The sequence below is a fragment of the Centropristis striata genome, chromosome 12, assembly GCF_030273125.1.
Source record: "Centropristis striata isolate RG_2023a ecotype Rhode Island chromosome 12, C.striata_1.0, whole genome shotgun sequence".
NCBI classification, from domain to species: domain Eukaryota; kingdom Metazoa; phylum Chordata; class Actinopteri; order Perciformes; family Serranidae; genus Centropristis; species Centropristis striata.
Genome location: NC_081528.1, coordinates 1,552,360 through 1,696,538, shown reverse-complemented (window position 1 = coordinate 1,696,538; position 144,179 = coordinate 1,552,360). Strand labels below are relative to the sequence as shown.

General features: G+C 37.0%; 1 protein-coding gene and 2 non-coding genes across 3 annotated transcripts; all 3 read left to right on the top strand.

The window, feature by feature from the left end:
• The first annotated feature begins 26,448 nt into the window (after positions 1-26,448).
• Positions 26,449-26,520, top strand: trnap-cgg (transfer RNA proline (anticodon CGG)). The gene has a single exon. It is a non-coding gene; the product is annotated as a tRNA-Pro (tRNA).
• A 293-nt stretch (positions 26,521-26,813) lies between these two features.
• On the top strand, positions 26,814-26,885 carry trnap-cgg (transfer RNA proline (anticodon CGG)). Its single transcript has one exon. It is a non-coding gene; the product is annotated as a tRNA-Pro (tRNA).
• An 18,971-nt stretch (positions 26,886-45,856) lies between these two features.
• LOC131982392 (GDNF family receptor alpha-4-like) lies at positions 45,857-112,427 on the top strand. Its single transcript, XM_059347021.1, has 8 exons — positions 45,857-46,380; positions 77,749-78,045; positions 86,565-86,636; positions 90,310-90,661; positions 92,695-92,804; positions 96,961-97,095; positions 100,071-100,210; positions 111,738-112,427. The coding sequence occupies exons 1-8, from the start codon at positions 46,341-46,343 to the stop codon at positions 111,978-111,980; spliced, it is 1,389 nt and encodes a 462-aa protein (XP_059203004.1). The 5' UTR covers positions 45,857-46,340; the 3' UTR covers positions 111,981-112,427.
• Positions 112,428-144,179: the final 31,752 nt, after the last annotated feature.

The following is a 144,179-nucleotide window of genomic DNA, read 5'->3' as shown; positions in this document are numbered from 1 at the left end:
ACTACTGTATTTTTATTTACAGTACTGTTTTTATACTGTAAAATAAAATAAAAAAACTGTGATTTTAGTTTATTTACAGTTCTGGTTTCTTTACTGTAAATAAAAAAAAATTATATATATATATATATATATATATATATATATATATATATATATATATAAATGTAAGTTGTGTTTACAGTACTGGTTTTATACTGTAAAATTACATTTAAAAAACACTGTGATTTTAGTTTATTTACAATTCTGGTTTCTTTACTGTAAATTTAAAAAAATAAATAAATAAATAAATAAATATATATATATATATATATTTATTTATTTATATATATAAATATATAAATAAATTATATATAAAATGTAAGTTGTGTTTACAGTACTGGTTTTATACTGTAAAATGAAAAAAAAAAACAGTTAAACATTTAGATTTTTAATGGTACTGTATATGGCAATATGACACAGTTAACAATGCTGTTAATTTGATAATAATTTATTCATTTTTTAAAAATAGAAATAACTAGTAATCGCAGGTAATTACTCTATACACTAATGAAAATAATATTAATACATTTACTGTTTCACAGTTGATTTCCAGACTGTGTTTTGTATGAAAAACTTTAAGTTAATTATCTAAACAGCATTTGTATCAAACTGATTCTGATCAAAATTATGATAAAAATAGAAAAATAATAATAGTCTACTTTACTTTTCATTCTGTCTACTGTGTTTTTTCTACAGTAATGTTTGTTTTAACTGCTGTGATTTTGTCACAAGGACTGATTTTTATTGTAAATGATTTACAGTGTGTGCTCCAGGTAGAAGCAGCAGGTGAACCAGCTAACTGGGGTTCCAGACTTTTGATTGATTTTTTAAAAAGTCAATGTTTGACTTGTGACTGAAACACTGATTCCACTTGAACCAAACAATGCAGAGGTGGTGAGTGAGAGCAAGAACTGATCTCCTGGAGGATTGATTCCCTCGATAACAAAAGAGACAGAACAGGTTGTGTGTGTTTAGGCCAAACATTAGGAAATATGAACACAAGGACAGAATTATTCAAACTCAACCCCTCATACTTATGCTACCTTTACATCATAAGACTTTGATTATCAGGTCACATCTAAAGACGAAAAAGAAGTGTTTTAACAACTATTTTTGGTCATTTTGTGTCTTTTTTTCATCATTTTTATATCTATTTTTGGTAATTTTGTGTCTTTTTTGATCATTTTTACATCTTTTTTTGGTCATTTTGTGTCTTTTTTGGTCATTTTTACATCTATTTTTGGTCATTTTGTGTCTTTTTGATAATTTTACATCTATTTGTGGTAATTTTGTGTATTTTTTGGTCATTTTTACATCTATTTGTGGTAATTTTGTGTCTTTTTTGGTCATTTTTACATCTATTTTTGGTCATTTTGTGTCTTTTTGATCATTTTACATCTATTTGTGGTAATTTTGTGTCTTTAAATCATTTTTACATCTATTTTTGGTCATTTTGTGTCTTTTTTGGTCATTTTTACATTTATTTTTGCTCATTTTGTCCCTTTTTAATCATTTTTACATCTATTTTTAGTCATTTTGTCTCTTTTTAGATCATTTTACATCTATTTTGGCTCATTTTGTGTCTTTTAATCATTTTTACATCTATTTTTGGTCATTTTGTGTCTTTTTGATTATTTTTACATCTATTTTTGGTCATTTTTACATCTATTTTTGGTCATTTTGTGTCTTTTTTGGTCATTTTTACATCTATTTTTGCTCATTTTGTGTCTTTTTAAATAATTTTTACATCCATTTTTAGTTATTTTGTGTCTTTTTTGGTCAATTTTACATCTATTTTTGGTCATTTTGTGTCTTTTTTGGTCATTTTTACATCTATTTTTGGTCATTTTGTCTCTTTTGTGATCATTTTTACATCTATTTTTGTTCCTTTTGTGTCTTTTTTGGTCATTTTTACATTTATTTTTGCTCATTTTGTCCCTTTTTAATCATTTTTACATCTATTTTTAGTCATTTTGTCTCTTTTAAATAATTTTTACATCTATTTTTGGTCATTTTGTGTCTTTTTTGGTCATTTTTACATCTATTTTTGGTCATTTTGTCTCTTTTTTGATCATTTTTACATCTATTTTTGGTCCTTTTGTGTCTTTTTTTGGTCATTTTTACATCTATTTTTGGTCATTTTGTGTCGTTTAATCATTTTTACATCTATTTTTGCTCATTTTGTGTCTTTTTAAAAAATATTTTTTACATCCATTTTTAGTCATTTTGTGTATTTTTTAAATCATTTTTACATCTATTTTTAGTCATTTTGTGTCTTTTTAAATAATTTTTACATCTATTTTTGGTCATTTTGTGTCTTTTTTGGTCATTTTTACATCTACAGTCATGGAAACATTGTTGATAATAACCAAAATCATGATGAATAAAACCATGTTGTGTTACTAGGAAAAGACAGATTACTACCTTAATAAACTTAACATGGAGATGACGGGAGTTAAACTCCCATATTTACTAAAGACTTCCAGTTTTTACTCTGGGGCTGGAGAAATCCAGCATTAGTTGAATTCAGTAAAACATTTGTACTATTGGGTTGATACCTTCATTATTTGGGGACTTGAGAACACCTTGTGAACAGAAATATTTATATATTCCCAATGATCTGTCAGTAAAAAGAGCAGTGTGAGCAGCTTTTTCTTTAAAAGAGAAGAGTTCCAGCAGCTCCCAGTTAATTAGTCTGATAACAGTCCAGTCTTATTCACCTTCTACAGGTTCATTTTTATTTATTTCACACAAACGTTCTCTTCAGCAACAGTCACAGCAGCAGAATTACTCTTCATAAAACAAACACCAATAAAGGTTCATCATATCTTTTTTTTTAAAACAAATAAGCAGAGGAAAATGGATGGATGGATGCCTTGCCATGGTGCATTTTCAGTCTTTCACAATTAGTTTTCACTCCATGAGAGTTAACTGTAACATTTTAGTTGCCTTAAAATATTTTATTCAGCATTGGTGTATTAACAGTTAGTGATGTCTAAATGAAGCTTCATGAATCAGTAGTTAGTGTCCTCTTTGTCAGCCTCTAATCCAAATATGGTCATTTCTAGTGTTGGGACAATGAAGCTTTGTGAAGCATTTGCTTTATTTTTTTGACCCCAATAGATAACGGTTACAGTGAAATGCCTTCCGGTTGCACTGAAATCTCAGTAGTATTAATGAGAGCATTTCACTAGTGTGTGTGAGAGCACAACATTTTAGTTGTATGTATAAAAGCATTTCACTAGTGTGTGTGTGAGAGCATTTCACTCGTGTGTGTGAGAGCATTTCACTCGTGTGTGTGAGAGCATTTCACTCGTGTGTGTGAGAGCATTTCACTAGTGTGTGTGAGAGCACAACATTTAGTTGTATGTATAAAAGCATTTCACTAGTGTGTGTGAGAGCACAACATTTAGTTGTATGTATAAAAGCATTTCACTAGTGTGTGTGAGAGCATTCCACTAGTGTGTGTGAGAGCATTTCACTCGTGTGTGTGAGAGCATTTCACTAGTGTGTGTGAGAGCATTTCACTAGTGTGTGTGAGAGCGCAACATTTTAGTTGTATGTATAAAAGCATTTCACTAGTGTGTGTGAGAGCATTTCACTAGTGTGTGTGAGAGCATTTCACTAGTGTGTGTGAGAGCATTTCACTAGTGTGTGAGAGCAATTCACTTGTGTGTGTGAGAGCATTTCACTAGTGTGTGAGAGCATTTCACTAGTGTGTGAGAGCATTTCACTAGTGTGTGAGAGCATTTCACTCGTGTGTGTGAGAGCACAACGTTTTAGTTGTATGTATAAAAGCTTTTCAGTAGTGTGTGTGAGACAGCAAAACATTTCAGTAGTGTTTGTGAATGCATTTCACCTGTATGTGTGTGAGGTTTTTACTATAGTGTGTGAATGTGTTTTGTTTTATATATGTGTGTGAATGGTAATTCTGAATTATGGCCTATACAGCCCCTCATAGGAGGACGTCACCTCTCCTTCACCACAGACAGAAGTTTTCTCTCTATGAGCTGTCTGTCTCACCATAAAGTCCAGACGTACAGCAGTATCCAGGTGTGTGTCTGGTGTGTGAGGATGAAGGAGCTCCGCTCTGCTTCGTCAGCAACACAAACATTATTCTCACACATCAGAATGCTGCATTATATTATTATACAGCAGCTGATAGGAAACAAAACGCTGCCACATACAGCTGACTGGGAGATTCAGCTCAGCTATTTGTTTTAGTTACAGACACACACACACACACACACACACACACACACACACACACACACACACACACACACACACACAGATTGATGCTCAAGCCAGAACTGAGAAAGAGAGAAACGTGTTCAACCTTTAGGTTAAATTTGTTCAGAGGATCATTCTGAACGATTTTATAATCTTGTGTCTGAAACATTATATCTCCCTGATATTTGAGGCTGTACACTGTAAAAAATGTTGCCGTAAAACACTGTAAAATTACATCAGAAATAAGGCGTAAAATTAAAAATTGTATAGACACTTAAAGACAATTTCCGTAAATCAAAGAGTAGCACAAAAACAGTAGAAAAACCACTGTTTTGCTGTAAAAAAAATATAAAGTTTTCATGTAAAATCAGTGGAAAAATAGCATGATGTCACAAAGACACAATTACCCTAAAAATAACAGGATTATTCAGGCTAAATTACAGTTTTTGCTGATATTTACATTTAAATTTACAGTAGGAAATCCACTCACTGTATTTTTTACAGTGAAGTTCTGGCAACCACAGCTGCCAGTATTTTACTGTAAATTAAACAGATTATTTTTTACAGTGTAGAGCTGTAAATATGAGTCAGACATGGAGGGAAATCCCCATGTTTGCTGTTCTGCTCACAGTCAGATAAGAAGATAAATATCAGGCTCTTTGTCCGAACTAAGGAAAAAGACCTGAGCAGGAAAACAACACTTGTCACCTTTAGCTCTGAGATGTTACATAGCATTACGTTAACACTTTTCAGGGTCATTTCTATGTTCTAAATGTTCTATGTTCTCTAGTTATCTCTATGGAGCTTTGGGCTATTTAGTCCATGTCTGAATCTTTCCATCCTGCCTGTATTCACCACTTAAAACATGTTTAAATACCATGTTGGTGTATTTATATACATATATAATAGATTTTTTATTCTGACTTACTGGATCAACATTTAGAACCAAAAAGAAACAAAGAACGTCACTGTGTGTCAATGTTTTATTCACTCTGTGTTTGGGATACTAGTCATTTTGTCTCTTTTTGTGTCTTTTTTGGTCATTTTGTGTCTTTTTTTTGTCATTTTGTATCTTTTTTTTAGTTATTTTGTCTCTTTTTGTGTCTTTTTTGGTCATTTTGTGTCTTTTTTGGTCATTTTGTATCTTTTTTTAGTCATTTTGTCCCTTTTGTGTCTTTTTTAGTCATTTTGTGTCTTTTTTTAGTCATTTTGTGTCTTTTTTTTTGTCATTTTGTATTTTTTTTTTTAGTTATTTTGTCTTTTTTTGGTCATTTTGTATCTTTTTTTTAGTTATTTTGTCTCTTTTTGTGTCTTTTTTGGTCATTTTGTGTCTTTTTTGGTCATTTTGTATCTTTTTTTAGTCATTTTGTCCCTTTTGTGTCTTTTTTAGTCATTTTGTGTCTTTTTTTTGTCATTTTGTGTCTTTTTTTTGTCATTTTGTATTTTTTTTTTTAGTTATTTTGTCTTTTTTTGGTGATTTTGTGTCTTTTTTAGTCATTTTGTCTCTTTTTTGGTCATTTGTGTCTTCTTGTAAGCTTTGTACTTGACTTGAGTAAATGTACTCAGCTACATCCCACTGCTGCTGCTCAGTGAACCCACGCTGAACTTTTTTTACCCATTTCTGTATGAGACAGAAGTTGTAGTGGACGTTAGAGACACAGAGTGAATAAAACATGGAGACAGTGAGCTTTCTGTAAAGATCTGTGTTTGGGATCACAGTTATTCTGTTTAATCTATATTTTACTCATATATTTAAAGCACTAAAGGTTATCTGCACACACACACACGCACTCTTAATCAAATATATAAGTTGAGTGGCACAGAGCTGTCTGTCCTGCAGGTACATGAGAGGTGAGACAGGCTGTGTGTGTGTGTGTGTGTGTGTGTGTGTGTGTGTGTTTAGAGGAAGCTCTCCCGCTGTTCATTCAACTCCCCGTCACATCTGCACATCAAGGCTCCCGCCGCTCCCGCGGCCCGGCCTCAGCTGGTGAAAAACTCACTTTACTCATGTTTCAAATGTTTTATTCAGTAATAAGCGTCTGTGGCTGACAGCTCGTCTGTGTGTGTTCTTCCTCTTCTATCCGTGTGAGAAACAGTTTAAAAACACTCCTCGCTTAGTTCAGGATTAGAAACGCCTTGGGTTTAGTCAGAGTCAGGGGAGAAAGGTGAAAATTAAACTTTATGTTGGGAACTAATGAGGTAAAATATGATTATTTATTAACTCTGTGGACTCTGACTCCTTCCATCCTGCCTGTATTCACTACTTAAAACATGTTTAAATACCATGTTGGTATATTTTTTTCACCTATATGACCTGATAATAATAATTTATTTTTTATTCTGACTTACTGGATCAACATTTAGAACCAAAAAGAAACAAAGAAAAACCAACATAAATGTGATCTTGTGATTGTGTGTGATCCTGTCATCAACTCTGGTTTTGGTCTAACGATTTTGGTCAATTTGTGTCTTTTTTAGTCATTTTGTGTCTTTTTTGGTAATTTTGTGTCTAATTTTAGTCATCTTGTGTCTTTTAGTGTCTTTTTTTAGTTATTTTGTGTCTTCTTTTGATCACTTTGTGTCTCTTTTAGTTATTTTGTGTCTTTTTTGTCATTTTGTGTCTTTTTTAGTTATTTTGTCTCTTTTGTTGCGTCTTTTTTTAGTTATTTTGTGTCATTTTTAGTCCTTTAGTCCAACATAAAATGTGATTTTGAATCTTTTTTTTACTTTCAAAACACTATCATGCTCAATAAATAATTTTAAATGTGTCAAATGTGACCAAAGGAGTCAAATCTACCATATAAGAGGGTTCCATCCAGTTCTATCATTTGATACTAAATCTATTTGAGCTTGTCTCCAGTTTTACTTGGTATATCATCATCAAACTGAAACTGGCCTCATGGAGTTTACAGCCAGAACTTTAGAGGTAAATGTACAGTAGGGCTCCACGCTGCTTTGTTTTCTAGTCTGATGGAGGCAACAAGTCTGGATTATTGGGAGCTTTTAGTGACTCCAGAAAGGAGAAAAAGTCAGAACACAGAGAAAGAAGCATAAAAAAGTAAATGAAATACTTAATTTTCCTAAAACTGATGGATTCACTTGTTACATTATTGTACAATTAAAACATGGCAGCAAAAAGCAGACAATAAAAACACTAGATGGTTTTGTGTGTGAGGTAATAAGGAAGCTGTATAGGATCTTTCTGAAAATGAGAAGAATTATAAAAACAATCCAGTGTAATGATTGTTTTAGTGGCAGCAGAGCCTCCAGATCCAACGTTTCCTCTCAGACTCACCACAGCTCACTGACTGCCTGCAAGGTAGGAATCAATCTACCAACATATGGTATGGTTTGGAGAATGGTTGGCAGTAAATAGGCCATTTATAGTTTATGGGCAAAATATGGAAAAGCACCAGCGTGGTGGTCCAACGCTGCTGCTGCAGATGGTGGAGAGTCCAGCCAGAGCACCACTCTGGAGTCTGTATAACAGAACTATATCAGTATATGAATGCTTTTATGATGCTGCATTATGTCCTCATAAGTTGCTGCAGTAATTTGAGGGTTGATACCAATTGTTACACAGATTTGGTGCAAAATTAAACCATTTTTCACCTTCTCGAGAATTGATAAAAATGGTGAAAATCCCTCCGAAATACCACACGAAGACACCAAGATTGTTGTAGAATGTAGAAGATTTCTGCAGGAATTGCATTTTTCACCGACTGAATGGCGAGCACTTAAATTAAATAAGTAAACTGGAAATTATTGCAAAAGAGTCTGGCTGCAGAGCTGCACTGTGAGGTCCGGAAGTTGATTTGAAGCCTTTCAAAATAAAAGTGAGTCTACCGGAAGCACGTATTTTCATTTTCATTTTGTGTCTTTTTTGGTCATTTGGTGTCTTCTGTGGTTTTTATTGGTAATTTTGTCTCTTTTTTGTCATTTTGTGTCTTTATGTGTCTTTTGTTAGTCATTTTGTGTCTGTTTTGGTCATTTTGTGTCTTTTGTTGAGTAATTTGTAGTTATTTTGTGTCTTTTTTGGTCATTTTGTCTCTTTGTGTCTTTTTGGGTCATTTTGTGTCTTTTTTTAAAAGTAATTTTGTATCTTTTTGTGTCTTTTTTGGTCATTTTCTGTCTTTTTTTAGTCATTTTGTGTCTTTTTGGTCATTTTGTGTCTTTTGTTGTGTCATTTTTTTGTTATTTTGTGTCTTTTTTTTGTCATTTTGTGTCTTTTTTTGTCATTTGTGTCTTTTTTAGGCCTTTTTGTTTTGACGTCATTTAGCGACTTTTAGGACAGCCAATAGCTACTTTCCTTATTGAACCTCTTCTCTCCTTTAGGTCGGAGACGTTGTTTCCATGAGAGGCAGTTCAGGAAAAAGTTACAAATAGCAGTTTGATTGTCTGTTTCTGTTGTGTTTTTTCTTTCCTGTTATAAAGCTGCTGGCCAAAAGGATCCTGATCCAGGTGAGTTACCTCAAACAGCCTCTCTGGGTCGACCACCAGTCATGTTCATGTGTATCTGTGGATAATTTCAGCTTGAACTTCTTCATTAGTAATGGATGAAATACAGCAAAAACAACTTCCCCCATGCAGGACTCTCCTCCAGCTCTGTGTTTACTCCTCTTTCTGTTCCCACAATGCAACTTAACAGCCTCTTCCATTGAGCCCTTCCTGGTATTAGTATTCCTAGAATGTCACCCACTTAAATGCATATTCTTTCTGATTAAGAAACACTTTGCTATTAGACAGCCACAGTCTTTATGTTAACCCTATAATGCCAAGTGTATCATATTTGATACACAAGTTTTTGAGACCTCTACATCATCAGTGTGAAAATGACCTAAAGTTAGGTCTTCTTTTGCATGAATTCCTGCATTAATACACCGCTGACTTCAGAAAACACAGTGGACCAACACCAGCAGAGGACATGGCCCCAAATCACTACTGACTGAGGACTCCAATATTAAACTTTTTCACAATATTCTAATTTTCTGAGACACTGAGTTTTGTGTATATGCTATAACACTGGAATCAAACGATGGTTTCAGGCCCGTTTACTTTCATGTAATTGGGATATATATTTTTGGTCATTTTGTGTCTTTTTTTGGTCATTTTGTGTCTTTTTATAGTCATTTTGTGTCTTTTTGTGTCTTTTTTAGTCATTAAGTCTCTTTTTTTGGACATTTTGTGACTTTTTATAGTAATTTTGTCTTTTTTGGTCATTTTGTGTCTTAAGTTAGTTATTTTGTGGCTTTTTTTGGTCATCTTGTGTCTTTTGTTGTGTCTTTTTTAGTTATTTTGTGTCTTTTTTTAGTCATTTTGTCCTCTTTTTTAGTCCTTTACTCAAACATAAAATGTGAATTTGACCTTTTTTTTTTACTTTCAAAACACTATCATGCTCCATAAAGAATTTGAAATGTTGCAAATGTGAACAAAGGTGTCAAATATAACATATAAGAGGGTTCAATAAAAACACTCCAGTTTAAAAAAAATAAAAAAATTCTGGCAATTATTTCATGGTTCAGGCTTTATAGGGTTAAGTAGCACATATTTTCATTTTGTGTCTTTTTTAGTTATTTTGTGTCTTATTTTAGTAATTTTGTGTCTTTTTTTGGTCATTTTCTGTCTATTTTTTAGTAATTTTGTGTCTTTTTGGGTCATTTTGTGTCTTTTTTTAGTCATTTTCTGTCTTTTTTGGTCATTTTCTGTCTTTTGTTGTGTCATTTTTTGTTATTTTGTGTAATTTTCAGTAATTTTGTGTTTTTTTTTGTCATTTTGTGTTTTCGTAGTGGAGTTCTTCATTAGTAATGGATGAAATACAGCAGAAATAAACACAACTCCCCCCATGCAGGACTCTCCTCCAGCTCTTCCATTGAGCCCTTCCTGGTATTAGTATTCCTAGAATGTCACCCACTTAAATGCATATTCTTTCTGATTAAGAAACACTTTGCTATTAGACAGCCACAGTCTTTATGTTAAGTGGAGTAGATATAGACAGGATTTAAATAGTACTTCACACTCTGATTGTTGCTTTTCTCGCAGTTGCTGCATTTCTCACAGTTAAGTATTTTTTATTTCATTAGCAGGCACAGCAGATATGTTTCTGCAGTGAGAAGGAGGTAAGTGTGTTTTGATTTTATGAAGAGCATGAATGCATTCATGTGGCCTTGAAGAGCCCGCAGAGTGGAAACACTGTGACAAAACGGCTCCCAGGGGGCCACTACAGCTCCTCAGGTGATCAATGTTTGAGATGCAACTGTTTAGATACTGTGTGTGTGTGTGTGTGCAATCATCTCATAAGTGTGTGTAACTGTTGACATTTCTGTTTGTCTGTGTGTAGTAAGAGGTCTCCAGTGAATTCTTTCAACAGCTTTTAAAAAAAATGAATGAATCACTGCAGAATAAAACTATACTATAGTAGAATATGCTCTCTAGTGCTTGGAAGTAACTATGTTGATCTAGTACTGCACTTAAAGCAGCTATAGTCAGGTTTTATAATAACAACGTACTAAATGACCCCCCATTTAGAGAGCTCAGCGATCTGACTGCAACTTTGCTTCACTCTCAAGGCTCTCATTGTGTTGTTTTCGAACAGTATATATCAGTTTTTTCAGAAAAAAAGCTGCAAAAAGCAGCTGCACACTACCCAAACAGCAGACAGACACAGTTAGAGACTTCCTTAGAACCACAGTGGGACATTGAGCAGCTGAAGAGACAGATTTTTTTCTCAGGAAGTGGTGAAAATAACATAAGTTGCGGAAAACAACGTAAGTTAAGGAAAACAACAAAAGTTAAGGAAAACAATGTAAGTTACGGAAAACAACGTAAGTTACGGAAAACAACGTAAGTTACGGAAAACTACCTTAGTTACGGAAAACTACCTTAGTTACGGAACACAACAAAAGTTACGGAACACAACAAACAACGTGATTCACGTAAGTTACGGAAAACAACGTAAATTACGGGAAACAACGTAAGTTACGGAAAACAACGTAAGTTACGGAAAACAACGTAAGTTACGGAAAACTACAAAAGTTACGGAACGCAACAAAAGTTACGGAACACAACAAAAGTTACGGAAAACAACAAAAGTTACGGAAAACAACAGAAGTTACGGAAAACAACAAAAGTTACGGAAAACAACGTGATTTACGTAAGTTACGGAAAACAACGTAAATTACGGAAAACAGCGTAAATTACGGAAAACAATGTAAGTTACGGAAAACAACGTAAGTTACGGAAAACTACGTAAGTTACGGAAAACTACAAAAGTTACGAAAACACAAAAAAAGTTACGGAAAACAACAAAAGTTACGGAAAACAACGTAAGTTACGGAAAACAACGTGATTTACGTAAGTTACGGAAAACAACGTAAATTATGGAAAACAAAATAAGTTACGGAAAACAATGTAAGTTACAGAAAACAACGTAAGTTACGCGAAACTACGTAAGTTACAGAAAACAACAAACGTTACGGAAAACAACATAAGTTACAGAAAACTACCTAAGTTATAGAAAAACTACGTAAGTTACAGAAAACTACGTAAGTCACTGAAAACAACATAAGTTACAGAAAACAACAAACGTTACAGAAAACAACATAAGTTACGAAAAACAACATAAGTTACGGAAAACAACATAAGTTACAGAAAACAGCGTAAGTTACGCAAATCTATGTAAATCACAAACCGTGACCCACTTAAGTTACATAAGTTAAGTTATGCAAACAATGTAACTTATATTGATGTTTTGAGGGACACCAGTCAATTAACATGTGGTTAATGTAATTTAAAACACATAAAACAAGACATTTGTGTGATTTAAACAGCTGTGTATACAGACAACTCACTTAACGGTCTCTCCCAGTGGGAATTCCCAGAAACTTTTCACTTTCTTCAAAAGTAGCTCCACCTTGACCAGCTACAACAGGGGCCATTTTATTGCAGAACAAGAACTTTTACTTCAATACTCTAAGTACATTTTGCTGATGAGTTGGAGGTTTGAATGGAAAACTTTTAATTATCTTTACGTCGTTGTTTTGGTTTATTTATTTACTGAAATAAAGTCTTCCTCCACAACTGAAGTCATCACAAATACAGTGGAGCTGGTGCCGAGCAGCCCAAACTGCTGTTAATTAGTGTTCTTTTTTTTTGAAGAACAGAATGAAAAACAAGCTGTGTGAGACCTGAGCCACGACTACGATCAGATCCAAGGGTTGTCTGCCAGCAGCCCTGTGTGTGTGTGTGTGTGTGTGTGTGTGTGTGTGTGTGTTCTTGTTCTTCCTACATAGTGAGGACCGGAACACGTTTTTAGCCAACAGAGTGAGGACATTTTTTCAAAGTGAGGACATTTCAGCCGGTCCTCACTTCTTTAAAGGCTTTTTTTTTTTAGGTTTTAGACTTTGTTTTAAGGGTTAAAGGTTACATGATAATGATAATTAACTGAAACTGTATTGTGTGGTTACAAAACTAACTAAAATTATAGTGAAAATGTCCTTCGTTTTCATCTTTGTCAACTTTTTTCATACATAATGAAGATGGATCAGACAAAGGAAATAAAGGCAAAATTTACTGTGACCTCTTTTAATCTGCCACCCAACAAATACCCCATTACAAAACACTACAACTAATAAAAAAATCTACTAAAACTAAAGCATTTAAAAAAAAAAAATACTAAACTAAAACTAACAAACTCACTATAAAAACTAACTGAATTTGAAAACAAAAATTCACAACAAAATTAAAACTAAAACTAATGAAAAATCCCAAACTATTATAACCTTGCAAAAGGGAATTCACTGTTCCAAAGACGGCCCTCACAAAGATGTACAAGGATGTGTGTGTGTGTGTGTGTGTGTGTGTGTGTGTGTGTGTGTGTGTTCTTGTGCTTCCAACATAGTGAGGACCGGAACACGTTTTTAACCAACAGCGTGGGGAAATTTTTGCAAAGTGAGGACATTTCGGCCGGTCCTCACTTCTTTAAAGGCTTTTTTGAGATTTCAGACTTTGTTTTAAGGGTTAAAGGTTACAATCAGGTTTATGTTAGGGTAACCATGGTTACCTTATGGTAAGGTGGAACAAGGTTATTATAGTTAACAAGAAATAACGGAAACTAGAATTGAAAAAAACATTTTCGTTATCTGAAATAAAAATAAAAACGAGAGTTTTTTAAAAAAACGATAACTAACTGAAACTGTATTTTGTGGTTACAAAACTAACTAAAACTAACTAAAATTATAGTGAAAATGTCCTTCATTTTCGTTTTTGTCAACTTTTTTCATACGTAATAAAGATGGATAAGACAAAGGAAATAAAGGCAAAATTTACTGTGACCTCTCCAACAAATACCGCATTACAAAAAACTACAACTAATAAAAACTAAACTGAAACTAAAGCATTTAAAATAAATACATACTAAACTAAAACTAGCAAACTCACTCTAAAAACTCATTAAAACTAACTGAATTTGAAAACAAAAATTCACAACAAAATTAAAACTAAAACTGATGAAAAATCCAAAACTATTATAACCTTGCAAGGGAATTCACTATTCTAATGAGGGCCCTCACAAAGATAGAAGTACAAGAATATGTGTGTGTGTGTGTGTGTGTGTGTGTCTGAAGGTTTACTGATCAACTGACCCCCTTTCTTTCTTTCTTTCTTTCTTCCTTTCTTTCTCTCTCTCTGCCTTCATCGGGGCGGTACAGCTCGCTGAAGCAGCGGGTTCAGAAATGAAGAACAACAAAAACACTGATGACTTTTATGGATTTTTTTTTTTAGATAATGCTTCTGCTGCAGGATGTGGTCGGCTTGGTTCATTGTGCCAAAAAAACAGAGAGAGAGAGATGGAAAGTTGCAGATGAGAAGGAGGAGGAAGAGGAGGAGGGGAAAGAAGAGAGAGTGAAGGAGTTCATCCATGAGACGGGGGACGGTATTTTACAAAGGCGACGGAGAGGAACTTAGATAGAAAGATAGACGAGAAGAAGAAGGATGGAGGGATGGAGGAGGAGAATATTGAGTTGGGAATATGGTGTTTCCTCTTGCCATGCCTGTGTTGTTGTTGTTGTGTTCCCAGCAGAGGAGTTTATCTGAAGTATCTGGATCTAAGTGAATTACTGTAGCCGAGATAAGCAGCCGGGGCCGCTTTCAGGACAATCAGATCTGCATCAAGGTCTCAGGGCATTTTATTGACCATCCGAGGGTCCCCACGGGGTTAATGTAGAGGCTGGGTTTACTCTCTCTCTCTCTCTCTGTGTGTGTGTGGCATTTAATTCCTGTTCTTTTTCACATCGTTGCTAAGTTGCTCTGCCACAGATTCACATCAACACTTTTTTATTGCCACGAGCGAGCACGCACACACAAACAAACAAACAAACAAACAAACAAACGCCGGCCCATTGTGTGACGGCCTTGTAAGTTACGGAAAACAACCTAAGTTATAGAAAACAGCATAAGTTAAGGAAAACAACGTAAGTTACGGAAAACAACGTAACTTACAGAAAACAACGTAAGTTACAGAAAACAACATAAGTTATGGAAAACAGCGTAAGTTACGGAAAACAACCTAAATTACGGAAAACAACGTAAGTTACGGAAAACAACGTAAGTTACGGAAAACAATATAAGTTGCGATAAACAATATAAGTTACGGAAAACAATAAAAGTTACGGAAAACTATGTAAGTTACGGAAAACAACCTTAGTTACAGAAAACAGCATAAGTTAAGGAAAACAATGTAAGTTACGGAAAACAATGTAAGTTACAGAAAACAACCTAAGTTACAGAAAACAGCATAAGTTAAGGAAAACAACGTAAGTTACGGAAAACAACGTAACTTACGGAAAACAACGTAAGTTACAGAAAACAACATAAGTTATGGAAAACAGCGTAAGTTACGGAAAACAACATACGTTACGGAAAACAACAAAAGTTACAGAAAACAACGTAAGTTATGGAAAACAACCTAAGTTAGGGGAAGCAACATAACACTCTCAAGGCTCTCATTGTGTTGTTTTCGAACAGTATACATCAGTTTTTCGAGCAGCTGAAGAGACAGATTTTTTTTTTTTCTCAGAGGTGGCCGTGGACAAAAACAGAGTTAAAAACATAATGAACATTGGCAGAAACAGCAGCCCGGGCCGCTTTCAGGACAATCAGATCTGCATCAAGGTCTCAGGGCATTTTTATTGACCATCTGAGGGTCCCCACGGAGTTAATATAGAGGCTGGATTTACTCTGTGTGTGTGTGTGTGTGTGTGTGTGTGTGTGTGGCATTTAATTCCTGTTCTTTTTCACATCGTTGCTAAGTTGCTCTGCCACAGATTCACATCAACACTTTTTTTATTGCCATGAGCGAGCACGCACACACAAACAAACAAACGGCGTCCCCATTGTGTGACGGCCTTGTAATTTCCCACTAGAGCTGGGTGACTGTTGGTTAGCTGATGAGTGGATGTGGCGTCCCTGTATGGATGAGGCCTGTGAGTGTGTGTCTGGCCTTTGAATGAGACTCTCTCTCTCTGCCTCGGCCTTGAAACGGCTTACAGCTGCTTTGCAAAAGTGATACAAATGTGTTTGACTACTTATAACTCGGTGTTAAAGGAGTGATCTTTCTGTCGAGAGCCAATTATTTTTTAAAGTGTCTCCATCTTTAGTGTGAAGCTGTGTGAGCTGTGAGCTTTTGTAGCACAGATCACATGATAGCCGCTCTGTGGTTGACTTTATTTCATTTACACTTTCAGTTTTACACACAGCACGCTGTTAAATATCTCTGAAGAGGTCTGGTTCAAATGTTTCCCCTCTTGTGCAGATCGTTCTGGGAGATCCTCTGTGACTTCCACCTCCATCTTGATCCCTGGGAACATTTCCTGTTGTTTGACTCTAGTGAGGGAGTTAGTTACTGAAAACAACATAAGTCACAAAAAACAACACAAGTTATGGAAAACAACACAAGTTACGGAAAACAACCTAAATGATGGAAAACAACTTAAGTAACGGAAAACAACGCAAGTTACTGAAAACAACATTAGTTACTGAAAACAACATTAGTTACTGAAAACAACATAAGTTACTGAAAACAACATTAGTTACTGAAAACAACATAAGTTACTGAAAACAACATTAGTTACTGAAAACAACATAAGTTACTGAAAACAACATTAGTTACTGAAAACAACATAAGTTACTGAAAACAACATTAGTTACTGAAAACAACATTAGTTACTGAAAACAACATAAGTTACGGAAAACAACGCAAGTTACTGAAAACAGCATTAGTTACTGAAAACAACATAAGTTACGGAAAACAACGCAAGTTACGGAAAACAACGCAAGTTACGGAAAACAACGTAAGTTACGGAAAACAACCTAAATGATGGAAAACAACATAAGTAACGGAAAACAACATAAGTTACTGAAAACAACATTAGTTACTGAAAACAACATAAGTTACTGAAAACAACATTAGTTACTGAAAACAACATAAGTTACTGAAAACAACATTAGTTACTGAAAACAACATAAGTTACTGAAAACAACATAAGTTACTGAAAACAACATTAGTTACTGAAAACAACATTAGTTACTGAAAACAACATAAGTTACTGAAAACAACATTAGTTACTGAAAACAACATAAGTTACTGAAAACAACATAAGTTACTGAAAACAACATAAGTTACTGAAAACAACATAAGTTACTGAAAACAACATTAGTTACTGAAAACAACATAAGTTACTGAAAACAACATTAGTTACTGAAAACAACATAAGTTACTGAAAACAACATTAGTTACTGAAAACAACATAAGTTACTGAAAACAACATTAGTTACTGAAAACAACATAAGTTACTGAAAACAACATAAGTTACTGAAAACAACATTAGTTACTGAAAACAACATTAGTTACTGAAAACAACATTAGTTACTGAAAACAACATAAGTTACTGAAAACAACATAAGTTACTGAAAACAACATAAGTTACTGAAAACAACATAAGTTACTGAAAACAACATTAGTTACTGAAAACAACATAAGTTACTGAAAACAACATTAGTTACTGAAAACAACATTAGTTACTGAAAACAACATTAGTTACTGAAAACAACATAAGTTACTGAAAACAACATAAGTTACTGAAAAAAACATAAGTTACTGAAAACAACATTAGTTACTGAAAACAACATTAGTTACTGAAAACAACATTAGTTACTGAAAACAACATAAGTTACGGAAAACAACGCAAGTTACTGAAAACAACATTAGTTACTGAAAACAACATAAGTTATGGAAAACAACGTAAGTTACGGAAAACAACGCAAGTTACGGAAAACAACGTAAGTTACGGAAAACAACGTAAATCACAAACCGTGACCCACTTAAGTAACATAAGTTAAGTTACGCAAACAATGTAACTTATATTGATCTTTTGAGGGAAGAGTCTGTCAATTAACATGTGGTTACATATTTACACTTTCAGTTTTACACACATCACAGTGTTAAGATATCTCTGAATCTCTCAAATCTATCCATGTTTCTTTTGTTGAACACTCTGAACCTGAGATATTTCTCTGGTGAAGGACACTAAGGTTGCTTCCACATAAATTCGGGTGGACTCGGTGCAATTCAGTGGTAAAGTTGCAACATTTTTAATTTGGTCATGTTTACTTCAACTCAGCATTGTAAACAAATGTCCTTGGTCTATTGGATGGACCATGTGAGTGAAAGAGCTGACACTTTCTCGAAGAAGAATTAAATAAATTGTTGGCAGTTTTTAAAATTTTTATGCAGTATTGGTCTGCTGTGCGATTGAAACCATTGGCCATAATTCTGTCGCTAAGTAATTTGAAGACTTTGTTGTTTTTGTGTATAGTCACAAGCAACAGCTTTATGTGATCGTCTGACCATATTTGGATGAGGACCTTCACTTCATCATTAGACCATGTCATCACAAGAGACATTTTTCAAGCCTGCTACGACTGGGCCTGATGTTAATTCTCAAATTTCCATCCAAATTCAACCCAGAATGCTCTGTGTTTTGGTTTGCTTCCTTCCTTTGGTCCGGACCAGGCGGCAACCTCTAGGTCTGAGCAGGGAACCAGGCGGCAACCTCCGGGTCTGAGCAGGGATCCAGGCGGCAACCTCCAGGTCTGAGCAGGGAACCAGGCGGCAACTTCTGGGTCTGAGCAGGGAACCAGGCGGCAACCTCCAGGTCTGAGCAGGGAAACAGGCGGCAACTTCTGGGTCTGAGCAGGGAACAAGGTGGCAACCTCCAGGTCTGAGCAGGGAACCAGGCGGCAACCTCCGGGTCTGAGCTGGGATCCAGGCGGCAACCTCCAGGTCTGAGCAGGGAACCAGGCGGCAACTTCTGGGTCTGAGCAGGGAACCAGGCGGCAACCTTTGGGTCTGAGCAGGGAACCAGACGGCAACCTCCAGGTCTGAGCAGGGAACCAGGTGGCAACCTCCAGGTCTGAGCAGGGAAACAGGCGGCAACTTCTGGGTCTGAGCAGGGAACAAGGTGGCAACCTCCAGGTCTGAGCAGGGAACCAGGCGGCAACCTCCAGGTCTGAGCAGGGAACCAGGCGGCAACCTTGCAGGGAGGCAAACCTGGAAGTGCCTTAAGCTGCATTCTACCGAAAATTCCAGCAGGGGGTGCCAACGAAAGTTGCAGAAGCATTTGGGTCCATTCATTTCAATACAAAATGAGAAAACTTCTCACTTGATTTATTACCTCAGAAATGTTTTTTTAAGACAACACTTTGGTCTCAATCACTAGTAAAAACAAACAGAAACCTGCTCTGTACATTTCCCACCACCTGACATCTTTATTGTTTATTTCTCCTCTTCTCTCCAGTCATGGTTTGATATTAATAACTTCTCCGGAAACTGTAAATGAAACTAAAGTTCAACCGACATTGATTTGTTGCGCTGCTGTCAGAGGGTCCTGTTTACATAAAGTGGGTTCCTTTCTGTTATTTAAGCAGTTTATCTTATCTGAGACATTGAAAAAAATAAAACTTACCTCTGTAGACAGAAAATAATGTTGTGTTTTTCCCCATAACTGTGGCATTATGTAAACAAACAGATATTTAAGGGTTAACATTCTGCTAAAATAGTATTTATATAGCAGTTTTTAATAGGGACATTTTTGTCCTCTAAGGTAACAAGAGGGGTTATTTTTATTTGAAATTAAGCCCTGGATTGTGTAGTATTTTTATAGCAGTTTTAATTGGGAACATATTAATCTGCTAAGGTAACAAGTGGGGTTTTTGTAATTTTACATTTCAAATACAAAAAAATGTAAACAAACTGGCACTTAAAGGTTTAAAATGGGAGAAATGAATGAATATTCTGTAGTCATGATTTAACTCAGTGAAGTGGAAAAAACATATAAACATAATGCATCAAATGTGTCCTCTAAGGGAAGAAGAAGAAGGACTTTTTAAAGACTTTAGCATTCATGCTGTTTAGTCTGCACAAGCATTTGATTTGACAGCTTTCATACGAGTGTAAAGGAACCTTTGGAAAAGTTGCATCACGACATAATCAAAGAGACGAAGATTATCTCGTTAGTCACAAACTCACTTTTATTTTGTGTCTTTTTTTGGTTAGTCACAAACTCACTTTTATTTTGTGTCTTTTTTTGGTCATTTTGTGTCTTTTTTGGACATTTTTTGTCTTTTTTTGGTCATGTTCTGTCTTTTTTTGGTCATTTTGTGTCTTTTTTGGTCATGTTGTGTCTTTTTTGGTCATTTTGTGTGTCTTTTTTGGTCATGTTGTCTTTTTTTGGTAATTTTGTGTCTTTTTTTGGGCCTTTTGTGTCTTTTTTTGTCATTTTGTGTCTTTTTTGGTCATGCTGTGTCTTTTTTTGGTCATTTTGTGTCTTTTTTGGTAACTTTGTGCCTTTTTGGGCCTTTTGTATCTTTTTTTTGTAATTTTGTGTCTTTTTTGGGGTCATTTTGTGTCTTTTTTTGTCATTTTTCTGTCTTTTTTTTGTGATTTTGTGTCTTTTTTAAATCATTTTGTGTCTTTTTTGTGATTTTGTGTCTTTTTTTAATCATTTTGTGTCTTTTTTGGTCATTTTGTGTCATGATTTAACTCAGTGAAGTGGAAAAAGCATATAAACATAATGCATCAAATGTGTCCTCTAAGGGAAGAAGAAAAAGGACTTTTTAAAGACTTTAGCATTCATGCTGTTTAGTCTGCACAAGCATTTGATTTGACAGCTTTCATACGAGTGTAAAGGAACCTTTGGAAAAGTTGTTTCACGACATAATCAAAGAGACGAAGATTATCTCGTTAGTCACAAACTCACTGATCTGATGCTCACATCAACTGAATCAGGTTCTCATCAGGTAGATTTATAACCTCGTCTCATCCTGTCACTCCTCTCTAACTCCCACTCTCTCTTTCTCTTTTTTTTTGGGTTAGCTCCTCATCATCATCATCCTCCTCATCATCATGTTCAGTGTATATTTATTCTCCACTGGCAGGATGTGAAAAAGTTTCATGAGCGTTTCGTGTCGTCTTCCTCAGAGTCAAATTAGTTTGTGAAAATCTGTCAGTCTGTCGCTAAGAAGTGTCAGCTGCTTAGCGACAGCAGATCCTCAGCCGCAGGGCACACACACACACACACACACACACACACACAGGGCCAAAACTGTCAGAAACACACACACACACGATACTCCAAGTTAAGGTTGTGTGTGTGTGTTTACACTGCAAAAACTGACATCTAAGTCAGATTAAATGTGTTAGATCAAGGGGATTTATGCTTATTTTTTGTCTGATCAGATAGTTCTTCTTAGTCAGCATCTTTTATGTTTCACTTGTTTTAAGTGTTTTTGGTCCTTAATTAGCTAAATAATAATAATATTACAGCTTGTTACTGAGATTTTATGACCTATACTGAGTAAATACATGCTGGAAACTAGAATATCAACAGTTACAAAGATGGTTCATCAACACTTACAAGACTTACAAGAAACAAAAAGACACAAAATAACTAAAAAAAAAAGACACAACATACACAAACGACCAAAAAAGACACAAAATGACTAAAGGATCAAAGGCAATCAGAGCAGAGCAATCAACAGAATTAACTGCCACCAACTGCCAATATTCTGTAACAGAGGTGGACAGACTGGAATTTCTGGCCTCGAACAGAAAGCATTTTTTGCAAAACCATAATAACTATCATTGATCCGACTTCACTTTGAGCATCCTGAGTTCTTCCTGAACGTCTACATATGTTTTTTTTAAAAGAAAAATTAAGAAATAGCTTTGTTAGAGCGATCTAAAAAGACTGTTACATCTCCCTTTTTCAGAAATCTTCCTGCGTTTTTAATTTGGGAGCCAATGAGGCTGTTGGTGGTGTTGGTGGATCATCTGTGCGTCCTACGCCCAAACTATAACTCTGACAGCTTTACCAGAGGATTGTGAGGGAGAAGACTAATTTTCCTACGTTTCTATGTATAAATTATTTCTGTAGAGTGGAATTTGCGGCCTGGAGCGCAGTTTTCAAATTTATTTTTTGACAGTTTTTTCTCTCCCTCTACACTCTGGTGATGATGTCACACACTGTGACACGAACATTCCGTGCAATACACACCCATTATAATCTCAGAATTTCTCCAAAAATGATCATGGTCATTGAACAGGGATTGATAAAAAACTATATGACCTATCGAAACGTGGATTAATACACCGATACACAAGACTTGTGTCTACTGTTTAAAGTTTAAATGGAGTCTCTAGGTGAAATTATGCCGGAGAAGTAGACGTTTAAAAATCTCCAATTATTGTTCTTTTTCGCTCATTTTTTTTACTTGTTTAAGAAAGTCTTGACAAGACAAATTTTCTTGTTCTTGTTGTTTTGTGTCATTTTTTAGTCATTTTGTGTCTTTTTTTAGTCATTTTGTGTCTTTTTTTAGTCATTTTGTGTCTTTTTTAGTATTTTTTTTACATGTTGTGTCTTTTTTAGTCATTTTATGTCTTTGGCAGATAATTTTGCTATTTTTTAAGCAAAATACACCTAATTTTTGTACTTTTTTTCTTCTTTTTGAGAGGTGGCTTTTTGCAGTGTACATGCTTCTACTGTACGCTCATTCTCTCCCCCTCTCCTCACACACACACACACACACACACACACACACACACACACACAGCTGTGCTCCCTAACATCAGCAGGGGTGATGTGTCTTCTCCAGTCTCACCTGAGGGCGAGCTGCGAGCAGCAGCAATCTGTCGCCTGTCACTCTCCATCACTTTTCAATCCTCATTCCTCTCCGATACACAAGCAGAGCGGCTGCGACAACTCTTTAAAGACTTTCAAATCAACTTGAGTCATCTGACTGCAGTTCAACAGCTGCTCGCTAATGGAGGGGCCTTGATGTTGAGGGCCCGGCCCTGCACGCTCCCACACACTTCCACTGCTTTATTTCTTTGGAAAACATTTTTTTTTTTGATGGAAAAACAAATGTTTGTGCTGTGAGAAACTGTGGGTGTGAAGCAGCTTCTGAAGCAGGCTGCACCATCAAAAAGACCTATAGTGAGTGAATACATGCTGGAAACCATAATATCAAAAGTTACAAAGCTGTTTCATCAACACTTACAAGACACAAAAAGACACAAAATGACCAAAAAAAAGACACAAAATACCTAAAGAAGACACAACAACAGACACAAATGACCAAAAAAGACACAAAATGACCCAAAAAAAAGACACAAAATAACTAAGAGAAGACACAAAATGACCCCAAAAGACACAAAATGACCCAAAAAGTCTCAACAAAAGACACAAATGACCAAAAAAGACACAAACCGACCAAAAAAAGACACAAACCGACCAAAAAAAGACACAAAATAACAAAAAAAGACACAAAATAACTAAAAAAAAGACACAAAATGACCAAAAAAAGACAAAAAATAAGTAAAAAAGACACAAAATAACTAAAATAGACATAACAACAGACACAAAATGACCAAGAAAGACACAAAATGACCCAAAAAGTCACAACAAAAGACACAAATGACCAAAAAAGACAAACTGACCAAAAAAAGACACAAAATACCAAAAAAAAGACAAAATGCCAAAAAAAAGACACAAAATAACTAAAAAAAAAGACACAAAATGACCAAAAAAAGACAAAAAATAAGTAAAAAAGACACAAAATAACTAAAATAGACACAACAACAGACACAAATGACCAAGAAAGACACAAAATGACCAAAAAGACACAAAATTGTCAAAATAAAAGACACAAAATAAATTGAGGGTGTGAAGCAGCTTCTGAATCAGGCTGCACCATCAAAACGGGATTGGATCAAATCGTTCAATCAATCAATCAATCAATCAATCAATCAATCAATCAATCAATCAATCAATCAATCAGACTTTATTTGTAGAGCACTTTTCATACAAGAGAGATGCAACACAAAGTGCTTTACATAAAAAAGGAGAAAGTAATAATAATAATAATTTAAAAAAACAAAGCACAAAGTGAGGAAGCTCCATCTCAACATGGAGCAGTGAGGAAACACTGGAGGCGGGTTAGAAATTAATTAGATAAAAGTAAAGTAAGGTAAGATAAGAACAAATAAAATAAAATAAATGTCATTTTGTGTCTTTTTATAAAGGAAGTGAATAAATCTGAATACTTCTACCACCTCTGGTTTTCTCTTGGAGTTGGAACAATCTGACAGCATTTTTACATTTCACATGAAAACACATCCTCCTTTTAACACTTCAAGTAGCTTTTGCATGTTTAAAATGATCACAAAAGAGAAATTATTTGAAATGTATGTCAGTATTTATGAGGGAAGTGGTAATTAAAGAGTCTGTCCTTCAGCTCAGAGGTGACAGATCTGCAGATAAAACACTTTAAATTCTGCTGCTGCAAAATATTCTGCTAGCTGTGTTTTGTCCAGTAATGATATTAATAATAATAATAATAATAATAATAATAATAATAATAATAATCGAGCATGGTGGAAATAAAGCCTGGAACACAATCAGCTCTAAAAACACCTTCAGGTCTGTAAAGTGTTTCATTTAATGATCATCGTGGTTAAATCCACCACACAGAGACATCCCCCTGATCTAATCAGGGAGCTGCCAGCTGCTTTCAGGAACAGCTAGATTGGCTTTTTGTTTCCTTTGTAATATAATTAGTTAAATCTTTAAAAATACAATTAGGCTCCAGCAGCAGCAGTTATCAGGGTGAACACTCACACAACCTGTGAGTTTTAGATTCCTTCCTTATTATTAATGATGCAGGAACACACAGCTTCCTTTTTTGGTCAATTTGTGTCTTTTTGAGTCATTTTTACATCCATTTCTGGTCATTTTGTGTCTTTGTTGATCATGTTTAAATCTATTTTTGGTCATTTTGTGTGTTTTTTTATGACTTTTTACAAAAAAATTTGGTCATTTTGTGTCTTTTTTAATAGTTTTAACATCTATTTTTGGTCATTTTGTGTCTTTGTTGATCATGTTTAAATCTATTTTTGGTCATTTTGTGTGTTTTTTTTATGACTTTTTAGAAAAAAATTTGGTCATTTTGTGTCTCTTGATGATTTTTACATCATTTTTTGGTCATTTTGTGTCTTTCTTGATCATGTTTACATCTATTTTTGGTCATTTTATGTCTTTTGATCATTTTCAACATATATTTTTGGTCATTTTGTGTGTTTTTTTTTATGACTTTTTACAAAAAATTTTGGTCATTTCGTGTCTTTTGATCATTTTAACATATATTTTTGGTCATTTTGTGTGTTTTTTTATGACTTTTTACAAAAAAATTTGGTCATTTTGTGTCTTTTGATGATTTTTACATATATTTTTGGTCATTTTGTGTGTTTTTTTATGACTTTTTACAAAAAAATTTGGTCATTTTGTGTCTTTTGATGATTTTTACATAATTTTTGGGTCATTTTGTGTCTTTCTTGATCATTTTACATCTTTTTTTGGGTCATTTTGTGTCTTTTTTGATCATTTTAGCATATATTTTTGGTCATTTTGTGTTTTTTTTTTGGTTTGTTTTTACCATTTTCACATATATTTTTGGTCATTTTGTGTCTTTTTTGATCATTTTTACATCAATTTTTGGTCACTTTGTATCAAACAGCTGGGACATAAATCAAAGACATATTTCCTCCTGTTTTACTTTATCTCTCTTATCATCCATTCTCCTCTTTTCTCTCTCTGCTCGTGACTCTCCAACCCAACCCACTGTGTTTATTTCATGTGTGAATCCCTCAGGAACATGTTTGTGTTGCTCTTGTGATTCCACAGATCTCTCTGCCTTCATTTATCCGCCCGCCCCGCTCGTTTGTTTGCCGCTCTGCATGGAGACGCGTCTTGCTCAGACTGCTCTGTTCAATTAGTGACGATAACAAGCTCAATAAATCCAGTCAAGGAGGCGGCTGATGTCACAGCATACTGAGTCTACTGATGTCGAGGGACGCTGCTTTTTATAGCAGATACGCTCAACACATTACTTTAGTTTGGTTATGAAGATATTAAACATTATGGATGTAGATGTCCCCAAATAACTCTTTACCTCTGATCCTCAAGTGGAACTGACTGATCGTCACATTATGTGTTTTTTGACTGAGATACATGAGGCTGTCACTAAGTTGTTGCTTCAGAATGGACAGACTTAGAAGGATCAGAGGAGATTCATAGACAGAAAACAAAACGAAACACATTCACACACTATAGCAACACACACACAAATGAAACGCTATAGTAAAAACCTCACACAAACAACTGAAATGCTCTCACACATTCAACTGAAATGCTTTCACACACACAACTGAAATGCTTTCACACATTCAACTGAAATGCTTTCACACACACAACTGAAATGCTTTCACACATTCAACTGAAATGCTTTCACACACACAACTGAAATGCTTTCACACACACAACTGAAATGCTTTCACACATTCAACTGAAATGCTTTCACACACACAACTGAAATGCTTTCACACATTCAACTGAAATGCTTTCACACACACAACTGAAATGCTTTCACACATACAACTGAAATGTAAATTCTGTAGAAAATAAAGTAAATTCACAATTTTTTGCATGTCAACGCTGTGTTTCTGTTCCCAAGTCACATGCTAAACAATGGAAATTTTTCAAAACAAATAACTAAACAAACCAACAGCTCGGCTCGTTGGTCTAGGGGTATGATTCTCGCTTCGGGTGCGAGAGGTCCTGGGTTCAAATCCCGGATGAGCCCAAAGCTTGACGTATGCAACAATCTATCAAGCTTCTAGAAAATTCTGGCTTCAGCTCAGAGAAGTGTCCAATCAGGGCAATGTAGTTCTCTGTGTATTTTAGTGAAGGTCTACAACTTGTCCAGTTCTGCGTCTTGCCAGGTAACATTGTGTTGTAGCAAAAATTGAAGTTCAAAGTTTTTTGCATGTCAACGCTGTGGTTTTGTTCCCAAGCCAAGCTTGTATAAGTCTTACCGTAAACAACGCTAAACAATGGAAATTATTCGGCAGGTCCTGATCTTTCGTAGGCATCATCGGCTCGTTGGTCTAGGGGTATGATTCTCGCTTCGGGTGCGAGAGGTCCCGGGTTCAAATCCCGGACGAGCCCACAGCTTGTTCTATACCAACTGTTTAAGACAACAAACAGGGTAGAACTGATGGTTCTTTAAGTTGTCCAATGATTTACTGCTGTCATGTGTTGTTGATTCACGTTTAGAAGCAAGAGGTCCTGGGTTCAAAGGTCGAGCCCAAAGCAGAACAGTTGAATCTGGAGTCTGATATCAGCCACAAAATAATGTCAACAGGCAGCAGAGTCAACAAAGATCTGCTCATTGTTTCTGTTCTTCACTGGACGTCTGGACGCCATCTGTCTGCTGGCAGGACTCATGTCTACAGGTTACTACTGGGGTGTGTGTGTGTGTGTAAATGATGATCAGATTTGGTCGCTATGACGAGGAAAACGATCAACAAGTGGAATCTATTTACTGTTTACTTGCTTTTCATGGTTGTAAAATAAAATTCCGGCCTAATTGTGTCTTTTTTCAATCATTTTAACAACTATTTTTGGCCATTTTGTGTCTTTTTTGATAATTTTACACATATTTTTGATCATTTTTACATCTATTTTTGGTCATTTTGTGTGCTTTTAATTCATTTTACAATCTATTTTTGGTCATTTTGTGTCTTTTTAAGTCATTTTTACATCTATTTTTTGTCAATTTGTGTAAATTTCGATAATTTTGTGTCCTTTTTCGGTCATTTTTTCATCTACAGCCATGGACAAAGATGTGTAAATCAACACCCTAATATAAGAAGGTATAAGATGTATTTAAAGGTGAGTGAAAGAATAAAAAAAGCAGGTCAGCAGAGAGTCTTTGGTTAGCTACCAGATGATGCTAATCCTCTTTTCCAGCTCTTCTTATCTGAACAGGAGCTGGTGGAAAAGACTAAAAAGGGAAATGAGAATCTTTAAAATACAACACAGTCATTGGTCATTTTGTGGCTTTTTTAGTCATTTAAACATCTATTTTTGGTCATTTAGTGTCTTTTTTGATAATTTTACATCCATTTTTGGTTATTTTGTGTCTTTTTTATTCATTTTAAAATCTATTTTGGTTATATTGTGTCTTTTTTGGATCATATCACATCTATTTTTGGTTATTTTTTGTTTTTTTTACTCATTTTTACATCTATTTTTGGTCAAAGTGTGTCTTTTTAAATCATTTTGCAGATATCTTTGGTCATTTTGTGTGTCTTTTACTCATTTTTACATCTATTTTTGGTCATTTTTTGTGTCTTTTTCCAGTAAAACCCAGATTTCCAGCATTAATCAACACTTAATCTATGTTTCCAGTACTCCAACCCATGTGTAAATCAACACCCTAATATAAGAAGGTATAAGACGTATTTAAAAGTGAGTGAAAGAATAAAAAAGCAGGTCAGCAGAGAGTCTTTGGTTAGCTACCAGATGATGCTAATCCTCTTATCTGAACAGGAGCTGGTGGAAAAGACTAAAAAGGGAAATGAGAATCTTTAAAACACAACACAGTCTCCAGATCCACATAGACACACAGAGCCAGAGAGGTTTACCTGTCAGAGCTGCAGCTGTGCATCACGTCTCCCAGCTGACAGGTGAGTCAACCACCAGGTGATGATCAGGCTTCTCATTGGCTCTTTGTTCCTCCAACACACGCTACTGTTCTTAATCTGACCTGCTGCATGTCGCCAGGTACGCTGGTCAATATTAGCTCTGCAGCCACGGACTCAAAGGGACATGTTTGTTCACACACACACACACAAAACACACAAAACACACACACACACACACACCCGGCTGCTGATGGCTCAGATAGTAACAGTCAGTCAGCAGCAGATGTTTGATAAAGGACAACTACTCTCTCTCTCTGTCTGTCTGTTTTTATGGTGCACATGGTGGTTTGTTTTTAATATTTCCAATCCAGCAGTGTACACTGTAAAAAAGGTGTTTAAAAACCAGATAAAAACAGTAAATCTGAGGGATTTTGTAAGAACTGTATAAATTCCCTGAAACGGTGACAGTGTGTCATTGTGTTTTATTTACTTCAGAATTTCATCTGTTTTATAACGTTCAATGCTTCCCTGATATAGAAATAAATTCCACCTTAATCTCAGTTTAGGTTTCGTCTTAAGGTGGAAAGTTAAAAACTCTCCAACAGCTGCAGGTTAGAAATCTCTTCTTCAGTTATTATTATTATTATTATTATTATTATTATTATTATTATTATTATTATCATTATTATTATTATTATATATTATATATATATATATATATATATATATACAGTCTGGGACTCAGACTCAAACTCAGGTTATGATAACTCGACTCTGACTCTTCTAGGTGATGCAGACTTGGACACAGACTTGAACACTGGGGATCAAGGTTATTATAGTTAACAAAAACTAAAACGAAATAATGAAAACTAGAATTGAAAAAACATTTTCGCTAACTGTTTTTAAAAAAACTATAACTAACTGAAGCTGTATTTTATCTATTTTTGGTCATTTTGTGTCTTTTGATCATTTTATATCCATTTTTGGTCATTTTGTGTCTTTTTTAGTCATTTTTACATCTATTTTGGTCATTTTGTGTCTTTTTTGATCATTTTACATCTATTTTTGGTCATTTTGTGTCTTTTTTAGTCATTTTTACATCTATTTTGGTCAATTTGTGTGTATTTCGATAATTGTGTGTCCTTTTTTGGTCATTTTTAGATCTACAGTCATGAAAACATTCTTGATAATAACCAAAATCATTATGAATTGTGCATTTAAAAAGCACTAAGAAATCAATGAAACTTTGAACCACTCCAGAGTGTAACAGTAGCTGATCCCTGCCTCTTCACTGTGTATCCACAGGTTGGAAACCACTTTGTGTTTGTCATCTCACAGCTCCTGAGTGTGTTTAAGTGTCATTGGTCATTTTTGATCATTTTACATGTATTTTTGGTCATTTTGTGTCTTTTTTGATCATTTCACATATATGTTTGGTCATTTTGTGTCTTTTTTCGTCATTTTTACATATATTTTTGGTCATTTTGTGTCTTTTTTGGTCATTTTACAAATATTTTTGGTCATTTTGTGTCTTTTTTAGTCATTTTTACATCTATTTTTGTTCAATTTGTGTGTATTTTGATAATTTTGTGTCTTTTTTGATCATTTGACATCTATTTTTAGTCATTTTTACATCTATTTTTGGTCATTTTGTGTCTTTTTTGATCATTTTACGAATAGTTTTGGTCATTTTGTCTCCTTTTTAGTCATTTTTACATCTATTTTTGGTCAATTTGTGTGTATTTTGATAATTTTGTGTGTTTTTTGATCATTTTACATCTATTTTTGGTCATTTTGTGTCTTTTTTTATCATTTTACGAATATTTTTGGTCATTTTGTGTCTTTTTTGATCATTTTACGAATATTTTTGGTCATTTTGTGTGTATTTTGATAAATTTGTGTCTTTTTTGATCATTTTACATCTATTTTTGGTTATTTTGTGTCTTTTTTGATCATTTTTGCATCTATTTTTGGTCATTTTGTGTCTTTTTTGGTCATTTTTACATCTATTTTTGGTCAATTTGTTTGTATTTTGATAATTTTGTGTCTTTTTTGATCATTTTACATCTATTTTTGGTCATTTTGTGTCTTTTTTTATCATTTTACGAATATTTTTGGTCATTTTGTGTCTTTTTTACTCATTTTTACATCTATTTTTGGTCAATTTGTGTGTATTTTGATAATTTTGTGTCTTTCAATTTAACTTTGAACCACTCCAGAGTGTAACAGTAGCTGCTCCCTGCCTCTTCACTGTGTATCCACAGGTTGAAACCACTTTGTGTTTGTCGTTACAGCTCCTGAGTGTGTTTAAGAGTCTGAATCCCGTATGGAGATGGCGGTGGGCGGCGGGGGCGGATGGGTGAGTGTTTCAGCTCACATCCTGTTTGTTTAGACTCTGCAGCTCTAGCAGGGCAGCAAGGTAGCGCCTCACTGCCTTTAGATTGTTTGTCATTTGGCATCTCAAGTGGAACTAACAAGCCTATAAAACGGTAACGAGAGGAAGATGGGAGGAGGCGGAGGGCGACCTGGAGAGGATGGAGAGGAAGAGGAGGAAGGAGAGGAAGAGGTGAGGAGAAACAAAAGCCTGGGCAGAAACCCAGAGGTGGAGGTGTGAGATAGGGAGAGGTTGAGGGGGAGGAATCTCATGTGAAATTGTTTGTGAGGTTTGGTAACAATATCTGGTTATTTCATGCTTGTGTAGATCTGCTCCCCCTCTCCTCGTCTCCTCTCTTCTCCCACTGTTTTCCTTTCTGAAGCGGAGCAGCGGTGACAGGATGCAGCTGCTCATCCACGCCAACGCTGAGAGGGTCAGCGCCGCCTCACCACGGAACAAATACCAAAAATACAGCAGAAACCTAAGGAACATAAAGGGATCACGAGTGAAACAAGACAAAGAAAAGTCCGGGACAAAGTCCAATATTCACCCAGTTAGAGCTTAATTTATCATACCAGTTGTTCATTTTGTGATTAAAGCACCAGATTTGTCAAATGTATGAAAAAAGTAGCAGATTTATGAAATTAAAAGTGGCAAATCTACGGGGAAAAAGTTGCAGATTTGCGAGATAAAAAGTGGCAAATCTATGAAAAACTGTTGCAGATTTATGAGATTAAAACTGGCAAATCTACGGGGAAAAAGTTGCAGATTTGCGAGATAAAACGTGGCAAATCTAAGAGAAAAATTAGTAGATTTATGAGATAAAAAGTGGCAAATAGAAGAGAAAAAAGTAGCAGATTTATGAAATTAAAAGTGGCAAATCTATGAGAAAAAGTAGCAGATTTATGAGATTAAAGTGGCAAATCTATGAGAAAAAACTTGCGGATTTATGAGATTAAAATTGGCAAATCTACGGGAAAACAGTTGCAGATTTGCGAGATAAAAAGTGGCAAATCTATGAAAAAAATGTTGCAGATTTATGAGATTAAAGTGGCAAATGGAGGAGAAAAAAGTAGCAGATTTATGAAATTAAAAGTGGCAAATCTACGGGAAAAAAGTTGCAGATTTGAGAGATAAAAAGTGGCAAATCTATGAGAAAAAATAGTAGATTTATGAGATTAAAAGTGGAAAATCTAGGAGAAAAACGTTGCAGATCCACAAGAAATAAAGTTGCAGATGTATAAGATAAAAAGTGGCAAATCTAGGAGATTTTATGTTTGTGCTGAGAGGGTCAGTGCAGTTTCACGGTGAAACAAATACCTTCCAGGAAGAAGGAAAAAAAAAACAGCAGCCACAAGAAACCAGAGGGGATCACAAGTGAACCAAGCAAAGTCCAATATTATTATTATTATTAATATATCATACCAGTTGTTCATTTAGTGATTAAAGCACCAAATTTGTCAAATGTGTGAAAAAAATTGCAGATTTAAGATTAAAAGTGGCAAATCTACGGGGGAAAAGTTGCAGAATTGCGAGATAAAAAGTGGCAAATCTATGAGAAAAAAGTTGCAGATTTGAGAGATAAAAAGTGGCAAATCTATAGGAAAAAAGTTGCAGGTTTGCAAGATAAAAAGTGGCAAATCTATGTGGAAGTGGAGAAAAAAGTTCAATATTTGCCTCTTAAATGTAGTGGAGTAGAAATAAAAAGTTACATAAAATGGAAATACTCAAGTAAAGTACAAGTACCTCAAATATAATTTTACCATTTTGTGACAATCTACACAATGTGCAATTTCCTGCAAAACAAAACAAAATGATTCAGAAAGTAATAAAGACAGAAACATATGTGAAAGCAGCCATGAACCGTTCTCTCAGCCTCCATTAGGACGTGTCAACTCTCTGAACAGTTTTTAGAAATAAACCCACTTCCTGTTTGTTTCTCTGCTGCCACTCTGTCAGACTGGAGCAACGTTCAAATATATTTATTCACGACAACATGACAATGTCTTTTACTGCGAGTCAAGAACAAATCAATTACTGTAATTAATGCGTCCAGGTTACCTGCTGCTAGCTGCGTGTTAGCTGCTCACCTGGCTGTCAGGTGAGCAGGTAATAGGCGCTCCAGTCTGAGCTCTTTCAGCTACGCAGCGCTCACATGTAGGAATAAAAAGTCGGCTGTCAATCACGTCTTGAATGCCTTTGTGATGAAGCTTTGCATGCGGCGAAATACTGTGAAATCTGAACACACTTCTTTCCATTAAAGACGAGGTTTAAAAAGCAGTTTGTGGCAACTGGTAAACTTCAGAAATAGCAGAAACAGAGAATAGTTTCAGATGAAAAGTAGTAACTTGAAAGAAATAAAAGAAAGGATAAAGAAAAAAGTGGCAAATCTTCAAGAAAAAGTCCCAGATTTATGAGATTAAGGTGGCAAATCTACAATAAAAACAGATTTATGAGATTAAAAGCGGCAAAACTACGAGAAAAAAGTTGCAGATTTATGAGGTTAAAATTTGCAAATCTATCAGAAAATAGTTGCAGATTCATTATATAAAAAGTTGCAAATCTATGAGAAAAAAATTGCATATTCATGTTATAAAAAGTGGCAAATCTATGAGAGAAAAAAGTTGCATATTTATAAGATTAAAAGTGGCAAATCTACGAGAAATAAAGTTGCAGATTTATGAGATTAAAAGTGGCAAATCCATGAGAAAAAAGTTGCAGATTTATAAGATAAAAAGTGGCAAATCTAGGAGAAAAAAGTAGCAGATTTATGAGATTAAAAGTGGCAAATCTATGAGAAAAAAGTAGCAGATTTATGAGATTTCATAATAGACTAGATATAAAAAATCAGTTTATGGAAACTGGTAAACTTAAGAAATCACAGGAAGAGAATAGTTTTAGACCAAAAAGCAGCTAAGCCTTATAGTAACTCGAAATTAGATTAAAGTGACAAATCTATGAGAAAAAAGTAGCAGATTTATGAGATTAAAAGTGTTATAGATGTAACTGTTGCATCTGTCCATTGTGTTGTAGTTCCTGGTGCAGTAAATCTATCATCTCATCCAAATTAGTATGATGTTTTATTGTGAATAGGCCTAATTCACAGCAGTGTCTCTTCAGAGTCCAGATCCTTCTGATGAAATGATGATTCTGGTCTAAAACCACGAGGATTCCCTTACTGATAAATCTGATTGAAAAGTATAATTAGATTAAGTCGCTCTCTGCAGACAGAGCACACGGCACGCTGCAGCTTCTGGTTGGAGTTCCTCGAAAAACAAACACTGGCCTATTTTAAAAAAATCTCACAAATCTGCTACTTTTTCTCCTGGATTTGCCACTTTTTATCTCATGAATCTGCTATTTTTTTCTCGTAGATTTGACACGTTAAATTTCACAAATCTGCTACTTTTTTTCTCGTAGATTTGCCACTTTTAATCTCATAAATCTGCATCTTTCTTCTTGTAGATTTCCAATTTTTAATCTTATAAATCTGCCACTTTTTCTCTTACATTTGACACTTTTAATCCCATAAATCTGCTACTTTATTTCTCGTAGATTTGCCACTTTAAATCTCATAAATCTTCTACTTTATTTCTTGTAGATTTGCCACTTTTAATCTCATAAATCTATTACTTATATCTGAGTCTCTTTGCCGATAAAACCACTTATTAACACCTGACCCAGGTCCCGTACTCAGGTCACTTCAGGTCCATTTTCTGGAGGCAGCTGAAGTAGAAAACTTGGGGTTCAGAATATCCGATCAGTGATTTGAAGGTAGAGAAAATCAACAATGTAGATTGTACATTTGCCACTTTAAATCTCATAAATCTGCTATTTTTTCTCGTAGATTTGCCACTTTTAATCTCACAAATCTGCTATTTTTTCTCATAGATTTGCCACTTTTAATCTCACAAATCTGCATCTTTCTTCTTGTAGATTTCTAACTTTTAATCTTATAAATCTGCCACTTTTTTGCTCTTAGATTTGCCACTTTTAATTTAATAAATCTGCTACTTTTTTCTCTCTCCTCTATTTGCCACTTTAAATCTCATAAATCTGCTACTTTATTTCCCATAGATTTGCCACTTTTAATCTTATAAATCTGCTACTTTATTTCTCGTAGATTTGCCACTTTTAATTTCATAAATCTGCAACTTTTTTTCTCATAGATTTGCCACTTTTAATCTCATAAATCTATTACTCATATCTGTGTCTCTTTGCCGATAAAACCATTTATTAACACCTGACCCAGGTCCCGTACTCAGGTCACTTCAGGTCCATTTTCTGGTGGCAGCTGAAGTAGAAAACTTGTGGTTCAGAATGTCCGATCAGAAAGACGTAGACGTTTTCTGGTGCTGCTGAACTCAAAACGTCTGAGTGTGTTTCTCTGATTGAGCTCCATCAAAGTGCTGTTGTGTTGTTTCTGGAACTTGAGCATTGTGTTTCTGTGGCCTGTCACAGAAACAAACAGCAGAGAACCTCAAACTGACTGAGAGAGAGAAAGAGAAAACCAACAGTGTAGCTGATGTTAATAACTTTATTAGGCTGATTCTGTGCAGCAGCATTTGATCAGAATCATCAAACAGAAGCTTGACAAGGAGCAGAAAACAAGAAGTTCACAGCAGAGGAGGCAGACTCCTGCTGGGAATTCACATTTGTTTAGAAGTTTGGAGAGGGCGGCATGTTTTATAGATAAAGCACATGAAATAACTGAATATTAGCGCAGCGGTTACATAAGTTGTCTCCCAGTGACCCAGCTGATGGCTGGTATGTGGAGGATTCTGACTTTGATGTCAGATTTTCCCATTCAGGCTTATTGTGTTGCAGTCAGAGACAGAAACAAGCTGCCAGAGTCTCAAGAATCAGGAATCAGGAATCAGGAATCAAGAATCAGGAATCACCTCCTCCCAGACACACTCTGTTTGTTTTCTTTATCAAGTGAAATGGATGAATTTAGTTCTCCAGCAGCTGATGTTTACAGATGTGTTTCCTGTGATGAGGCCAGTGTTTGGTCAGAAACAGCCTCAGAGATGAGCAATAGTCGTGTTTACATCAATGCATTTCAATGCATATAGCCTGCTGCCCCCGCGACCCGGCCCCGGATAAGCAAACGAGAATGGATGCATGGATGGATTTTGATTAGAATTATAAAAGCTTGATGGAAACACCAAATTTTCTCTTACTTAAGGAAAACTACTAAAACCACGCTGTGAAATTACTCCACCACTTTTTATATCTGCTACTTTTTTTTTCTTGTAGAGTTGCCACTTATAATTTCACTTCATATTTTTATCCTCTATCTGCCACTTTTAATCTCATAAATTTGCAACTTTTTCTCCTTTATTTGCCACTTTAATCTCATAAATCTGCTCCTTTTTTTGTCCTCTATTTGCCACTTTTAATCTTATAAATTTGCAACTTTTTTGTCCTTTATTTGCCACTTTAATCTTATAAATTTGCAACTTTTAATCTCATAAATCTGCCACTTTTAATCTCATAAATTTGCAAGTTTTTTCTCCTTTATTTGCCACTTTAATCTCATAAATCTGCTCCTTTTTTTGTCCTCTATTTGCCACTTTTAATCTTATGAATTTGCAACTTTTTCTCCTCTATTTGCCACTTTTAATCTCATAAATCTGCCACTTTTAATCTCATAAAATTGCAACTTTTTCTCCTCTATTTGCCACTTTTAATCTCATAAATCTGCCACTTTTAATCTCATAAATCTGCCACTTTTAATCTCATAAATTTGCAAGTTTTTTCTCCTTTATTTGCCACTTTAATCTCATAAATCTGCTCCTTTTTTTGTCCTTTATTTGCCACTTTAATCTTATAAATTTGCAACTTTTTTCTCCTTTATTTTCCACTTTTAATCTCATAAATCTGCTACTTTTTTCTCGTAGATTTGCCACGTGCTAATCTTTGCCAAGATTAGCATGACAAAAACTTGATGGAAACACCAAAATTTGATAAAACTGAAATCCTGAAAATGTGCATAAAAGTTTTTACGCTCAATTGAGGTGGTTTATGTATTTTTTTGTAAAATACAGTGGTGGAAGAAGTATTCAGATCTCTTACTGCAGTAAAAGTACTAATACCACACTGTGAAATTACTCCACTACAGTAAAAGTCCTGCATTCAGAACTCACTGGAGTAAAAGTAGAAAAGTATCAGCATCAAAATGTACTTAAAGTATCAAAAGCAAAAGTACTCGTTTGTTTTCAAGAATCTCATTTGTTCTAAAGCCCCACCACACACACACACACACATACACACACACACATTAGGGAGGATGTGTGTATTTTTTGTGTTTTTTGTCATTTTTGTGTGTTTTTATATGTGCTTTTTGTCATATTTTGTGTGTGTTATATTTGTCTTTTTGTGTCTTTTAAAAAAAATTTTTTATTGTGTTTTTGTGTGTTTTGAGTGTGTTTTTATGTTTCTTTTTTGTTTTTTGTGGGGTTTTTTAATGTGTTTTTGTGTGTCTTTTTGTCATTTTTTGTGTGTTTTTTGTGTTCAAAATATTGATCCAGTAAGTCAAAATAAAAAAATGATCAGGTCATATCGGTGAGGTTGTGCTAGAAAAATAAAAAACGACGAATGGTTTCTAGAGACAGAATGAAAAAGAGTCAAACTCCAAAGAGTTAACCCAGTAATATAGTGAAGGATTATATTCTGGTGAATGAGTCTTCTGCTATAATAAAAATGTCCTTTAAAACATAACTTGTCTTACATTATGACTGTACTTCTGCTGCTTGCACCATGTAATTGCATTTGTTAATATAATGTAATAAGTGCTATTTCTCTGACTATTTATTCATCATCAGTGTCATTAGCAGGTTTCTTGCAGGACCTGACACGAGTTGAATTAATTCTGTGAAATCTTTTCACCAGGCAGCTAAATATAACATTTGTTGTGGACAGAAACATCATCACCGTTTATAAATATGGACAAATCCATTAAAATAATTACATTAAAATGATTGCAGATGATTGCATCCTTTGTCAGTGGTTACTTTGTTACGCTGTGATTATTAGCAGCAACATACACAACACAACACAACACAACACAACACAACACAACACAACACAACACGTTGTTGTTGTTTCACAGTGAAGAGGAGAAACATTAGCATGAAGCTGATTACAGGATTGATCTCACTAGAAACTTCAGCTTCACTCTCTCTGGGGCTATAAGGTCAATTTATTCATCCTTTCATGTCTTTTTTTGCGTCTTTTTTTGTCATTTTGTGTCTTTTTTTTGTCATTTTGTGTCATTTTGTATCTTTTTTTAGTCATTTTGTGTCTTTTTTGGTCATTTTCTGTCTTTTTTTCGTCATTTTTGGTCTTTTTGTGTCTTTTTTAAGTAATTTGTGTCTTTTTTGGTCAATTGTGTCTGTTGTTGTGCCTCTTTTAGTCATTTTGTGTCTTTTTTGGTAATTTTGTGTATTTTTTTGGTTATTTTGTGTCTTTTTTGTCATTTTGTGCCTCTTTTAGTCATTTTGTGTCTTTTTTGGTAATTTTGTGTATTTTTTTGGTCATTTTGTGTCTTTTTTTTACTCATTTTGTGTCTTGTTTTTGTCATTTCTGTCTTTTTTTGGTCATTTCTGTCTTTTGGTCATTTTGTGTCTTGTTTTTGTCATTTTGTGTCTTTTTTTAGTCATTTTGTGTCTTTTCTTGGTCATTTTGTGTCTTTTTTAGTCTTTTGTGTCTTTTTTTAGTCATTTGTGTCTTTTTTTTGTCATTTTGTGTCTTTTTTAGTCATTTTGTGTCTTTTTTAGTCCTTTAGTCCAACATAAAATATGAATTTGAATCTTTTTTTTTAACTTTCAAAACACTATCATGCTCAATAAATAATTGTAAATGTGTCAAATGTGACCAAAGGTGTCAAATCTACCATATAAGAGGGTTCCATCCAGTTCTATCATTTGATACTAAATCTATTTGAGCTTGTCTCCAGTTTTACTTGGTATATCATCATCAAACTGAAACTGGCCTCATGGAGTTTACAGCCAGAACTTTAGAGGTAAATTTACAGTAGGGCTCCACGCTGCTTTGTTTTCTAGTCTGATGGAGGCAACAAGTCTGGATTATTTGGAGCTTTAGTGACTCCACAGGGTTAAAGTAACAAGCTAGATATCATACTGCTTCTATAGAATCAGATATATTTCTCCTCTCATGGCTCCTGGTAGCTTTACACTGCATGTGTGTGACATTTTAGCCAACAATCAATATCCTGATTCAGAATATAAATGGTGTTTGAACTCTACAGACCTCACACACACACACACACACACACACACACACATGGTGTAGTGGAGCCAGATGTGTTAACAAAGAGACCCACTGCACCACTGTAAAGGCTCCATTGTGATGTCACCGTGTTGTTGTCTGTGATGTCACAGCTGACCATATGCTGTCCCTGGAGAGACAAAGCTCTCTGCTGATTGGCTGAGAGCTTCAACAAGCTGGATGACCTCTGAACACACCACGAGCCATGTAATCAGCTGATGGGACCACGTTTAACACTCTAGTGTGTGTCTGAGCATGTATGTGTGTGTGTGTGTGTGTGTGTGTGTGTGTGTATCACTGATTACAGTTTGTAAGTGGAGCTGAAAAAGCTGTTAAACCACCTCGACCAAGTCTAACAGGATTCTACTGTACATGTTTTTGCAGAGATTTTATTGAATTGTGCAGCGTGGATTCAGCATTTTTAATGCAATCTTTTGTGCTTAATGTTTTTTTGTTTTTTTCTGTGGGTTTTCTTTTGCCTTTTTGTGTGTTTTAAGTGTGTTTTAGTTTATTTTTTTGTGTTTTTGTGTTTTTTTTGGTCATTTTTTTGGTATTTTTTAAATGTATTTTTTAGTGTTTTTTCTGTGTTTTTTGCCAATTTGTGTTTTTAGTGCGTTTTTGTGTATTTTTTGTGTTTTTCATTTTTTTGGGTCATTTTTTATGTATTTTTATGTGTTTTTATGCATGTTTTTGTGTATTTTTTGTGTTTTATGTTTTTTTTAATGTGTTTTTTGTATTTTTTGGGTGTGTTTTTTGTCATTTTTTGTGTATTTTTATGTGTTTTTATGCATGTTTTTGTGTATTTTTTTGTATGTTTTTATGTTTTTTTGTGTGTTTGGTTTTTGTGTGTTTTTTTGTGTTCAAAATGTTGATCCAGTAAGTCAAAATAACAAAATAATAATCAGATGAGGTTGTGTTGGAAAAAAAATGATACCAGCATTTTTTAAGTGGTTTATAGAGGCAGAATGAAAAATAGTCAAAACCCTCAAAATATCCCCAAACTCCAAAGGGTTAATAAAGTGGGTTAAAGTGAAAAAATAATTTTCTCTCTGATCTCATGATTCTATGAGAAACAAAAGCAGATATTCCAGTTAAAACTCTAATTCTATTATGTCGTTAGGTCGTGGTGAGACTAAATCTGTGACACCAGGAATTAGCATATTCCATTAAAGTGTCATCTCTGCTGCTTCCTACACCAATTAGAGAGATTGCATGTAAGGAAGTGTCGAACACATGATGGTGTCTTTATGTGCTGTTGTATCCATGTATACTGGCTCTCTGCCCTCCGTTACGCCTCTTTATGATTGGCCAGCCATAAAAGTGTCTCCTCCAGCAGCTCCTCCATTTACACCACCAGCCAGTGGAGCGGTGCAGCAGGATGATAAGCTGCTCCGCTACACAAAAACCAGCTACATCTACAGCACTGAAACAGCTGCAGGACAACTGAAAATCACAGTTTAAACACACAAATTCAAGACTAATTCTGTAAAAATGTAATTCTGATATAATAAATGGCATTTAATTTGTGTCAGAATTAAATTTTGTTGCAATCTGTCTGTGAAGTACAGAGTCAGTCAGGATGTGGTTAGCCTAGCTTAGCATAAAGACCGGCTGCAGTTAGAAACATACGTTTAAGCCCTGAGAGCTTCATAAACTGCACATTACAGGCATAAACACACACACACACACACACACACACACACATCGGCTAATGCGACTGGCTAATGTGCGACCGGCTAATGCGACTGGCTAATGTGCGACCGGCTAATGCAACCGGCTAATGCGACTGGCTAATGTGCGACCGGCTAATGCAACCGGCTAATGCGACTGGCTAATGCAACCGGCTAATGCGACTGGCTAATGTGCGACCTGCTAATGCGACTGGCTAATGTTCGACCGGCTAATGCGACTGGCTAATGTTCGACTGGCTAATGCAACCGGCTAATGCGACTGGCTAATGTGCGACCGGCTAATGCAACCGGCTAATGCGACTGGCTAATGCAACCGGCTAATGCGACTGGCTAATGTTCGACCGGCTAATGCGACTGGCTAATGTTCGACCGGCTAATGCGACTGGCTAATGTTCGACCGGCTAATGCAACCGGCTAATGCGACTGGCTAATGTGCGACCGGCTAATGCGACTGGCTAATGTTCGACCGGCTAATGCAACTGGCTAATGCGACTGGCTAATGTGCGACCGGCTAATGCGACTGGCTAATGTTCGACCGGCTAATGCAACCAGCTAATGCGACTGGCTAATGCAACCGGCTAATGCGACTGGCTAATGTGCGACCGGCTAATGCGACTGGCTAATGTTCGACCGGCTAATGCAACCGGCTAATGAGACCGGCTAATGTGCAACCGGCTAATGCGCGACCGGCTAATGCGTGACCGGCTAATGAGACTGGCTAATGCGTGACCGGCTAATGAGACCTGCTAATGCGCGACCGGCTAATGAGATCGGCTAATGTGCGACCGGCTAATGCGACCGGCTAATGCGACCAGCTAACACGTTTACATGCACTTCAGTTGTCCAGTTATAGTCAGATTAAGGCAATAATTTGTTTGTTTCAAGTGTCATGTAAACGTACTGATAGAGACAGACAACCATGCATGCTCTCATTCACTCCTATGGGTAATTTAGAGTCACCAATTAAACCTAAGCTGCATGTTTTTGGACTGTGGGAGGAAGCCAGAGAACCTGGAGAGAACATGAAGAACTTCACACAGGAGAGCTGCAGGAGGGAGTCGAACCTGCAACCCTCTTTGCTACAATATATTACTCTAGATCAACTATTCTCAACCTTGGGGTCGGGACCCCAATTGGGGTCGCAAAATGATTTCTGGGGGTCTCCAAATCATTTAGGAAGTCAGCTCTGTCTCCACTGTGTTAAAGTGTTCATGTGTTAATGTGTTTTAGTCTTTTTGGTCATTTAATGTCTTTTTTTGGTCATTTTGTGTCTTTTTTTGGTCATTTTGTGTATTTGCTTTTATCATTTTGTGTCTTTTTTTTTCATTTTTGTGTCTTTTTTGTTCATTTTGTTTCCTTTTTTGTCATTTTGTGTCTTTTTTGGTCATTTTGTGTCTTTTTTGGTCATTTTGTGTTTTTTTTGTCATTTTGTGTCTTTGTTCGTCATTTTGTTGCCTTTTTGGTCATTTTGTGTCTTTTTTTGGTAATTTTCTGTCTTTTTTTGTCATTTTGTGTCTTTTTTTGGTAATTTTCTGTCTTTTTTTGTCATTTTGTGTCTTTTTTTGTCAATTTGTGTCTTTTTTTGTCATTTTGTGTCTTTTTTGGTCATTTTGTGTCTTTTTTGGGGCATTTTGTGTCTTTTCTGGTCATTTTGTTTCCGTTTTTTGGTCATTCTGTTTCTTTTTTGTATGATCTGAACTGTCTGTGACTCTGTTCAGTGAGCGGGGGACATACATGTTAAATTGGGGGTCGCGACTCAAAAAGGTTGAGGACTACTGCTCTAGACATGAATGATTTCTCTCGCTTTTTAGGAGTCTGCTGCAGAAAATCTAGTGTTTGAAAAGTGGAGGAGCTTCACCAGAGACAGACACATGAATTGCTTTTCCCCGTGATGAATGCAGAGACATTTGTGTTCCGCGGGCGGTGAGAATGTCATTCTTTTGTATTGTGTTGAGCTCTTATGTGCAAATGAAATGAAAGTGATGCTACAGTGGTTTAACAGGTGGAGCCCCTGCAGCCCCCCAAATGACCCCACTTTGTACCGAAACACTTTACACAGACACAAAATAACTCTGAAGGCTACACCATGGAAAATATTCTAATGCTGCATAATCCTCCCTGTTCCCTGTTCGCCTGCATTTATAGTTTCCAGCCTGTTCGTTCGTGTCACCTGAGGCCATTAAAATCACCACAATAATCTTCATATTACTGTATGTGCATTTATGTATTTATATGATATTCCTTCTGGGAATTTAAATGTGTTTCTATTTTAACAGAGGAAGTCTGCAGCCGTCTTTTTCTTATTAACTAATGCAACACGGTGTCTTTTTTAGCCCTCAGCACTGATGAGAGATTCTGCATTTGGGAAATATCTGCAGGATATTTTTACAGAAATACATATTTTATCAAATAATATTACCCACACGGAAGAATGTGTCCCCAGCAGAGAGCCCAGGTTTATTTTATACACAGATTTTTTTTACTCTTGCTTGTCTTTGCATCATATGTTTTACGTTATTGTGTTATGACATTTGATTTTATTGTTGTATGATATGTTTTGGTAATAATTTGTGTTTAAAAAAAGAAGAAGATATAATTAGCTAATATATCTTTTTCAATGAATGCTGCAAATGTGTTTTTTTTTTTGTTTGTCTGTAAACTATAATCACAATATGACCGTATTACCATATAAAGTTAATATGGCTGACATATTAACCCTTGGAGTCTTATAGGGCTATTTTGTCAGTTTTTGACTCTTTTTCATTCTGTCTGTATACAACACTTAAAAAATGTTCACCATGTCATGTTGGAATTGTTTTTTCAGCACAACCTCACCTATATGAGCTGGTTACGCAACAAAAACACACAAAAGAACAACAACAACAACAAAAAACCCCACCAAAAAATACACAAAACACAAAAAAAGACAAAAAACACGGATAAAAACACAAAACACACACAAAAAAACATGCATAAAAAACAAACAAAATACACACACACAATACAAAAAAACACATAAAAACACACAAAAGAACAAAAAAAATACAAAAAAACGCACAACCCCCCCCAAAAAATACAAAAAACACGGATAAAAACAATAAAATACAAAAAACACGAAACACACAGAAAAAATACAAAAAACATCCATAAAAAACAAAATACACACACACACACAATACAAAAAACACAAAAACAAACAAAAGATTCTGTCAATCATGAAGTAGCCAACATTTACTCTAAATGTGACATATTTTTATTTACAAAATTAACATCGAGCTGTATTGAAGAAGACGTGAAACTAATGATTATGTACACCACACTATCTACCACAGCTGACAGTTTATTTCTGTAAAAACAACGGGACGTTTTTACAGAAATAAACTGTCAGCTGTGGTTACCAGAATATTTCCGTTAAAAAATACAGTACATATGTTAACATCTTTACAGAACAACTTGTAAATTTTACATCCTAAAACTGTAGTAATTAAAAAAAAAAAAAAACATTTTAAAGTTGTAGATTATAGCGTCCTTTACTGCTAATTTAACAGGATGATGATGCTTTTATACTAATTATTTATGCAAAATTTACGATTTTGGTCAGTTTGTGTCTTTTTTAGTCATTTTGTGTCTTCTTCTGTGTTTTTTTTGGTCATTTTGTCTCTTTTTTTTAAGTCATTTTATGTATTTTTGTGTCTTTTTTTATTCATTTTGTCTCTTTTTTTGTAATTTTGTGTCTTTTTCTGTCTTTTCTGTTTTCTTTTTTTTTCATGCAGATTTTGCTTATTGTGCATTGAGTACCAGTAAATTAACATTCAGTTATTATTTATTGTACACTGAATACCAGTAAAATGTACAAGTTGTTCTGTAAAGTTGTTTACATTTGTACTGTATTTTTTGCAGAATTATGTGTACATAAACTAAAAACAAAGAAAATGTTTGCTGAGGAAATCAATCAAATAAGAAGTAGGATCAAATTTCTCAATCAGAATCAGTGGAGTCGCCCCCTGCTGGCTGTTAGACAGAATGCAGGTTTAGGGCACTTGCTTGATTATGTATAAATCATTATTTTAATCCACACTGTGCTCTTTTTTCCTCAACATGACCAAGTAGCTTTATTGCCTAAACTTAACCGAGGTTAAAGGGTAATTAGTTTGTGTGCAACCAACTCTAACCCCTGAGCAAAACACATATAGAGGCGTCTGTAGGCTGCATAATGTTTTTGCTCAGAAAATAAAAGTTCCACTGTGCAATTTATAAAAGGCTCATTCACATTATATAATAGGAAACATGGTGCTTTTAACTAGTGATGTGCCAATGAAGCTTCATGAACCATTGTCTTTATTTTCTGACTCCACTAGATGGAGCTCTCTGATCAACAAAGGGCTGAAAACACACTAGATTACCAGCTGAAACCGTTTTCAATTAACCAAGGGCACTGTAAAAAAAAACATTTGGAGAAATAGCATATCACCATGATATAGACTTTATTTACCGTAAATCAAGGAATAGTACAAAACTTTTGAAAACACACAGTTTTACTGTAAAAATATTTTTAAAAATCATATAACATTCATGGAGAAATACCATATTGTCACAAGGACACAATTACCCTAAAAATAAAGAGACTACTCTTGATTATTATCACTTAATTATCAGCAATACAAAATATTGGAGGTTTTCACAATAAAAGTGGGAATAATTATTCACTGTAAAAAAAAAAATATTTGTAGAAATTACAGTAAAACACTGTCAAATTGCATGAAAAATAACCATAATAGACACTTTTAATTACCATAAATCAAGGAATAGTACAAAACCTTTAAAAAACTTTTGAAAATACCCAACATTTTCATATAAAATTTATGGAGAAATACCATATAGGCACTATTACCCTAAGAGTAAAGAGACTAATCTTGCTTATTATCACTTAATTATCACCAACAGAAAATATAGGAGGTTTTCACAATAAAAGTGGGAATAATTATTGTCTCAAAAGCCACTAAAAAGCCACTTAATGACCTCAGTTTGGGCCTATTTTCATCCCGTACTGCCCGTAAAGGTGATGGTACTGATGATGATGATCTGAGGAGGAGGAGGAGGAGGAGGAGGAGGAGGGATATCTCCAGTTAATAACCCGCGCCTCCTCCTCCGCCTGTCAGCATCATGATCGCAGAATGTACCGGGACCTCCTCAGCAGCGGAGCCGCGTCGTGATGACTGTCCGCGGGCACAGCTGCAGCCCGGACACGCTTAACGTTCCCCCCGTCCACTAGCACGCACCCTGGTCCACGCACACTGGTCCACGCAGACTGGTCCACGGTGCACGGCGCGGTGTGGAGCTGGATCACCTCCTCCACTCTGACGCACTCCGAGGCGCGCACTTTGCTCCGCCGCGTCTCCTCCGAGCCTCCTGCTCCTTCTACTGAGGATTTCAAACTTTACGGTTGCAGGAGGAAGAAACAAAAGGAGCGGATAGTGGGATAGTGTGTGTGTTGTGTGCGTGTGTGTGTGTGTGCGGTGCATGCTGGGGCGCACAGCGGTGCTGCTGGACCAGCCGAGAACGCACCAAGTCCGGTCCCAAACCCCGGTTCGAGCCCCGGTGTCCCGCCACGGCAAACATGATTCTCCCCGGGATTTTGCTGGCGCTTTTCTTCACAGGTACGTGCTTTATTTAACTATTAGAATAAAGAGAAAGTGGATATCTTTGTGGTGAAAAGCCCAGAATGTGTCTGGATGCTGCTGGAAGTTAGACAGTGTGGAGACACAAACTAAAGAGACATATTTCTCTATTTATTATCTAGTCTCAGGCGCATTTTTGTGGCTCGTTTGGTCAATTTCACGCTTTTTGGAGCCACAGGATGGAAAGAAGAAGTGTGTTTTCACTCTCAACTTTTCAGCAGAGTAAAAAACAGATTAAAAAAATGTTTCTAACAGACTACACAAATCCTCGAGTATATTTTATGCCAGTAATTCTTTTTGTGTGTGTGTGTGTGTGTGTGTGTGTGTGTGTGTGTGTGGCTGCGCTCCTGTGTGGAGCTCTTATTAGTTCAACAGACAATAAATAAATGTGCTCTCAGCTCCTTTTTGCATCCAAAGCGCCACTAGGCTACGCCCTTCAGCTCCAGCCTGCACACAAACTTTAGAGCATGCTGGAGGTGTCAGACCTCATCACACCGTCCGCCTCTAATACATTTAATCTGCCTCATGCACTTTAAAAAGCTCCATGAATTCATTAGATTTTTTATTTTGTTTTGGTTAGAAAACGTTTTAAAGTGAGCTGATTTTAAAATCAGTTTCTAGTTTTGCAATAATGCAATTATTGATGCATTGCTTTGTCCTATTTGATGATAAAAAAACATAAAATATCAATCTATCTGATAATCTATCTATCTATCTATCTATCTATCTATCTATCTATCTATCGTTTATTTGCATTTTCATTTGAAAGAATAGATAAAAGCCATGCATACTTTAAAAACAATATATGTTATTATATGATATTATGATATTGATTTTCCCTATAGTGCACAATAAAAATGCATGGTTTGGGAAGTATTTAAAGATATTTGAGATATCGTACAACACAACCAGTGAATATCAGTTTGACCGATATTGATAGATGGATAACGGAGATATCTGATTTTGCAAATAATCTCTAAAAAAACCAGAATTCATCCTCTGCAGAGACTGAATGTGAAACCTTCAGTGAGTTTTAATGATTTCAGGTGTATTTCAGAAGCTCAATCTAAGAAAAAGTATGAATTATTAATAACAGGAGCTGTAGTTTTCTTTTGTTTGCGTGTATCTAAAGACAAAGTGACACCGGAGTGTAATTTTTAAGATTTTATAAGTGATTTTTCCCTCATCGTGTCGACAGCGTATCCATCCTTAAACATCTGTTTTACAGCTCCACAGATATTTTTCTTATTATTGTAAATAAAGAACCTTTAGAGAACATTTCTATCAAGTTGGACTTTTTATTTATTAATACCTATCGACAGAAAATGTTCTGTATAGAAGCCCCAGTTGTTGTTTTTGGTCTACCTCTTTTTCCTCTTCGTTTTGTTTTTCATTGATTGTTTTTAACGAGGACCATCCACCCTGATAGAGTCATCAGAGACGGTTTGATGATGCTTCCATTCTTCTTTCATGGATACAAAAAAATATATATAATAGATATAATATATATGAGAATGTGCATGGTTTGAGTTACAGGTATTTTTTAATGCCATGGACTTGGACATGGACATACACTTTTCTGAAAAAGTTCAAAATCTCAAACCAAATGTACATTCAAACCTTTCTTACATTTTTTAATACATGGAATGTTTTGACGTGAGTCATGTTTCCACTAGGGGGAAAGTCTGAGGCCACGCCCTCTTTAATGTCCGCTTACTGCGTGTCTCCATGACAACAAAAGGCTCCAGAGGGATTTAGAGACTCTGGAGGTGACGTTTGGTTTTTTGATTGTTGCGTAATCTCTTAGCGACAGTTTCCTTGACGTCACATACGCGACGGATTAAACACGGGAGACTCAACTGTGGCCGTCGTCGCTAACTGTGCACAACGTCAGCAGCTGGTCATAAACAAACCAGCATGGCTAATTATGCACAGAGTCTCCACTGATCATAAACATTGTGATGGTGAATTAACCAGCATCACTAACTGTGCACAGAGTTTGCATTGTGAGACTTTTTCAAAATTAGCAAAACATGCAAGACAAAGATGACATGTTGGCGTAGGGCTGCACGATTAAGGCCAAAATGATACTCACGACTATTTTGCTCAGTATTCACGATTATTAATCACGATTATTCATCATGTTAGGGAAAACATCTGTATTTTTATTGCACTACTTTTAAACAAACAATAGGAACAGTTTTTAGTGTCTGGTGCTTGTTGTAAACAAACAGAGATCGCTAAGTGAACACCTCCTGCAGCAGCAGCACATACACACTGTACTGCTACAGAGCTAACTGTTAGCCTGTTAGCACATACACACTGTACTGCTACAGATCTAACTGTCAGCCTGTTAGCTCATACACACTGTACTGCTACAGAGCTAACTGTTAGCCTGTTAGCACATACACACTGTACTGCTACAGAGCTAGCTGTCAGCCTGTTAGCAATTTGCAGACTGGACGATAAGGGGTTAACATCCCCTCTGGCTCTGCAGCTGGGAGAGACTGCTGCAGGAGGACTGGACCGCTTCGACTCATTCTTAAGAAGAGTAAGAACGAGTCTCCAAAAGTCTCCAATAACACCAGAAAAAGTCGCTGGATTTGTCGCCAGTCGCTTTTTTGAAAAATAGTCTCTAAGGGGGTCTGAAAAGTCGCTAAATACAGCAACAAAGTGGCTAAGTTAGCAACACTGCGTCACCGGTTTTTACAAATGTCGCATGTTGTTGTTGTGTAGAGTACTACGTCACATCCTGCTTAGTGTTCTATCCAATCAGCAACCAGGCTTTTTTCAGGGGAGAAAAACGACCCTGCTCTTCTACAGGGACGAAAAAAGTCCAGACAAAAGACCCTCAGGATGGCTCGTATTCAAATTAGGGGCGTTTTGGTGAGTGAGAACCGCCTCATTCTGGGTATTGCCGGTAGTGGAAGCATCCCTATTTATGTCTCTTTATTCCTTTGTGATGACTAAGGTTGCCAACTCCCCGTAAAATAAATAAGGGACCCCTCGCTGGCCGGCCGACCTGATCGCCTTCAGCCATCCTGGCGTGGTGAAATGTTTTAGCCCCTTTTTTGTGAGTGAAATGATTTTTTAACGATTTGACTCGAACCTGAATTGAATTAGATGCATATTTTGTGTGACATGAATACACGGAAAACAAATTATTGTCCAGCAATTTACTTTAATACAAAATAACAACTAGGCCCTGTTTGTTCTTGAAAGATGAAGTGGAGTTGGTGAGCTGATAACAATTTGATTTACTCCTTTTGTTGGCTTTTAAAAATGGGGCGATTCCTTTTTTCAAGGGACAGTTGGCAACCCGAGTGATGAGTGAACCTCTGCTGGGTGAGAGTGTGTTCCTTTGTCTCTTTGTGTGTATTGTTCAGGGTTAGTGTGTTAGTGTGTTAGTGTGTGTGGCCACCAAAGGGCTTGTAAATGTAAAGAAAAGGAAAGAAAAAAGGGACGCCTTTACAACACCATAAACAAACTCTTAGAGAAGCTGTTCTCAACCTAATTGGGGTCCCGAGATGATTTCTGGGGGTCGCCAAATCATTCTGGAAGTCAGCTCTGTCTCCACTGTGTTAATGTGTTCATGTGTTAATGTGTTTTAGTCTTTTTTGGTCATTTCATGTCTTTTTTTGGTAATTTTGTGTCTTTTTTTGATTGTTTGTGGTCAATTTGTGTCTCTTTTGGTCATTTTGTTACCTTTTTTTGGTCATTTTGTGTCTTTTTGTGGTCATTTTTTGGTAAATTTGAGTCCTTTTCTGCTTAATTTTATATACTTTTTTGGTCATTTTGTGTCTTTTTTTGATCATTTTGTGGCCAATTTGATTCTTTTTGGGGTAATTTTGTGTCTTTTCTGACAAATCCCAAAGTAGCAAGTCATTTCTTTACAAGGAGTCTCTGTTAAATTGGGGGTCGCGACTCAAAAAGGTTGAGAACTACTGATCTAGAGGACTTCTTCGTTGTTAATAGCACCATAGAGGCTCGTAGTGGGGCCTGAAAACAGACATTTTAATGTGTTATATGACCGAGAGTGTGTTGAGAGTCATGGACAGGTGTGAACAGTTAGTTTTCTATACATTACAGATGTTTGTACGGGTCACTATACAGAGGCACATCTACCAAACCAACCAACCCATTTAATAGGTTGTTTCCTACTGGTGGCAGGAGATCAACACGTCTTCATACAGAAACAGAACAGACAGTAATAAACACAAACAGCTGATTAGGTTTAGGCAACAGAAGAACTTGGTTAGGGTTATGAAAAGATGTGATTTTGGTTAAAATAAGTGTGTTTTTTGTTACGTATCTTACATTATGTGTCAGTGTGTTTGTGAGGAACCTTACCCGGTTACATGTAAGGTTACATTTAAATTCTGATTATGATTCAAAGCATATTTGTGTGTTTATTTTCCTCCTGAACACACTGTGGATGTGTTTTATCAAATCATTATTTCTACCAGAGCTGGGCAATCAATCACATTATGGACATAAGGATTATGAAAACAAGATAGTCGAGATAAAATTATTATTATTATTATGCTGCATTCAGTTTCACTATGATGCTCTCCTTTAGTCTCGGGCAGAGCAGAGAGCTTCCACCTGTTATTGCTGAGTAACTGTTGACTAAAATGTTGTTTACAGAGGAGTTTTTACTGTAAATATATAGAAAAACTGACATTATTTACCACTATACACACAGCAATGATGTCATGCTGCAATAAGAGAAACTGGGCCAACAGACTCAGATCTAGACCAGTTTGCTTCACTGGTTACGATGTCAAAGTCAGTTTGATTTGATTTGAATCATCACACTTTTATTTATTTATTTATTTTTACATGTTTTGTTATTTTCACTTGAATTATATTTAAAGTTAAAAATAAAAACCACAGGTATTTTTGTTTTATTTATTTTTTTAAAATTTTTTATTCATTAATTTATTTCACTTTACTTCTTGGGCACTTTATTTATTTATTCTATTTATTTATTTATTTTATAATGTTATGTTTATACTAATATTATCTATTGTTATTGTTACCTATTTTGTTCATTGTTTTTCCTATTTTTTGCTTTTTTATTTATTAGTTGTTTTTTGTTTTATTCATTTGTTTCACTTTACACCTTAGACACAATTTTTTATTTTTATATAGTTATATTTATATTAATATTATACATTGTTATTGTAACACACACACATATATATATATATATATATATATATGTGTGTGTGTGTGTGTGTGTGTGTGTATATATATATACATATAAATAAATATTAATATTACAAACAATAACAAATATATATGTTTATACATGTTTTTCATCAAATTTTTTCATAATTTTTCACTTTTTTATTTTTATTTTTTGTTATTTGAATTATATTTAAAGGTTAATAAAAACTACAAGTAAAAAAGACAAGCTTTTATTTAAAAGAAGCTTTTTAAAAAATGTTTTATTTTTATTTGTTTCACTTTATTCCTTAGACACTATATATATTTTTTTAAATTTATATGACATATTGTGATCGTAACCTATTTTGTTCATTGTTTTTCTTATATTATGCTACATTGTGATTGTTTTTGGATTAGTTTTGGATTCCTTCAGGATTAATAGAGTTCTATCTGATCTTATCTTACACATTTAGGGTTGTGATCCAGTGGATCATATATATGATCATATATCTGATCATATATATATGATCATATATCTGACTGGACTAATGAAATTCCCCCACAGAGTCTCTATGAGAGCTGCTGTGTTGCTGCTGTGTTCATTATGTTTTAATGATTGTCCAGCTTGTAGTGACACTGTAATGTTGATTGACAGCTCATATATCTACTCCCCCCCCTCCCCCCTCCTCCCCTCTCCCCCGAGGCGTTCAGGTCCCGTCTGATTTTCCGTTTTTTTTTTCAATCTCAATCTAAATTCCCTCTCGGATTCAGTGGCGCGTCAGAATAAATTGTTCAAGTCGTTCAATGAGGAAGTGCAGTCAACCGACGCCGGTGTGCAAACACATTTAGAGCGCCGCTGGTTGGCGTCTTATCGCCGCGCGGCCAGGTGTGTGTGTGTGTGTGTGTGTGTTTAGAGGTGGAGGGTGTGTGTCAGGGCTCATTTTACCTGGAGACCTGAACTGATACTGATCCTCTGGAGGGAAACTACCCAAAGGGAAATGGACATTCTTCCTTCTATCGAGGCTCTTTAACGTTCAGGTTTCCCTTCTATTAAATCTATTAAATCTATTAAAGAGTCCTTATAACCCAGGGGGCTCAAACTGGCGGCCCGCAGGCCGATTGTGGCCCTCGTGTGGCCTCGTGTGGCCCTTTTGTGGCCCCCACCTTGATATGAAAGTTTAATGTGAGTTTTCTATGAATGGCACTTTACCGTGTTGTGTGTGGAAGGTCCCTTTAATTACTTTTTTTGGTAATTCTGTGTCTTTTTTTGGTCATTTTGTTTCTTTTTTAAGTAATTTAGTTTTTTTCTGTCATTTTTTGTCTTTCTTGGTCATTTTGTGTTTTTTTTTTTGGGTAATTTTTAGTTTTGGGGGGTAATTTTGTGTTTTTGAAAAAAATAATTTTGTGTCTTTTTTTTTTTTTTTGGTAATTTTTTGTCTTTTTGAAGTCATTTAGTGTTTTTTTTTCAGTCATTTGGGGTGTTTTTTGTTCATTTTGATACTGCCTCCAGCGGCCCCCCAGGTAATTTGAGTTTGAGACCCCTGTTCTAACCTCTATCAGCAGATATCTGTGTAGTGGAAGAAATCTAGTTTTGTGTGCTTGCTGGCAAAAGCAAGCACACAAAAAAACAATTGTTATTCACCGGGCTTGTTCTTCTTCCGTTTTTTCCGTGGTTTAATTAATTTAGCAGTTTCAATGTGCTTTCCAAGCCAGTTGCACATTAAAAAAAAGATTTTGAAAACAGTTCAAATTGTACCCTGATAATTTCCGGGTGATAATCACTGTCCAGAGGCAAGCACACTCAAAATTTCTTTACAAATGTTCTAGTTTGTGTTTGTTGTCTGAGTAGTATTGACCAATCAAAACACTGATGATGGTTTTTCCTTCTATCATGGCCCCTTAATGTACAGGTTTTCCCTTCTGATCCCCATTAAAAACCGTCTCCATGAGTCCTACTAACCTCTATCAACAGATATCTGTGTTCTGGAAGAAATCTAGTTCTGTGTGCTTGCTGGCAAAAGCACACTAATTGTTATTCAGCGGACTTATTATTCTCCTTCTTCCGTTTCTTCCGTGTTATTCCTCCCAGAGTTTTGGTCTCCACTGGGTTCCTACATACAATACTATTATAAATACTATTTAACAAGATTGGTTCTTTGAAGTGTCAATCCTTAAAGTTTCAGTCCGGGTTAATTTGGCGACACAGTCTGGTGGTAACATAACATGGTGTTTTTTACTACAGTAAGGCAAAAATTGGCCTTTTTCCATCATTCTGTGGCCAAATTTGATGTGATTTAATGCTGCACACAGCACCAGTCTTTGATAGTGAAAGTAGCTGGTTACTTTGTTGAGAAGTTGCCGTAGCAGCCGATCTGATCTGCTGTCAAAAAATGCTGAAAGTGACAGTTGCCTTGTTTTGTAGCCAAATTTTGAAGACAATAATGGATGTCAAGCCCAGTCAGAAACACATTTCATCTGCTGGGACTATTTCAAAATAAAAGTCAACTTGTGTTTTACTTTTAATGTGAAGCTGCATATGAAGGAAATGTTCTGTTTGCACTCATTTAACCCTCGAGACCTCTTTAAAATTAACTCTTCGGGACCCAAAATGGTCCCTCTCATACAAGTGTCATAAAAATATAATATATATATATATATTTTTTTCACTTTCAACACATCAAACCTTTTTGCAGCTTCTAACCTAACCATTGTTTTAAAAAATGTTTATATTTTTTCTTTTTTTTATGTATTTTATGCCCTTTTTGTCATAAGAAACCCTGATTTTCTCAAGGGCAAAAAACACAAAATATGCAATATTTAAAAAAAATAAGGTGCAAAGTGGAATATTTGGGGTGAGGTTATTACAGCATTGACTAGATCAATAGTTGATAACAATGTTGATTTTTTTTGCATTATTATTTTTGGAGCTATGAGAGTTTATTAAAAAAACTCACACTTTGACTATTCGGGACCCAAAATGGTCCCTCTCATATAAGTGTCAGAAAAATGTGATATATAAATATTTTTTTTCACTTTCACCGCATCAAACCTTTTAGCAGCTTCTGAACTAACCATAGATAAAAAGAAACATATATAATTTTTTCATTTTCTATGTATTTATGCCCTTTTTGTCATAAGAACCCCTGATTTTCTCAAGGGTTATTACAGCCGGGATCATGGAATTAAAAAAAATGTATAATAAAAAACGACTCCTGGCCAAATTTCATACAATTAGCCTTTAAACTGACATAATGAAATATTGAGAATCAAAAACATAAAAAAGGCAGAATGTCCATTTTTGGTCCCTGAGGTGCCTCGAGGGTTAATGCAGCATTTTGTCTAAAACAGCCAGTTTGTCGTACTGCAGATATATAAATGAGTCTTCAGGCTCAATCATCGTCGTGTTTCCTCATTAGAGATTATTGATCGTTACCTATCAGACATTTATGCAAATGAAAAAGTTTGAGATTATATTCTGTGGTGTTTTCCTGGAAGTCTTCTCTCTGTTTTTTTCTGTTGTGCCACATATTCTCATGCACCAATCAGAATTTAACAACATTTGAATCATCTGTCAATCAAACAGGATCAGGCTGCACCTCCACATGAAGCAGATTAGCTGAGTTTGGAGTTTTAAACTGTTAATACCTAAAAAATAAATATTACATTGGATTGGATGAATATTATAGATGAAAAATTAACATTTATGCATCAAAACATGCTTATTCCACACTGTCCCACACACACACAGTCTGTGTTTTGAGTCTTGTGCATCATTTTAAACACATTTCTCCCCAAATTCAGCCTGACAACTTTGGAAAAAACTTCCAGTTTGACTGATTTCCTGTCAAGGATTTAAAAAGTGATCAGTGTAACACACGTTTATCCTCTGGCAGATGGCTAAAGCTCAGACACATTAAACTCTCAGAGCATTTTTCTTTTGGAAACCATGACAGTAATAATAATAATGAACAATGGCTCTATGGAAGTAGCAGTTTAGTGTTAGAGACTCACACAAACAGAGAGAGTTAATGGTTAAACCATTAGGACTCTGTTAGCACGAAGCAGGCTGTCGTCATCCACTGTTTGTTCTTATACTAATGAAAGTTAATGCACTATAATTCATAGATAACCGACATGAGTGTGAGTCAGCAGGAGCAGCTTTTTATGACTCATACAACATTTGTTGTTTGGTAACAACCATTAATCAGAATCAGATCAGAATCAGAAGACTTTACTGTCAATGCTCAGGGTGGGAATTAATGCGTATCTGTATTTGTGGAAGTTTGAGTGTGTTAGCCTGAGACACGCCTTTATCCAGTAACTAGTCAGTCCCGTCTCAGCTCGCTGGTGTGACAAAAGTGAAAACATAGCGGTTGCTATGGGGACAGCAAAGGAGGAAGTCAGGAAACAGAGTATAAAGACTCAGAAAGTCCACGAAGGGAGGAGGTCTGGGGGATGGAGGGGTTAAAAAACACAAGACTTTGACCCAGGAGACTGTCCATCTCTTTCTGTGACACCAAAAGTTAATGCTGTTATTTTTCAGTTAACCCTATTATTATTATTATTATTATTTTCCATTTTGAACACAAAAACACACCAAAAACACACACCAAAACACATAAAAAACACAATAAAATGACAAGAAACACAAAAACATACAGAAATTACACAAAAAATACAAAAAAAACCACATGAAAACCACACAAAAAACCCACAAAACGAAAAAAAAAAATACAAAACTGAAAAACACAAAAAATACCCCAAAACACACATAAAAGTGCACAAAAAAACATTAAAAAAATAACAAAAACACATAAAAATACACAAAAAAAACAGAAATCACCAAGAAATTACAAAAAACACAAATAAAAAACACACAAAAAATTGACAAAAAACACAAAAAATACACAAAAAACACAAATTGCAAAAACACATAAAGACACAAAAAACATAAAAAATAACAAAAAACACAAAAAATAACAAAAAATACACAAAGAACACAGAAACCACAAAAAAATTACAAAAACACACATAAAAAACAAAAAAATTACAAAAAACACAAAAACGTACAAAAAACGCACAAAAAACACAAAAACAAAAAAATTACACAAAACACATAAAAACCCACAAAAAATTGCAAAAAAGTGCAAAATTTGAAAAAAGTCCTGTCGTTGCAAAAACGTCAGTAAAATCATGTTAGACTTGGTTGAGGTGGTTTTAACCTTTGCTGAAAAAGAGTTGACACGTTTAATTGGACGTGGAAACTTCTAGAAAAGCCAAAACTTTAGAGTTCAGCTGACAGCAGCAGGACTCTTATTAACTTATAATTTAACTTCGTTACACCACATTCTAAGTCCCGTACCAACAGCTTCCTATTCAACATGATAAAATAGTTACATGATCAGTCGTATTTTGCAGCAAGCTCTAAAAACGACATATTCCACATTCTCCATGATGCAGCAGCTTCCATTAGACCGTGTGAGGGACACGATGACATCAGTAGGATTGTTCGGGGTTATTTTGGTTCTGTGTGGTCTCACCACAAACTCACACACTAAAATGAATGTGTGAACTCTCAGACGCCTGGTGACAGAGTGACTGAATGGACCAGTTGGTGAACAAATGGGACTGGAAGGAGCTTTGGAAAAGGAAAAGAAAATGTTCTTACTGCTCGTCACTGATTTCCCAATAAGCTCCAACGTTTCATTCACAAGTCGTGTCTCAAAGGTTAGATATAGTATCAACAGAGCTGATAGTTTCCTCCATTATGGACTCAGTGGCCTGTTCATTCCTATGAAAAATGCTCAGCGGCGCATGAAGCTGAAAAGTTACATTTCAGTGTAGAAAATTACACAAATCTTCTATTGGTCTTTGACACTAAGAGGCATAGACCTGCATATTTTCTTCTTCTATCCAACAATAGTATCTTAATTATCTTGTTTTGAGTATAATTTACCTACTGACCATAGCTTTATGTGCTTATTTTAAGAACATGTGTCTTTGTGTAACAAAACAATTGAATAACCTCTTCACAGGGGTTTCAGTCTGGTGTAAAGACTTGTTTTTAGGATTGACATTGTGAGCTTTTTCATGCTTTTCAATCTATTCAACTGGTGAATATGGTGAGTTTTTACCTAAAATATTGGCTCCAGTTGAGAGTTTTAGTTGCATGGAGTTTAAATGATATTTCAAAAGCATTTTCTACCACCAGTATCTACCCACAGATACTGAAATGAGGAAAAAAACATGCTCGTTTCAAGTATTTCTGGCTTATTTTAATGTTACTACAGTCGGGCTTTTCAAGCCATAATTGCTCAAAATAAGTATTTTTGGATTTATTTTAAGACATCATTGTTTTTCCAGTGCCTAGATATTTAAAAAAATATTTATTAAAAATGTACTTACTGCACTGGCAGACAACCTCACTTGTTTCGAGCATGTATTTGCTTAATTCTAGTTATTTATTTCTCATTTTTTTGTCAGTTGTTTTTTGTTCGGTTGTTCGGTTCTGGTTGAGCACGACCTGAACGAACACACACGCACACACACACACACACACACACACACACACACACACACACACACACACACAGGTGTCAGGTGTTTGAAGGTGTAGGCTATCTCACGATGCAAACATACCTATTACTGATGATCCCACAGCACTGCAGGGGGGAGAGAGAGAGAGAGAGACAGACAGAGAGAGAGACAGAGAGAGAGAGAGAGAGAGAGAGAGAGAGAGAGAGAGAGAGAGAGAGAGAGAGTCTTATCTTATTGATCTCCAGTGACAGACGATGACGTCTATGAAGAGCAATGAGGCTCGAGAAATGAGCATCATAAACCTGCTTTCATGATGCTTATAAAAACAGCTCGAAATAGGAAGGACGATCTTCCCAGGTCAGAGAGAGAGAGAGAGAGAGAGAGAGAGAGAGAGAGAGAGAGAGAGAGAGAGAGAGAGAGAGATGAAGAGGATTAGGAGTGTGTGAGGTGATCCAACTTGGTGAAAGAAGTGAGGAAATCCATCCACCTTCCTCTGTCATTTTTAATGAAAAGTGAGCAACTTTACCTGGACTGCATCCCAACCTGCCTCCATCTGATCCATGTGTGTGTGTGTGTGTGTGTGTGTGTGTGTGTTTGTGTGTGTGTGTGTGTGTGTTCTTCTCAAAGGGAATGCTGTATCCAAGGGGCTAGTTTGGAGGTCTTCTGTGTGTTTTGTTGATAACTGGGATTTGGAACTCAAACACAGGGACGGCAGATGGTGTGTTGGCTTCTGCTTCTGTGGCTGTTTGTGTGTGTGTGTGTGTGTGTGTGTGTGTGTGTGATGGCGTTAGATTGAGTGCTGTACACACTGCAAAAAGTCAGCTCTTCAAAACAAGGGAAAAAAGTACAAAAATTAGGTGTATTTTGCTTAAAAGTAGCAAAATTATCTGCCAATGGAACAAGAACATTTGTCTTGTCAAGACTTTCCAAAACAAGTAAAATATCTAATCTCAATGAACCCACAAATACCTTAGAATTAGTGTATTCTAACTAATAACTAGAAAATTTCCTCTGGGGAAATTGTAAAAGGGCCACAGGGGCTACTGCCGGTGTGTGTACACTATGATGAGATTTATAACAATTAATACTAGTAATGTTATGATACTATATAATATACAAGGAGCACACCTACAACAAGCATTCCTATACAAGTATTTATTTATACCGCAACCTATGACCTTTAACCTAAAAATGTGTGTGTGTGTGTGTGTGTGTGTGTGTGTGTGTGTGTGTGTGTGTGTGTGTGTGTGTGATGGCGTTAGATTGAGTGCTGTACACACTGCAAAAAGTCAGCTCTTCAAAACAAGGGAAAAAAGTACAAAAATTAGGTGTATTTTGCTTAAAAGTAGCAAAATTATCTGCCTATCTGTGTGTGTGTGTGTGTGTGTGAAACATGTGTATTTGGAGGAGTTTGCGTGCGTGTATCTGTAACTGTGATCACATCAAAGCATCAAAGGCTTTGTGGTCGACCAATCAGAGCAGAGCAATCAACAGAATTAACTGCCACCAACTGCCAATGTTCCGTAACAGAGGTGGACAGACTGGAATTTCTGGCCTCGAACAGAAAGCATTTTTGGCAAAACCATAATACCTATCATTGATCCGACTTCACTTTGAGCATCCTGAGTTCTTCCTGAACGTCTACATATGTTTTTTTTTTTAAGAAAAATTAAAAAATAGCTTTGTTAGAGCGATCTAAAAAAACTGTTCCATCTCCCTTTTTCAAATATCTTCCTGCGTTTTTAATATGGGAGCCAATGAGGCTGTTGGTGGTGTTGGTGGATCATCTGTGCGTCCTACGCCCAAACTATAACTCTGACAGCTTTACCAGAGGATTGTGAGGGAGAAGACTAATTTTCCTACGTTTCTATGTATAAATTATTTCTGTAGAGTGGAATTTGCGGCCTGGAGCGCAGTTTTCAAATTGTATTTTTTGGCAGTTTCTTCTCTCCCTCTACACTCTGGCGATGATGTCACACACTGTGACACGAACATTCCGTGCAATACACACCCATTATAATCTCAGAATTTCTCCAAAAATGATCATGGTCATTGAACAGGGCTTGATAAAAAAACTATATGACCTATCGAAACGTGGATTAATACACCGATACACAAGACTTGTGTCTACTGTTTAAAGTTTAAATGGAGTCTCTAGGTGAAATTATGCCGGAGAAGTAGACGTTTAAAAATCTCCAATTTTTGTTCTTTTTCGCTCATTTTTTGTCGGCTGTCCCATTCATTTCAATGCAAAATTTTCAGACAAATATAAGCATATATCCCGTAGATCTAAGATATTTCATCTTACTTAGATGTCAGTTTTTGCAGTGTGTGTGTGTGTGTGTGTGTGTGAGTGAGTGTCAGACTGGAGTCAGTGGTCCCTGAAGGTGTGTGTTGTGGTCCAGGGCTGATCTCAGGTCAGCTGTGCTACGACCTCAGGCCCATCTGCTATCATGATGACAGATGTGTCAGACTGGCTTCAGATCTGTGGCTGCACCACGATCCCCAGTCAGTCCTCCGACAGACTGTTGGCACGAGGACCTCTGCCACACATTTAGTTTGCCTCTTTAAATCTTAAATATGTTTTGGAAAAACCCTGAATTAATGTCCTCCCGACTCGTTGTAGCAGCAGCAAACGATGTGATCAGGAGGAGCCATGGGGAGGAATAATCCTTCTCAAACACGCATTCCACCACAAAATCACTTTAAAAATTTAGGGTGAAAAACTGCTAAACCATGACAGTAAAAGACGTAAAATGATGAATGGGTTAATTCAGTTTCAGTAACAATGAAACACCATGAATGTATATTTCAGCCAAAACAGTGTTTTGTTTTGTTTTTACAGGTTTTTTTTTAAATAAATGACTCCACTGTAAAATACACTGGCACCATGGTTGTAACAAAAGACACAAAATTACAAAAAACTGATAAAGTGACTCGTCCTGCAGGTTTTATGTTTGGATACATTGTAGACACTGCAAAAAAGGTGTTTAGTCTAAAAACCAGATAAAACAGTACATCTGAGGGAAATGATCTTGCTGCATGGACAGATAATTTACCTTGACAAGATTTATTAGATTAAGATTATTGAATCTAGAAATAAGCATGTTGAACACTTAATATAAGAAATTAACTCTTAAAACCAGATAAATTAAAGCTGCCAGCAGTGATGAACTGGCCCGAGCAGAGTGACCTGATGATTATTTGGTTCTTACCAAAATAAAAAAAACCCTTTTGTTTCTTTTTTTGTGGTTTTATGTCTTTTGTTTCTTTTTTGGTCATTTTAAGTCTTTTTGTGTCTTTTTTTGTGTCGTTTTTTGTTTATTTTGTGTCTTTTAACATCTTATTTTTAGACCAAAAAAGACAAAAAATGTACAAAAGAGATCAAATTAAAGCTGCCAGCAGTGATGAACTGGCCCGAGCAGAGTGACCTGATGATTATTTGGTTCTTACCGAGATAAAAAAAACTTTAGATTTAGAAGTGTTAGATAATTTATCTTGTTTTAAGAGTTAATTTCTTATTTTAAGCGTTCATTATGCTTATTTCTAGATTTAATGATGTTAATTTAAAAAATCTTGTCACGTAAAATTATCTTTGAGATGTAAAACAATACTAATTGTTAGTGCTAAAAATGTCAAAATGGATGAAGATCTTATTTTATGGTGTTCCACTGGGTTCCGTTCTGGGTCCTCAACTTTTTTTCATTACACTGCAAAAAAGGGGTGTCTTAATCTTATTTCGAGATTTAGTAATGTTAATTTAATAAATCTTGTCAAGGTAAATTATCTGTCCATGCAGCAAGATCATTTCCCTCAGATTTAGTGTTTCATCTGGTTTTTAGACACATTTTGTTTGCAGTGAAGTACAAGACGGATCAAAATGTTTAAAGACATACAGCAGATGACCTTTAAAGATGAGACCTGAGAAAAGTATTTGATATATTTACATGTATTCACATCTCATTTGACACATTATGTAAAAGCTTGTAATTCGTATTAGTTGGCAACTCTATAGAAATCAAAGTCTGTTTTTCTGACGTTTTTTTGATGGACTTTACCAGAAAAATTAGACAAATTAGTGCATTAGATTGGTTTGGGTCAGAGCTATATGGAAAATTAAATGCATAAACTAAAGTTTATGAACTTAAGAAATGTTAAATTATTGGTTATCTCATTGGTACATGAGAGGAAGCTTAGCAGCAAAAACCTTAAAGTGAACAAGCCAGTTTTTCACAGTTTTTGCTCATACATTTGGGTAGAGAAACAGGCTCCCCGGTCAGTATTTTGTGAACTGCCTCGATCAGAAAACATCATTCAAAAACAATCATTCAGATTGTTCTCCCCTCGCTGTGTCACCTGCTGCCTCATTAGAATACACTGCTGCACACACAGCTGGCACAAACACACACACACACACTGAAAAATATTCTTTTTGCTGTCAGAAATCGGTTGAATTTGAAACTTGAGGGGTAAAACTGTTCGTCCCCGGGGCCGTTCCCTCCACGCTACAGCTGGAGCTGCACCCTTTATATTGGCTTCAGAACACAACCATGTACTTTTTTGAGGGTAAAAAGGTACATATTGTATAATTGGGGTCCAATAACTAGCCCTGGGGGTCCTTTAATGTAGACTGTCCTTTAGGGGACACACACTGACTTCTACTAGCCTTATTTCTGAAAGGGTTAATTATTAGACCTCAAGGTATGGAGTCAGTGTGTTTGCAGAAGTGTTTGGAGTAAAAATCTTGCAGCAGGGGTGACCAAAATGACCAAAAAAAGACAGAAAATGACTAAAAAACCCAACAAAATCACAATAAAGACAGAAAAATGACAAAAAAAGACAAAATGACTGAAAAAAGACAAAATGACTGAAAAAAGACACAAAATTACTAAAAAAAGACACAAAATGAACAAAAAATGACACAAAATCACCGAAAAAATCACAAAATAACTAAGAAAAGACACAAAATGACCAAAAAAGACACAAAATGACCAAAAAAGACACAAAATGACTAAAAAAAGAAACAAAATGACAAAGAAATACACAATAAAGACACAAAATGACAAAAAAAAGAAACAAAATGACAAAGAAATACACAATATGACTAAAAAATACACAAAATAACCAAAATTGTTACACTAAATACACAAGAGCCAAATGAAACGGAGTCCCACTAGAATAAAAACCAGAGTTGATGACAGGATCACACACAATCACAAGATCACATTTATGTTGGTTTTTCTTTGTTTCTTTTTGGTTCTAAATGTTGATCCAGTAAGTCAGAATAAAAAATCAATTATTATTATCAGGTCATATAGGTGAAAAATATACCAACATGGTATTTAAACATGTTTTAAGTGGTGAATACAGGCAGGATGGAAAGGAGTCAGACATGGAGGAAATAGACCAAAACTTTTAAATCAGTTTTTCTCAGTTTGGCTTTTTTGTAGGTACTATAGTAGGGCAGAATACACAAACAGTCATCACAGTTAGTGTTGTGTTTCAGAACAATAACACTGTAAAAAATTATATTGTTACTTTTATCATCTTTCATCATGTTTTGTTGCACCATTCTATATATTTTAAGGATTCCTGTTTATTTGTTGGCAGTCAGTAAGTATGTTTGTGTGTGTAAAACGCAAGGATTTCATCCTCCAGCGAGCATAAATAAATGTGTGTTATAGTTATATTGCACAGAATTAACGGCAGCTGTGATCTACGACTCAGCTGGTTTTTATAAAGCCTTTTCATTTTGTTTAAGTACATTTACGTGGTAGAGCCGAGTGGAGAACAGAACAAGTAGGAGCTTTTGGTTTCATGGTAAATCAACAGCAGCATAATTATTCCCCTCCTCCGAGTCGGGAGACGTTTGACTCTTTGAAATCCGCCCCGTGTTGCAGCGCTGCAGCCTTTAGAGCCTCACAGCTTCAATCCACCACAGTTGGCTTCCTGTCGAGTCTCCAGTGTGAACGCAGCGTTACAGTCTGTCTTAAAGCTGACATCACAATCCCCCAACAGCCATCCTGCACTCTTTGCTTTTAGGGAAACCAGAAGCAGACGAGGATCCAACTTTTACTTTAACCCTGTAGAGTGTCCAAAAGCTTGACACAAAAAAAGAACAAAATGACCAAAAAATAATTTTAAAAAATAGACAAAATGACCAAAAAAGACACAAAATGACTTAAAAAGACACAAAATGATGAAAAAAATACACAAAATGACCAAAAAAAGACACAAAATGACTAAAAAACGACTAAAAAACGACAAAAATTATCCAAAGTTCACGCAAAAAATCAGTTAAAACAAAAGACTGCATTAAAAATGTTTAAATGCACACTGGAAAATTGAAAAATCTCTGCAAAAAAGTAAAATCAGTTAAAACGTAAAAAAAAAATCATGTTACACTTGGTCGTGGTGATTTTTACTTTTGCTGAAAAAGAGTTGACACAAAAAAGACACCAAATTACAAAAAAAGACACAAAATGACAAAAAAAGACACTAAATTTCAAAAAAAGACACAAAATGACAAAAAAGACATAAAATGACCAAAAAAAGACACTAAATTACAAAGAAAGACAAAAAATGACCAAAAAAGACACAACATGACAAAAAAAGACACAAAATGACCCAAAAAAGACACAAAATGACTAAAAAAAGAAACAAAATAACCAAAAAAACACAGAAAGACACACAATGACCAAAAAACACACAAAATTACCAAAAAACACACAAAATGACAAAAAAAAGACACAAAATGACAAAAAAAGACACAAAATGACCAACAGAAGACACAAAACGACCAAAAAAAACACAGAAGAAGACACAAAATGACTAAAAAAAAGACACAAAATAATGAAAAAAAGACACAAAATAACTAAAAAAAAAGACACAAAATTACCAAAAAACACACAAAAAGACACAAAATGACTAAAAAAAGACACAAAATTACCAAAAAAAAGACAAAATGACTAAAAATGACAGAATTCTGTCCAGCTGACAGCAGGGCTCCATGCTGCTTCGTTTCTACGTTGTGACGTCATGAAGAAGTGGTTCTCCAGCGTCTGGTGGTCTCCACAGGGTTAATAAACGGTTAACAACATGAGGTTCTGGATGCTGCACCAGGACTCGGCCGTCCCTCTGCAGAATGTAAAGAAACAGGGAAACATTCATCACTGTCTGAGACCTTTGCAACTGTTCAGGCATTATCCATTATTTTGCTCTTTGATCACAATTACACTAATTACGGCTCCTCTATTACCTCGCTTTCTCACAAACAAGGAAGTGAGGAAATGAGAATGCAGAGGCTTAGTGGTTCAGAGCGTCTTAGTGTCTGTGAAATGTGATTAGAAATTTGCAGGTGACACAGTGACTTTTCCGCGGATGATTGTGGTTCATTTGGGAGGAGGGAGAGCTGAGTTCTGCCTTAAAGTGGCAGCGAGGGGAACCAAAGCTCAGCTCACAGTCTTGATTTTCTGCAAACTGCTCCACATGCTCTTGCTCCCACAACTTTTTTTTTATTATTATTATTAGATTGGTTGACCTACCCTGGTGCTGCAGAACTAATTTGACCAATATGATGAAGTTTTTGCTCTGTTAAAAGGTCGCTCAGACTCCAATTATTGGCTCTCGACCTTAGCTTTTACTTAGGAAGCAGAGTAAAGGGAGGAAAAGTCCATGCAGGGACCCTTAGATGTCCTCTAATCACAGGCTGGATGTCTCTGCAGCCATCAGACAGCAGTGGACATCACTGAAACCTGCTCCACTGCAGCATTAGAAAGGCTGGGGCGTCCATGGTAACCCTTTGATGCATAACATATAAACATAAAAGACACAAAATGACCAAAAAAGATGCAAAATTACCAAAAAAAACCCCACAGAAGACACAAAATGGCCAAAAAAGACACAAAATGACCAAAAAAGACACAAAAAGACAAAAAAAACACCCACAGAAGTCACAAAATGACCAAAAAAAGAAACAAAATGACTGAAAAAGACACAAAATGACCAAAAAAATACACAAAATAACTAAGAAAGACACAAGAAGACCAAAGAAGACACAAAAATAACTAAAAAAGACACAAAAAGACCAAAAAAGAACCCCCACAGAAGACACAAAATGACAAAAACAAAAGACACAAAATGACTGAAAAAGACACAAAATGACCAAAATAAAAGACACAACAAAATAACACCAAATGCCCAAAAAATGCACAACATGGGTCTAAAATGACCCACATTCATTTCTGATGTTATTTCATGCTGGTTGTGTGTTTGAATATGTTTTTTTTTTATTATTACAACAGATCATTATATCAATTTTTCCTTTCATACTTCATGAAGAAAATGTTTTTCTGGCTGTAAACTCCATGAGGCCAGTTTCAGTTTGAAATGGATATTATGGTGTATTGTAATTAAAAAAAGATATTCAAACACACAATCAGTATGAAATAACATGAGAAATGAATGCGTCATTTTGTGTCTTTTTTGTGTCTTTTTTTTGGTCATTCTGTATCTTTTTGGTCATTTTGTGTCTTTTTTATAGTCATTTTGTGTCTTTTTTTTTGGTTATTTTGCGTGTTTTTTTGGTCAGTTTGCATCTTTTTAAAATTAATTTAGTTCTTTTTCAATCATTTTGTGTCTTTTTTTGGTCATTTTGTGTCTTTCTGGTCATTTTGTGTCTTTTTTTAGTAATTTTGTGTCTTTTTTTGGTCATTTTGATACTGCCTCCAGCAGCCCCCAGGTAATTAGAGTTTGAGACCCATGTTGTGCACCGAAGGGTTAAATTCTCTTTGGCTGTCAAACACCAGTAATACAATAAAACAAGGATGCTATTAGTTGGTTTTCTAAGGAAATTATGAGATGACTCAAGCCCTCAATAGCTGTGATTTCCAGCTAAAGGTGGGTGTTAAGGCTCTCTTTAAGGTAACAAAGACTCAGCATGAACACTCTTGGGTTGGTTCAAATGAAAGGAAATCTACAATGGTGATCTCTACAACAATATTTGCTGGGGTTTTTTTGGAAGCTTTTTATTGCTTTATTACTGTGAACACAATCCTTGTAAATTAATCATGAAATACACTGTGAAATTGATGTTGGCAGGGCCTCTGCTGTGTCCCTCACTTACTTCTGTGATGGTTTTGTGCCATGCCAATTGTCTAAAACAGTGGTTCCCAACCTTTTTCTTGAGGGACCCACATTTTTATCATTGTAAATTTTGGCGAATTTGGCATTCTGGTCGCTTTCAGCTTTATTAAAACTGTCCATAATGTTTTGGGGGGCCTGTTTGTGACAACAAGTTCCTTTTTACTGAGGAAAAACTCTTTGGGTTTACCCACCGTCTGGGGATGTTTAGTTGTCTGGTGTTGCTTCAGCTTGCAGGGTTTCAAACTTTTATTTGCCGCTGCAAAAGATGCATTCGGCTCTAATTTTGTCCATTGCTCCTATGAAGCCGAACTCAATGTAACTTTCATGGTACCCTCTCTTTTTCTTTTTGAGATATTCAGCATTTTCATCTCCCTGACGCTTCGCCATTTATCCATTAGCTCTCTGTTTCTGTTGTAAGGTGAGGTTACCGCTAGGTGAGGTTACCGCTAGGTGAGGTTACCTCTAGGTGAGGTTACCACTAGGTGAGGTTACCGCTAGGTGAGGTTACCACTAGGTGAGGTTACCATTAGGTGAGGTTACCTCTAGGTGAGGTTACAGTTAGGTGAGGTTACCTGTTTATACTGCAGGAAGTTACCACACGCCCTTATTCTCACGATATAGCCTATATTTTTACACTTTTCTATAGTGATTTTTTAATTTAAGTCAATGAATAAACATTTGATGTAGCCTTTATTTAGTTGTTTTTGTCCCACTACTGAATTAAATGCTGACTCATCTATATTTAACACATTAGATTTATTACACCCCTTAAAATCAAGAGGGCTTCGTGACCGCCTGTGGATCTTTGGCGCCCCCCTGACATGATTTTACTAGCTGATTAAAGTGTGTGAGCAGATTGAAAGCTTGGGAAATTTCTGCAGTGAGCTTAAGGCACCTGGAAGTTGATAAAGCTCTACTTCAGCTTACAGAACACTAAAGTGCTAATGAATAATTAAAGCAGCTTCCTGTTCATTTACTGATGACCTCAGTTCTCAAAACGTTGACTCCATCCATCTGAAACTGACAAGGCAATTAAGTGAGAATGCATTACGTCTTGTCTTATGTCTTTAGTTTGTCTCTGTTAGGGTTAAAGTCTGTTAGGGTTTAAGGTCTGTTAGGGTCTGTTAGGGTTTAGGGTATGTTGGGGTTAAAGTCTGTTAGGGTTTAGGGTATGTTGGGGTTAAAGTCTGTTAAGGTTTAAGGTCTGTTAGGGTCTGTTAGGTTTTAGGGTCTGTTTGGGTTTAGGGTTAAGGTCTGTCAGGGTTAGAGTATGTTAGGGTTAGGGTATGTTAGAGTTAGGGTATGTTAGGGTTAGGGTATGTTAGGGTTAGGGTCTGTTAGGGTTTAGGGTATGTTAGGGTTTAGGGTTAAGGTCTGTCAGGGTTAGAGTATGTTAGGGTTAGGGTATGTTAGGGTTTAGGGTATGTTAGGGTTAGGGTATGTTAGGGTTTAGGGTATGTTAGGGTTAGGGTTTGTTAGGGTTAGGGTATGTTAGGGTTTAGGGTATGTTAGGGTTAGGGTTTGTTAGGGTTAGGGTATGTTAGGGTTTAGGGTATGTTAGGGTTAGGGTTTGTTAGGGTTAAGGTCTGTTAGGGTTTAGGGTCTGTTAGGGTTTAGGGTTAAAGTCTGTTAGGGTTTAGGGTATGTTAGTGTAAGGGTCTTTTAGGGTTAGTGGTTAGGGTTAGTCTCGAGTTTCAGTGATTAGTCTGTTTCTTGCTGGTAACTTTCAGTCCATTTTCAGGGATTAAAGTAAATAATGTAATTGTATAACGTTAACATAAGTCCTGCCTTCCAACAACATGTAACCTAACACTAATAGAAGCTCAGTGTGTATTGTTTAGCCCTGGACTCAACAACATGTAAAGGGGCTGAGTTACCCCCAGGTCAGCTCAGGACAGCCCCGGGCTCAGACTAGGTATTGTGAAAAGCCCTCCAAACACTGTGATCGATGGGACTTTATCCTTTTTCGCGGATGTTCAGTTCAAGTTTGGGTTTTTATCGGCTGCTGACTTTTCTTTGTCTGTTTATTCGGCTGATGTTTGCCATCACTCCTCATTCTACTCAACCGGTAACTCCTCTCTTTGTTCCAAACAAACCCCGAAATGTGAAATGCAACCCTTCCACCTCCTCACAGTGGTGGGAATACTTCCACCCAGGAGAAACACTTCTTTCTCCTGTTTCTGTAAGACGTAAGATTTGTTCAGAGAGACGGATAAGAGCTGATATCAGCCGCTATATTCCGACCAGGTAAGTCAGGCAGACTGTGCAGTCGTAATAATAGAAGTGGAATCACACTGTGGATTAGCTGCAGTAGTGCTTTGTGGAGTAAACTAATCCAGCAGGTTTCACATTAAATCCAAGCCTGTGGCTCACGTTGTAAGATACACTGTAAAGGCCGGGAGGAGCTGGTGCTGTTTGTTTATGGTAATTAATGTAACACCTCACAATTTATGCGGAGATCATTTATTGATGTTATTAGATGATGAGCTGCTGTAGGTGAGGTAGCCTCAGGTGCTGTTGTGCTGACCTCTCTATCACACTCCAGTGCTGCAGAGTGTCAAGTGATTGATTTGTTTACATGTGCACTTGTCTGCTCATCTGTCCGTCACACATGATATATCTTAGTGCCGAGAGAATCATGGTAACACTTTTGGAAAATGTCTATCATTTCCTATTTTCCTCGAAGAGGGTTCTACAATTACTGGACCACGACGCTGGCATATAGCTACTTTGAGGTGTATTTTATGTCATCCTAAAGGTGTATAAACTGAACACAGATAGCATATTTTGACCTTGCACTCCTCAATTGTTTTCTGCAGCCTCTTTATGCTCCCATTAAAATGTTTACGTCCATTTCAAACAATGTAACCGTCACCTCCCACATACTTTCATGCATCATTAAAGGTCACATGAATGTTGAGCAATACAGCTCAGAGAGAACAACAAACATGGCAGTGGTGGAGGAGGTCATGCTCATGGTTCTCCTCAGAAAGAGGCGGGGAAAAAGCAGCATTGTAGACCTTTGTTGGATGTTTTTATTAAGCCATCAGATACATCAGGAAATAATGCATTTCTATTTATAGGCGCCTTTCAGGACTCTCAAGGTCTCCTTACAATAAACAATTAAAAATGAAACAATAATAATAAAAACAGCAATGGCAGTAATAATAAACAGCAATTAAACAATTACAAATAAGAAAAATAATAAAAACAACAAAGACAGTAACAATAAAGAACAATAAAACAATCACAAATAAGAACAATAACAAAAATAGCAATGGCAGTAATAATAAACAACACTAAAACAGTACAGACAAAAATTGGCAACATTAATAAAATTATGAATATATTAGGGGTAGGCCAGTCTACAGGTGGACAGGGGTGTTATCATTAATGAGGAGTGAGAAACTGTTGGATTTAGATAATGTGGATTTAGTGCCAACCAAAAGGAGTTGTGTTTTATTTCCGTTGAGTTGTGGGAGAACCAGGTTTTTACATCTTGCAGACAGTCAAGAAGGAGGGATGGAGGATGTGTGGAGACAGGATTGCAGGAGAGATAGAGCTGGGTGTCGTCTGCATAACAATGAAAATTGAGTCTGTGATTCCTGAAGATATTACCGAGCAGGAGTAAGTAGATAATGAAAAGAAGGGGGCCAAGGACAGAGCCCTGTGGTACACCACAAGTGACTGGGGAGGGTTGGGATTTGTGGTTCTTGAGCTGTACTATCTGTGGAAATGTGGATGGAGATTTATTTTCATTAATATTGTATCCAAAAGTTTGCCAAAATGTCTTAATCATGTCTGATGGTCGCATTTCGCTTGAACTATTTGGAGACTGTCGTCCTCCAAAATACGATGTTTGAACAGCACCTTATTACGACCCATGTTTACAATTTTAGTTAGCGGCGCCCACTAGTGGCTGTAGTATTTACGAGAGTACCTAAGACATCAGCATCCGTGTCCCATGTGAAAACAAAAGTGAACTTACTACTGGTGTAGAAAGTGCTTGATTAGATATGCAGGAGAGCATTTTAAAATGGAAATATCGCCCACTATCAGGTTAATTTAATCGTGGCGGCCAAAATCATGACCACGATTAAAATTTGATTAATTGTGCAGCCCTACTTCATATAATCTCCAATATATTCCTAAAAGGAGCGCAAAATATCGATACTTGGCGGCCATGAGTAGATATAATATTGCCACACAACATATCACGATACTATGCTGTATTGATATTTTCCCCCACCTCTGCTATCCTTAGAGAAGAAGTTTTTTCGTGAAATCCTAACAAATTTGCAGCTTTTTCACGAGGGCGATCATTACATTAAGGACCAGTAGGGGGCACTATATTTTGGAATGCTCCTGGGGATATATTTAAGAGTGGGAACTACGGTTGTCACAATACTAAAATTTTCAACTCGATACCGATACTCAGGAAAATATTCAATACTCGATACCATTTTCGATACCACAAGGATAAAAACAAAGACCCCAAAATTTAAAAGAAATATTTGTATTAACAAGAAAAATGCAACATTTTTGCAAATTAACAGAACCACAGGTTAAATAGTTATAATAAAAAACAGTTGTGCAACAACTTGATACTTTTGAAAATGAGTATCGTATCCGTATACAACGTTTTGGTATCGATACTTTTTTAGAGTATCGATACTTTTGACAACCCTAGTGGGAACACTTCCCCGTGATTCCCAGTGGCACTGCTCTGTTTGTCCGTATGTTTCAGAAAAATGGAATGAAATGAACAGAAGTGTCCGTCTGTATCCGTATGACACCGTGAGCATAAATGAGCCTTTATGTCGTGAGTCAGCGAATACGAAGCATCTCAGAACCTGCAACACTTGGTGAGAAACGTGACCTTTTGCCTGCTGGATGGAGTGAATGTTAAACAAACAGTGTGAATGCTCGTCTTCCTCTCCAGACTCTCCACTCTGTGGATTCACACAATGCTGGTGTGCAGCAGATGGCATACTGTATGCTCATTGTTGTGAATGGGAAAACAGTGATAAACTCCAGCAGCACTGCTCGCCGCCTGCAGACACAGTGTGGCAACAAAAGTTTTATCTTCCCTTCTGCCATCTTCTGATGACAAACAGGTTGGGGAAATTCTACCAAAATGGAGGCACGTACTTTTATTTATCCACATGTACTCCTTGTTCTCTCCCTGTGAAGATAAATTAGTTGAGAGCTTTCTTCTTCTGACTGAACGTTTTTTGAGTCCGGGAGGAAAAAAGGGCTTTCTGCCAAAGTTAGGTTTAGCTAAACAATTTCACTTCCATGCTTGGCCGTCTCTCTCAGCTTGGCAACATGCACGCTGTGGCTTGGACTTCCTGTGGGAACACCTCTTGAGAAACTCCTAAAGGGGCCTGCGACTACAATTACTAGGCAACAACAACACTGGCTACCTTATTCATTTCAGAGGGGCTTACTTTGGGTCAGTGGGGGGTCCTGTCACAAAGCACTCCGGCCAAAAAGGCAGAAAAGTAGTTTTTCTGGCTTCAACTGTGGCAAATTTGTTTTGTACTACAGCAGCTTAGAAGAAAATAATAGAATATAAATCCTCACTCAAATTCAGTTGGATTTGTAATAATGCAACTTAGTGCAGAGGTGAAATGTAAATAAGTACATTTACTCAACTTGTACTTTACTTGAGTATTTCCATTTTATGTAAATTTTACTTCTACTTCATTACATTTAGAGGCAAATATTGAACTTTTTACTCCACTACATTTAGCTGACAGCTTTAGTTACTTTACAGGTCGAGATTTAACATAAACATGATCAATTTAAAGTGATAAGATTATTATATTTATTCAAGCATATATACTTTTTAAAAATGTGTGTCTAAAAACCAGATAAAACAGTAAATCTGAGGGAAATGATCTTGCTGCATGGACAGATAATTTACCTTGACAAGATTTCTTAAATTAAGATTATTAAATCTAGAAATAAGCATGTTGAACACTTGAAATAAGAAATGAACTCTTAAAACAAGATAAATTTGTTATTTTAAGCATTCAACATGCTCATTTCTAGATTTAATAATCTTAATTTAAGAAATCTTGTCAAGTGAAATCATCTGTCCATGCAGCAAGATCATTTCCCTCAGATTTAGTGTTTTTATCTGGTTTTTAGCCACACCTTTTTGTAGTGTATCATTATATTAAGTAGTTAAAATGAGTCCTATCTTGAGAAAATGTAAATGCTGCTTATATAAATGCATCAATAATAATATATTTAGAATATATAAAACAATCTGAGTAGGTCCATTCTGCATAACAAGAACTTTTACGTGTAGTGGAGTAATTTCACAGTGTGGAATTAGTACTTTTACTGCAGTAAAGGATCTGAATACCTTTTCTACCACTGACTCATTATATTGGTAGCAGTGGATGTACGTTTGCTATACTTTCCTCTGTGTATTGCAGCAGAAAGCTGACAGTGTTTGTTGTCTGGAGCTCTGACACACAGCCAGAGTGCTTCTGCTGCTCCACTTGTCATTGTGTCGTAGATTAAAGCTGTTGTGAGCCGTGTCACAATAAAGACACATAAATGCCAAAGTATTATATATCTATTTAGGAAAAATATCAATGAAGAAATGTTTGCCTTTCACGTCTGTCAAGCTCATGTTTTATTTGCTCCGGCTGATTGTTTGGTCCCACTCAGACAGATTTCCAGCCGGCGTGGCGTCCCACAGGGTCGACCTCAATCATCCATCACATAAACGGCAGATTTGATAGGAACTGTCAAACACGGATCAAATAGAATAGAATAGAATAGAATGCCTTTATTGACACTAATCACATGTACAATGAGATTTGAGAGCTGACTCCAAAGAGAAGTGTGACAATAAATAAAATATATATAAAATATAAAAATATACAATACAAACATAAACATACAAAGGCAAATAAATGTAAAGAAAAATATATACGATATAATGTAAACAAGAAAGGGAGGTAAGGTGCACAGTCTTCAATTCAATTTGCCAGAAGCAGATATGATGCTATGCAGTGTTCATAAATATATTGCACATTGACGGACAATTTATTGCACAAATTATTGCACATAGCCAGGTATAGTATATACATATATATATATATATATATATATATATATAAGAAAGAAATATTGCACAGTAATAAAGTCCATATTAAATCAGTGCATATGCGAGTTCAGGGTTGTTATTGCTTTTGGGAAGAAACTGTTTTTTAATCTGTTTGTTTTTGACTTGATGCACCTGTAGCGCAACAGATCAGTTGTGTATCAAGATTATGTTACAAATGTTTTCAGAAGCATATTTTACATTACATGTCATTTAGCTGACGCTTTTGTCCAAAGGGGTGTTGTGTGTGAATATTAGGGAACATTGAAGACTAATGGAGCAGCTGCATTCTGGATGAGTTGCAGAGGTCGGAGGGCTTTGGCAGTCTTCTGCAGGATCTGGTGGTAGCAGTGATGTTTGCATTGACAGTTGATTGTTGAGAGTCCAGCAAGGTTTTTAGTGGTCTTGGTGGAGACAGCCACTGCGTTCTGGACCGTGATGTGGAGGTTCAGAGGAGGGGGTGCCCTTCCCTGGGAGGTAAAGTAGCTCAGTTTGAGGTATTTGAGGATCCACAGGATATTTCCAGCTGCCTGTGTTTCAGACTGGAGAAATGAGAGGATTAGTTGGGTGTCGTCGGCATAGCGATGATAGGAGAAACCATGCGAGTGGATGAGAGAGAGCCGAGGGAGTTGGTGTATACCGAGAAAAAGAGCGGACCAACGACAGAGCCTTGAGGGACTCCGGTTAGTTAGTTAAATGTTTAGCTGTAAAAAGGATATATATATATATATATATATATATATATATGTATAGAGAGAGAGAGAGAGAGAGAGAGAGAGAGAGAGAGAGACCAAAATAACCTAAGACAACACAAGGGTTAACTTGAGCACAGGTTGCTAACGGTGTAGAGCTAAAAGTTTCTTGTAAACTTTGATTCTGAATTACATTCATAAAGCTACATTTCATCCCTGCTGTCCAGCTGTGGCTCCAGGACCTGAAGCAGGCCGGGGTCAGGAGAAAACAAGGACAGAGTCGGTATCTGATTCACTCTGATAAGGAGAGATTCTGAAGCAAGAGAGAGAGAGAATGTGAATGTGTGAGGGCAAGGGAAAGAAAAAGGGATGATTGATATCAAATGAATTCAATGAATACATTTGATGGAAGAAATTTGCATTAGTTGTTGTTTTTTTGACTGCAAGACAAAAGTTATTTTGATTGAAATGTGATGACGAAATGATGGAAAAACTATAAATGTCTGGTAGCATTTAGAATGAAAGAAGTGATTATTGACATGCTGCATTTGGATTGCAAAAAAAAAAGTTTCTCCAAGAGGAACTATTGTTTTCTGAAGTGTGGCTGCTTCGATTTGCAGGAGCAAAAAAAAAAATGAGAGTCTCCCCTGGTAAAATCCAATAGCTGATAGAGACAGACAGGGGAAGTGGAGAGAAGTTGTATAAGGACAGCGGAAATGTCATACGGGGAGAAGAAATAGGGGAACGGAAAGATGGATGGAAAAATGGAGAGGTGGGAGCGAGAGAGGGCGAGAGAGATAGAGTTAGAAAGAGAGAGAGCGAGAGTACCAATGTGAACCTTGATGGGTTGGACACGCGCACAGTAGGAGGCACAATCAGCATGCACGGCCCAAAATGATGTTCTTAGAATCACACAAGGATGTGCACGTATGCACACGCACACACACACACACACACACACACACACAGACAATCTCAAGAAAACAACATGAACACACGCGCATGACTGCCCTGAGAAGGACCCTTTTATGTGTGTGTCCTGCTGGGAGAGAGACTGGGAGGCACAGAACCCATCATTACTACCAGAACACAATACTGCACAACCACAGGGGGGGGGGCAAGGGGGGGCAAAGCAATCTGTCTAAGACACACACACACACACACACACACACACATACGTCGTGGCATTGACTTCCACACACGTCTGGGTGTCAGAATAAAGTGGCTGAGAGAGCATAAACAGCTTAACATTCAGTGCCGGATCAGTAGACAGTATGTAAATTGAATAGTGAGTGTGCTGATGAAAGACTAACCACATCCATAAAACATTGTTGGTTGAACAAACAGCCTTTGTGGAGCGCCGCGTCTCCACAGCTCACTTTGGTCCAGACATCAGTCTGAGCGCTCGGTGGGACCGGTTTTGATCCAGATCACCTCTCTGAACCGGGGGGCTCTCGGGTCTCACGCCAGCGTCACATCATCAACCTTTTACCAGCGTTTCCATTTTCTCTGCTGCTCAGGAAACATGGTGCATGTTTCCCTTTAAAGCCACTGTTCCTTTGGGGTGATGACAAACTCAGGACACACAGAATATCTGCAGGAGGACACAGAGCAGAGAGGCTGTTATCATCCAGGTGGTAAAGTCAGTGCAGAATAAACTAATACACAGGGACTCTGCATTAACTCCAGTAAATACCAGTACATCTTGCTCCAGGCTTAATTTGGTACAATTTAAGGTTTTACACTGTATTTATTTTACCAATTCCAAACTCAAACAAAACAAAATTTATTCCATTATCGCAGATACATGCAACAGATGTCACATGACACCAGCAAACATGACACACATGTTTTGGTCCTGTCCCCGTCTGCTAGTTTACGGGACAACTATTTTTAAACATCTTGCAGAAGAACTAAATATAAAGTTGACGCCTTGTGCAGAATTGGCCATCTCTGGAGTATTATCAGAGGGAGTGTGTCTATGTTCCCCTCTTTGTATGAGACCGGGGAACATAGGACCCTTTTTCCCTGCTTTTCCCAAAAAGGGTCCTATGTTCCCTGGTCTGTTACTTTTTCCACCGTTACTGCCTTATTTCATGGCAAATAGGCCTGTAGGTCTACAGGCTGTTTGACGTGCATATGCAAACAGGCCTAGACGAGGAAAGATTAGGTCAGGAGAGGCAAACCTGCAGGTCTCAAACTAACCCTAACCCTACCCTAACTATACCTACCCTAACCCTAGCCCCAACAGTGGGGAGCATAGAAGCCTTTTTCAGAAAAAGGCTTCTATGCTCCCCTATAGCTATAGCACATCACTGTAATCCAGAAGAGGCAAAAAAAATGGCAGGAATCCAATATTTCCTTGACTGATAGGAGAAACAAGATTTGCTTCTGAAAAAGAATCCTAATTTTAGTGGCCTTCAGCATGGGGTTTAAATGACAGCTTCTGGTCAACAGTGATCCCTAAATATTTATAAGCCGTGACCCTTTCAATGTCATCACCTTGTACTGTAATTATCTAGCGCTAACATTGACGTTTATCATCTGATGAAAAGGCCTTTGTCACATGCATAGGCACTCCTGTGTGCGTACATTTAAGGATTCCAGTTTGTAGTTTCTTTGAAAAGGTTTTCATCCTCATGTAAGTCTCCTCCTCGTCTCTCTTGTCTCCTCCAGGTGTGCTGCCAGCCTCGGCGCCCATCTTCCCCTTCCCCCCCTCCCCCACCGACTGTGTTGAAGCCCATCGAGAGTGCTCCTCCGACCTGCGCTGCGAGGCCTTGTACCGGGGTTTGGAGCTGTGTGCCGCCGACGCCGCCGTGTCTCCACTGGGGGAGCAGGCGGCCTCCGAGTGCCTGGAGAGACAGGACGCCCTGCTGGCCAAACATCCGGCTCTGTTGGCCTGCAAGTGCCAGAGAGCCTTCCGCAAGGAGGAGCTGTGTCTACGCATCTACTGGACGGTCCGCCTGCTGCCAGGTCAGTCGGAGCTCTGGGGACATGCAGGTCTGGATGTAGGGGGGCATATCTAGGGTCCCTCTATCCATTCATCATCTAAAGCAGCTATTCTCAACCTTGGGGTCCCGACCAGATGATTTCTGGGGGTCTCCAAATCATTTTGGAAGTCAGCTCTGTCTCCACTGTGTTAAAGTGTTCATGTGTTCATGTGTTTTAGTCTTTTGGGTCATTTAATGTCTTTTTTTGGTCATTTTGTGTCTTTTTTGGTCATTTTATATCTTTTTTGGGTCATTTTGTGTCTTTTTTGATCATTTTGTGGTCAGTTTGTGTCTTTCTTTGGTCATTTTGTGTCATTTTTGGTCATTTTGTGTCTTTTTTGAGAGAAAATAGTTAATTTCTTATTTTAAGTGTTCAACATGCTTATTTCTAGATTTAATAATCTTAATTTAAGAAATCTTGTCAAGTGAAATTATCTGTCCATGCAGCAAGACCATTTCCCTCAGATTTACTGTTTTTTCTGGTTTTTAGACACACCTTTTTTTAATAGACTGCACAGTGTGTTCAGTTAGCGACATCTGTTTTTCTACAACAAGCACCAGACTCTCTGTGCACAGTTAGCGATGCCGGTTTGTTTACAATAAGCATCGGGCGCTGTGCACAGTTAGCGACGGCGGCCACAGTTGTTGTGCAGCTGCTGAACAGTGATTTGATGACGATGGTGAATTCTCAATAGCTTTAAATGATTCAATGATTTTGACAGCAAGATTGAACTTCTAAGTAGCTTGGAAGATATTTTGGTTCTCATAGACTTTATATGGCTGCCATCTCTGATCCGCAATCTTGATGAAGTGGCTCCTACTAAAAATTGAAACCTATAGTGATGGACAGTATGTGGAAAAAATGTTGGTGCTTTTGTCTGACGTGTCCCCATTCTTCTTAAATCTGATCCTAAGCCGCCTGACTATAGACCAAGATGGCCACTCTAAAACCCAATGGGTGAAGTCGAGGTGGCTATGTCTACTTTTTTATACAGTCTACGCTCTAAATCTGAACGCCTCTGTTCAATTGTAAATTACACCATCATTTGCTAAAGAAGAAAACTTAAAATGGACTTCTTTTTGCCCTCTGCTGGCCTCTAGAAGGGTTTAAAGCCCCTTGAAGCCCAACTGGTTTTACTGTTGTGACATATTTACCAGAAAAACAACATATTTTAGGGCCGTACAGTTACAAGAGGGATTTAAATCAAATCTATTTGATTGGACCGCTGAAAAGTGGGCAGGCACAATACAGAGCTTCAGAGGACTGTTATGGCTCCACATTGAGAAAATGTATTTTTTATTTCATGGGGCTATAAGACACTTCCATATTGGCTTCACTTTTCGAGCCCAAAGGTATGCTAAGCCCCCTGTAATTGCCCCCCGTGGACACCTTGGCTGTTGTCAAAAACCCCATATAGTATACCCAAACCAACAATGTGTTAGTTTATCACTCAACCCTTTCTTCCTCACTCTGTCTGTCTGTGGCTCTCAGCTCCAAACCTCATGTTTAAAAAGGGCTTGGTGATTAAAATGTGATATAAATAGTTGAGTATTTGTGTGACATTGAGATGGAGTCAGTCTTACCTAATGCAGTAGTTCTCAACCTTTTTTGAGTCCCGACCCCCAATTTAACATCATGTTGTCTCACTGAAGAGAATCTCACAGTTCAGATCAGACAAACTCAGTTGATATGATGAATTTTGGACAAATAATGAAGCAGACAACAACTAAAACATCTCTCTGTCTGTGAATTTATATATTTTTTATATTTTATTGTTACTTTTAATCCATTCCATTCTGACCTCCTGAGTGTGTAACAGTTAGCTTCAAGCCAGAGACTCCTTGGAAAGTAATAACTCGATACTTTGGGATTTGTCAGAAAAGATACAAAATTGCCCAAAAAAGAATGAAATTGACCACAAAATAATTAAAAAAAGACACACATTGACCACAAAATGATCAAAAAAATACACAAAATGACCAACAAATTACATCAAATTAAGCAAAGAAGGACTCAAATTGACCACAAAATGATCAAAAAAAGACACAAAATTACCAAAAATTACAAAAAAAAAGACACAAAGTGACCAAAAATGACAAAAAAAAGACACAAAATGACCCAAAAAAGAAACAAAATGACCAAAAAAGGAAACAAAATGACCAAAAAAGGCAAATAGACCACAAAATTATCAAAAAAAGAAACAAAATAAACAAAAAAAGAAACAAAAAGATCAAAAAAGACAAAATGACACAAAATGAAAAAAAAAAGATATAAAATGACCAAAAATTATACAAAGTGGCCCAAAAAAATAGACAAAATGACAAAAAAAAGAGACAAAATGACCAAAAAAGGCAACAAAATTACCAAAAATGACACAAAATGACTAAAAAAGGACATTAAATTACCAAAAAGACTAAAACACATGAACACTTTAACACAGTGGAGACAGAGCTGACTTCCAAAATGATTTGGAGACCCCCAGAAATCATCTCACCCCCAGGTTGAGAATAGCTGTCCTAATGAATAAACGGTGCGGCCCAGTGGAGCTGTAGAAAATATCTGTTGGTAGGATCAATCAATCCATCATGGGGTTTTTCTATTTTCATCAGGTTTGTTGACAGTGAAAGCAGGCAGTAATGCCAGCTTTACCCCTCAAAGCTCTGGAGGATATTTAAAGTTTGTGTCCCATCAAACGCCTCGTGCACATTATATAGAAAACAATCTGCACAGGTGTTGTGAGGAGCATCAGACGCCATCTGTGTTTGCAGTTTACACATATAGACGAGATAGAGCAGACATGCTGGAGTGGAGCATGAAGCCACTCTGTGATCGGGGCTGCAGCATTGTTGTGTATTAATTTGAAGATGTATTAAAATATCTGACATATAGCAGCTTAAATATGCATCAAACATGTTTTGATAAACACAGAGAAATCTTATTCTGTTTACAGGAAACTCCTGCTTGATTAAGATCAGAGCAGCTCTGATTTAGGAAATCCCACTGCACCATTTGGAACAAAAACAGACGCACCAACATTAGGTATAATAGCACCAGTTTTTAGGATTACTGGGCACTCGCTGTTGGAACCGAGGACCTGTTTTTGTGTATCCTGAATCGTCTGCTAAGATTTTCCACCACAGCAGCTCAGGCTGCCCACTGGAGTGTGACGCCTCACTCAGAAACACATTCACATTTATGCGACACTTTCTAGACACTATAGTGTATAGCGTTTATTCAATAACCCTTATCGGAACACTTTTACACAGATCTGGTTCATTTCTACCATAACCATAAAATGTGTCATAATCCAGCAGTCAGAAACACACTCTCTCACACACAGAAACACACACACACACACACACACACATACACAGGCATGTGTTGGGAAATATATTGAGGAAACCTTTAAAATTAAATTATCTGACTCCAACAGTAAATCCTCACCTATTTCTCTGCGCCGATCGTTTGATAGGGTATGATGAGCAGGAGACTTTTCTGGTCATTTTGTGTCTTTTTGTGTCATTTCGTGTCTTTTTTTAATCATTTTGTGTCTTTTTTTGGTCATTTTGTGTCTTCTCTGTTTCTTAATTGGTAATTTTTTGTCTTATTATTTTGTGTCTTTTATACTTGTCTTTTATACTAAATATATGTGAGCTTGTCTCCAGTTTTACTTGGTATATCATCATCAAACTGAAACTGGCCTCATGGAGTTTACAGCCAGAACTTTAGAGGTAAATTTACAGCAGGGCTCCACGCTGCATTTTGTGTCTTTTTAAGTCATTTTGTGTCTTTTTTTGGTCATTTTGTGTATTTTTTCAGTCATTTTGTGTCTTTTTGTGTCTTTTTTGGTCATTTTGTGTCTTTTTTCGTCCTTTAGTCCAACATAAAATGTGATTTTGAATCTTCAAAACACTATCATGCTCAATAAAGAATGTTAAATGTGTCAAATGTGACCAAAGGTGTCAAATCTACCATATAAGAGGGTTCCATCCAGTTCTATCATTTGATACTAAATCTATTTGAGCTTGTCTCCAGTTTTACTTGGTATATCATCATCAAACTGAAACTGGCCTCATGGAGTTTACAGCCAGAACTTTAGAGGTAAATTTACAGTAGGGCTCCACGCTGCTTTGTTTTCTAGTCTGATGGAGGCAACAAGTCTGGATTATTTGGAGCTTTTGGACACTCCACAGGGATAACAACAATATTAGCAGATGAGCATTCTAGCAAAGCATCTTGCATGATGAATCTATTAATGCACAGAGATGATTCATACACAGATAGTGACTTACGTCCACAGAGACAGACAGACAGCTGATTCCAACACCCAGTAACTCTCAGCATCTATCCGTAGAGCTGGTGTGATGTGAGCTAACACTATAACACTATAACACTAGCCAGCGGAGCCTCCTCCCCTGTGGCCTATTAGTCAGTGGAGCATTAGTGTAATTACACACTCTTCAGTTCCTAACGCTGCTAGGCTGCTCTAGCGTGTCATTACCATAAATATATAGCCTAGAATAGGATTTACATACATAAACACTTTACATGCCATTACATTCTTGATTGAGTTTGAACTTTTGAGTGTGTTTAAATAATTTGCAACAACAAACAGCTCGTCCACTCGTCAATCAAGGCTCTGCTGAAAGCTTTCACAACTTGACAAAAGCTGCCTTTAACTACATGAACTCACTCTGAGTTCTTCCTCACCTCATCCTCATCCTCATCCTCGTGTTCGTGGTCAGAGATTCAAATGACAGAAACACTGTAGCGACATTAAAAGCCTGTAATAACAGGTCCTCTGTCCTTGTTTCCTCATAAATTATATTTGTCCAAACCAACTGTACCTTTAGTTGAACCAGGCATTAAAATGAACAAGAAACTGAAGAAAACAAGGATGGTCTAATATTTTTTCCATGGCTATATTTTTTGTCATTTTGTGTCTTTTTTAGTTATTTTTACATCTATTTCTGCTCATTTTGTGTCCTTTTTTGGTAATTGTGTGTCAATTTGTGTCTTTTTTTGGTCATTTTTACAGTTATTTTTCGTCAGTTTGTTTTTATTTCCATAATTTTCAGCAACAGGGTACAACTCTTGTTTCAGGGCTCGTTTTTGACCACAAAAAAACATTAAAACCAGCTGTGAGAGCTGTGTTGTAATAAAAACAAGTTGATTCACAACTTGACAAAAGCTGCCTTTAACTACATGAACTCACTCTGAGTTCTTCCTCACCTCATCCTCATCCTCATCCTCGTGTTCGTGGTCAGAGATTCAAATGACAGAAACACTGTAGCGACATTAAAAGCCTGTAATAAGAGCAGCAGAGATGATATGGAGAGTGCAGAGTGAGATGAGAAGAGTGATATTACTCTTGTGTGCATTAAGTGGAGCTGCAGCCTGGAGGTGATGAGCCTCGCTCAGCAGAAAATACTCCGTGTAACTCCTCACAGAACAATAACTTTTATTTACAGTTTTGCATTTTTGTTCATGCCGCCTGTTTTAATCAAGCAAATGAGATGTAACATGGTGGTAATGAGCTTTGGAGATATTGGAAGTCTTGTTTTTTTTTTAACTTTGGACAGAGCCAGGGTTGCTGTTTCACATTATTTCCCAACTTTATGGTAAGATAGGCTAACTATTTCCACATTACACTTGAGATTGTGTCTAAAAACAGGATAAAAAAATAAATCTGAGGAAAATGATCTTGCTGCATGGACAGATGCACACAGAGGTTAACTTTGGAGTACTTTGAGATGTAAAACAATACGAATTGTTAGTGCGAAAAATGTCAAAATGGATGAAGATCTTATTTTATGGTGTTCCACTGGGTTCCGTTCTGGGTCCACAACTTTTTTCATTACACTGCAAAAAAGGTGTGTCCAAAAACAAGATAAAAACACTAAATCTGAGGGAAATGATCTTGCTGCATGGACACATAATTTACCTTGACTTGAAGATTTCTTAAATTTAGATTGTTAATTGATTTCTTATCTAGAAATAAGCATGTTGAACGCTTAAAATAAGAAATTAACTCTTAAAACAAGATAAATTAAAGCTGCCAGCAGTGATGAACTGGCCCGAGCAGAGTGACCTGACAATTATTTGTTTCTTACCAAGATAAAGAAAACTTTAGATTTAGAAGTGTTTGATAATTTATCTTGTTTTAAGAGTTAATTTCTTATTTTAAGCGTTCAACATGCTTGGATTGCCATGAAATTTAGTGCTGATATGTCTGCAAATGTTCCCAACAGAATGAATCTCGATCACTCCAGTAAGGAAGCTAACAGGGTATGTTTTACTTCAGGGAGCTCCTGAACTGCAGGGGGAAGCCTTTGTTCTTCCAATTAGCTTGAGTAAAGTAAATGTCAGTTCAGTGCAGTGAACTGTCAGAAAAAAAACCCAGTTAAATTTAGAGACAGACCAAGATGTATAACAGAATCATTTACACAGAGCAGCATGATGGCGGTTCCATCTGTTAACTCTATGGAGTCTTGGGCTATTTTGTCCATTTTTGAATCCTTTTCATGTCTTTGTAAGTCATTTTGTGTCTTTTTTAGTCATTTTGTGTCTTTTTTTAGTCATTTTGTGTATTTTTTAGTCATTTTGTGTCTTTTTTGGTCATTTTGTGTCTTTTTTTAGTCATTTTGTGTCTTTTGTGGTCATTTTGTGTCTTTTTTAGTCCTTTAGTCCAACATCAAATGTGATTTTGAATCTATTTTTTACTTTCAAAACACTATCATGCTCAATAAAGAATGTTAAATGTATCAAATGTGAACAAAGGTGTCAAATCTAACATATAAGAGGGTTCCATCCAGTTCTATCATTTGATACTAAATCTATTTGAGCTTGTCTCCAGTTTTACTTGGTATATCATCATCAAACTGAAACTGGCCTCATGGAGTTTACAGCCAGAACTTTAGAGGTCAATTTACAGTAGGGCTCCACGCTGCTTTGTTTTCTAGTCTGGATGGAATCAACAAGTCTGGATTATTTGGAGCTTTTGGACACTCCACAGGGTAAACAAGCATTTATGACTGAATAATAATGTTGAACATACTGTCCATGTTGATGCTGCAGATGACTCATGTTTACACCCATGATCTGCACGGTTTTCCACCACTGTCATATCCATTTCCTGTATCACAGTCTATGACTACTTTATTTACTCTACCGTGTTTAATTCCCTACTCATACCTCCATAAAGTGTTATCTTGACTCTTTGTGCAATGACATAACCAACCAGAGTCACCAAACGGAAAATGTTGCAATTAAAGAACTGGGATCAAACGATTATTTCCAGCTTGGAAAATGTTTCCCTATTTATAGATCTTCAAATTTAATGCTCGAGAGAAGATAACTTACAGTACATTTTGCTGAAACCACCAGTGGCACTTGATGTTTTTCCATTTTTGCGACTGATGCTGAAAATATAAAAGAATTATTTAAATATTCTCGCTTAAAGTTGTAAATCATATCAGGCTGTTTTGAGTGTGACTTTGATTCTTTTACTTCTTGACTACCCTGTCTCTTTATGTTTTAAGAAAAATGTAATTTCAGTTGTAAAAATAAGTCAAGAGGCCATGGCTAGTGGATGTGCACCGAGAAGCAATTAAAAGTAAAGTTGTCCTGTTTTATCAAGTGTTACTTAGTACCGATGTAATTTAGTTGATACTATTAAAAGTACAGAGTTCAATATCTAACCCCTTTTTTACATATGAGGAAGTGCAGAAATATGCCTTGTGGTGTATCCCAAGGTCCGATCCTAGGCCCCACATATTTAGCTCATTACTTGTTCTGTACAGACAATTTTAATAAATGCAGATTTTAAAAGCATACATGATCCGTGTAAATAGTATTACTCTGTTGTTAAAAGGACTCGAACTTGTCGGTCTTGACTTGGGACTTAATTCGGGACTTGCCTGTCTTGACTTGAGACTTGTCGGTCTTGACTTGGGACTTGACTCGGGACTTACCTGATGTGACCGATGTAATTTAGTTGATACTATTAAAAGTAAAGTTTTTGTTATAGAGGTTTTTTTTTTACATAAGAGGTAGTGCTGAAATATGCCTTGTGGTGTACCCCAAGGTCCCGTCCTAGGCCCCACCGATTTTACTCATTACTTGTTCTGTACAGACAATTTGTAGACAACTTGACTCGTGACTTGCCTGTCTTGACTTGGGACTTAACTCTGCTTTTGGTAGTTTGGACTAACCTAAGAGTGGACATTGGCATTTATTTCACTGTGAGAAACATAATCATTCTTTATTTTCAATCACATTTCTCCAAACGTTTCATAGCGCCACTCTCGATCGTATTGATGAACTCCTTCCAGTGCATTTAAGGTCGATCACATTGAGTTTCATTGGTGTTTCTCAATTACCGTTTGCTCTCTTTACCACAGTGTTTGTCTTACATTTGTTCCTTCCAAGCGACTCTGGGTCACATTGTAAGTGATCACTCAATTGTTTGCCAATGTCTCTGTTTTTTTTCTGTCTTGCAGGGGAGGATGAGCTGGAAATATCCCCCTATGATGACACACTAATGGATACTCGCATGACCTCCTTAGCGGCAGGTAAAACACACTCACACACACACACACACACACACACACACACACATTCTTGTATTTCAAGATGATACTGGGACGGTTGTAACGAGGCGTTACAACCGTCCCATCACCAACCATGTTTTCATCTCATGTGAGCTAGCTTGATTGCTAGTTTGACACTTAGCCATTTCAATTTTTAGCTTACAAAACAGTGATTATAATAATACTTGTTTGAATTCACAGACATTTGATCTTATGACGGTATCCAAAAAAGTACATCAGAAAGAAAAGTATTTTTTTTTTTTTTTTACCTCAAAAACAACCTTCTGTAGATAATGCCGTCAGGAAGTTTCAAATCTGGCTCCATTTCTAGCAACAATGGAGGGACACTAACCAAGCATGAGAACAGTGAGTGTCATCACTCTAACTTGTTTCTGATTGGAGGAATTGATTGATCCCTACTTTGGTCACAAATTGAGTTTTACAAGTAGACCAGTGAAGCAGCTCAATGACTCACTAAGCCTCAGATTTGTGGGTCAATATGTATCAGTCAGTAAAGGTAAAGGTAACTAGTGACTGTCACTCTTTCCATTTGGCAAATTTTTTCTGTCTCGGCACCTTTTCACACCCTTCAGAATTTGTCCTTGTACTTCCATATTGGTGGTTCTTGGGTTAATCCAGGCTAGATTTTGTCCTGGGATTGTTGAATTTGTCAGGAAATATTAAAATACTGGTATTTATTTATTTATTTATTTATTGGATCTCCATTAGCACCAGTACATTAGCATAGCTATTCTTCCTGGAGTCCAAACATTAAATCAAATTGTCCATTCTCCGAGATCATCAACAAAACAAAAACAACAACAACAACAACAACAACCGTCAATACAGTCACAACACATATACAATCATAGACACTGACACACATGTATCACAAGACATGACGCAACATTTGTACAGTAAAATTAAGAGTCCATACACAACATCCAAACACCATAGCATAACATACAAACAGATAACAAAAAATAAATAAAAATAGATCGAGGAAAAGATAGATGATATCCTGTGTGCCCTGGGCTGGATGTGAACACTGTAACCCACTGAGGTACCAGGTTTCAGTCTGTCATTACATCTTTTTTGCCTTACTGGAAGTGGAGCCCAAGGATTGAACCCAACACGTGGAATCAGAGCAACAATATAGAACTCCAGTAGTGCTGGAGCGATCAACCCTGACACTCACAGACCCCCGAGGATCACTCCTATTGATTATTATGTCTACCTGATCTTTCCTCAACCATAACTCCAGAAGTTGCCCTGCTTCTTACCAAGACAGGCACCTTGTCAACTGATCTTTCTGTTTTTATGCCACTGCTCTGGTGGTTTCTGGGCTGTCGTCCATTCCATTTGTGTGAATGTGACATCTCAGGAATGTCTTGAAGAACTTTCTCTTTGCATATTGCACAAACCTTGATTTGGACTCAAGGATGAACTGATTAGATATTGGAGGTCAAAGGTCACTGTCAACTTCACTGTGAGGCCATTTCTCAATGTCATAATTCTAGAACAGGCGTCGGCAACCTTTACGAATGAACACGAAGAGCCATTGTTGGCCAAAGACGAGAAAAATATCGTACACATAATGGAGCCGCATACCTTATTTTGAGCCTCACTATGAAGGTGAAACATGTGTGTGAAGCATCCAGTTTTTCTAGAGTTTGTAGCTTCTTTGCTGCAAAATACATATTTAAAGCATTGTCTCCTGTCATGGAAAGACTATTTTCTTACATTTTGCTGTGGATATTTAATGTTTCCAGAGGATGAATTATAGTGATTTTGATCTTCTCCACCGTGTTGAATTCTCATATGGACCTTCCCACATATGGTGGTCATTTGGTCAAAATTGTGAAATTTTCCCCTTTTTTGCTTTTTGTTTTTAGGTTTCCATAAAGCTTACTGTGCATATGCACATACAGGCGTATGAAAAGGATCAACCCATTTCTGTTTTGGAGAGTACAGGTTTTTTTTTTCTTCACCACCACCCTCAGAACAAAGTAAACATGTTTGCTGCAATATTGGTTGGGTTGCCAAAGTATCCGGCTGCTAAGGCCATCAGGCAGCAGTCTGCTGCTGGAACGAGGACTTATTTCATTTTGTCACCTCAATTACTACCTCAATTTACTTAAAAGGCTCCTCTTCTGGAATTCCTCTGGTTCCCCAGTCTGCAAATGCTGAATTACACATATTTATTTAGTCATCTACAACACCAAAATGACGCAATTAAGAAAAATTCCCCTTTATGTAGATGATTTTTGCTTAGTTTATATTAGTTTACTGTTTACATTTGTGAGTTAATTACCTCCAACTTTTCCACTCTCCAGTGTAATTAATGGAGAGTCTACGGGGGGGCGAGGCTGCAAGAAAAACTCTATTAAAACAGCTCTCAGTCCCATAATTGTCACCCTTTGCACACACATGCTGGATAAACAGAGAAATGTTTCTCTTCTGTTCCTGTGACCATTAACTGTGTGGGAGTCAGATGACTCTGACTAATGGTTGATTACTTCTACCACTGTTGTTGTTCTTGTTGTTGTTGTGTTTTTCCTCCTTTAAACACTGTGTGCACATAACATGTAGTAAGTCTCTAACTGGCGGCCCGCGGGCCAATTGTGGCCCTCGTGACGATATTTTGTGGTCCCCACCTTGATATGAAAGTTTAATGTGAGTTTTATATGAATGACACTTTACCGTGTTGTGTGTGGAAGGTCCCTAAAATTACTTTTTTTGGTAATTTTGTGTGTTTTTTTCTGTCATTTTGTGTCTTTTTTATAATTTTGTGTATTTTTTTAATAATTTTGTGTATTTTTTTAATAATTTTGTGTCTTTTTCGGTAATTCTGTGTATTCTTTTGGTAATTTTGTATGTTTTTTAAATAATTTTTAGTTTTTTTAATAATTGTGTGTCTTTTGTAATAATTGTGTGTCTTTTTTAATAATTGTGTGTTTTTTGGTAATTCTGTGTATTTGTTTGGTAATTTTTTGTCTTTTTTGGTAATTTTGTATGTTTTAAAAATAATTTTGTTTGTTTTTTTGTAATTGTGTGTCTTTTTTAATAATTTTTTGTATTTTTTAAATAATTTTGTGTGTTTTTTGGTAATTCTGTGATGTTTTTTTGATAATTTTGTGTCTTTTTTGGTAATTTTGTATGTTTTTTAAATAATTGTGTGTGTTTTTTTAATAATTGTGTGTCTTTTTTTGGTAACTTTGTTTCTTTTTTTTAAGTAATTTAGTTTTTTTCTGTCATTTTGTGTCTTTTTTTAATAAGTGTGTGTCTTTTTTAATAATTTTGTCTCTTTCTGGGTAATTTTGTGTCTTTTTTTTGGTAATTTTATGGTTTTTTTGGGTCACTTTGTTTATTTTTTCCAGACAGAGTCAACAATCAGCAGGTGTCTGTGGGAGGTGGGTGGGGGAGGGGGTGATGAGCGTCTCACTGCTGTGTTTTTCCAGGGGAGTTGTTATTCCAGTAACAGCCTTGAGGCCAGAGCTGTTTGAGGGGACCAGACGCAGATAAGATTGTGATTTTTGGTCTTAGGGCGAGTGGCTGCATTCAATTTACACGACTAGACTTGGAACTTTCTTTTCACCCTTTACAACTTCCTGTGTTTTTTCTCTTTGACTCATTTGTATTTTTTCCTCCCCAGCCAACCTCATGCAGCTGGATGGAGAGAACCAGTGCCTGAAGGCAGCCCAGGACTGTGGTCTGTATGAGAAGTGTGGTTCCCTGAGGTCAGAGTACGTCCTGGCCTGCACCAAGCCGGTCCCCGGGACCAACCGGTGCAACCAGCACAAGTGCCACCGGGCCCTGCGGCGCTTCCTGGAGCGGGTCCCTGAGGAGTACAGCCTGGGGGTCCTGTTCTGCCCCTGCACCAACACCCTGTGTGGGGAGAGGAGGAGGAAAACCATTGTGCCCTCCTGCTCCTACCAGGAGATGGAGGGGCTGCAGCCCAACTGCCTCTACCAGCAGAGCTTCTGCCGCCGAGACGATCTCTGCAGGTCAGACCTGATGCATGATGTCATACTGGATGAGGATGAGGCTGTTTGTTTGTTATACAGTTGTTACATTGTTTACATACAGCACAAGGACCTCATTTATCAAACGAGCGTAGAAACCAGCTCAGATCTGAGTGTATATTTGGTCTTACGACAGGATTCCCATGTGATTTAACAAACATTCGTATCTTTCCAATCACAGCGTGAGAATGATCGGCTGTTGATTAATGTGGCGGCTGGAAACCAGCGTCTTTTAAATGTCACGCCCTAATATATATATAAAATGTATTTATAATATTGGGGCAGCACGATTATGGCCAAAATGATAATAACGATTATTAATCACGATTATTCATCGTGTTAGGGAAAACATCTGTATTTTTATTGCACTACTTTTAAACAAACAACAGGAACAGTTTTTAGTGTCTGGTGCTTGTTGTAAACAAACAGAGATCGCTAAATGAACACCTCCTGCAGCAGCAGCACATACACACTGTACTGATACAGAGCTAACTGTTAGCCTGTTAGCACATACACACTGCACTGCTACAGAGCTAACTGTTAGCCTGTTAGCAATTTGCAGACTGGACGCTAAGGGGTTAACATCCCCTCTGGCTCTGCAGCTGGGAGAGACTGCTGCAGGAGGACTGTGCCACTTCAACTCGTTCCTACTCTTCTTAACGAGCCGAGACTCCAACAAAATTTTCAAATTTTTGAAAAATAGTCGCTAAGGGGTCTGAAAAGTTGCTAAATGTAGCAACAAAGTTGCTAAGTTGGCAACACTGCTTCACCGGCTTTTACAAATGGTGCGTGTTGTTGTGGCGTCCAGTACTACATCACTTCCTGCTTGGCGTTCTATCCAATCAGCAACCAGGCTTTTATCACAGGAGAAACATGGCCCCGCCCCCTGGTGGTTGGTGGACTACTGGTGTAGAAAGTGCTGATTAGATATGCAGGAGAGACACATTTTAAAATGGAAATATCGCCGACGATCAGGTTAATTTAATCGTTTGTTCACTTTCTGTCGTACACTCGTTTGTTAAATGGGCCAGTATGTGTGAATATGTATTTAATAATTATAATAGTGTCTCCAAGTCGTTGCAGCTCCCCGTTGAAGAACAGTTAAATGATGCTGATGGAGTATTGGGATGTTGCTACAAAACAATTAGGGAATGTTTCTAAATGGTGCTGCTGACAGGGTTATAAGGGGCTAATTGATCACCCACAGTGCTGCCTAATAGCATAATAACTTCATAATGCTGCAAAATAAGATGAGATTGTGGATTTATCCTGTTATTGGGTCAGATAGATTTGGCCCAGGTGTGCATGACATGAACACTGTAAAAAAGGTCTAACCTGACCAAAGTATGATGATGCAGCTTTGTTTATTTAATCCAAATCAGTTGATGGAAACATCCCTTATTCACATTTTTCTTCAATGTTACATTTCAAAATGTCGATTCAAAATTCGATTGGACTTTAATAGGAGCATGAATAATGTATCTATTAACTCTACGTACTATTCACTCTTTGCACAATAAGCACTTTGCACTATTTGTTCTTCATACGAGATTTGCGGATTTGCAGAATTAAAAAGACACAAAATGACCAAAAAAGCCACAAAAAAGATAAAAAATGACAAAAAAAAGACACAAAATGACTAAAATGACCTAAAAAAGACACAAAAAAGACACAAAAAGAAGTGGAGATTGTCAGGAAAATAACAACAACAAAGAGGACAACATTGGCCACCCATGAGAAAAAATTCTATTGGGCAACTTATAATTGTTCTTTCATTTTAGCTTGTCTTAAACGGCATGTACACCTGGGCCAAATATATCATGAAGCAATAATGAAAGGACACAGGAAAGGAAAGTTTACAAGGACTTCACTGTGTTTTTAATATAAAACAGTGGTATTAGACTGGTATAAAGCCCTACATCTGTTGAATTTCCATACCAGCTCCCTGCCGTCTCCTTGTGTTTGATGCTGACTTGTTGTTGTTTGTGTTGTTGTTGTTGTTTGTGTTGTTGCAGGTCCAGACTGGCTGATTTCCTGAATAACTGCCAGCCGTCTCCTATGACCACCAGCGGCTGTCTGAAGGACTCAGCAGGACTCTGCCTCCGAGCCTACGCTGGACTCATCGGTATGTAGGGACGTATGATGATGATTAGAGAGAACAGAAGGAGGATTTTACCTGAACAAACATCCTGGAGAGGAAGTCTCACAGCGTTATTACCAGGATTTAAACATCTGAAGATTTATTGAAATGTGTTCACTGTAATAAAAGACCGTAAAATGATGAAGGGGTTAATTCAGTTTCAGTAACAATGAAATACCATAAGTGTATATATCAGCCAAAACAGTATTTTTTTTACAGTTTTATTTATTTTTTAAATACATCACTGTAAAATACACTGGCACTGTGTTTTTAGCAAAAAAAAATATATAACATAAGACAAAAAAGGCAAAATGACAAAAAAAATGAATGTAAAAATGACCAAAAAAGACACAAAATTAATGAAATAGACACAAATTGACCAAAAATACAGTCATGGAAAGAAAGAAAAATATTAGACCAGCCTTGTTTTCTTCAATTTCTTGTTCATTTTAATGTCTGGTACAACTAAAGGTTCATTTGTTTGGACAAATATAATGATATGAACACAATAGCTGATAAGAGTTTAATATAAGATATCTAGACATTTAACATGGTTTTATTCATACTGATTTTAGTTATTAACAAGAATGTTTCCATCACTGTAGATGTGAAAATGACCAAAAAAGGCACAAAATGACCAGAAATAAAGGAACAAAATGACAAAAGTTTCCATTATGAGTGACAGCTAATGTGCAAATCTCCAATAAAATAAAAGTCTCTGTAGAGGAAGTACACTGCAGAAAGGTGTGTCTAAAAACAAGATAAAAACAGTAAATCTGAGGGAAATGATCTTGCTGCATGGACAGATAATTTACCTTGACAAAATTTGAGTTATTTCTTATTTTAAGCGTACAACATGCTTATTATTTCTGGATTTAATAATCTTAATTTAAAAAATCTTCAAGTCAAGGTAAATTATCTGTCCATGCAGCAAGATCATTTCCCTCAGATTTAGTGTTTTTATCTGGTTTTTAGACAGACCTTTTTTGCAGTGTAATGAAAAAAGTTGTGGACCCAGAACGGAACCCTGTGGAACACCATGAAATAAGATCTTCTTCCATTTTGACATTTTTAGCACTAACAATTTGTATTGTTTTACATCTCAAAGTACTCCAAAGTTAACCTCTGTGTGTAAGCATTAACTCTGTCCTTATGACCCAATCGCCTCACTGCAAAAAAGGTCTAAAAACAAGATAAAACAGTAAATCTGAGGGAAATGATCTTGCTGCATGGACAGATGCTCGGGCCAGTTCATTGCTGCTTGCAGCTTTAATTGATCTTGTTAATTTCTTATTTTAAGTGTTCAACATGCTTATTTCTAGATTTAATAATCTTAATTTAAGAAATCTTGTCAAGGTAAATTATCTGTCCATGCAGCAAGATCATTTCCCTCAGATTTACTGTTTGATCTGGTTTATAGACACACCTTTTTTGCAGAAAAAGAGAAGGTGATGGGCCAGAGAGAATCATCAGCAGAAAGCAGTTTTGACGCTGACAGCGACTAGAGACTCGAGACTCGAGACTAGAGGCTAGAGACGAGGATATTGAGGCGTTGAGTGTCTTTCTGCTGCTCTGACAGTGATGGATGACTTCTCTATAACGCTCATAGCTTCTTAAAGGCACCACTGGCCTCATCCACATTTTTACTAAAGGGAGATGATCAGATAATGTGAAGGCTGGGCATTGTTTTCCTGGAGAAAAGATCAAATATTTATGATTTGTATCTGTCTGTGTCAGGACTAAACACATTATAGATCATCTTAATTAGTGAGTTAACCCTCAGAGAGTCCTGCTGCTGTCAGCTGAACTCTAAAGTTTTGTCTTCTCCACAAGTTTCCATGTTCCATTTAGTGCGTCAACTCTTTTTCAGCAAAGGTTAAAACCACCTCCACCAAGTGGAACATGATTTACTGAAGTTTCTGCAGAGATTTATTTTGGAATTTTGCAGTGTGCATTCAGCATTTCAATGCATTTTTAATGCAATCTTTTGTGTTTAAGGTTTTTTGTGTGTTTTTATGCGTGTTCTTTGCAAATTTTTGTGTGTTTTTGTGTTTTTTTTTTGTGTTTTTCATTTTTCTTGTTTTTTTGTAATCATTTTGTGTGATTTCTGTGTGTTTTTATGTGTTTTTGTAATTTTATTGTGGGTTTTTTATGTTTTTTCTGTGTTTTTTGTGGGCTTTTTGTGCATTTTTTAATGTGTATTTTTGTGGGGTTTTTTGTAACTTTTTGTGTTTTTTGTAAAAAAAAATTGTGTGATTTCTGTGTTTTTTGTGTTTTTTTGTAATTTTATTGTGTTTTTCTTTGTTTTTTGTGTGTTTTTTGTATTGTGTGTTTTTTGGTGCATTTTTCTGTGGTTTTGTGGGTTTTTTTGTCATTCTTTTGCGTGTTTTTTGTAATTTATTTTGTGTTTTTTATGTTTTTTTGTGTGTTTTCGTGTTCAAAATATTGATCCAGTAAGTCAAAATGAAAATAATAACCAAGTCATATAGGTGAGGTTGTGCTGAAAACAATGATACCAACATGGCATGGTGAACATTTTTTAAGTGGTTTATATAGACAGAATGAAAAGGAGTCAAAAACCAACAGAATCACCCCAAACTCCAAAGGGTTAACGTCTTTTTTTTAAACTTTGGCGAGCCAGGCTACCTGCCTCCACCTGCTGTCAGTGTTGATGCTAAGCTAGGCTAACTGACCCAGCTCTAAAGATAACACACAGACGTGATATTGATCCTCTAATCCTCCTTGAAAAGAGAAGCAGTCAGTGTATCCAAAAAAGAAGAAGTGTATATTTTGGGAGTGCGTGTCTCACTCAGCTCTGGTGTTTGCTTTCTCAGCTTCATCCAGGCTTCAACATATTGTCAAAATTTGGGCTTTCTGCCTCTAAAAACTGCCAAGATGGCATTGAGCAGAAAAACACCAACTCCAGGCTTCAAAATGTCCCTTCAGCTCCCCGAGGACGGGTCTCAGAGCCGACACCATGTTTTTCTGCAGCCTCTGGTAGAAGGAAAACAACAGTAGCATCTTTCTCTCTGTGGCCATGAAGCAATTTAGATGATTTTGTCCCAATTTGCTGAAAGTAAAAAGCAGCGTAGGAGGCAGGAGAAGCTCCCAGGCTGTCTGGACGTGGCCTCATTTACTCCTGCTGATTGTGTTTCTACGTCTGTGAATGAAAGATTTATTCACAATAAATAAAAAACATGTCGCTCCTTTGACTTGTATCTAACGTCTGCTTCCTATAGGGGGCTGTTGTCATTAAGAGGACACTAAATGACCAAAAATAGATGTAAACATTATCAAAAAAAGACACAAAATGGCAAACAATAAATGTAAAAATGACCAAAAAAGGAAATAATATTATTGAAGTAGAAACAAATTGACCAAAAATAGATGTAAATTGATTAAAAAAGAGACAAAATTACTAGAAATAGTTGGAAAAATGACCAAAAATAGAGGTAAAAATTATTTAAAAAAAAGACACAAAATAACCAAAAATAGATGTAAAAATGACCAGAAAAGGACATAAAATTATCAAAATAGAAACAAATTGACCAAAAATAGATGTGAAATGATTAAAAAAGAGACAAAATGAGCAAAAATAGATGTAAAATGATCAAAAAAGACACAAAATAACAAAAAATAGATGTAAAAATGACCAAAAAAGGTAGAAAATTATCGAAATAGAAACAAATTGACAAAAAATATATGTAAAAATTATCGAAAAAAAGACACAAAAATTACCAAAAAAAAAAGACACAAAAATACCCCAAAAAAGGCCAAAATTACCAAAAAATTACCAAAGAATTTAAGGTTAATGTTCCCCAGCAGAGCAGCGTTGGAGTTGGAGCTGATATCTAGACATTTAACATGGGTTTTATTGATAATAACCAAAATCCAAACCAAAATGTTGTTATCATTATATTTGTCCAAACAAATGAACCTTTAGTTGTATCAGACATTAAAATGAACAAGAAATTGAAGAAAACAAGGTGGTATAATAATTTTTTCCATGACTGTAGACCCTCAGTGGATCTATAAAACGTGTTGCTGTAATGACAGTACTGTAGATAAAAGACAGTAAGAAGTTGAAGCTAAAGTTTCATGGCACCAATGTTACTCCGTGTGCTTCCTGTTTTACCTTCAGGCACCATCATGACGCCCAACTACATCAGCAACAGCTCAGCAGACGTGTCTCTGTGGTGTAACTGTGAAGGCAGTGGGAACCAGTGGCAGGACTGTCTCAGGCTGCAGCGCATCTTCACACACAACAGCTGCCTGCGTGAGTTTATATCTGAATTGTTTGATAAAATTCTGCAGTTGTTGTCGTCCAACATGTTTGATATCTGTTCAGTTTGACTGAATACTTTGTTGGTCAGTCTGTGGCTTTGACCATCATTGTGGAGGAATAAAAAGACTGAAGTCAGATGAATACACTGAGAATTTTGTATATTTGACTAAAATTGACCAATAATAATGAAAAAAGAAAAGAAAATGATATATACATTTTTTGGTCATGAGTTTCCTTAAAAGGTAAAAAAAAAAAGTTGGTAATAATTTTTTCTAAATGTCCTAAAACCAGTCTGATGTCATGGGGTCCGATGGGAAGACTAACAATTAATAACACCAGTTATATCTAAACTGGCGACTGGTATCTTTTATTGAAAGGAGAACAAAGAGCGACGTGGAAGCTTTTCTTAATGGAAAAACTGTTTTTTTTCTCTACTCCTAAACATCTTGTTGTTGGTTGGTTAAAGTCAGCCAGTGACACACAGATGGTTCATCGACTCACCTGCCAGCTACTTTAGAAAGTGTCTGCCCTTTTTTTTCTCCAAACAGTTTCCAGTGAAGCTTCTCAGATGCTTCTGTGTATGAAACCATCTGCTGCGTCAGGTTAGGAGTTATGTGCTGGAATCACTTTGTGGCAAACAACAGTTGGGCTCCGTGACTGTGAGCAGCTTTCAGGAGTCTTGTTATCACAGCGAGGTTACCACGGCCACAAGCCTCAACAGAGACCAAACGGGAAACGTGCACTCGACAATAGTGTCTGGCAACAAATACGTTTGGTGGATGATGAACTGCTGTTTGTGAAGAAATAGTTCCAGAAAGGTTTTTTCTCCATCTCTGTTGGTGTACAGACTCAATAAACAACATTTAATCAGTGAGATTTAGATTTGTTGACAACTGTTTTCCCTTGGTTTCGGGCTTTATGCTAAGCTAAGCTAAGCTAACCACTTCCTGACTCCAGCTCTTGATTTAATATTTCCCCCTTCAATATAACTATACTTTTATATTTTGTAGAATTCTGTGTTTTAGTTGTATTTACAGCTCCTTGTGCCTCAGCAGTCAACCAGAAGTCATTAACTTACTTGTTTATCTCATTTAAAGACACATTTTTTGAAATACACTGTTTATATATCTTTGTTGTTTTAAACTATATATATTTGAACCAGATGTTTGATTTCAGTCTTTGAACATCAAGTTATATGAGAAACGACAAACACTTTCATCAGCCCAGCTCGTTGGATAAACACAGATTTTTAAGGCAGATGCTATTAGCAAACAGGTGTCCGTAGCTAACAATGCTATTAGCACTTGGGGTAGAAAGCCACTTGACTTTTTAAGTAAATAATAAAGAAAAAAGTGACTTATTACATCCAGTTGTATTAATTTCAAGCTGGGCGTTGAAACGTTAGCAGCAGCTTTGCGAGCGGCGTTGGAGAAACTCATATTTTTAAGGTGAAACTGATTTATTCAGTGTTTTTAATCTCTGCAGATGATTTGGCTCTCAGTAAAAAAAAAAAAACCCTGAACAATGAGCACTGAAGTAATTTCTGACTGTTTTCAATGAGAGAACCCTGGTGACAGAAATGCATTTTTAACACACAGGCATAAGGTTTTAATCTTCTCATCTCACTCTTAAGATCATTTCCCAAAAACGTCGACCTATATTAATTTTTGCCGTTAAGGATTTTTGTGTAAATTTGGTTCAAAGAATTTCTTCGCCCCGCTGCATGTATCTATTCAAAGACTTCTCCTCAGGACAAAGCTTAAGCTAATTTTGTGCAACCAAATGATTTTTAATCAAGAATATCCTGAAAAGGAAATTCTTTTCATCATAACGACTATATCTTTTAGTTCCATGGCGTTATGTGTTACTGTGGCTTCTCACCCAAAGAGCACATGAGGATGGTTGATTGATTTTACTATTATTGATTTTTAAGTTTTTGCAGAGATTTTTTCGATTTTTGCAGTGTGCATTCAGCATTTCAATGCATTTTTAATGCAATCCTTTGTGTTTAATGTTTTTTGTGCGTTTTTATGTGGTTTTTTTGTGTTTTTCTGTTTTTTTGTGTTTTTGTGTGTTTTTGTGTATTTTTTATTTTTAAAAATGTGTGTGATTTCTGTGTGTTTTAATGTATTTTTTGTGTTTTTCTGTTTTTTGTTGTGTTTTTTTGTTGTCATCTTTGTGTGTTTTTATGTGTTTTTATGTTTTTTTGTGTTTTTTGTGCGTTTTTATGTGTTTTTTGTGTATTTTCTGTGTGTTTTTATGTGTTTTTTGTCATTTTGTGGTGTTATGTGTGACAGTGGCTTCTCACCCAAAGAGCACATAAGGATTTAAAATTTTTGAAGGGTTGTAAAATATTTACCATCAGTACTTTTCATCCATATTGTTTTTTATAAACCCTGTTTTAAATAATGTATCTGAGGACCAGAGTTAATGTGTCACCATCAAAGATACTCCGAGGAACATCTCAAAGGGAATAAATGAAAAAATATCTTCGTCGTCACCGTGTTTGCTGGATGTCTGTCTGGGTGGCTGCTTCCTGCGGCGACGTGCACAGCGTGAACTCAACTCTACCTCTTTATATGTCAGCTACATGCTACAGCCTGAGCATTCATAAGAGCATTAGAGTGTGGATCTGCAGCTTTAGGCTTCTGCAGAGGCTCAAGAGGTGTTGAGGAGAGGCAGCCGGAGGGTTAAAGCCCTCCAGCTGTCACTCAATCACTCCGGCTGTCAATACGGGTCGTCGATACACACTGAGCCTGTATGTCCAAACACTACAGCTCCGATCGATGCGTCGATGCACTTCCCATAAAGCTTGGTGATTTATCAAGCTGCCGACAGCTCGCACAATAAAGCTGCCAAATAGATCTGTAGGTTCACGCCCACTCTGGTGCAGCAACCAGCATGCACACACACACACACACACACACACACACACACACAAACTGATGGGCTGTGTCTGTGTTCAGGTAACTCTATCAGTTGGATGGGGAGTCCCGGCTCCCTGCCTGCAGACATCACCCCCCCTCCGGCTCCCAGACCCTCCCCGCTGGTTGCTCAGGAGGTTGAGCTGCTGAGCAACAACCACCTGCCTGAACACAACAACATCGTGAGTACACTGCATCACACACACTGCCTTTAAATTACCTTTCACACTTTTATCCCAAGGCCTTTTCTTTATTATTTTTAGTATGAGCTCTTCTTCTTCACTACCACACACTATGTCAGGGATTTATTCTATATGTTCACTTCCAATCTTTTTTCCCAGCCATTTTTGGGGAGGTATGTGACAACCCAAGGTGGAGTTTGTGTTTATTAATAATAATAATAATAATAATAATAATAATAATAACTAGAAATTTTCCTCTGGGGAAATTCTGAAAGGGCCACAGGGGCTACTGCCAGTGTGTGTACACTATGATGAGATTCTTCAGAGATTTATAACAATTAATACTAGTAATGTTATGATACTATATTATATACAAGGAACACACCTACAACAAGCCTTCCTTTTCAAGTATTTATTTATACAGTAACCTATGACCTTTAATTAACACAATTACCCTGAAAAAAAACAGGATTATTCAGTCTAAATAACAGTTTTTTTCTGATATTTAAATTTACAGTAGAAAATCCACTCACTGTATTTCTTTTACAGTTCTGGCAACCACAGCTAATGGTTTTTTACCGTAAAAACAACATTATTTTATTTACAGTGTATATAGTAACTTTCAAGAAACTCAAGGACGCTTTACAATATAATACAATACAGTAGGATGACTGAAAATACTGGGCACTGATGACTGGTTGACGGGGTCTAAACTGAGTCTAAAAGAAGTTTTTTTGAAATAGTCCAGGGAGGGAGGCAGCATTTTGGGTTTCAGCCAGGAGAGAGTTCCTGTCGATTAAATGTTGATTAAATTAAATATATATTTTTTAATAACACATCCAAACCTTGAAACAGATGTGCTGTAGCAGCAGAAGACCACACTGAGTCGGACGTCGGATGGAATAAATGTGCATTAAACAAACACTTCTCCACGTTCTCTTCCTCGAATAAACCACAAAAAGCATCTTATCACTACCTAATAAAGTTGAGTGTTTTTCTGATCATTGGGAACTTTCGCAAACAAGGAAAAACAAATATTTGTGCAGAGTTGGTAGCTGTTGCCTCAGAATCTCAATCTGGAAACATGGTGATGTACTGATGAAAAGAATCAATTCTCTCACATTATGTTGCTGGCGGCAACATGCAAACATGTGTTGAAGACTGAAAATAAACATGGATGTAAACAATGCAGGACTGAAAATACAAATCTTCTTTGCAAATGTTTTATGAGGAAGGAAATGCATTCAGCACTTTTGTGAGTTGAAAGATACACCCCATGCATTTTGGTGAATAACATTAAATATAAACATAACTCTCTCCACAGGGCAACTTTAAATACTTCCAGTTAACATGCAGAAATCATTATATTAGATTAATCATAAAGACCTCAGAGACGTATTACTGTCACATAAAACCATTGGCATCAGGATTGTAGTATAGTAATGTTCATGTTAATGCACAGCTTCAAGAAAAAAGGCCACTGGAAGGCTTTTACTGTGGAACAGCAGCAGGAAGTGCAGAGAATATTAGTTTATTAAAACGGTGCAGACGTGACTGTTGGCCAATGCTGTACACTGCAAAAAAGGTGTCTCTAAAAACAAGATAAAAACACTAAATCTGAGGGGAATCCAAGACAGGTGATGGAAGGACAGCACTGCAAAAAAGGGTTGTCTAAAAATGTCAAAATGGATGAAGATCTCATTTTATGGTGTTCCACTGGGTTCCGTTCTGGGTCCACAACTTTTTTCATTTCACTGCAAAAAAGGTGTCTAAAAACAAGATAGAAACACTAAATCTGAGGGAATTATCTTGCTGCATGGACAGATAATTTACCTTGACAATATTTCTTAAATTAAGATTGTTAAATCTAGAAATAAGCATGTTGAACGCTTAAAATAAGAAATTAATTCTTAAAAAAGGATAAATTATCCAACACTTCTAAATCTAAAGTTTTTTTTTATCTTGGTAAGATTGCTTTCCAGCTTTAATTTATCTTGTTTTAAGAGTTAATTTCTTATTTGAAGCGCTGCTGCTGTTCCACAGTGAAAGCCTTCCAGTGGCCTTTTTTCTTGAAGCTGTGCATTAACATGAACATTACTATACTACAATCCTGATGCCAATGGTTTTATGTGACAGTAATACGTCTCTGAGGTCTTTATGATTAATCTACTATAATGATTTCTGCATGTTAACTAGAAGTATTTAAAGTTGCCCTGTGGAGAGAGTTATGTTTTGGGTGTTATTCAACAAAATGCATGGGGTGTACACTGCAAAAACGGGGATCTTATTTTATGGTGTTCCACTGGGTTCTGTTCTGGGTCCACAACTTTTTTCATTGCACTGCAAAAAAAAGGTGTGTCTAAAAACAAGATAAAACAGTAAATCTGAGGGAAATGATCTTGCTGCATGGACAGATAATTTCACTTGACAAGATTTCTTAAACTAAGATTATTAAATCTAGAAATAAGCATGTTGAACGCTTAAAATAAGAAATTATTACTTAATTAATTATTGTATTTCTATTACATAAAAGTATTGGCTGGATTGGATTGTAGTAAAGTAATGTTCATGTTAATGCACAGCTTCTAGAAAAAAGGCCACTGGAAGGCTTTTACTGTGTTACAGCAGCAGGGAGTGAGGAGAATATTAGTTTATTAAAATGGTGCAGACGTGACTGTTGGCCACTGCTGTACACTGTTAGAAGTAGTTACGCTAATACAGACATTTCACACTAGCCGTGTAATTAGCATAGATGTAAACAGAAAATGACAAATGTCACGAAGGGAAGCTGCAAGTTTGACAGAGTGAAGCGTATTTATTTTTAATGAATGATCAGATTGTGGTCTCCAGCAGCAGATCAAACCTCCCATCAGTGGCAGGAGAACACAATAGTGAGTCAGCACTTGATATTTCAGATCAAAGCAGCAGCTGTGGGGCAGGAGTTATCAAAGCTCTCTGGCAAGCCTTCAAAAGATGCTGCAGAGTGAGGAGCATCCAACAGGAGCAGTGTTTCTAACTGGAGAGGCCTCATGAATACACTTTAAGTTATTCACAGATACAAACAGATGGAACAAATTCACCTGTAAACTTAGTGGAAATATATACAAATTACTTTCCTCTTTCAACAACTTTAAGTTTAGACTCGACACTTTCCACTAGTCATCCAAGCAAACTATGCAAATGAGCCCTAGAGATGAATCTTTTCTTAACCCTCTGGAGTCAAAGCATGACTTCTTCATCACATATTATATTTGCACACATTTTATGTTGGACTAAAGGAATTAAAAAAGACACAAAATGACCAAAAAAAGACACAACAACAGGCAAAAAATTACCAAAAACGACAGAAAATGACTAAAGAAACACACAAAATGACAAAAAAAGACATAAAAGACACAAAATGACCACAAAAAGACACAAAATGACAAAAAGGCACAAAATGACCAAACAAAGACACAAAAGGCACAAAATGACAAAATGAGCAAAAAAGACAAACTTACTAAAAAAGACACAACAAAAGACACAAAATGACCCAAAAAGACACAAAAAGACACAAAATGACCAAAACAAACACAAAATGACTTACAAAGACAAAAAGTGACTAAAAAAACACGCAAAATGACCAAAATTGTTACGCAGAACACACAAGAGCCAAATCAAATGGAGTCCCACTAGAATAAAAACAGAGTTGATGACAGGATCACAAGATCACATTTATGTTGGTTTTTCTTTGTTTCTTTTTGGTTCTAAATGTTGATCCAGTAAGTCAGAATAAAAAATCCATTATTATCAGGTCATATAGGTGAAAAAATATACCAACGTGGTATTTAAACATGTTTTAAGTGGTGAATACAGGCAGGATGGAAAGGAGTCAGACATGGAGGAAATAGCCCAAAAAGACTCCATAGAGTTAAACACATTTAGTGACAATAATGGCCTAAATACAGAACCCTACGCAGTTTCAGGGCAATTTTTTTGCTCCTGTCATATTTTCCTCCCTCGCCTCATTTTTCACTGCACAATAAAAGTCCTCCACCTCTGTGGAAACAGAACAATCGTGACTAGAAGGAGGGAGAATTTAAAATGTTCCATAAATAATTAAGAAAGTTGAATATCCCTGATCATTCATTTTTACAAAAAAATGTGCAATAAAGGAATCTACAAATAAGTATAAGGTTTTTTTCCTGCATTTTTCAGCGTTATTAGACTGACAGAGAGAATGTAAGGGGGAGACAGAAAGGAAGAAATGAAGCAAAGGGACCTTTAGTAAGAACGAGTGGAAGCGGCACAGTCCTCCTGCAGCAGTCTCTCCCAGCTGCAGCGCCAGAGGGGATGTTAACCCCTTAGCGTCCAGTCTGCGAATTGCTAACAGGCTAACAGTTACCTCTGTAGCAGTACAGTGTGTATGTGCTAACAGGCTAATAGTTAGCTCTGTAGCAGTACAGTGTGTATGTGCTAACAGGCTAACAGTTTGCTCTGTAGCAGTACAGTGTGTATGTGCTAACAGGCTAACAGTTAGCGATCTCTGTTTGTTTACAACAAGCACCAGACACTAAAAACTGTTCCTATTGTTTGTTTAAAAGTAGTGCAATAAAAATACAGATGTTTTCCCTAACATGATGAATAATCGTAATTAATAATCATGATTACAATATTGATCAAAATAATCGTGATTATCATTCTGGCCATGATCATGCAGCCCTAGCAGCTAGATTATGTGTTCTTTAGATGTCAAAATGGGCGAAGATCTTATTTTAGGGTGTTCCACTGGGTTCTGTTCTGGGTCCACAACTTTTTTCATTACACTGCAAAAAAGGGGGTGCTGTCCATGCAGCAAGATCATTTCCCTCAGATTTAATGGTTTTATCTTGTTTTTAGACACAGCTCTTTTTCTTTTTTGCAGTGTACAAAAAAGCGTTTTTTAATTAAGCGGTGTGAAAATGTTCCAATCCCAAACAAGTGATCCCTAGATCTATAATCTCCAGACATTCCCCTGCTGTATGGTGGCTAAGGAGGGGGTCAGACCTCCAAAAACTACAACCAAACAAATGTTCAAACTGTCCTCTCCCAACCAATCAGGCTTCACATGGCACAGGGACAAATCTTGGCCCTGAAGTGATCTGAAGTGAAGATCTTATTTTATGGTGTTCCACTGGGCTCTATACTGGGTCCACAACTTTTTTTCATTACACTGCAAAAAAGGGGTTGCTGTCCATGCAGCAAGATCATTCCCTCAGATTTAGTGTTTTTATCTTGTTTTTAGATGCCCCTTTTTTGCAGTGTACAAAAAAAGCATTTTTAGATTAAGCGGTGTGAAAATGTTCCAATCCCAAACCAGTGGGTTTCACATGGCACAGGGACAAGTCTTGGCCCCGAAGTGTTTTGATTCCAGCTCAGTAATGTGCAGACACAGTGACATGCTGAAATGTGCCGTGGACACATATGTTGTGAGCGCTCCACAGCTCCCGGCTGCCCTTGTCCAACGCTGACCATTAAACGTGTTCCAATCCAATCGCCGTCCTGGCTACTGTAACCTTGGCCAGACTGCAATCTGCCGTGGCTGAGGCTCCCTGGCTCCCAGCATGCCTTGCTGCCAGAGATAATCTGGGCCGCCAGACAAGAGGGGATTCCAACTCTCTCTCTCTTCCTCAGTTGCCCTCCTCCACTCTCTCTCTATTTCTTCTTCTCTGTGTCCGTCTATGTGTCTCTCTCAGTGAGCGGATTAGATGAGGTGTTGGTTGGAAGCGGTGCATCAGTCAGGCTTCATTAGTATGAATTTATTCATGCCCATATGTCTCCCCCTTCTCTCCCCAAATCCCCCACTTCCCTTCCTCTGTCCTTTGCCTTCATCCTTTCTTTTCTTCTTCTACTCATCTTTCTGTTCTCGCATCCTCAAGACTTCTTCTTCGCTTCCCCCCAGCTATACCTGCTTCACATCTCCTCATCCGTCCATCACTCAGCTGCTTTCTCTGCTGTCTTGTCTCTCTAAAGAGCTTTGGCTTGTTCCTCCAGAGTGATTTTTTACGGAAATTTAAAAGGTTTCCACGTGAAAAAAAACAAAAATCCGAGTACTGCTTAGGCAGTGGAAAAAAATGTCACATTTAGCATCACAGATGGCTGCTCTTTGTCTTAAATGGTACATTTCCACAAGGAATGCAATCAAATATGTGGGATTTTAATGCCGTTTTGAACACCAGGAGCTTGATCATGTGTAGACATATTTATTTTTGTGCAATCGGGCCGATCAGAGAACACGTGAGGAGACACTAGACGAGTGCACTCAGTAGTGCAGGCGTTGAGACCCTGGTTGATCCAAACTCCATTCAGAAAACATGCTTTTTAAAAGTTGTTTCCTCGTGGAATTGCAGGCAGATCTAACTAAAAAAGACACAAAATGACAAAAAAAGACACAAAATGACCAAAAAAAGTCACAGAATTATAAAAAAAGACACAAAATTATTTTAAAAAGACACACAATTACAAAAAAGACACAAAATAACAAAAATCATGATGTTCTGGGACAGATAGAAGGTCAAACTGTGGTCTGGAAAAGATAAAGTCAGGCTTGATTTTTTTTTTTAGGCTCGCTGATGCTGGAGATGACTTTGCACTGTAACTGAGGCAGTCAGTGGTTTATTACCTGCAGCCAGTGAGGAGTCAGCAGTGAATGATGACACAAATTACTCAATAGAATAGATTTTAACATTTGGTGAATCATCACAACCATGAGAAGTCTTTCAGCAGACAAAACGGAGACAGACAGACAGATACACAGGAACGATGTCGTGGAGATAACTCCATATTTTTGTTTGTTTATTAACCCTTTATGCCCTCCTCCTCCTTACTTACACTAAAACTGCTATTAAATCACCATACATCAATATTTTTTCAGATATTTTTTCCCATAAATCTCAAACAACTTCAGACTTGTTCAAAACTACCAAACATTAAATCAATTTCAAAATATTAACCCTTTATATGCCAGTTTATACATTTGAATTTTTCCATAGTTTCTTCCAAAAACACACAAAAACGATTTTTTCCCCCATATAATAAATAGTAGGGAGCTGAGGGTTTTGGTGGTGGTTAGAGTCTTGGATATGTCAAAGATTAGCAACAAAATTGATTTGATTGCATTAGTAGTTTTTATGTAATGCCAGAAACTTCCTCTGGTGACCCTTGTGGCGAAAAAAAGGCCACACACACTAAAACTGCTATAAAATCACCAAACATCAATATTTTTTTCAGATTTTTTTTCCATAAATTTCTTAAACAACTTCAGACCTATTCAAAACTACCAAAAAATAAATCATTTTCAGAATTTTAACTCTTTATATGCCAGTTCTCACTGGACCTTCGCAGCCAAAAATGCTTCATTGACTTCCATTCAAACCACATTTTTTAATCTCACTGCCATTAAGGCAAAAAAAACATGCATTCTGCAATGTCAGCATTTCATTTTGAAGATATTTAGTGATATTTTACATTTTCATTGTATTCCACCAAATTCCAATTCCACCAGTGGAGTATAAAAGACATATAAGGGTTAATGTTTTAATTGGTAAAACTTTACAATAACCAAGTGATGTTTATATATGTTTTATTAACCATTTACAAAGTGCTATACATATTTAATCTTTAAATGTTTTCAAACAATTTCTTAAAGGTATATGAATCATTTTGAAATCATTTACAAACTTACTATGGTGTAAAAAATGTTATAATGAGTGAAAAACTATTAATAAATTAATAATTATAATGTAATTGTTTGTTAATGGTAAAGTAACTATAAACTTACATTAATATACCATCTATTTGCCATTTATAAATGATAGTTCAGCATTAATGAATCACCTATTCATCATTGTAAATGGCCTATATACGGTTTATAAATGATGATCAACCCTTTGGAGTTTGGGGCTATTTTGTCGGAACCTGGTCTCACAGGAATCCGTGGAATAGCCATGGATTCGCTTAACTCAAAATCCGTGGAATAGCCACGGAATCACTCAAATTTCCATGAAACTGACACAGATTTCGCTACAATGCAAGTTAATATTTTTTCCTATTGGTTTGTTCCAAGTCACGTGACTTTCAAGGTCCCGGCGGTCAGAACAAAAAACATGGCGGACAGTTCTCTCATTTTTAGTGAAAAAATCTATATTTTGACTTCGTTTCTGCATAAAAATGGATTTTGATCACATTTCTAGCGAGAAATATATGTTTTACTTTCTAAATATTCACTCAGTGAATGTACATAATCACTTTGTATGTTGGAATAGCCACGGGATATGACTGTCATTAACTTGCATTGTAGCGAAATCCGTGTCAGTTTCACGGAAATTTGAGTGATTCCGTGGCTATTCCACGGATTTACAGTTAAGCAAATCTGTGACTATTTCACGGATTCCTGTGAGACCATGTTGCTCAAGCTGTAATACAGCCAAAATGATCGACAAATGAAAAAAAAAAAGAAGAGAAAAATGTACAAAAAGGGTTAAATCAACTGAACATGACGACCAATAAAAGCAAAATCTACTGTAACAGCACTGTGTGTAATAAGTATAATTAGATATAAAAGTTTCCTGGACATGTTCTGGTCCCTAAAAAGAACCCAAGTCTGTCTTCTTCACTCCAATTATCTTCAAAGAAATATTAACAATATTCTTGAGGCTTTTTCTGGTGTGTTATAAAAGCAGCAGATCAAAGGAAAGGTCAGCAGACTCTCAGCAGCAGAAAGTGACTCAGAAGAACTGCAGAGTGGCTTAGAAAAGTTAGAGAGCTTAGAGAGAAGGTGCTCTTATTTTTACATCCCATTTCAAACGATTATCAAACACTGCACATAATACACTCTATAATCTATTCCACTCTACTAATGGACAAAATTATTTTCATATTACTTTGAAAGAAAGCGTGAAGAATCCAAGCGTAATGTTTCCGTTTCTGTTCCCTGGAGCGCAACACGACAACCGCCTTGTTTACAGCTCCTGCAACTGTCACAGGAGATGATGGAAAGTTAGAAAACGTCAGTCAGAAATCAGATATGTGCAGGTATCAGAGGCACTTCTCCGATGAAATGATGGAGTGCTGAATTATTATCATAGCAGAACAATCTGCAGACAATAAGCCAGCGCGGCCTTGGGCTGCGCCAGATGTTGCTGTGTATTATTGAGGAGGAACATCTGGCTGTGCTCAGCACTCAGCAGCCATTACAACGCACTGAATCATATCCATCAACAGATTGAAAGTTTTAAATAAAGACTCTTCTTGACTGTAGCGCTCACAAACGGACATGCAGTGATTTAACATTTTAGAAAAAACACATTTTAATGGCAAAACAAACATCATAACGTCAACTTTGGTGTTAAGAAACTGGACGATCACACTCCGATATACTTGCTTTTAACTCCAGTCCCTTTCATAGTGTGTTCCGCAAATGTCCCGCTATATTGCTGGAAAGATCTGTGCTGGCTTTTCGGGAATTCATAGTGATCCTGCCAAGGCAAAGTGATATTCTGCCCTTTGATAGTGCAGTCCGGCATTGCGGAACAAGGTGGTAGGAGACGATATTGAAGGGTTGCCAACTTAGTACCTTTGTCACTAGATTAAGAGACTTTTCAGACCCCCCTAGCCAATATTTTTCAAAAAAAAGCGACTAGTGACAAATCTAGCAACTTTTTCTGGTGTTATTGGAGACTTTTGGAGACTGGTTCTTACTCTTCTTAACAAGTTCTGTAGCAGTATGTGTTCAGTTAGCGACCTCCGTTTGTTTAAAACAAGCACCGGACACTGTGCACAGTTAGAATGCTGGTTTGTTTACAATAAGCGGTGGACACTGTGCACAGTTAGAATATGCATTTGAGCCTTGACATGTAATAAAATACATGGCATCAGATTTCTATTTGCAGATTGTTTGTGCAAGAATGTGTTTGTAAGCTTCTGAAAGCTAAATGTCAGACAGAAATGTTATCAATATCATTTGGGTTGCATCGCTGCATGACTAGTTCAGTTCTTCAGTTTCAGATGATGTTTTTCTCATCAGACAGAACAGTGATTCAATAACGTTTGGTTCAATATGTTCTATGTCTATATATATATATATATATATATATATATATATATATATATATGTCTATATCTTTACAAGTGTTTCCTTATCATGAGCATCATCTACAGCATCATCTACCCGTACACTATCTATCCTCTACAACCTTGTTATTCACAGTGCATTTTCTAGAATGATCATAAGCGTAACCTCCCAACTTCACTTTATTTTCACAAATATGAGAACATTGTAAAAGTTTTCATCATAAACAAACTGCTGAGTTGGACACTATTGGCTGGCTGTGTCCACAAGACATATTTTCCCAGCTGGAAACACCAGGCACTCTTCTGGAAAAAAACAACAACACACAGCTGGGGGTACTTGAGAGTGCTTTGGAGACACTGTTGTCTTGTTTTTTTTTTCCAGCTGAGACAGTTCATCTCTATCTGGTTGCTATGAAAAAAAATAATCAAAGATCATAGTTTGGATCCTAACAAGCGTCTGATAGGTGAAACCAATGCAACCTGCATTCTGTCTAATGGCCAGCAGGGGGCGACTCCACTGGTTGCAAAAAGAAGCTCGTTTCCATTAGGTAATGTGTTGCGGGAGGACTGGGCTGCTTGTGAGTGCTTTGGGACGGCGCCTGCTACTTGTTAAGGAGAGTAGGAACGATTCTCCAAAAGTCTCCAATAACACCAGGAAAAGGCGTTAGATTTGTCGCTAGTCGCTTTTTTGAAAAAAGGTCTCTAGAGGGTCTGAATAGTTGCTAAATATAGAGACAAAGAGTCTCTAGAGGGTCTGAATAGTCTAAATATAGAGACAAAGAGTCTCTAGAGGGTCTGAATAGTCTAAATATAGAGACAAAGAGTCTCTAGAGGGTCTGAATAGTCTAAATATAGAGACAAAGAGTCTCTAGAGGGTCTGAATAGTCTAAATATAGAGACAAAGGGTCTCTAGAGGGTCTGAATAGTCTAAATATAGAGACAAAGAGTCTCTAGAGGGTCTGAATAGTCTTTTTGTAACTGAAACGAGTGAATAACCTCTTCATAGGGATTTGAGTCTTGTGTAAAGACTTGTTTTTAGGATTGACATTGTGAGCTTTTTCATGCTTTTCAATCTATTCAGCTGTTGAATATGGTGAGTTTTTACCTAAAATATTGGCTCCAGTTGAGAGTTGAGACAAAAAGACACAAAAAGACACAAAATCACCCAAAAAAGACACAAAATGATTTAAACAAGACACAAACCGTAAATATTGCATAAATAATTAGTTTAAAAGCAGCATCATACTGTTAAATTAGCAGTAAAGGACGGTATTTTAAAAAAAAAAGACTACAGTTTTAGGATGTCAAATTTACAAGTTGTTCCGTAAAGATGTTGACATATGTATTGTGTTTTTTGCGATTATTTACAGTGTACCCATAACAAGTTTGTGTCTGCTGTTTTTTTTAATAACTCACACCTTCGTCTTCTCGCTGCCAGGTGGTGGAGAGTGAAGAGGAAGAGGAGCAGGAGGAGGAGCTGACGCAGATGCAGGAGGAGGAGGAGGAGGGTAATGATGAAGGAGGCCAGTTTGACGTCATCCCGCTGTACTCGGAGAGGGCCACCGTCTCCAACCTGGGCTCCTCCTCCGGGACAGGAGGGGCTGCAGGCCTCACCACCGGGCCCCCTAAAGCCATAGTCCTGGTCCTGCTGGTCCTGTGGGCCTGCCTCAGCTGGGGCTAGAACACAGGATGTAGAGAAGAAACACACATATCCATGCACACACTCACATACGATGGACCTGCCAACAATCCTGGACTGATCGCTGTAAAATTATAGGACACAAAGTGAAGAAATGGACTTCACACTTTGTCAGTAGCATCCTCTTGATTCCTCGCTTCCTTCCTTCCTGTCCTTTTTTTGAAAACGGCACTTTGTTCAACCTGGTCTGACTGCAGCTGCAGCGGTTTGTTCACACAATGTTCATTCAGCTGCAGATAGTAACTAAATAATGTTAACTACCAGTAGTTAATAGACATATCTGACAGCAATGGAACCTCCCAGTTGCCAAAAATAGCTTTTATTTGCATACTACGTATATTTCCAGATCAGCAGCAGACAACTGGTGTGTCTAAAAACAAGATAAAATCACTAAATCTGAGGGAAATTATCTTGCTGCATGGACAGATCATTTCTCTCAGATTTACTGTTTTTATCTTGTTTTTATACACTCCTTTTTTGCAGTGTAATGAAAAAAGTTGTGGACCCAGAACGGAACCCAGTGGAACACCATAAAATAAGATCTTCATCCATTTTAACTTTTTTGCAGTGAGGTGATTGGGTCATAAGGACAGAGTTAACTTTAACTTTGGAGTACTTTGAGATGTTAAACAATACTAAATGTCAAAATGGATGAAGATCTTATTTTTATGGTGTTCCACTGGGTTCCGTTCTGGGTCCATAACTTTTTTCATTACACTGCAAAAAAGGTATGTCTAAAAACAAGATAAAAACACTAAATCTGAGGGGAAATTATCTTTTTTTGCAGTGTAATTGGTTCTGTCTTGGCTTGGCCCATGCTGCACCCTTCCAACAATGTGCATAATAAATCATAATCCTGATGAAAAATCCAAACATGAGGGGGTGTAACAAACACCCCACACATACGGCCGACTGCAGTCAGACCTCGTTGTTGTTTTGTTTGTGTTGCTTGTGATCTCATTGATGGATGATGATGTGGCCCACTGCTGTGACTTACCTGTCTGTGGGTCATGCTAACAGTGACTGAAGGGGGAAGGGGCGTTGATATATGATGCATCAGTCTAACTTTATCACGCTGATGAATGGAGGGATCCTCTTCTCCCTGCCACCGCAACCGCCGCCGCCGCCGTCGCCGTCCCTCTCCTGCAGCCATGGTGAATGACAAATTACACACTTGTCTCTCATTGTTTAATGAACATCAAGTGCCAAGTGTATGATGTGTGTGTTTGTGCGCGCCGCGTGCAGGGATCAGGCAGAGATTGCAAAGAAAATTGGGTAAAGCTTTTTGTTATAATTTGAGTCTTGCACTTTGTCGTTGCCACCCACGTCAGCACAGCCACACATGCCGTATACACACACACACACACACACACATATGCATTTGCACACATACTGCCTGCCACGTATTGAGCCGATGCAGCTCTTTCTTGCTTTATTGCTCTATCCCCCATCCCTATCTCCCTCCCCGGTGACTCAGGACCGGGACCCGAGCTGCCACAGGCACCGATATGAATAAAGGCGTCATAATAAAAACAACACACTAGAAACAATATGAGCTCTAAAACGGCAGAACAAATCAAATAGCTCCCCAGCAGGCGAAAAAAACACTCGCTACGTCTGACACCGACACGGAGACAAGAAAAAATGAAGAGAGTTAGAGAAGGAGTGGGAAAGAGAGAGATGGAGGTATGGAGGAGAAATTAGGAAAAAAATAAGGCCAAGTCCCCGTGTGGTCTTTGTGCGTTTGATGTTTTACTTGTTTTTAGTTGGGAGGCTGATAATCAGTCCCTGACAACATCTCTTTATCATCTGACAGGCTCCTGGGGGGAGGAGTGTGTGTGTGAATGTGTGTGAAAGTGTGTGTTGGCGATAGAAATGTGTGCTATAGCGAGAAGAGAAAAGACCCTGGAGCACAAACATAGCAGGGAGAATCGCCGGCTCTTGATTTTCTATGTCTTATAAATCTTTTGCTGACACTAATTTTTTTTTTTTCCTTTCCTATTTCTTGGAACGTGTAAAATCAACTTCCATCTGCAGGGGCGCCAGTGATGGTGGAGGGCACGGAGACAGAGGAGGGAAAGAGGGAATTAAGGGGGGGGAAAAAAGCAAAAGAAAGAAGAAAGTGAGGAGAGGAGAAAAGTGGGGGAACGAGGGGAAAGGAGAGCTGGAATGGACATGATGAAATAGTGATAAAAAGAGGACATGAGTAGAAGTAGAAATGAAGCAGATGAGGAGGAAAACACCAAAGAAATAGACACTGAAGAAAGCTGAAAAGAGCTGAAGGGGGTAGAAAAAGGAGGAGAGGAGGGATGGAAAGAGGAAGAAAGGGGGAAAGCAACGACAAGATAAAAGAGCAGGAGGAGGAGGAAATGAGAAAAAACAGAAAAGAGAGAAGGAGGAGGGGAAAGCGAATACACACCGAAGAAAGGGAACGAGGGCGGCGGAAGAAAGGATGAAAGGAGAGAAGGGATGGAAAGAGAAAGAGGAAAATCAGAGAAGAGACGGAAATAGAGAAATACAAATACGAGAAAGGTGATGGAAGGACAGCACTGCAAAAAAGGGGTGTCTAAAAATGTCAAAATGGATGAAGATCTTATTTTATGGTGTTCCACAGGGTTCCGTTCTGGGTCCACAACTTCTGTTATTGCACTGCAAAAAAGGTGTGTCTTAGAAACAGATAAAAACACTAAATCTGAGGGAAATTATGTTGCTGCATGGACAGATAATTTACCTTGACAAGATTTCTTAAATTAAGATTATTAAATCTAGAAATAAGCATGTTGAACGCTTAAAATAAGAAATTAACTCTTGAAACAAGATAAATTAAAGCTGCCAGCAGAGATGAACTGACCCGAGCAGAGTGACCTGATGATTATTTGTTTCTTACCAGGATTAAAAAAACTTTAGATTTAGAAGTGTTAGATCATTTATCTTGTTTTAAGAGTTATTTTATTATTTTAAGTGTTCAACATGCTTATTTCTAGATTTAACAATCTTAATCGAAGAAATCTTGTCAAGGTAAATTATCTGTCCATGCAGCAAGGTCATTTTCCCTCAGATTAAGTGTTTTTATTTGGTTTTTAGACCTTCTTTGCAGTGAGGTGATTGGTTCATAAGGACACACAGAGGTTAACTTTGGAGTACTTTGAAATGTAAAACAATACTAAATGTCAAAATGGATGAAGATCGGATTTCGTGGTGTTCCACTGGGTTCCGTTCTGGGTCCACAACTTTTTTCATTACACTGCAAAAAGGGGTGTCTAAAAACAAGATCAAAACACTAAATCTGAGGGAAAATATCTTTTTACAGTGTAATTGTTTCTGTTTTGGCTCATGCTACAACCTTCCAACAATGTGCATAATAAATCATAATCCTGATGATAAATCAAAAGTGCAAACATGAGGTGGTGTAACAAACACCCCACACAAGAAATGAACTCTTAAAGCAAGATAAATTAAAGCTGCAAGCAGCATGGGAATAGAGAAATAGAAATAGGAGAAAGGTGATGGAAGGACAGGGTGAATAAAAGATGGAGGATGCAAGAAGGAAACAGGAAAGGGAAGGCAAAGAGAGAAAGAGGACATAACAAGAAAAGAGTTTTTGCTTTGTGAAGCCACAGAGGAAACAAACTGCAAACAGAGTGAAAGAAGGTGTAGAGCGATAGAAGGAGAGGTGACAGGTCTGCAGGGTGCTCTGACCTCTCCTTCTCTTTCCTCAGGCGCTGCTGCATGCAACTTCTGAGAATCTGAAAGGCCTTTGTGTCTGAACACACCCCTCAGACAAAGCATGTGTCAATCAGTGGGACAGAGATAAGAGACGAAGTGAAGCTCACCTTCTACATCCTTCTTTAAACACTTAACGGGGCTCCAACAGTAAATACTGATGAATGCTGAAGTATTAACTACGAGTCATAAACAGCAATCAGCCAGCAGATACTGATTACAATGAAACATTCATTCACAGTAATGACTGCAAATGTCTGCACCAAGCGTTTTCATTAAGCTTTACGGGGAGTCATCAGAGAGCTCCCGCATACATCAAACACACCTTAAAACATCTGACGCACGTCATCTGGCGTCAACTTCAACCTTGAGAATAATATTTAAAGTGGCAGAAGACGAGTGTGTTGGTTTAACTTCATGACATAAATGTTTATTGCACAATGTGATGGCTGTGGATTAATGACACAATCAGCGCTGAGGTTGCCAAAGGGTCCCATCTCCCGGGACAAAGAAATGAGTTTGCACCTGTACTTATGAAGGTAATAAAATAATAATAATAATAACACAAAGGCTCCATAGTCTGAACCAAGACGGCAGGTTGTCAGCAGCAGCACATTACAGCTTCACTGTTTCTGTTCTGTTCGTTCTCGGGATGTTAATAATTAACCGTTAACAGACAAATTAATATTATCAGTTAAACAGTTTTTTTTTCTGCATGGCTGCAAAATGAACAGGACACCTATTGTCTTCCACCTCTCAGCACATACCTTACACTTTAACACGTTCTTTAGAAACAATGCTCCCAGCTGAGAAGCTCTTCAGGTGAGCTTGTTTAAAGGATTTCACAACCCAAAGTTTAGTCCGTTTTAATCAAACTCTGCGGGTTAAATCCTTGTTCCAGTTCGTTTGGTTGCTTGTTGCTTGCTCCAATCGTATAGTCTGGTTAAATGTGACCATGCATCTGTAAATAACAAGTTAGGAGTCCCTAAAACCGGCCAGCAGGGGACTCCACTGGCTTCAGTATTCAAGTCTATTACCCCAGTCAACATTTTATCTAATAACTTTATGTAAAAACCTTTTTAAACAAGCTATTCAGTCTATTTGTTAAATGCCACTCGCGACCGGTGATACTGTGGAAATGTGAAAAGATGGAGTCATAGCACTGAGATGAGTGTTTCTAGTTCAAATTGGGTTGTTTTCTTGCTTTGGATGGTAGCCATGCTGCTAGTGCTAGCCATGTTGCTAATGCTAAAATTAATCAGGAGCTTCAAGTAAGCCAGTACTAGTTAAGACCAGCTAGTATAACTTTCTAATCCAAAAGCAAGCAAGTTTTTTGTGCAGCCTTTTAGAAAAAAACAGTCCCGGATTTACTCTCGTCAGGCGGCCTCTTACTCGGTCACTCTGGACAGTAGCCAGGCTCCTAGTGCTTAAATGAACCAGGGAGCTTCAATTGAGCCAGTACCGGTTAAGAACAGCTATAGTACTTACTAGTCCAAAAGCAAGCAGACCAGCCTGTTTGACTTGAAGCCTTTTAGAAAAAAAAGTCCCGGATTTACTCTTACTCTACTTACTCTTTACTCTCAGGCGGCCTCTTACTCGGTCACTCTGCCTTTCCTTTTCTTAGCTTCATATGACAACTTTTTTTTTCAGCCTGTTTTCCTGCCATGATGTCAGTCAAGGCTGCTGAACCTGGTTCCTTGCACAGCTCTAGTTTAGGCATAGTACTGAGATGAGCGTTTCTAATTCAAATTGGGTTGTTTCTTGCCTTTAAAAGGTAGCCAAGGTGCTCGTGCTAGCCATGTTGCTAATGCTAAAATGAACCAGGAGCTTCAAGAGAGGCAGTACAAATTAAGACCAGCTCGTATAATTAACTAGTCCAACAGAAAGCAGACCAGCCTGGGGTTTTCTTGCAGCTTTTTAGAAAAAAATGTCCCGTATTTACTTTGGTCAGGCGGCCTCTTACTCGGTCACCCTGCCTACTTTTTTCTTAACTTCATTCCACAACTTCCTTTTTTCGTTCTGTTCAAACGTTTGGAAACAAATGCATTGTGTTCTGTGTTGTTGGTATTGCTCGGCTGTATGCTCTGTAACGTTAAGCATCCTGGGGTCTCCTTAGCATCAGCGAAACCAACACAAATACAGCTCAGAAACCCTACCCTGGGGTTGAAAAGTTGTCTGTTGCCATTTTAAAGGAAAAATGTGACATTGTGGGTCAACAAATCCCATATGCAGACCCAAACCAACAGTGAATGTATCAACTAACAAGTATTGTTTTGTGTATCAAAGCCTGATTTATCTTCTCTGTGCCACAGAGCTCCATTGTTGTCCAAAAACTATTAAAAACACATCAGTGAGCCCAATGTTGCACTGGGTGACATGTTCCTTTTTTATTATAAACACACACTGTAGTTTAAAGAGAGGATTTTGCCAGTTCTGTGAGATAATCCAACATTTTTCCACAGCAGCTTTCCTTTTCATTCAGTCCCACCAGAATTGACTATTATGTTTATGATTATTGAGGCAAATTTGCAACCGCTTTTGCGAGAATTGCTCTTTTTCCCAGTGAGCTGCTGTATTGTCAGAAATTTTAAATCTGAGGGGGACAAATTGTAATTGTATAATGAGCTCTCTAATAATCAGAAGTAATTAGTTTCATACACATCATGGGCTAGTTTCAAGTCAGCAGCCTGTGTTGATGCATATTAATTAGAGAACGCAGTTTTGTGCTCAGCCTCCCAGGCTGTGGAGCGCTCCTAACAGTCTCCATTAACCAAATGGTCGAGGTATCTGGTTAGAAATGACTCAGTGGAGGGAAATTGGTAGAAATTGTTTGCTGCGATTTCAACTGGAGTCATACACAGCCTCAACTGTATAAACAGATAGTTGCATAGGAAAGTAGAATCCGTAGTAGCACTGGGACAAGATTTCGGTTTCAGAAGTGTTTTGGTCTAACCCTAACCCTCCGTAGGAGTGAATGAGAGCATGGATGGTTGTCTGTCTCTGTGATAGTCTGGAGACCCGAGTTCAGATAAACGGTTAAGGATGATGAATGACTGAATGAAGTTGGCAATTTCATGTGAAAGATGGAAAAGAGATTTTGTTTAATGTGTGCTTGTTATCTTTGCGGCCCTCAATCTTGTGCTGGCTCCCTGTACGGCCCATCAATCATCCTAACTTTCAGAACACTTGGGCTTATAGAGATTAGCAAGAATGGACCTAAAACTGCACAGACTGTAGACGATGACCAGTGCACGGAAAAGAAAGAAAGTCTTGGCCTGGATATTTGCTGGCTACATCCTAACCCCAAAAATACCAGAACATACCCCTAGAAGCTCCTTCCCCAGACTGACAGCCGGAGATCTGACACAGGCTGATAGTAAGCTGGTGTGAGATTTGTATTCCATGTGGGATCACACCAGTGAGTCTAAATAGGGTTATTCTAAGTGTGATCAGGGCTGATGACGCATCGGAAATGTTGCTTTTCTAGAGAGTGCTTGTTGATTGAGCCACTTTTGAGGTTGATTTCAGTGCCTTGCTCAAAGGAAATGACAGTCTGATGAGCTCACACTATGAGCTCTGTCTGTAACCAAACTAATCCTATAGTTTAGGCATATAAAGTAAATGAGCCCCGCCCCCTCCAGGGTAGTAGATGATACAAAGGTCCAACCCAAAAGGTCCAACACAAAAAATGGTATATACAAGTTTAGGTTTAAATTATTTATATGATGAATTAGTTATTTGATTGACAGCTGTGACTGACTACTGATTGGTCGGGGCAGGTATATGGGCAGGACCTGAAATGTTGCTTTTCTAGAGAGTATTTGGAACAAGTTGATTGAACCACTTTTGAGGTTGGTTTCAGTGCCTTGCTCACCTGCACTGACAGTCTGGTCACACTCTGTATCTACTGTCTGTAACTAAAGTGAGCCTATAGTTTAGACTGCACAGCATAAAGTAAATGAGCGATGAGCACAATCACTCCCTCCATCCGTCCTCCTCCTGCTGCATTACAGAGAGTTAGATAGGCAGGTCGGACCCCCCCAGCACCCCCCACCACCTCCTGCCACCCACTTGCGAGGGTTAATTGAGATCAGCGGGGGAGGGCCGGCGTCTGATTGGCATGGCCGGAGCGACGGCCTTTTAACGGGCCCCGTTGTTCTTTTTAATTGTTGTCTGGGCTGTTTGTCAGCGGGGCCGACACCCGGTGGCAGGACGACAAGAGGGATGGACGGAGGGAGAGAGAGAGGGAGGGGGGGGTAGGGAGAGAGAGAGAGAGAGAGAGAGAGGGAGAGAGGGTTAGGGTTAGAGAGAGAGAGAGAGAGCGAGAGGGTTAGGGTTAGAGAGAGAGAGAGAGAGGGTTAGGGTTAGAGAGCGAGAGAGAGAGAGCGAGAGGGTTAGGGTTAGAGAGAGAGAGAGAGAGAGAGAGAGAGAGAGAGGGTTAGGGTTAGAAAGAGAGAGAGAGCGAGAGGGTTAGAGAGAGAGAGAGAGAGAGAGAGAGGGTTAGGGTTAGAGAGAGAGAGAGAGAGAGAGAGAGAGAGAGAGGGTTAGGGTTAGAGAGAGAGAGAGAGCGAGAGGGTTAGGGTTAGAGAGAGAGAGAGAGAGAGAGAGAGAGAGAGAGAGAGGGTTAGGGTTAGAGAGTGAGAGAGAGAGAGAGAGAGAGAAAGGGTTAGGGTTAGAGAGAGAGAGAGAGAGAGAGAGAGAGAGAGAGGGTTAGGGTTAGAGAGTGAGAGAGAGAGAGAGAGAGAGAGAGAGAAAGGGTTAGGGTTAGAGAGAGAGAGAGAGAGAGAGAGCGAGAGAGAGAGAGAGGGATAGGGTTAGAGAGCGAGAGAGAGAGAGAGAGAGAGAAAGGGTTAGGGTTAGAGAGAGAGAGAGAGAGAGAGAGAGAGAGCGAGAGAGAGAGAGAGGGTTAGGGTTAGAGAGAGAGAGAGAGAGAGAGAGAGAGAGAGAGGGTTAGGGTTAGAAAGAGAGAGCATAGATAGATAGATAGAGAGAGAGAGAGAGAGAGTGGACACCGGTGATTTACATTAATATGTAGTGAAATAAACAAGCAGAGAAGCCATGCGTTAAATCAACTCAGAGAGAGAGAGAGAGAGAGAGAGAGAGAGAGAGAGAGAGAGAGAGAGAGAGAGAGGAAGCCTCCAGGGTGAGAGAGGAATAGAGATGTAGGATGTGTGTGTGCTGCTTCTCTTTATTGTTCTATTACCGTGCAGTAGATTTAAACGCACATAGTGCACGCACATGCACACTAACACACACCATGTCAGATTTGAGCGTCTGCTTTCTCTCTCCAGTATTTTAGTATTCTAATCCATCATTGGCCTGACATGGGGATGCTGTCTCTCTCTCTCCTTTTTTCTCTCTGTCTCTCTCTCTCTCTCTCCATGCTACTGCACATACACGGCATCCAAACGGAAGATAAAGGCAGAGCAGGGGGAAAAACAAACTCCGCAGCATGCAGGGAGAGCTTTATCCACAGAGATAAAGAGGCAGAATAAAGCAGCGGCGACGGAGAGATATAGAAGAAGAAGTTGGAGAGATGGAAAGAGGGGTAAATAGAGGGGTGGAGGAAGGGAAATGAGGAGGAAGTGGGTGTAAATGTGAGTGGGAAAAGCAAGGGAAGGAGAGGAAAGATAGAAGCAAAGAGAGAGAGAAAGATGTGTGTGTTGCAGTGTGTCGCGGCTGAAGCCTGAACCTCCCTGCTCCATTTCACACTCTGTAGGTCCTGACGCATCAGCACACACACACACACACACACACACATGCACACACACACACACACACACATGCACATGCACACACACACACACACACACGTTCGGTGCCATTTCTCAGTCATGCACGCAGATAAACAAAGATGCACAAACACACACAGTCACAGGCGCTATAAACTGAAATTCCTGCAGCTTTTGCCCTTGACTCTCTCTCTTTCTGCTTCTTAGATCCCTGCTTTCAATCTATTACACTGGGTTCAAGAATATTAAAGAATAAAAAGTCCCCTCTAAAATATAAAACATGGAAATGCTCTTTGAAAACAGCCTTGGTGATGTTGCATGGAGTGGTTACTTTCACAGAGCTGCTACACTGTAAAAAAAAATGTTTGTGGAAATTACAGTAAAACACTGTTAAACTGCATTGGAAATAGGGCGTAAAATAAAAAAATTGAATATCACCGTATTACCGTACACTGTAAAAAATGTTTGTGGAAATTACAGTAAAACACTGTCCAATTACATCAGAAATAGGCCGTAAAATTAAAAATTGTATATCACCGTCGTAGACACTTGTAATTACTGTAAATCAAAGAATAGTACAAAACTTTTACTTCTGATATAAGCTGTAGGAAACACAGTTTTGCTGTAAAAATATAACATTTTCATGTGAAGTTAATGGAGAAATAGCATGATGTCACAATGACATAATTACCCTAAAAATGACGTGATTATTTAGTCTAAATTACAGTTTTTGCTGATATTTACATTTAAATTTACAGTAGAAAACCCACTCACTGTATTTTTTACGGTGAAGTTCTGGCAACCAAAGCTGCCGGTATTTTACTGTAAATTAAACAGATTATTTTTTACAGTGTATCTAGTGGAGTCAGAAAATAAAGAAAATGGTTCATGAGGCTTCATTGGCACATCACTAACAATCACCCTAAAAATAAAGGCACTACTCAGTCTAAATTACAGTTTTGCTGATTTTTACTTTCAAATTTACAGTAGAAAACAGTATTTTTTACTGTGAAATTCTGGCAACCACAGTTTTCGGTATTTAACCGTAAATTAAACAGATTTTTTTTTACAGATAAAGTAAGGCTTTACCAGCAGAGACCCCTGGGTGCACTGAATGGAACGAGGGTGTTTTATTTTTTACGTCTAATTTATTTCCTCTGTGTCTGTCAACCAGCTTTGCACTTTTCCTAAACTGTCATTATGTGCGTAATAAGGGAATTGTGTGCAATGTCGTTTCATTTAACAGTTCATTATCATTGTTTTGTATAATTACACTGAATTTTCAGACCCATATGAGGATATTTATGCTGTTGATTCAGTATCTGCTTGTCTTACTGACTCATTCTGCTGCATTCTTCTACAATTAAATATGTAGTGGATGAATTGTTTGGGACTTCCTGGAGCTTCCTCTCGAACCCCCCAGGGGCCCCATCATGGACCCCCCTTACGGACCCCCGGGACTTCCTGGGACTCTTTAAAAAAATATATTTTTACCGCATCACACATGGAATCAGATGTGTTTCTGCAAAGTGTTTGTGTCTTTTTTGGTCATTTTGTGTCTTTTGTTGTGTCTTTTTTTAGTTATTTTATGTCGTTTTTGGTCATTTTGTGTCTTTTTTTTGGTCATTTTGTGTCTTTTTTTTGTTATTTTATGTCTCTTTTGGTCATTTTTTTCTGCACTCTGACTGGGATAATGTCTGTACAATTAAATATGTAGTGGGATGAATTGTTTGGGACTTCCTGGAGTTTCCTCTCAAACCCCCCAGGGACCCCCCCTTACGGACCCCCTCCCAGGACTTCCTGGGACTCTTTAAAAAAAAACATTTTAACCGCAAAATCACACATGAAATCAAATGTGTTTTTCTGCAAAAGTGTTTTTGTCTTTCTGTCTGAATGTTTTTTTTTTTCCCGACACAGATGCACAAGCTTGTGTCACTGTCGGTATGCGTTGCCACGGTAACCCCGGTCTCACCTGGGCTGCGGCACCCTGGGTGATCCCGAAAGGTAAATGGAGCTGAATAATCTTCGGAAGTCTGATTCTTTTCAGTGCACCAACACCTGGCGAAGGCAGCGACGGCCATTTTTATGCTTCTTTTTTTTTTTTTTTTTTTCCACCCCCTGCTTGACTGATTGACTGAGCCCCCCCACCGCCTCCTCCCCCCTCCTCCACCTCTTATCCCGGCAGGTGCCTGGCTGAATGGGACATCATCGCCATGGAGATTGAGGCGATGACACACACACACACACACACACACTCAGAGCCACAGACTGGGAAATGAGAGCGTCTGCACAGTCTGACTGGATGAAAAGTTGGAAGATTGAGCTGTCAGTGGAAGGAACTCTGCTCTGCTCTTTCATCCCTCTGAGTGGAAATGGACGGATCTCTCTTTTCTCTTTCATTCTGTCAAATGTAAACCTTTTCCTCTGGGTAATTCCAAACTAAAGCTTGGGAGACAAGCAGCCGCAGGTGGAGATAAATGTACTCCATTTAAAGAACTCGGACCAAGGCTGAAAGGCTGAAACACACACACTCTTACACACACTTACACTGTAAAAAAATAAGTCCCGTTTTTGCTTTTACAGAAAAAAAATGTCAGCTGTGGTTCCCAGAATAATTCTGCAAAAAATACAGTACAAATGTAAACAACTTTACAGAACAACTTGTACATTTTACTGGTATTCATTGTACAATAAATAATAACTGAATGTTAATTTACTGGTATTCAATGCACAATAAGCAGAATCATGCATGCATGTACATTTTGCATGAATAATTAGTATAAAAGCAGCATCATCCTGTTAAATTAGCAGTAAAGAACAGTATAATCTACAACTTTAAAAATGTTTTTTTTTTAATTACTACACTGTAAAATTGTCCCGTTTTTACAGAAAAAAACTGTCAGCTGTGGTTACCAGAATAATTCTACAAAAAATACAGCACATATGTCAACATCTTTACAGAACAACTTGTAAAATTTACATCCTAAAACTGCAGTAATTAAAAAATTAAAAAAAACATTTTAAAGTTGTAGATTATACCGTCCTTTACTGCTAATTTAACAGGATGATGCTGCTTTTATACTAATTATTTATGCAAAAAATGAACATGCATGCATGATTTTGCTAATTGTGCATTGTAGTAAAGTAAATTAACATTCAGTTATTATTTATTTATTTTATTTTATTTTATTTATTGTTGTTTGCACTTTAAAAAAACATACAATCATAAAGAAAGAACAGTACAAGAAACTATACTTAAATTACATAGCTAGATGAAAATAAAAAATACAAACAAACAAATAATACAAAGGTGTAGAACATCTATAGTGATTTTTTGAGCTTGGTCTTAAAAGTATTTAAAGAGGAACATGATTCTGTTAGATTTTTTATGTTTATTGTACACTGAATACCAGAATTTTTTTTTTTGCCATTTTGTCTCTTTTTTTGGTCATTTGTGTCTTTTGTAGCTAATTTTGTTTCTTTTTTTTTGTCATTTTGTCTCTTCTATGAAAACATATTTTACAAGTTGCATAATAACAACATATAAAAAGACTTTAAACTGTATATGACTGAATTTTGGAGTTAGACCGTAAAACAGTTTTTCTTTGTTTCTGTTTCTGTGTCTTTTTGGTCATAGTTAAAAAAAAAGATTGTAGATTATAGCGTCCTTTACTGCTAATTTAACAGGATGATGCTGCTTTTATACTAATTATTTATGCAAAAAATGTACTTGCATACATGATTTTGCTTATTGTGCATTGAATACCAGTAAATTAACATTCAGTTATTATTTATTGTGCACTGAATACCAGTAAAATGTACAAGTTGTTCTGTAAAGTTGTTTACATTTGTACTGTATTTTTTTTGCAGAATTATTCTGGTAACCACAGCTGACAGTTTTTTCTGTAAAAGCAACGGGACTTTTTTTTTTTACAGTGTATTTAAACACACACTTCCTGTGTAAAGCATGTCCGTGTCCTCTGCTCCTGTGCTTTCTACAAACCGGACTTCTCTTGAAAAACACACTTTAAAAAATGAAACTAGCAGTAAACATTGACTCCAGTTGATAGGAATCAGTGTTTGATTGGTTTAAAACTGTGTTGGTGAATAACTCTGTATCTCTGGGGGGCATATATATATATATATATATATATATATGGCCCCTTGCATTAAATATTTCTATTTCTGATCATTGGTTGACATTTTGCCCTGCTGAATGTTCCCCGAGGGGACGTGAAACACTCCATGCCTCTGCTGTGTTCACCTGTGAATAATAAAATAATAAATGTACAAGCTGACATTTCCTTACCTTGACTTCCACTGTGTTTCTTCTTCTCTCTAATGGCTTCGTATAGATTTTGCCGTGCAGATTTACTGATCTCTTGGATCCATATTCATATAACTATACACACAGCACCTTTAGAAGTTATCACTATGCTTTAGTCCCAGTCACACAAACAAACAAGTAATAAAACACTTCAAGTCTGGCTAAAGTGAAATCAGATATTTGTATAAAACATATTTTACAAGTTGCAAAATAACAGCTGAAAACATATAAAAAGACTTCAAACTGTTTATAACTGAATTTTGGAGTTAGACCGTAAAACATTTTTTCTGTGTTTCTGTGTCTTTTTGGTCATTTTGTCTTCTGATTTTGTGTCTTTTTTGGTAATGTTGTGTCTTTTTTGGTCATTTTGTGTCTTTTTAGGTAATTTTGTGCCTTTAACTTGGTTTGTTCTTTTTGGTCATTTTGTGTCTTTTTTGATCATTTTGTGTCTTTTTTGGTAATGTTGTGTCTTTCATAGTAATTTTGTGTCTTTTTAGGTCATTTTGTGCCTTTAACTTGGTTTGTTCTTTTTGGTCATTTTATATCTTTTTTTTAGTAATTTTGTGTGTTTTGGTCATGTTGTGTCTCTTTTGGTCATTTGGTGTCTTTTTTTGGTAATTTGTGTCTTATTTAAGTAATTCTGTTTATTCTTTTTGGTCATTTTGTGTCATTTCTCTACAATGAGAGTCAAAGCCACAACCTCAAATGACTTCTGTTTTGATTTGGAGCTCTATAGAAAATAAGTCGGTCACATACACACCCGTGTGTAGGGCTGACCAAGTCAGTCTTGGCCAAGGTGGAAAGGTTGGAATATTGACAAAACCTAAATGTGAAGTGCAATAAAAACACATTTAGTAAATAAATGATGATGTAAATAAAGCATTTGCAGTGTTTTCTACATAATTCGAGCAGGTTCAGGTGAAGTTAGAGTCACGTTTACTTCATCATCTCCCTTGTGAGAAAATCGTGTTGGAGCGAGATAAAGAAACTGCTGCATCAGACAAGACATAAAGGAAAGAAAAAAACACGTTGAATAACATCACATATGCAAACATCAGCCAGGGATAAAAAGGATAAGAAAAAAGAAAAATCAAAGCCATTCAGGCTGTTAAGAGCTGCAGAGATTTGAGGCACGCATCACAAAAACATCCACATTTTGAAGAATAATGACACAGAAACAAGCAAACACAAGATCTGTGACAAAACCTACCATTAAATGTGTCTGTTCTCTGGGACTTTATTCACATTTATTCAGAGAAACTAACCAATCTTTAGCAACTGGCTCTAACATTAATCCCAGACTCTCCCAGGCTCTTTGCTCTCTAAATTTAAGTTTTTAACTCTATGGACTATGGGATATTTTGTCCATTTTTGAATCCTTTTCATGTCTTTTCGTGTCTTTGTGGTCATTTTGTCTTCACAGTTTGTGTCTTTTTTGGTCATTTTGTGTCTTTTTTGGTCATTAGGTGTCTTTTTTGGTCATTTTGTGTCTTTTTTGGTCATTTTGTGTCTTTTTTTAGTCATTTTGTGTCTTTTTAAGTCATTTTGTGTCTTTTTTGGTCATTTTGTCCACTCATTTTGTGTCTTTTTTAGGTCATTTTGTGTCTTTTTTTTTGTCATTTTTTGTCTTTTTTTGGTCATTTTGTCTTTTTTTGGTTGTTTTGTCTCTTTTTTTTGGTCATTTTGTGTCTTTTTTTGGTCATTTTGTGTCTTTTTTTGTGTCATTTTGTCTCTTTTAGTCCTTTAGACCAAAATACATTATCATGCTCAATGAAAATCTTGTTTTAAGAGTTAATTTCTTATTTTAAGCGTTCAACATGCTTATTTCTAGATTTAATAATCTTAATTTAAGAAACATGTTTGGCTCAAAATAACTTCTGCGGCTCCATTCCGACATTTTTTCTCTTTTTTTGTCCACCAATGGCTCTTTTGTTAGTCAAGGTTGCAGAACTTTCTTCACTGACTCTCTGAGCTCCTGTTTCAGAGGAGAAATCTATACTGAAGGCAAACACCTGATGGCTGATCCATGTGTCTCCACATCATAAACTGCATTCATTGACTACAACCATTCTACAAAAAATAATATGATGACTACGTTTATTTTACTGGCTCCCACTACTATTTCTGCCAGAATGGGATTTTGTATAAAAAGGTCTCCAATATAATTAACACCCTCAAATAAAAATGAGATCTGGCACATTAACTCACTGTTTTATTTCAGTTTTTAATGTGTTGGAGTTCAGAGCCAACACGACTATAACTGTGTAACAGTCCAAACACTTTGTATTTTTTGCAACAACTCAAATGTGGGACACAAACACCTTTAACTCTATGGAGTCTGAATCCTTTCCATCCTGCCTGTATTCACCACTTAAAACATGTTTAAATGTCATGTTGGTTTATTTTTTTCACCTATATGACCTGATAATAATTGATTTTTTATTCTGACTTACTGGATCAACATTTAGAACCAAAAAGAAACAAAGAAAAACCAACATAAATGTGATCTTGTGAGTGTGTGTGATCCTGTCATCAACTCTGGATTTTATTCTAGTGGGACTCCATTTTATTTGTGTCTTGTGTGTTTAGCGTAACAATTTTGGTCATTTTGTGTCTTTTTTGGTCATTTTATGTCTTTTTTGGTCATTTTGTATCTTATTTTGGTCATTTTGAGAACTTAAGTTACATTCAAAAACATAAGTTACATTTTTTTTGTAACTACTTAACTTCTGGCATTTACGTACATTTATTTGCTCTTTAAACTGTCTTTTATAACATCTTACCAGGATTTTTTTTAACCCTAAACTTTGGTCAGTGGTTTTAAAACATAAATCCACAGAAACTGCACCTTTTTTACAACGGTATGTGTATGTTTTTTTTACAACGCGCCATTGTACCGCAATACGTACCTACGTGCTGGAATTGTTTGTACTTGTTAGGGATTAATAAAATGAGCAATAATCTGCATTATGACCTTTAGTAAAATGCTGTTTAGAAATATATTTAGCAAAGCATAAAACACACAATTTATATGCCAGGCACAGCACACAGAAATAACGAGTGTCAACAGAAAGGACATACTGGTAACGCTTTGCACATAACCACATATTTGAGGGCAGATGAAACACTGAAGCACTCTTTGTGCAGCAATTCAGGCACTGACAAACACTAGACAAGGTAACGGGCCCAGGGGGAGACAGGCACTGACGAACACTAGACAAGGTAATGGGCCCAGGTGGAGACAGCCACTGACAAACACTAGACAAGGTAACGGGCCCAGGTGGAGACAGCCACTGACTAACACTAGACAAGGTAACGGGCCAAGGTGGAGACAGGCACTGACTAACACTAGACAAGGTAACGGGCCCAGGTGGAGACAGGCACTGATGAACACTAGACAAGATACAAAAGTGTGCTGTTAGCTTTTTCCTTCCACAGGGCGGTGACCGGAAGCTGAAGCACGAAGAGGCTAGGACTAGCCTGCGTGCCAACGTAATGGGTGGGCTGCGTCTAAACCATGGTGCTGTCCCAACAGTTTAAACCAATCAGATAGTCGCACATTTACATTATAAAACTTTGTGTAAAAGTAAGTTAGGCATCCTTGTCTGGGAGGTGGTTACAGCTAACTGCTTAGCAGCCTGTGATTTCTGAACAGAGAAGGTCCATGTACATGCTCACTCTTTCATTATTGTCTTATGTCATATAAAATAGTCAAAAGGATTTTACTCTCCTCTCATCTGTTCTGCAAAAAAACAAACTCTTACATACTGACACACAATTTCCTGTGCCGTTTATGTTGGAGAATGTGTTGTATACCCCTGAAGATACAAATTCAGCACCTTATTTTTGAGAGTTTAGACAGTTTCGTGTGAAAAGCTTATATCTGCAAATTGTGTTGATTTGATTGATTTGACACCTTTATTGTTGGATAAACAGTCTCATATATCAGAAGTGTAAAAACAGTGTTTTCTGTTTGATGACTAAAAAGCCCAAAACTTAGATAAACAGACACAATATTTCATTAAGTGACATATTACAGCCGCGGGACACAGAGAGATTGACAGACACACAAACTGTTGGGCTGCATACAGATTTATAGATTTATCTGTGCATCAGAAGACGCCTGCATTAATCAGCTCTCCCAACAACACAGTGGTATTCTCAGTCCTTCGCTCCAACATATGGCCATAGTAATAAGCATGCACATACATAATGATGCACACACACTACATGCAGGGCTCGCTATAATTTGAATCGACGTTACAGGCAGATTGATTTTCCTTCAGGCGGTAGTTTTAAGTACAGGACAGATTGCAGCTACACAAACGGCCTGATACAGCAGATCCAAGGCTCAGTAACAATACCTCCATTCCCGCATCCAGCTCTCTAAAAGTCTGCTTCTGTTTCTGAGAAACCATTAAAAAAAACCCACCTAGCTCTTTTATCTCCATGGAGTCTTTTTGGGCTATTTTGTCCTTTCCATCCTGCCTGTATTCACCACTTAAAACATGTTTAAATACCATGTTGGTATATTTTTTTCATCTATATGACCTGATAATAATTGATTTTTTATTCTGACTTACTGGATCAACATTTAGAACCAAAAAGAAACAAAGAAAATCCAACATAAATGTGATCTTGTGATTGTGTGTGATCCTGTCATCAACTCTGGTTTTTATTCTAGTGGGACTCTATTTTATTTGGGTCTTGTGTGTTTAGTGTAACAATTTTGGTCATTTTGTGTATTTTTTGGTCATTTTGTGTCTTTTTTTAGTCATTTTGTGTCTTTTTTTGGTCATTTTGTGTCTTTTTTGTCATTTCGTGTCTTTTTTTGGTCATTTTTTTGTCTTTTGTTGTCTTTTTTTAGTTATTTTGTTTCTTTTTAGTCATTTTGTGTCTTTTTGTGTCTTTTTTAGTCATTTTGTGTCGTTTTGTGTCTGGTTTTGGTCATTTTGTGTCTTTTTTAGTCCTTTAGTCCAACATAAAATGTGAGTTTGAATCTTTTTTTTAACTTTCAAAACACTATCATGCTCAATAAAGAATTTTAAATGTTGCAAATGTGACCAAAGGTGTCAAATCTACCATATAAGAGGGTTCCATCCAGTTCTATCATTTGATACTAAATCTATTTGAGCTTGTCTCCAGTTTTACTTGGTATATCATCATCAAACTGAAACTGGCCTCATGGAGTTTACAGCCAGAACTTTAGAGGTAAATTTACAGTAGGGCTCCACGCTGCTTTGTTTTCTAGTCTGGATGGAGGCAACAAGTCTGGATTATTTGGAGTTTTTGGACACTCCACAGGGTTAACAATCCAACGTTGCGTATAGCTGCTATTCACCGGCTTAGAACCTGCGTGTTAATATTAGCCTAATGCACTAAATAAATCAGGTTCAATATAAAAAGCAGGGTAAATGTGATGTGTGTTAACTCCTGTCTGCTCTCCATCTCGTCATCCTGCGTCTTGCCGTGGGAATTACTCCTGTCACACTGTGATGAGAATGAGTCCAAGGGTGTTTTTAATAGAGGCTGTCAGTGTGGGACTGATGAAAACACACTGATATCTAAAAACTCATTTGATGTTGGCACAAAGAAAACAAGCACACACACACACACACATGCAAACACTGGCAGCAGTGTATTGTTTTGCTATACTTGCCTGCCATTGATCACAGTCACTCTTAACCCTTTGGAGTTTGGGGCTATTCTGTCGGTTTTTGACTCCTTTTCATTCTGTCTGTATAAACCACTTAATAATCTTTACCATGTCGTGTTGGTATCATTGTTTTCAGCACAACCTCACCTATATGACCTGATTATTATTTATTTTTTCAACATTTTGAACACAAAAACACACACAAAAAAATACAAAAAAATCCCATAAAACACAATATAATTGCAAAAAAACAAATAAAAACACAAAAACACACAGAAATCACACAAAAAAAATAAAAATAAAAAACACACAAAAAATGTCGGAAAACGCCACAAAAAAAGGACAAGAAAAACGCAAAAAATCCACAAAAACACACATAAAAATTCGCAAAAATACAAAAAATTGCAAAAAAAAACACTAAAACACACAAAAACACACAAATCACACAAAAAATACAAAAAATGACAAAAAAACACACAAAATTTTTACAAAACACATAAAAACACAAAAAACATTAAACACAAAAGATTGCGTTAAAAAAACATTGAAATGCTGAATGCATACTGCAAAATTAAAAAAAAAAAATCTCTGTAAAAACTTCAGTAAAATGGTCGAGGTGGTTTTAACTTTTGCTGAAAAAGAGTTGATGCACTAAATGGGACATGGAGACTTCTGTAAGAGCCAGAACTTTAGAGTTCAGCTGACAGCAGCAGGACTCTCTGGAGAGAGTTCAGTCTTCACGTTAAAAATAAAAAGTCCAATCCATAATAAATAAATAATTCAGCACACACAGGCTTTTATTACAGTGTAGTACAACCACTGTTTACTTTGCTGCTGTGTTTCAACATGAATCATCCAGTAATGGTCAGTTACATTGACTCCCTCGCTGATATTTGAATATAGGACAATTCATAAAATAACATTTCCACACAGCTGACTTTAATCACAACTAGTGCAGAGCCCGTAGGAAGTATGTATTCATATAATGGGAGATTCAGTAGATTTTTTAATTCTGGCTAAATGAGGTCGTGTGTGAAAGTGGGATGTAAAATGACGTGTAATACCCTATACGCGTAGTGTTAATATACAAAGTGTATATTGGGTAATACATGGATGTTCATTGACATATAAAGAGACACAGAAATAGTTATTTTAAGAAAACTAAACTGAATCATTCAACATGGTTAGACATATATACAGACAAAGATATAGGAGGGGATAAGTTAACATGCAGCACAAACACATTGAATATTGATAGGCTGTTTACACAGAGCAGAGAGGAGAGGACAGGAGAAGCTGGAAAAATCACAATACTACAATATGTGAGGAAAACTGTATTGATACTTTTGTGGGTTTTTTGGTCATTTTGTATCTTCTTTTGGAAGTTTTGTGTCTTTTTTTGTCATTTTCTGTTATTTTTGGTCATTTTGTGTCTTTTTTGGGATATTTTGTGTCATTTTTTGTCATTTTGTGTCTTTTTTTGGTCATTTTGTGTAATTGTTTTTGTCGTTTTGTTTCTTTTTATGGTCATTTTGTGTCTTTTTTGGTCATTTTGTGTCTTTTTTGGTCATTTTGTGTCTTTTTTTGGTCATTTTGTGTCTTTTTTCGGTCCCTTTTACAACATTCATGTTTATCAGACTAGTGCAGTGTCAGTAGGAAGTATGTATTCGTCTGCAACTCCATAAAACACTTACTTTTCATAAAGTACCACACCATCCAGCACATACACATTGAACATTGATATTCGCTGGAAACTATTTGAATATTTTTGTTAAATGGAACCTTGTAGCCACTTTAAAACACCTAAAGATAGGTAGGATAAATAGACTTCAGATGAGATGAGTCAGGGTGGAAATACAGAGAGAATTACTGTGTTACTGACCAGGTGTAGGCCTATCAAACAATGGGGCGAAGCTCCCATAAAAGGGGGCGGAGCTCCATTAAAAGGCGTCCGATCGGAAACAGTGCAATGCTGCAACACGTCCTACGTTAATAATGATATTTAGAAAAATTAATTCAAAAATCTTCAAAATCGAGGATGCACACCTTCGTGTCATGAGCAAGACACACACACACACACACACACACACACACACTTGCTCTTATAGATAGATGAGTCATCTCCATATATGTCTCTATGCAGCTTTCACAGTTTTAATTTACATTTACAGACTTTCAGTTTGTTGTTTTGCCTTTGGAAGTGGCAACAGAAGTTCTTTAACGTGTCATTATGAAGGAAATGATGATGGCCCACTGTAACGGCTGTAGGAGAATGAAACATCAGCATTTACATTTGTTCGTATGGCCTCGCTCTCTCTGTGAGACTCTTTCTGCCTACAGGCTCTCAGCTCAACAAAGCTACTTCTGATGAGCTGCACCTGGACTTCTGAAGGGAATACAGTCATAGCAACCACTTCCACTCTGCACCGTCACAATAAAAGCTCACACACAGAAGTCCTTTGGTTCAGGATGGTGTGTCACTTTCTGCTAGTTACATACATAATAATTCACTTTCAAACCCCAAGTCCATTTGGTTCATCAGAAACAGAGTGATATTGACACATTTCGTTTGTTCTGTAATTAGTCTGGTTTTCTTTCACAGTGCAGAAATGTAATCAGACCAAATAAAATAAAAATATTTGAACAAATGCTGTCTATTTATTGTTGTACACTATGAATGATATGCTAGCCTCTTCTGTGACAAGAATTCACGATTCCTTCAACCACTACTAAATCTAAATATGGTAATTTGATTATAATTATATTCATAATTATTAATCAGTGTTCCAAATTGATAGTTTAGTAACTTTATGAGACTGATTTAGGTGAATTGGCTATATTTTTCTCTGTTTTACAGAGTGGTGCCCCTAACGAGCTGACTTAGAGCAAATCAAGTCATATCATTTATTATAATTAATGATTATTTATGATAATTATTAATAATTCTGATAGCCATCTTACCACACTTTTGTGGTAAGTGCTCAGGTTCATCCCTACATATTTGATATCCTTATGGGAGGGATAGCATTTATGATAACGCCCTTTTATTAACATATTTGACGCCCTGTGCAAGATCATCATTTATTCATAAAAGAGCCATCCTTAATTCCCAACATGGGGCGTGTACCAAAGCAGAGGGCTGGAAATCTACTCGTACTATTATTTCTTATTGGTTGGAAAGTTGGCGGTGAATGTAAACAAAGCAACATGGGAGTGAGCGGCTGTAATCTGCTCTTTTTCATGTATTTTTAGTGTCTTCTTTGGTAATTTGTGTCTTTGTGTCTTTTTGTGTCTTTGTTATTCATTTTGTGTCATTTTTTTGGCATTTTGTGTCGTTTTTTTGGTCATTTTGTGTGTGTTGTTGTGTCTTTTTTGTCATTTTGTGTCTTTTTTGGTTATTTTGTGTCTCTTGTTGTGTCTTTTTTAGTTCTTTTGTGTCGTTTTTTTTGTGATTTTGTGTCTTTTTTGGTCATTTTGTGTGTGTTGTGTCTTTTTTAGTTATTTTGTGTCTTTTTTTGTCATTTTGTGTCTTTTGTGGGGTTTTTTTTTGTTATTCTGTCTTCTCATTGTGTGTCTTTTTGTTCATCAAACTAATATGGAGAGAAACGGTCAGAAGCAGCTCCTGTTGAGGCTCCTGGACGTCAGTAACGTGTTGATCCATTATTTCCAAAGCTGCGATCAGACAGCTGTAGAATCAGAGAAGCAGAGCCTCGATGCTCCTACCACCATCTGCTTCTACCACAAAAGTAAATATTAAGTACTTTTGAGCAATATGTTCATAAATCTCCAATGACAAATGAGCTGTAGCTCAGTGGAAGCCTACAGAGACACAAATTTCATCTTTATAATATTATCTGTGTACATCTCACCATGTAGAGAGCCCACAATCCACTAGTTAATTTCCTTTTGATTGGGTTTAATTGGATTCTTGTCAGATTACGTTCACAGTGCAGTCGAACCGCACTAGGGTCCGTTTGGACCGGTTGTTTTGGTGCACACCAGGGTATGATTGGAGCAAACAAACGAACTGTAACAAGGATTTAACTGCACCAGAGTTTGATTCGCTCTAAAGTTTTGGCTTTTCCAGAAGTTTCCATGTCCCATTTAGCGTGTCAAATCTTTTTCAGCAAAGGTTAAAACCACCTCGACCAAGTTTAGTAACATGATTTTACTTAGTAACATGATTTTATTAAGTTTTTGCAGAGACGTTTTTCGAATTTTGCAGAGAGCATTAGGTATTAAATGCATTTTTAATGCAATCTTTTGTATTTACTGTGTTTTTTGCACTTTTTGGTGTGTTTTTTGCATTTTTCTGTGTGTTTTTTGTGTGTTTTCTGTATGTGTGGGTTTTTTGTCATTTTTTGTGTTTTTTGTCATTTTTTGGTAAAATTTTTGTGTGATTTCTGTGTTTTTAATGTGTTTTTTGTGATTTTATTGTGTTTTTTGGGGAATTTTTTGTGTGTTTTTGGTGTATTTTTGTGTTCAAAATATTGATCCAGTAAGTCAAAATCAAAAAATAAAAATCAGGTCATATAGGTGAGGTTGTGCTGAAAACAATGATACCAACACGTCATGGTAAAGATTTTTAAGTTGTTTATACAGACAGAATGAAAAGGAGTCAAAAACCAACAGAATAGCCTCAAACTCCAAAGGGTTAACACAAAGAATATTCCCATCTATGCATCCACGGTGCACTTTCATAGAAAAATATTGAACAAAAAACGTCTGGTTCTGTTTCTTTCTTTTCAAGGGAGAGCAGAAGGCTGCAGCAGAACAAAACATGCAATTTAATTCCAGTTCCACTTAAAGTAAGAAATGATACTGAAGGCCCCCCTGAAGCATCCTCCTCCTCATCAGAATGAGCTGCGACGCATGGACTCACAGATACTGACCTCATCCTCTATTAATTCCCATTTGCTACATTTAGCAGCGTTCTGTCACGACTACAGCAACACAGTAACTAAATGTTCTGTCTCATCAAAAGATAATTAATCTGAAGTGCCGTGGCAGCGCTGCACATTCTTCTGCACAAGGACGTTGGTGTCCGGCTCCATCAGACGCTCCACTCTGCTTTTACAGGAGATCTGATTGGTCATCCCCACACCAGCTGCTAATGTATTCTGACTAATCCCATACTCTTTGCAACTCTGCAGCAGTTACTGTGCACCTCAGGCCACAAAAATTACCACAAATCACTCGCCACGCCCCATGCTCTTGTGCTGTGCATCGGTTCCCAGAGATAAAGCCTCAGGTGTCTCAGAGAAACGCTTTCATACAGTCAGCTTTGGTTCGATCACTGATCTGTTGCAGCGTTTTGTGATGAAATATAGAAAAAGAGCATTTATTTATATGTCATGGGTCATTAACTCTATGGAGTCTTGAAATGTTTTGTCCATTTTAGAATCCTTTTTATGTATTTTTTGTGTCTTTGTAAATCATTTTGTGTCTTTTTTGGTCATTTGTGTCTTTTTGTGTCTTTTTTGGTAATTTTGTGTCTCTTGTGTCTTTTTTATAGTTATTTTGTGTAGTTTTTTTGTCATTTTGTGTCTTTTTTGGTCATTTTGTGTGTGTGGTTGTGTCTTTTTTAGTTATTGTGTGTCATTTTTTAGTTATTTTGTGTTGTTTTTTGTCATTTTGTGTCTTTTTTGGTCATTTTGTGTCTGTTGTTTTGTCTTTTTTGGTCATTTTGTGGGTTTTTTTGTAATTTTGTGTTATGTTTAAGTCATTTTGTGTATTTTTGTGTATTTTTTGTCATTTTGTGTATTTTTGTTTTTTTGGTCTGCTTTGTTTTCTAGTCTGGATGTGATGCTTTGGCGCTTTTGGAGACTCCAGAGGGTTAACTTGACTTTAAAGTCTAAAGTCCAAATGCTTGACAAGCTTTTGGACATCAAGCTAATAAATTGTCATTGCACAGGTCTGAAACCTGAACAGTCAATCCTCACAAGGACAGAAATACCTGAGCACACACACACACACACATCCGCACAGAGCTCAATGTGAGGTCCATTCTCAGGCCTATTAAATAATCAGACGGGCTTCTTCCCCACCGGCAAAAATCAGAACCAGTCGGCTGCTTCTCAGCACACTACTGCATGTGTGTGTGTGTGTAACAGATAGAGAGGGGAGGATGTTTTATGTGTGTGTAGATGTACATGCACACATCCAGACTGTGTATATGTTGTTTGTGTGTGTGTGTGTGTGTGTGTGTGTGTGTCTCCTCCAGCGCTGCCATTCAGTCTCTGAGGAGCAGCTCCAGAATTAGCGCTGTGTATTTCCAGCCTCCACGGCTCATCTCTCACCAATGACCCTGTTTGAATTCAGGCCCCAGCTTCACTTTACCTCCAAATCCACCTCCATCCCTTTGATCTTCCCTTCTACTCACTGTTCACTCTGAAACACACTTTATACTCCGTTTGGTTCCCCTTGTTTGTCTCCTCCCAGGACACAGTTTGACTGCACATTCATTTTCCTGACTCTGTGTATAGATTGTGTCAGTGTGAAAAGATACACTCACCGGTGGCCACTTTATTAGGGAGAGTGTGTACCTAATAAAGTGGCGGTGTGGTCTTCTGCTGCTTCAAGGTTCGACGTTTTGTGCATTCAGAGATGCTTGTTGTTACATTTATTTTACATATGGCATGTCTTCCATCCAGGTGCATCATATATACATTTGGTAGGTTTACACTGAATATTAAATAGCCATGTGGAACCATCTGATGTGGATATTAAGTAGCCATGTGGAACCATCAGACATGAATATTAAGTAGCCATGTGGAACCATCAGACATGAATATTAAGTATCCATGTGTAACCATCAGACATGAATATTAAGTAGCCATGTGGAACCATCAGACATGAATATTAAGTATCCATGTGGAACCATCCAATGTGGATATTAAGTAGCCATGTGGAACCGTCCCACTTGAATATTAAGTAGCCATGTGGAACCGTCCCACTTGAATATTAAGTAGCCATGTGGAACCATCAGACATGAATATAAAGTATCCATGTGGAACCATCATACATGAATATAAAGTATCCATGTGGAACCATCCAATGTGGATATTAAGTATCCATGTGGAACCATCCAATGTGGATATTAAGTAGCCATGTGGAACCATCAGACATGAATATTAAGTAGCCATGTGGAACCATCAGACATGAATATTAAGTAGCCATGTGGAACCATCAGACATGAATATTAAGTAGCCATGTGGAACCATCAGACATGAATATTAAGTAGCCATGTGGAACCATCACACATGAATATTAAGTATCCATGTGGAACCATCAGACATGAATATTAAGTATCCATGTGGAACCATCAGACATGAATATTAAGTATCCATGTGGAACCATCCAATGTGGATATTAAGTAGCCATGTGGAACCATCCAATGTGGATATTAAGTAGCCATGTGGAACCGTCCCACTTGAATATTAAGTAGCCATGTGGAACCATCCCACTTGAATATTAAGTAGCCATGTGGAACCATCAGCCATGAATATAAAGTATCCATGTGGAACCATCAGACATGAATATAAAGTATCCATGTGGAACCATCCAATGTGGATATTAAGTAGCCATGTGGAACCGTCCCACTTGAATATTAAGTAGCCATGTGGAACCATCCCACTTGAATATTAAGTAGCCATGTGGAACCATCAGCCATGAATATAAAGTATCCATGTGGAACCATCAGACATGAATATAAAGTATCAATGTGGAACCATCCAATGTGGATATTAAGTATCCATGTGGAACCATCCAATGTGGATATTAAATAGCCATGTGGAACCATCAGACATGAATATTAAGTAGCCATGTGGAACCATCAGACATGAACATTAAGTAGCCATGTGGAACCATCAGATGTGGATATTAAGTAGCCATGTGGAACCATCAGACACGATTATTAAGTAGCCATCTGGAACCATCCCACATGAATATTAAGTAGCCATGTGGAACCTTACCACATGAATATTAAGTAGCCTTGTGGAACCATCAGACATGAATATTAAGTAGCCACGTAGAGTCATCAAACAAGAATATTAAGTAAGTCTCTTCACAATATGATTCCATCAGGCTTTATATCTACACTGTTTAATCCAAGTTGGCACCTATGCACAGTCCAATTTGTAGATAACTAAGAAGGTAAAACATTTTGTTTATGCTGCATTTTGCTGAATTTTCACTTCCCTTTGTATCATGAGTCAGGCACTTCCCTCAAAACAGCCTCATTAAGCCTCATAGTTTTTCCGGTCAAAACCCAAGTTTACCTTTTTTATTTCCAGGCATTGTTGGCCATTTTTCACCTTGCCCTGCAGGGCTTCCGTAGCTTCCCTACTCTCAGGGCTTCCCGTTTTGAGAAAATAAATTTCTCTGAGTCATTCAATCCAAACCAAAATGACAAGAACATTGATATTGGATAATTCAACATGACCCTTTTCTTTCTTCGTTTGATATCAACACCACAGTTATGTCACAGGTGCTGAAACGGAGAGACAAAGGGTGAATATATTGTCAGACAGATAGTATAAGAAAAGAAATGTGTATTTTGAACATTAAATTATGTAAATAAAGTATTTCCTTGTATGATATCTGTGCATGTATAGTTAAGTTAAGGAAATGTTGTCAGTCAAACATCTTCAAGGCTTGTGGAATCTGCAGAGGCCCTGTCTTGTCACCAAGACTTGTGATTTTTTTTTTTTTTAATGAACAGAATCTGTAAGTGCAGCAGAGGAGTGGAAAGTTTGTTGACAGCTGGATTCCATCTCTGCCTTTTGATGATGATGATGATGATGGAGTCGTGCTGGATTCATCAAACTGGAACCTCCAGTGTGCATGGGGTTGTTTTCAGCTTAGTGTGAAGCAGCTGAGATGAAGACGGGCAACTTCAATCCACCGCGCTCATTTTCAGCTTCATACTTGTATTTTGGGTTTCTTCTAGCACAAATTTACATCATTTAATGTTCAAAATACACATTTTTTTCCTATACTATCTGTCGGACTATATATTCACCCTTTGTCTCTCTGTTTCAGCACCTGTCTCTTTAAGATCTCCTAATGAAAAACCCCAGTCTGCTCTCATTGTCTTGTTAAATATGGGCCCTCTGCAGTGGTAGTTCTCCAGCCTGTTATATATATATATATATATATATATATATAACATTATATCCTACTGAGCAACATGTGACAGAGGAATCTGAAGGGATTGTTGAATCACATGTTTTCTGATCGAGGCAGCCTCCAAAAAGTGATTTGGTTGCCTTAACTCACATTTATTGGGTTGCCAGACACTCAGATACGCAAATGACTATGACACTGAAAATTATTCTTTTTTTTCATGGTACCTGTCTGTCTGTTTACCTGTCTCTGTTTAACTTTTTTGTTTGTTCACCCGTCTGTCTAACTAAACTAATATTCACAGTGTCTTCTGACCGAGACTTGAGGCGACTGTTGAAACCTCTTCTACATCACACTGCCTCCAACAACTCTGTTGCTTCTACACGTCTTTATCCTGACTGGACTCATGCAGACAGACAGACAGCCTCTTCCTGAAGGCATTCATAGCATTTTAAAAACTGAGTCCATGAGAGTGAAAGTTAAGTGTGCAAATGTGAACAATTATTTAAATGCCCCAGTGCAATTGATTGTGAATTCTGATGTCTAGATCGGTAAAATACACAGATCTGCAAAGCTCTGACGTTAACTCTGACCACTAACATCCCTGTGTTCTCTCATTTCTACTAAACTTTCATCATAATTTCCCTGAATTACATAGTAATGCTAGATAAGAAGAGAATAAAGCTAAATATACATTGAACATTGATATTTGCTGGAAACTATTTTATTGTTATTGCAGTGCAATGCTGAAACACGTCCTACGTAAATAATGATATTTTGAAAAATTCAAAAATATTCTATAGGCACCATGTGTGTCAGGATATCGTGTCGGGAAGTTGTTCGCTGCAAAGTTCGGCTTTTTTTATGTTTCGTTCAGAAATATTTTTGTCAGTGAAGCTTGTTGTTTGTGAAAGTTTAATAAAACGCTGCAGTTGTTGTCGTCCAACATGTTTGATATCAGTTCAGTTTGTGGTGGAAAATCTCAGGAGACAGCAAAAGTTTCTAGAAAGACAGCCTGTGCGGGATTAATTGAGTATCACAAAACAGATACAATATTCAGGATACACAAAAACAGGTCCTTGGTTCGAACAGCGACTGCCTGGTTTCCAATATTTCTGTCTCTATTATACCTAATGTTGGTGTGTCAGGTCTCTTGCTTTCCTGTTTTTGTTCCAAATGGTGCAGTGGGATTTCCTAAATCAGAGCTGTTCATATCTTAATCAAGCAGGAGTTTCCTGTAAAGAGACTGTGACTGTTGGTCAGATTTCTGTGTGTTTATCAAAACATGTTTGATGCATATTTAAACTGCTATATGTCAGATATTTTTAATACATCTTCAAATTAATACACAACAAGTTCAGTCTGACTGAATACTTTGTTGGTCAGTCTCTGGCTTTGACTCTCATTGTGGACAAACAAAAAGACTGAAGTCAGATGAAAAGACTGACAATTTTCTTTTATTTGACAAAACTATTCTTAATTAAATTTAATTTTGTGGACACAAAATGCGGTTAAATCTCAATATATTGTATCGCCAAATGCTTAAAAATGCAATAATGTCTCATTCTGACAGGAGAATCGTGATAAAATCATACTGTGGAGCCTAAACGCTGATTCACACCTCTAGTTCAGACCTTGGTTGACTTTCCTTTTCTTTTTATCATTATTTATCATGTTTATTCCAACGACACAGAGGAGTGAAGGAGGTTGTTGCATATAAGAGAGAAGCTCTTCATGGGTTTTTGTTAATGAGTGACAGTGAAGCATGAAGTCAGCAGGTAGATTAGAGCGGTGAACGCAGTCAGGTGGCTCTTTTAGCAGAGTGTCAGGTTTAGATAGTGAGAGAATGATAATCAGTGTTCACATCTAGAGTTGAACACTGACAACACAAACAATGACTGGATGAAAAAAGTCCATGTAGTCAACGTGACGTCTCCTTTTGGATTGTGGACTTCTTCTGGAGTCTTTCAATCAACTTTAAGGAACTGAAAACACAGAATTGTACACAATGCAACCATGTACACATTGTATCAGCTATGAATACATGGATCCAGTTCTGAGCTTCAATAAAACAACTTCATCAGGCTCATATTTAGTTTAGAGTCTTGTTTCTCTCTCCTCTTCCACTCCTCGTCCATCTAATCCTGTCTTTACTGCCGTCATCTACCTAAACAAAAATAATTCTCCAGAGGCCTGATGGACGAACGCAGAGAGAGAGAGAGAGAGAGAGAGAGAGAGAGAGAGAGAGAGAGAGAGAGAGGGATGAGGGTGAGTAGTAGGCGGAAGAAACAAAGTAAAGCTTTTAATCTGTAAATGGAGAAGGGTAATGGTCATTTAAGCATTGAGATACCCCTTCTGTAAATAAATGTATGTAAATGCTGTAAATGAGGTCGCTACAAGGGTCACATGACTGCCGCAAGTTACGTAAAAACGTAAGTTATGCTAAAAACGTGATTCACGTAACTTAAGTAAAGAACGTAACCTGCGTAAAGAACGGAACCTGCGTAAAGAACGTAATTTGCGTAAAGAACGTAACTTAAGTAAAGAATGTAACTTACATAAAGAACGTAACTTACGTAAAGTACGTAACTTACGTAAAGTACGTAACTTACGTAAAGAACGTAACTCAAGTAAAGAACGTAGCTTACGTAAAGAACGTAACTTAAGTAAAGAACGTAACTTAAGTAAAGAACGTAACTTAAGTAAAGAACGTACCTTACGTAAAGAACGTAACTTATGTAAAGAACGTAACTTACGTAAAGAACGTAACTTAAGTAAAGAACATAACTTACGTAAATAATGTAACTTACGTAAATTACGCAAAGAACGTAACTTAAGTAAAGAAAGTTATTTACAAAAAGAACGTAACTTGAGTAAAGGACGAACTTAAGTGAAGAACGTAACTTCCGTAAAGAACGTAACTTAATAACAGAATGTAACTTACGTAAAGAACGTAACATCTGTACGAACCCTGAAAATGACTTTATAAGCCTCATACTTAAGTTTATGTCTTCTACTCGTAACTTAAGTAAAGAACGTAACTTGCGTAAAGAACGTTATAGTCAGATTGCAGGAGAAATACAGTAAGAATTTCACGCATTTACAAGCACTCTTTAAACTGAAATTGAAAATACAACATTTAAATTCAAGCATTTATTTTCAAGGATTTCAAGCATCCGTACGAACCCTGAAAATGACTTTATCAGGTTTCTCTCTCCTCTTCCACTCCTCGTCCATCTAATCCTGTCTTTATTGCCGTCATCTACCTAAACAAAAATAATTCTCCAGAGGTCTGATGGACGAACGCAGAGAGAGAGAGAGAGAGAGAGAGAGAGAGAGAGAGAGAGGGGGATGATGGTGAGTAGTAGGCGGAGGAAACAAAGTAAAGCTTTTAATCTGTAAATGGAGAAGGGTAATGGTCATTTAAGCATTAAGATGCCCCTCCTGTCCGTCTGCCCTGTTTGCGTCTCCTTAATGCTCCTTAAACATTTATGAAGGCTGATAACAAAGAAAGAGCGTAGCAGTAATCAAATCACTGCTGGTTATTATAGGCTCTACTGGAAAAGAGAGAGAGAGAAACCAGGGAGAGGCTGGGAATTAAGGGGAGAACACGGAGT

Coding starts and splice junctions, on each gene's coding strand:
- LOC131982392 (XM_059347021.1), top strand. CDS start 46,341: ATGATTCTCCCCGGGATTTTGCTGGCGCTTTTCTTCACAG. Junction 92,805..96,960: donor AGCCTACGCTGGACTCATCG/GTATGTAGGGAC, acceptor TTTTACCTTCAG/GCACCATCATGACGCCCAAC. Junction 97,096..100,070: donor CACACACAACAGCTGCCTGC/GTGAGTTTATAT, acceptor GTCTGTGTTCAG/GTAACTCTATCAGTTGGATG.